The sequence below is a fragment of the Monodelphis domestica genome, chromosome 3 (assembly GCF_027887165.1).
Source record: "Monodelphis domestica isolate mMonDom1 chromosome 3, mMonDom1.pri, whole genome shotgun sequence".
In the NCBI taxonomy this organism is placed as follows: Eukaryota; Metazoa; Chordata; class Mammalia; order Didelphimorphia; family Didelphidae; genus Monodelphis; species Monodelphis domestica.
The window spans coordinates 109,739,811-109,883,989 of NC_077229.1; the positions used below are offsets into that span (position 1 = coordinate 109,739,811).

A 144,179-nucleotide genomic window follows, 5' to 3' on the forward strand; every position below is an offset into this window, starting at 1 on the left:
TATCATTTTTCAAAACAGATTTCCATATTATTAATTTTTGCACTAGAGTGATCATTTAGAGTCTACATCCCCAATCATATTCCCATCAAACCGTGTGACCAATCATATGTTTTCCTTCTGCATTTCTACACCCATAGTTCTTTCTCTGGATGTAGATAGTATTCTTTCTCATAAGTTCCTCTGGATTGACCTTAATCATTGCATTGCTGCAGGTAGAGGAGTCTGTTATATTTGATTGTGCCACAATGTACTAGTTTTGTTGTACAATGTTTTCCTGGCTCTGCTCCTTTCCCTCTGTATTAATTGCTGAAGATCTTTCCAGTTCACATGGAATTTCTCCAGTTCATCTTTCCTTTCAGCATAATAGAATTCCATCACCATCAGATACCATAATTTGTTCAGCCATTCCCCACAAAGAGTACAGCTCCAAATATTTTTGTACATGGATTTTTTCCTTATTATCACTTTGGGATATAAAAACCCAGCAGTGTTATTGTTGGATCAAAGGTCAGGCGGTCTTTTGAAGCCCTTTCATCATAGTTCCAAATTGCTCTCCAGAATGGTTGGATTAATTCACAGCTCCACAAGCAATGCATTAGTGTCCCAATTCTGCCACATTCCCTCCAAAATTTATTATTTCCTTTACTGTCATATTGTCCAATCTGCTAGGTGTGAAGTAATACTCCAGAGTTATTTTGATTTGAATTTCTCTAATTATGACAGATTCACAACACTTTTTCATGTGTTTATAGATAGTTTTGATTTCTTTATCTCTAAACTGCCTGTTCATGTCCCTTGACCACTTATCAATTAGGAAATGGCTTGAATATTTGAATAACTGACTTAACTCCTTATGAACTTGAGAAATTATATCTTTGTCAGAGGCTTTCATTATAATATTTTTCCCAATTTGTTGCTTCCCTTCTAATATTTTTGCATTGGTTTTGTTTGCACAAAAACTTCTTAAATTAATGTAATCAAAATTATTCATTTTACATTTTGTAATATTTTCTATCTTTTGCTTGGTCCTAAATTATTTCCTTTCCCATAGATCTGACAGGCATACTATTCTATGTTCTCCTAACTTACTAAAAATTTCTCTTTTTATATTTTTTAAATTTTATTTTATTGATTAATTTAGAGCATTTTTCCAGGATTACAAAAATAATTTTATTTCCATCCCCTCCCCCCAACTTCTTCCCATATCCAATGCACAATTCCATTGGGTTTTACACGTGTCTTTGGTCTAGACCTATTTCCATATTATTAATATTTGCACTAGCGTAATAATTTAGGGTTTATAACCCCAATCATATTCCCATTGACACATGTGATCAAGCAGTTCTTTTTCTTCTGTGTTTCTACTCCCACAGATTTGTGTCTGAATGTGGATATTGTTCTTTCTTATAAGTCCTTCAGAATTGTCCTGGATCATTGCATTGTTGCTAATAGAGAAGTCCATTACATTTGATTGTACCACAGTGCATCAGTCTCTGAGTACAATGTTCTCCTGGTTCAACTCTTTTCACTCTGCATCAATTCCCAGAGGTCATTCCAGTTTACATGGAATTCTTCAAGTTCATTGTTTCTATGAGCACAATAGTATTTTATCACCAACAGATGCCACAATTTGTTTGGCCATTCCCCAATTGGAGGGCGTCCCCTCATTTTCCAATTTTTTTTTGCCACCACAAAGAGCACAGCTTTGAATATTCTTGTACAAGTCTTTTTCCTTATTATCTCTTTGGGGTACAAACCCAGTAGTGCTATGACTGGATCAAGAGACAGAAGGGAGGATAAGTGGAATAGACTCAGGTTAAGTGACCATAGCAAGACAGTCTATGATAAACCCAAAGATCCAAGCTTTGGGTACCAACATCCACTATTTGAAAAAAACTGCTGGGAAAATTGGAAGACAGTATGGGAGAGATTAGGTTTAGATGAACATCTAACTCCCTGCAACAAGATAAACTCAGAATGGGTGAATGACTTGAATATAAAGAATGAAACTGTAAGTAAATTAGGTGAACACAAAATAGCATACTTGCCAGATCTTTTGGAAAGGAAAGATTTTAAGACCAAGCAAGAGTTTTTTAAAAAATTACAAAATGTAAAATAAATAATTTTGATTAAATTAAATTTAAAAGTTTTTTTGTACAAATAAAACCAGAGCAACTAAAATTAGAAGGAAAGCAACAATTTGGGAAAAAATCTTCATAACAAAAACTTCTCACAAAGGTCTAATTACTCAAATTTATAAAGAGCTAAATCAATTTTACACAAAAAAAAACTCAAGCCATTCCCCAACTGATATGTGGACAAGGGGGATGAATAGGCCATTTTTGAATAAAGAAATCAAAACTATCAATAAACACATTAAATAATTTTCTAAATCTCTTTTAAGTGGAGAAATACAAATCAAAACAAATATGAGGTACCACCTCATACCTAGAAGATTGGCTAACATGACAGCAAAGGAAGGTAATAAATGTTGGAGAGTATGTGGCAAAATTGGGATATTAATGCATTGCTAGTGGAGTTGTAAATTGATCCAACCATTCTGGAAGGCAATTTGGAACTATGTCCCTCTTTATATTTAAGTCATTTACCCATCCTGAATTTATCTTGGTGTAGGGTGTGAGATGTTGATCTAAACCTAAGCTCTCCCATACTGTTTTCCAAATTTCCCTGCAGTTTTTTAAATCAAATAGTGGGTTCTTGTCCCAAAAGCTAGGATCTTTGGTTTTATTGTATATTATCTTCCTGAGGTCATTTACCCCAAGTCTATTCCACATATCCACACTTCTGTCTCTTAGCCAGTATCATTTTGTTTTGATGATCACTGCTTTTTAGTACAGTTTAAGTTCATATTCTGCTAGGCCTCCATCCTTCACTTTTTTTTTTCATTAGTTCCCTTGATATTCTTGATCTTTTGTTCTTCCAGATTAACTTTGTTATAATTTTTTTTCCAATTCTATAAAAACATTTCTTGGTACGTTGATAAGTATGACACTGAATGAATAAATTCATTTGATTAGGATTGTCATTTTTATTATATTAGTTCATCCTACCCATGAGTAATTAATGTTTTTCCAACTGTTTAGATCTAGTTTTAATTATGTGGAAAAAGTTTTGTACTTTTGTTCATATAATTTATGATTTTGTCTTCAAAGATAAATTACCAAGTATTTTAAATTGTCTAGAGTGATTTTAAATATAGTTTCTCTTTTTCTCTTGCTCCTGAGTTGTGTTGGAAATATATAGAAATATTGATGTTTTATGTAGGTTTGTTTTGTATCCTGCAACTTTGCTAAACTTATTATTTTCACTGGCTTTTTAGTTGTTTTTCTTGGATTCTCTAATTATACCATCATATAATCTTAAAAGAGTGATAGTTTAATTTCTTCATTGCCTACTTTAATCCCTCCAATTTCCTTTCCTCCTCTAATTGCTACAAATAACATTTCTAGTAAAATATTAAATAGTAGCGGTGATAATGGGCAACCTTGAGGAGTTGGTTTTGTGGGAAAAATAGACAAACAACTGGTTAACTTGATTTTTGAAAAGAAAGAATTATAACAAATTACAAGTATAAAAAATAAAAGAGTGAATGATACTCAGCAAGCTCCATTGCCCAGAAAAATTCGTCAAACTGATCCAGATCTTTCATGTTGACATGACAGGGGAAGTCCTATCTGGTGGAGAGACTTCCGATCACTTCAACATCTCCAATGGCATGAAACAAGGCTGTGTCCTCACTCCGGTGCTATTCAACCTATTTTTCACGCAGGTATTACGACATGCTGTGATGGATATAAATCTGGGCTTCTACATTAAATACCAACTGGATGGCTCACTATTCAACCTTCGCCGCCTGACTGCAAAAACAAAGACAACAGAGAGACTCATCCTGGAAGCTCTCTTCGCAGATGACTGTGCTCTCATGGCCCATCAAGAAAATCACCTTCAAATCATTGTGGACAGGTTCTCTACCTCAACAAAAATGTTTGGCCTGATTATCAGCCTCAGCAAAACAGAGGTGCTGTTCCAACCTGCACCAAGGAAACCAACTAACCAGCCATGCATTACAATCAACTGCATGCAGCTTTCTAATGTCAACACTTTCAAGTAACTGGGCAGCACCATCACCAACGACTGGTCCCTAGACCATGAGATTAATGCCAGGATCCAAAAGGCCAGCCAGGCACTCGGGCGGCTGCGCTCCAAAGTCCTCCAACACAGTGGTGTAAGCACTGCGATGAAGGTCAAAGTGTATAATGCAGTGGTCCTCAGCTCGCTCCTGTATGGTTGTGAGACATGGACACTATACCGGAAGCACATGAAACAGCTGGAGCAAATCCATCAAAGCTCTCTCTGGTCAATCATGAGGATCTGATGGCAGGACTGAATCACCAACCAGGAAGTCCTCGACAGAGCCAACTCCACCAGCATCAAAGTCATGGTCCTCAAAACCCAGCTACGATGGTCTGGACATGTCATCCGCATGGACCCACAGCGAATACCAAGACAGGTATTCTATGGTGAACTGTCAGCTGGACTCAGGAAACAAGGCTGACCAAAGAAAAGATACAAGGATCAGCTAAAGTCAAACTTGAAGTGGGCTGGCATTACACCAAAGCAACTAAAACTCGCTGCCTCTGTCAGAAGCAGCTGGTGAACCCACATTAACCATGCTGCCACCACCTTTGAAGATGAACGATGTTGACGTTGCTGCCAGTGAACGCCGACACCAGGCCACAACCGCACCTCCCGTAACAACTGGCATCCCATGCCCCATGTGCCACAAACTCTGTGCCTCAGTCTTTGGACTTCAAAGCCACATGAGGGTACATCAATAGATGATAATGCACAAAGACAATCGTCATTCTCGACTTCTGAGAGACTACTACTATAGGAAGTGGAATCCTTCCCACAGAAACTCAACCTACAGGGATTCAGGAACCAGAAATACAATCTTGGTAAAATCCTGCCCAACAGGCAAGCCCTAAAGGGCAAGGACCTAGAATACCAGGCCTGTGAGCAATTGGGATTGAACTTGGTGCGATTAATATTATGTAGGAGCTGGGTTTAACTATAAATCTTATCCTCTTTCCTACCCAGAAACAATTTGATATAGCTTGGATTATACTCTCAGTAGTCTGGGAAAACTTTTTTTTTGCTTTATCTTTAAAGCAAATATTCTATAGTAAATCTAGTGATTAGATCATTAAATGGGCCTGTGTTGTTATTTATTTGGTGACTAAAATAAGGGGAGCCAAATTGATGGGGATTTGTACCAATGACAGAAAACAGGAGACCATCCTTGCCAGTTTTTTCAGAATAATGTAAAACTTTGGAGAAGATATAAAATGTTACACATCTGGCCCTCAAAGTGTCAGGCTAGAAGAATTGACCAAATCCCAAATTCTATCTCTACACTAAAAATTTTCTTGATCATACCTTATATAAACTGTAATTGTGTTGCACACTATCCATATTTAACCCACTTACATATTATCTCCCCTATTAAAATGTAAAATCAGACCATTTTTGCCCCATTCCTTGGTATGGTATTTGATATATGTCAAGAACTTATTATGACTTTGTCTCTGACTGCCTAATTTTATCTCTCTTATTCTATGTTTAATATTCCAGGATTCCTTACTTTTTTTAGAGCAAATCTGGGCTTATTTTGTTCTTTGTTGATTTTTTTTGTTAAATATTGTTTTTATAAGACATTACAGTAGTATAAGAAAAAATAGAAAGACTGAAAACATTTTTAAAAAACAAATATTGTGATTTTACATTGTTCTAATACACAAATTAATACAATTATTCCAGTTATAAAAATGAAGATATTCTTTTAAAAAATTCCAGGGGTCGAGGTTCAGCTGGGTAGCTCAGTGGATTAAGTGCTAGAGACAGGAAGTCCTAGGTTCAAACCTGGTCCCAGACATTTACTAGCTTTACAACCTTAGAAAAGCCACTTATCCCCACCCTTGCCTAGCCTTACTACTCTTCTCCTCTGTAACCAATACACAGTATTTATTTTAAAAGTGAAGTTAAAGTTTTTTTTAAAAAAAGAAGAAAAAAATTTCCACTGAGTTGACCAACATCAGCATACCAAGCCCCAAAACTTCCAGCATTCATTCAAAATTGTTTTTTTTTCTTCTCCCCCCCACCCCATATGGGAGTCATTGAAATTGGGTCAGCTTATCATGTCCAAAATGCCCACTTCAATGCTTCCATCACTGCCTAGGGTGGGGCTTCAGCCTTATCTCTTCTGTAGGTCAATTGACTTTGAGTGAATCTGTCTGTTTTTTATCAGCAGGTTTCATTCCATGCCCTCATCAGGCTCCTGAAACACTGGTAGATGCCATTTATTTGACCACGGACAAGTCACTTGGTATCTCAGTGTGTCCATGTTCCCCCTGATATTATAGGCAGCATAATATCTGCAGAGCCTTCTCCACATACAGGGTAGTTGTGAGGAAAGTGCTTTGTAAACCTCACAGCATTATAGAAATATTTTATTTATACAAATAATTTATATATATATATATATATATATCAAATAGTATTCATTATATTTTAACAAAACTAAGAATAATAATTATTACAGCATCATAATTCTAGAGGTGGAAGACCTTAGGGGATGTCTAATCTAACTACTTTAATTTTCCTTTATTTACAAATGAGAAAACTGAGCCCCAGGGACATGGAGTTATCATATAAGTAGTAAGTATCAGATCTGTGCTTGTAACAGATTCGGTGACAGGCTCAACACACAAGACAGAGGTTAATGGCATCCCTCTCAATTCCGACATTCCATGTCTTACGCACTAAGTCTCTCACTATTCTAACTATCTTTGGGTATTTATGACTTGAAGGAGGTTAGCAGAAAAAGAAAGCCATTTTAGAAAAATTGGGCATAAACACCACTTAAAATATATGTCCTGGGGACTTCCGGTTAAGATGGCGGCTTAGAGAAAGCTGAAGTTCAGATCTCCGGAAAACCCTTCCCGACCGATCTCAAACTAGAAGCTCCTAAGGCGCCGAAATTCAAAACGATCAACAGCACAGACCCTGGGAACCCTCCTCCTGGACCTGGACCCGGTTCAAAAGGTACGGCTCCCCTTAAAAGCCAGAACCCGAGATCCCTCGGACCTCAGGGGTAGGAGCGCAGAGTCCAAGGCTCCCGGAAGCGGCAGCCGCGCCGGGCTCAGAGAGCAGGGTCTGAGGAACAACAACCCTCAGGGTCTTCTACCCAAGTCCCAGTCCGGGTGAAAGTTACTGCCTGGGGCTTCCGCTGCAAAGAGCCGGTAGGTCAAAGAGCCGGTCGGTCCGGGTGAAAGTTACTGCCTGGGGCCTCCACTGCAGAGAGCTGGTCAAAACAACAGCAACCCTCAGGGCGGGCAAGACAGCCTCACGGGCTGGATCCTGCTATCCAAGTCTCAGTGAAAGTCTGTGCTCTCCGAGCTTGGGGAAGCGGCAGCCCATCCCCCAGCAGGCCGACGAAACAGCCTCACGGCCAGGGATTCTGAAGGCAACTTCCGGAAATCGAGCCAGGGGGAGAGTGTGGCCTTGTGGTCCGACCCTTCCATTCCAGTTCCAGTGAGGCATATTCAGTTTAACCCAGGGAACGCTCATAGAACCAACATCTGCCCAGGACTAAAGCCTCTGATCACCAGACAAAGACAAGAAAAGCCAATCCTCCACGTTCAGAGATGACAAATTCCACAGAAGCACAGAAGCCCCAAAATACCAAGAAAAATAAGAAGAAAGGGGCGACTCTGGACACATTCTATGGAGCCAAAATACAAAATACAGAGCAGATAGAAGAAGATATACAAGAAAATTCTCCAAAATCTTCCAAAGGAAATAGAAACTCTCCACAAACCCATGAAGAATTTGAATCAGAAAGGACCAAAAAGATGGAAGCCCTCTGGGAGGAAAAGTGGGAAATAATGCAAAAGAAATTCACGCATCTACAAAACCAGTTTGACCAAACTGTAAAAGAAAACCAGGCTTTAAAGCAAGAACTAATAAAGCAAAGCCAAAACACCAAGAAATTAGAAGAGAACATAAAATATCTCACCGACAAGGTGATAGATCTGGAAAACAGGGGGAGAAGAGAAAATTTAAGAATAATTGGACTCCCAGAAAAGCCAGAAATAAACACCAAACTGGACATGGTGATACAAGATATAATCAAAGAAAATTGCCCAGAGATTCTAGAACAAGGGGGCAATACATCCACTGACAGAGCTCACAGAACACCTTCTACACTAAACCCCCAAAAGACAACTCCCAGGAATGTAATTGCCAAATTCCAAAGCTATCAAACAAAAGAAAAAATCCTACAGGAAGCCAGAAAAAGACAATTTAGATATAAAGGAATGCCAATCAGGGTCACACAAGACCTTGCAAGTTCTACGCTGAATGATCGTAAGGCATGGAACATGATCTTCAGAAAGGCAAGAGAGCTGGGTCTCCAACCAAGAATCAGCTACCCAGCAAAACTGACTATATACTTCCAAGGGAAAGTATGGGCATTCAACAAAATAGAAGACTTCCAACTTTTTGCAAAGAAAAGACCAGAGCTCTGTGGAAAGTTTGATACCGAAAATCAAAGAGCAAGGAATACCTGAAAAGGTAAATATTAAGGAAAGGGGAAAAATGTTATCTTCTTTTACTCAAACTCTCTTCTATAAGGACTACATTTATATCAACCTATGTATACTAATATGTGGGGAAAATGTAATGTATAAATAGGGGGTAAAGAAAGACCAAATAGAATAATGGTTCTCACACAAAGATTCACAGGGGAAGGGGAGGGGAAGAAAACTCCTATAAGAAGGAGAGGAAGAGAGGGGGGGGGTTTACTTAAACCTCAATCTCAGGGAAATCAACTCTGAGAGGGAAAAACATCCAGATCCATTGGGATCTTGAATTCTATCTTACCCAACAAGGGTAAGGAGAAGGGAAAACCAAGGGGGGGAGGGGGAGAGGGAGAACAAAAAGGGAGGGAAAGAGAGGGGGGAGGGGGAGGGAACAAAAAGGGAGGGACTAAAAAGGGAAACATCAAGGGAGGGGACAAGGGGCACTGATTCAAAGTAAATCACTGGACTAAAAGGTAGAGCCGAAGAAGAAAAGGTTAGAATTAGGGAAGGCAATCAAAATGCCAGGGAGTCCACAAATGACAATCATAACTTTGAACGTGAATGGGATGAACTCACCCATAAAACGTAGACGAATAGCTGAATGGATTAGAATCCAAAACCCTACCATATGTTGTCTTCAAGAAACACACATGAGGCGGGTTGACACTCACAAGGTCAGAATTAAAGGATGGAGTAAGACCTTCTGGGCCTCAACTGATAGAAAGAAAGCAGGAGTGGTAATCATGATATCTGATAAAGCCAATGCAAAAATAGACCTGATCAAAAGGGATAGGGAAGGTAATTATATTTTGTTAAAAGGGACTCTAGACAATGAGGAAATATCATTAATCAACATGTATGCACCAAATAATATAGCACCCAAATTTCTAATGGAGAAACTAGGAGAATTGAAGGAAGAAATAGACAATAAAACCATACTAGTGGGAGACTTAAACCAACCATTATCAAATTTAGATAAATCAAATCAAAAAATAAATAAGAAAGAGGTAAAAGAAGTGAATGAAATCTTAGAAAAATTAGAATTAATAGACATATGGAGAAAAATAAATAGGGATAAAAAGGAATACACCTTCTTCTCAGCACCACATGGCACATTCACAAAAATTGACCATACATTAGGTCACAGAAACATAGCACACAAATGCAAAAAAGCAGAAATAATGAATGCAGCCTTCTCAGATCACAAGGCAATAAAAATAATGATTAGTAATGGTACATGGAAAACCAAATCTAAAACCAATTGGAAATTAAACAATATGATACTCCAAAACCGTTTAGCTAAAGAAGAAATCATAGAAACAATTAATAATTTCATCAAGGAAAATGACAATGGCGAAACATCCTTTCAAACCTTTTGGGATGCAGCCAAAGCGGTAATCAGAGGCAAATTCATATCCCTGAAAGCTCATATTAACAAACAAGGGAGAGCAGAGATCAATCAATTGGAAATGCAATTGAAAAAACTCGAAAGCGATCAAATTAAAAACCCCCAGCAGAAAACCAAATTAGAAATCCTAAAAATTAAGGGAGAAATTAATAAAATCGAAAGTGATAGAACTATTGATTTAATAAATAAGACAAGAAGCTGGTACTTTGAAAAAACAAACAAAATAGACAAAGTACTGGTCAATCTAATTAAAAAAAGGAAGGAAGAAAAGCAAATTCACAGCATTAAAGATGAAAAGGGGGACAGCACCTCCAATGAGGAGGAAATTAAGGCAATCATTAGAAATTACTTTGCCCAATTATATGGCAATAAATACACCAATTTAGGAGAAATGGATGAATATATACAAAAATACAAACTGCCTAGACTAACAGAAGAGGAAATAGAATTCTTAAATAATCCCATATCAGAAATTGAAATCCATCAAGCCATCAAAGAACTTCCTAAGAAAAAATCCCCAGGGCCTGATGGATTCACCTGTGAATTCTATCAAACATTCAGAGAACAATTAACCCCAATACTATACAAACTATTTGACATAATAAGCAAAGAGGGAGTTCTACCAAACTCCTTTTACGACACAAACATGGTACTGATTCCAAAACCAGGCAGGTCAAAAACAGAGAAAGAAAACTATAGACCAATCTCCCTAATGAATATAGATGCAAAAATTTTAAATAGGATACTAGCAAAAAGACTCCAGCAAGTGATCAGAAGGATCATTCACCATGATCAAGTAGGATTCATACCAGGGATGCAGGGCTGGTTCAACATTAGGAAAACCATCCACATAATTGACCACATCAACAAGCAAACTAGCAAGAACCACATGATTATCTCAATAGATGCAGAAAAAGCCTTTGATAAAATACAACACCCATTCCTATTAAAAACACTAGAAAGCATAGGAATAGAAGGGTCATTCCTAAAAATAATAAACAGTATATATCTAAAACCAACAGCTAATATCATCTGCAATGGGGATAAACTAGATGCATTCCCAATAAGATCAGGAGTGAAACAAGGATGCCCATTATCACCTCTACTATTTGACATTGTACTAGAAACACTAGCAGTAGCAATTAGAGAAGATAAAGAAATTGAAGGCATCAGAATAGGCAAGGAGGAGACCAAGTTATCACTCTTTGCGGATGACATGATGGTCTACTTAAAGAATCCTAGAGATTCAACCAAAAAGCTAATTGAAATAATCAACAACTTTAGCAAAGTTGCAGGATACAAAATAAACCCACATAAATCATCAGCTTTTCTATATATCTCCAACACAGCTCAGCAGCAAGAACTAGAAAGAGAAATCCCATTCAAAATCACCTTAGACAAAATAAAATACCTAGGAATCTATCTCCCAAGACAAACACAGGAACTATATGAACACAACTACAAAACACTCGCCACACAACTAAAACTAGACTTGAACAATTGGAAAAACATTAACTGCTCATGGATAGGACGAGCCAATATAATAAAAATGACCATCCTACCCAAACTTATTTATCTATTTAGTGCCATACCCATTGAACTACCAAAATACTTCTTCACTGATTTAGAAAAAACCATAACAAAGTTCATTTGGAAGAACAAAAGATCAAGGATATCCAGGGAAATAATGAAAAAAAACACATATGATGGGGGCCTTGCAGTCCCAGACCTCAAACTATATTACAAAGCAGCAGTCATCAAAACAATTTGGTACTGGCTAAGAAACAGAAAGGAAGATCAGTGGAATAGACTGGGGGAAAACGACCTCAGCAAGACAGTATACGATAAACCCAAAGATCCCAGCTTTTGGGACAAAAATCCACTATTCGATAAAAACTGCTGGGAAAATTGGAAGACAGTGTGGGAGAGACTAGGAATAGATCAACACCTCACACCCTACACCAAGATAAATTCAAAATGGGTGAGTGACTTAAACATAAAGAAGGAAACCATAAGTAAATTGGGTAAACACAGAATAGTATACATGTCAGACCTTTGGGAGGGGAAAGGCTTTAAAACCAAGCAAGATATAGAAAGAATCACAAAATGTAAAATAAATAATTTTGACTACATCAAACTAAAAAGCTTTTGTACAAACAAAACCAATATAACTAAAATCAGAAGGGAAACAACAAATTGGGAAAAAATCTTCATAGAAACCTCTGACAAAGGTTTAATTACTCATATTTATAATGAGCTAAATCAATTGTACAAAAAATCAAGCCATTCTCCAATTGATAAATGGGCAAGGGAAATGGATAGGCAGTTCTCAGATAAAGAAATCAAAACTATTAACAAGCACATGAAGAAGTGTTCTACATCTCTTATAATCAGAGAGATGCAAATCAAAACAACTCTGAGGTATCACCTCACACCTAGCAGATTGGCTAACATAACAGCAAAGGAAAGTAATGAATGCTGGAGGGGATGTGGCAAAGTAGGGACATTAATTCATTGCTGGTGGAGTTGTGAACTGATCCAACCATTCTGGAGGGCAATTTGGAACTATGCCCAAAGGGCGACAAAAGAATATCTACCCTTTGACCCAGCCATAGCACTGCTGGGTCTGTATCCCAAAGAGATAATGGACAAAAAGACTTGTACAAAAATATTCATAGCTGCACTCTTTGTGGTGGCCCAAAACTGGAAAATGAGGGGATGCCCATCAATTGGGGAATGGCTGAACAAACTGTGGTATATGTTGGTGATGGAATACTATTGTGCTAAAAGGAATAATAAAGTGGAGGAGTTCCATGGAGACTGGAACAACCTCCAGGAAGTGATGCAGAGCGAGAGGAGCAGAACCAGGAGAACATTGTACACAGAGACTAACACACTGTGGTATAATCGAACGTAATGGACTTCTCCATTAGGGGCGGTGTAATGTCCCTGAACAACTTTCAGGGATCCAGGAGAAAAAAAAACACCATTCATAAGCAAAGGATAAACTATGGGAGTGGAAACACCAAGAAAAAGCAACTGCCTGAATACAGAGGTTGAGGGGACATGACAGAGGATAGACTTTAAATGAACACTCTAATGCAAATACTATCAACAAAGCAATGGGTTCAAATCAAGAAAACATCAAATGCCCAGTGGACTTACGCGTCAGCTATGGGGGGTGGGGGGGAGGAAAAGAAAATGATCTATGTCTTTAACGAATAATGCTTGGAAATGATCAAATAAAATATATTTAAAAAAATATATATGTCCTGCCTTAGGGGCCTCACAATGCATCAGGGAAGAAGTTCCTTTAGTATAGAGTCCCTTATCCTCCTCACACCTCTTTATCCCCAATTGGGTTTAACTGTGGATCAGTGAATAGGTTTTCTTCTTTGAATCACTTGGCTCCAAGGGACACTGTCTTCTGTCCTTTTAATGAGGAAATAGGAGTTAGTGAGTTTGCAAACTGGTGTCAGTACCACTTCTAGGGAACTATGACAATGCTGGATTAAGAAGACTGTCCCTTCACAGGGGAGCCAGGGAAGGAAACTTTATGAATCTGAGTCCTCCGTCACCAGCAAAGCTATAAAGCTATAAAGCAATAAATGAGGATTGTCTTTTAGAGGGGCCTTTTCCTTTTTTCTCCCTCTCTGGTGACTAGTAAGCATCTTCAAGGAAATTACTTTGGAGGAGAGATATTTGGCTTGGCTCACTTTCTGTGGTACTTGCTCCCTTGTGACTCACATTTCAGGGCATGAATTTTGGCTTGGGAGGCCCAGAAGTCTGGCATCTTGATAACATGCTCTGTGTGACTGTGGGCAGGTAACTTAACCTTTCTGAGTCTCAGGAGCTTATCTTTAAAGTGGGAAAGACATTTCTTTCCCTGTGCTAAGGAATATGACAGTATCAGCAAAGTCAAGAAATAGACACAAGAAATAGACTACCACCATCCCTAGATTTCTGTGGAACCCAGAAGTTAGCTTAAATTACTTCCTTAACCCTACCCCAGGTCGCAGTAGGGATACAGAATTTTCCCCTAGATGGGAGAGGAGGCCCAATCCTCAGATTGGTAAGGAAGGGCTTTTCTGAGGAGCATATAAGAAATGGCTCTTCCTGATCCCCAGTGGCCCACAGACTAGAAAAAAATAAATTTCTAGAAAGTTCCATTCAGTCCATGACTCTTCTCCCTTTCAGTTCAACGGTATAATTTACAGACAGTGGGAGGCCTGAAGGAAAATAGGAGAAGAAAACCTGCAGAAATAGATAAAAGTATTTTGGTCTTATTTTTATAAAGGCTTTGTTTTTCTTTGAAATTGGATGAATGGGGAAAGTTTGTGATAGAAAATAGGGAAATTAATGCTGATTACCTGCTTTAAATAAGGTGACTCATTTTTTTTTTCTTTTCTTTTTAAACCCTTACTTTCCCTCTTGGAGCTAACACTGTGTATTGGTTCTAAGGCAGAAGAGCAGTAAAGGCTAACCAACAGGGGTGAAGTGACTTGGCCAGGGTCACACAGGTAGGAAGTGTCTGAGTTCAGATTTGAACCCAGGATCCCCTGGATCTCCATCCACTGAGCCACCCGGCTGCCCCTCTATGGCAGCTCTTTAAACCAGATTAGATTCAATTGAGACTGCAACATTCCAACTTAAAAATATCTGAGACATAGCTAACCCTGGATTAGATATACTGCTCTACTCAAGAGAGTTCAAGTCATAGGGAGTTTGTATTATGGAGATGTTCACTAGGTTTGCCCAGGCAAGCACCAAACAAAAGAAGTCTGGTAGGGGAAAGAGAGAGGAAGGAGGTACAAATAGCTAGCAAAAGTCACCTGGTGGATGGTTTCACTGTACTCCCTCACCTTTCCTTCTCATTCCTTTTTCTCACATTTTTTCCTTTGGAGGAATTCCAAAGTTAAGAGTCAAAAACTGTTAATACATATTCCAAATGTATTTCAATATAATTGGTTTCTTTCAATATTTTATTCTGTACATTTAAAACTGTATTATTTGGAGAAGGATTCCACAGACTTCACCAGACTTCCTCTGGGGTTAAAAATACCCAAAATACCTCCGACTGTAGGTAGAGAAGAAGGGGCCAACATCAAACGTGCATCAATCTTAAGAGCTCAGTCATTTGTCTTTTTAATCCGCTCTCTCCAGGAAGCCTCTCGGTCGGGAAGATGGTCAGGACTATTGACATCAACTAACTGCAGCTTCCCTGCCTGTTCCCCCATACACCCCTCCAGGCTGCCCAACCTCCCTGGAACATTGTTGCCACAGTTCTCTACTGCATGGAAAGAGCACCCGGAAGATGTAGGAAGAGTTCTGTTGGTCACTATGAGATGGTGGTAGCAAGGAAGGGTTGTTGTCTTGGCTAATTACATTCTGCAGTAGCTAAAACAGAAAGAAGTTGAATTAAAAAGACATATCAGAAGAGCTATTGGTCAAAGAACATCTGAAAACAGCAGGACTACACAGGCAAGTTGCCAAGGGAAATTTCTAGGGGGAACTAAGATGGATTGTTAGGTCAGAAAGAGACATTGGTTATAATTAGGGAGGGAACAGGTGCAGTGGTCACAGCATGTGTATTATATTTGTTTTCCTCCCTGAGAAAACAATATTATATATAATGTTTTAAATTGTAAAAGGCACTATATATACATATACACATACAAACATATACATAATATATATAATACATATATCATTTTATCTGAAATTAAGAATACAAAATATTGTTGATATAGTGACAAGCCTGGAATAAGGAAGATCTGGGTCCAAACTCAGGTTCAGACATATACTAGCCATATGACCTTGGATAAGTCATTTTACCCCATTTGCTTAAGTTTCCTTATCCATAGAGTTATCTGAAAGAGGAAATGGCAAACCACTCCTATGTTTTCTCAAAGAAAAAACCAAGTGGCATCATGAAGAATCAAGCACAACCAAAAATGACACATTAATAACAATTACAATGATGATCAATTAGAACCATAGGCACAGAGAATCTGCAAGTTAACATACAGCTGTCCTTATTGTCAGTAGCAGACAAATCACTTATTCTCTTTGAACTTCAATTTCTTCATTTGCAAAACAAGAGACAAGACTATATATTCTTTAAAGTGACTTCTCACTCTGCATACTATGGCTATAGGAACCCAGAAGTCCTCTAGTGTAATGTCCTCTTCTAGGCAGGAGTCCTCTTTGTAGAGTTCCTCATGGATGACCCAACTCTGCTTGAAGATCATTAGTGAAAGAGAGGTCACTAACTGCCTAATTAAAGTAGTACATTCCATTTTTGCAGTCTCTGCTTGTGAGAAAAGAGAAAATGCTTTCCTTATGTTAAGAGAGTGCTATGGCTACTGAAAGAGCTCAATGGTGAGCTCAATCTAAAAATGACTTGTACAAATGATATGAGATGCTCAAGATGGATTTGGAAGAGTATTGTGGACTTGAATGAATAGCATCAGAGACACTAAGCAACAGCAGAAGCTGAGCATTTCAATCAATGAGTACAACAACAACAATGGTTTTTCTCTATTTGGCAATATTGATGACAGAAGGAAGATCAAACTGGACTGAAACAAGGCTTGAAAGGAATGATGACAGCAGAAGGAAGAATGATCTGATTCATGTTTTGTTTTTATTCTCTTGAGTAAAGTAAATGATTGCAGGCATGGAAGGTTAAAGCACAAGTGATTAGTGATTACAGTCTATAAACCCAAAATAACTGAAAAAGAATAATTGATGCTTGATATCTTTGTATATCACTCTTCATTTCTCATAGGATTTTTAATAATTTATTTGGCTTGTTTTGGCTTAATAACAGTAACATGGTTGCCATTTGTAGAGTAGAATTTAAAGTTGATGGAACACATTACATAGACTCATGGGTTTAGATTTGAAAAAGATCATACATTCATAGATTGAAAGTCAGAAAGGAACACAGGGTCTATCCAGTATAATCCCCTCATCACAAGTATGAGGAAATCATGTCCTAGCAAGGCCAAGTGATATATCCATTGTGACAGAGTTGTCAGAGAAGTGAACTCACATGTGTCTGATTAAAAATACAAAAGCAGTACAACATTGCACAATATTGCTCAAATATTATTATATTTTATAGCAAAGATGGTAAATATTACCTTAGAATAATTTTCAAGTACATTTTTATTCATATTTTTAAATTTCTTAGTTTTCAAACACATATTCCCTTCCTTTCCTCATCCCTGCCCTCCCTCAAACACTGTTTCTTCAAAATACAACAAAACCAACAGGCCCTATCTTATGTGACTCCTTTTATTACCTTTGATAATATTATGATCCTGAAGGGTCATATGAACCATTTCCCCCAAAATAGAATATAAACAATTCATTGTGATAAAGTCCCTTCTGACTGTACAACTCTATTTGCCTTTAATGTTTCTTTTGACTAGGGTTTATTTTTCAAGATTTGATTTAGTTGTAGTCTTTTGGAGAAAGCTTGGAAATCCTCTATTTCATTGAAGGGTCATTTAATTTTCCTCTTTTTGGATTTTAATCAGTTTTACCAAGTGGATTATTCTTGCTTTACACCTTTTTTATTTTTTCTTCCTGCTTCCTTCCTACTTTCTTTTTCTCTTTCTATCTTTCTCTTTCTCTTCCTTCCTCCCTTTTTCCTTCCCTCCCAAACTCCTTTTTTCTTTTCTTCCTTTCTCTCTTTCCTTTTCTTCCTCCCTCCCTTCCTTCCTTCCTTCCTTCCTCCCTCCCTCCCTTCCTTCCTTCCTCCCTCCCTCCCTTCCTTCCTTCCTTCCTTCTTCCCTCCTTCCCTTCCTTCCTTCCTTCTTCCCTCCCTCCCTCCCTACCTCCTTTTCTTTCTTTCTTTCTTTCTTTCTTTCTTTCTTTCTTTCTTTCTTTCTTTCTTTCTTTCTTTCTTTCTTTCTTTCTTTCTTTCTTTCTTTCTCTCTCTTTCTTTCTCTCTTTTCTCTCTCTTATTCTTTCTTTCTCTCTTTTCTTTCTCTCTTTCTTTCTTTCTTTTCTTTCTTTCTTTCTTTCTTTCTTTCTTTCTTTCTTTCTTTCTTTCTTTCTTTCTTTCTTTCTTTCTTTCTTTCTTTCTTTCTTTCTTTCTTTCTTTCTTTCTTTCTTTCTTTCTTTCTTTCTTTCTTTCTTTCTTTCTTTCTTTCTTTCTTCCTTTCTTTCTTCCTTTCTTTCTTCCTTTCTTTCTCTCTCTCTCTCTTTCTTTCTTTCTTCTGCTAGCTGATAAATTTTGTGTTATTTTAATTATGGTTTCTTGGTATTCACATTTATTCTATCTTTATTCTTTCTCTCATTGCATCAATATACATGTGTGTGACATACATCTATAACTACATCTATATACATACATATGTATGCATGTATGTATATATATATATATGTATATATATATTACCTATAGTTTCTGTATTCTGTAACATTAGCAGAAGTTTTCATCTCAAAATTTCAGGGGAAAACCAATAGATTCTTTCTCTTTTCACTTTGCTTTCTTGTTCTAATGGGTGTATGTTTTTTTCTTCATGATGTCTTGATATATAATATACAAATTCTATTGAATTTCTTCCTAGTAGTTCAAAGATTCTTAAATTATGTCTCCCTGTTCTAATTTCTAAGTTAGCTGTTGAGATAAGATAACTTGTGTTTTCTTTGAACATTTTTTAATCTTTCAATTTTATTTCTAATATTTCTTTTTACTTAATAGCTGTTCATTTCTATTTAGCTTATTCTAGGTTTCAAAGTATGTATTACTTGGTTGAGGTTTTGAACTTTTTGTGTTAATTATTTTTCCAAGTGTCTCCTCCCAAGTTCTCTTTTTAAAAATCATTTTACTATCATTCTCATTTTATTTTTAACATATTAACCCTTCTATTATTTATTCTAAGAACTTTAATTTTAAGGAAAGTTGTGTTTTTTCTTTGAGAAACCACTTTCGATTTTTTAAAATTTTGAACTCCTATTCTGGTTCTGCATCTTTAGCATCTTACTCTGTCTCTCTACCTCTCTATATATACACACAAGACATATATAAATATATTTATATATATATATATATATGATAAAAATATTTTAGATAGAAAATAGACACATAATTAGAGGGTCAAATACAATTTTACTTTCAAATCTACATAATTTCCTTCTCATCAACTAAGAATAAAAGGTGAACAGGGAACTGTAACAAACAGGCATAGTCAAATGATACAAATGCTCACATTATTAATGTCCCTAAAATTCTCTTTTTACTATTCATCTTGAGTCCTCTGGAATTGTGGCCAAAGTGGCCAAAGTATTTTCAAAGTTTGTTAACATTTTTCAAGCACCTACTATATTAAAGGCATTGTGCTAAGCAGTGAGGATATAAAGAAGGCAAAAAAGAAACCACTCTTTGCTTTCATAGAACTCAAGAGTTTAATCAAGCAGACAATGTACAACTTTGTACAAAGTAAATACATGATAATGTGAAGATAATCAACAAAGGCAAGGGGCAACTATTGAGGGGCACTGGGAAAAGCTTATTGCAGAAGTTAGAACATTAGCTAAGATGTGAAGATGAGATTAGCAATGACAGAGTTCTAGGCATGGAATACATCCAATAAAAATTCCTGGAGCCAGGAAATGGAGTCTTTAGCAAGAGTGACAAGAGGTCAGTGTCTATACTAACCATATTAAGACCATGGTACCACAGGAATTGATTCTATAGCCCTTCTCTAGGGACTAGGATAGGAGTAACCACATTGGGATACTTTTTTCTCCCCTAGGATTTGCATCCAAGTCTTCAATTTTCTAAAGATTAAAAATGGACCAATATTATCAGCAATGCAATAATCAAAGACCACCCCAAAAGACTCATGATGAAAAATGTTATCTACCACCAGAGAAGTAACTGTTAATGTCTGAATGCAGATTGAATAATATTATTCTTCATTTTCTTTCACTCACAGATTTTTTTTCTTGTATGTTCAATTTATATCTTCTTCCATGATATGGGGAATCTAGAAATAAGTATTCAATGACAGTACTGATATAACCCATATCAAATCATTTATCTTCAGAGAGCAGAGGAGGGGAAGGAGAGGTAAAGAGAATTGAGATCACAAAATATCAGAAAACAATTATTGAACATTATTTTTATATGTAATTGAACAAAAAAGAAATAAACCTAAAAAGGGGGAATGCAACAAATTTATGGTCCTTTTGCTCAGTGTTTGAGTTCTGTGGTAGTCAGGGTTACAGGCATATACTCTTTCCTCCCACTACACCATCTTGATTCACCCTTCAAAAGCATTTTATGAATTTTTGAATTTTTTAGAGGAATTAGACAAATATGAGAGAAGAGAAAAGGAGAGAGGGGAATTAAAGGTGAGTTTTCAAGCCCAAGTAGTGGGATTCTGGGCTTCTTTTGTTCCTGAATAACTTTTCTTGCATAACTAATTCCCACTGCATTTTGATGTCCTTGAGGAAATCTTATTTCCTAGGCCTTTTGAGGATTGATTTCTTTTATGAACATTCTGGACATTAAATCATTCTTTTTTGATATATTCAAAGTGTTTCAGGTAAAACAATGATAAATTTGGAGGCAGAGGGCCACTGTTTGATTCTTGACTCAGACATTTCTCAACTCTGTGTCTTTGGATGTCTTATTATTTTCAGACTTAATTTCCTAACTGAGTAATATAGGATTAATCATATATACACTAGCTATCATATGTAGTTGTTGGAGAAAATTTGATATGCTGTAAAGTATTATAGAATCAGAAATCTTCTAATCATCTCTACCTGCTTTAGATGAAAGACAGTTTCTATACTATCAGAAGTGAAATGCATTAAAGAAGGGCTCTCTGTGCTCCATCTTCTTCAATAAGATGATGGATTCTTAGATTGGAAGCAATAATCAGAGAAGGAAGCTAAAAGGAACATGCGTCAACAATAGTTGGAGGGGAATCAGCATCAAGATAAGACCATTAGGAAACTCTCATATAGAGAAGAAAGAGAGTAAAGGCAAGCTCTGAACTTTTGTTTGGTCCAATCCAAAGGGTGATTAATGGCAATCAGGATGTACACATAGAGTAGAATCACCAGAGACTTGTGAATAGCTCTTTGCTAGACAACATGTTTACCAATGGCTTGGATGAAGACATAAATGACATGCTTGTCAGGTTTATAGAAGACTCAAAGAGTGAGAAATATGAATAACACATGGAATGAATGATTCATGTTCCCAAAATAATTTCAATCAACAATTATTTATTAAATGATGATTATATACTAGGGCTGAGTCCAAGGATATGATATTTAAAGAAGATAAATATAAAGTCCTACATTTTCATCCAAATTAATCAACTGTAAAGTTCAAGATAAGCTATATAAAGCTAGAGAATTGTGGCAGTGAAACTAGGATTCCAAAATCACATTAATAATGTGATGAAATAGCCAAAAAAAAAAAGAGTCAACTTTAGCTTCATGAATTCATGTCCAGAATTAGGTAATCCTCCTTTATTACTTTGCCCTTGAGTTCAGATATAATCAACACATATTAAGGACATTAACACCAAGTCAAATGGCATGCACTTTTTAGAAACATTTTGAGCATAATCCATAATTATTTTCTAGAATATTTGGCCATTTAATGGTTCTACCAACAGTGCATCAATGTACAACCCCTCCAACATTTGTTATCTTCTTTTCTTTCTCAGTTTTTCCAGCTTGACTATTATTTTAAAAAGAATGGCTTTAATTTATAATTCTCAAATTATGAGTTATATGGAATATTTTTGTATGGCTAGATTTGATCCGCAAAATATAGAAGTTCTTTTGAGGCAAAAAAAACCTTGAAATTAATAGGGAGGCCATTAATTGGTGAATGGATAAACTAATTATAATATATTAATATAATGGAACACTACTCTGCTGTAAAACTTTACAAAAGGGTTGAGAGACATAGGAAGACTCAGATTAACTAATGAAGAATAAAGTGAATGGAATCAGAACAATTTACATTTTAACTTCAAAGTTATTAGAAAATTTTGAAAGACTTAAGAATTCTGGTCAATTGAATAAGCAATCATGTAACCAAAGAGCGGTTAAAAAACACTGTCCACCTTGTGACAGAGATAATGGATTAATATGTAGAATAAGAAACTCATTGTTGAATGCATCCAATATAGGAATTTGTTCTGATTGAATGAACATTCTTATATGTTATAAGGTTCTCCTCCCTCTCTCCCTCCTTTCTTCCTACTCTTCATTTTCTTTCTTTTCAATTGGTAGAGAATAAATGAAAGTTTCATGATAAACAAAAATTGTTAAAGACATTTACAAGAAAAATATGACTAGAATGGTGAGAAGAGTTGGTATCTTGTCATATGAAAAGTAATTTTACATAATAGATATGATTAGTCTGAAGAAGAGAAGTGAAGGGGCATGATTTATGTCTGTAAATGACTAAGAAATATTCTATGGAACAGGTATTTGCTCTTCTTAGACACATATGACAAACTTAATGAGTAATGAGCAAAGATACAGGAAATATGACTTTCACCTGACCTAAGTCAATATTTCTATGATTAGTGCTGCCAAAAAGTGGGAAAGGTGCAAATCCTTCTGAATTAGAGAAATGCAAATCAAAACAACTCTGAGGTGCCACATCACTCTTAGCAGATTGGCCAATATGACAAAAAAGGAAAATGAATGTTGGAGGGAATATGGCAAAATAGGGACATTAATGCATTGCTGGTGGAGCTTTTAATTTATCCAACCATTCTGGAGGGCAATTTAGAATTAGGCCCAAAGGGCTTTAAAAGACTGCCTACCCTTTGATCCAGCAATACTAGGTTTGTATCTCAAAGTGATAACAAAATGTTTTTGTAGGAAAATATTCATAGCCACACTCTTTGTGGTGGCAAAAAATTGGGAAATGAGGGGGCTATCTCTCAATTTGGGGAATAGTTGAACAAATTGTGGTATCTGATGGAATACTACTGTGCTTTAAGGAAACATGAACTACTTGATTTCTATCTGAACAAGAAAGACCTTCATGAACTGATGTGGAATGAAATGAGCAGAACCAGGAGAACATTGTACACAGTAACGGAAACATTGTGGGACTATCAAATATAATTGACTTTTTTACTTGTAGCAATGCAATAATCCAGGACAATCCTGAGGGACTTATGAGAAAAAATGCTATCCACATTAAGAGAGAAATTTGAGAGTAGAAATACAGAAGAAAAATGTTTGATTTATCATTTGTGTATAAGGGTATATGATTTGAGGTTTTGGTTTTAAAAGATTACTCTATTACAAAAAATAATAATATGGAAATGGGTATTAAGTGATAAAACATTTATAACCCAGTGAAGTTGCTTCTCAGCTCTGGGAGAGGGGAGTAAAGATGGGAGAGAGATAAAATGAAGCATGTAACCATGGAAAAATATTTTATAATAAATAAATTAATTGCTTTTTTTTTAAAGTAGAAGAGGTTATTTTGTAGGATAATCAATTAGTAAATATGTGCCAGATATTGTGCTATGCCCTGCCTATACAAAGAAACACACACCTAAGTCCAAAAGAAAAATATGGATTGGACACAGATTCTGGAAGAACTCAAAAAAACTTTAAAAACCAATTATTAGGGATAGAGGAAAAGTGGAGAAGAGAAATGAAAGTGCTGCAAGAAGAAAGGAAAGTGATGCAAGAAGAAATGGGTCAATTGAAAATGGAGAACCAAAAACTGACAGAGGAAAGCAAGGTCTTAATATCAAAATTGACCATCTAAAAACTAATGATTTCATGAGAAATCAAGAAACAAAAAAAAGCAGAATCAAACGAATGAAAAAACAGAGGAAACCATCAAATATCTTATTGAAAAAATCAAATGACCTAGAAAACACGTCTAGGAGAGACAATCTGAGAATTATTGGATTACCTGGAAATCATGATGAAGAAAAAACCTTGGACATCATATTACAAAAAATATACAAAAAACTTCCCAGAAATCCTTGAAATTGAATGAAGTCACAGGTCGCCTCCAGAAAGAAATCCTTAACTGATAACTTCTAGGAATGTAATAGCCAAATTCAAGAGCCACCAAGGAAAAAAAATACTTTAAGCATCCAGAAGGAAACCATTCAAATACCATGGAACTACAATCAATATCTCTCAGGACCTAGCAAATTCTACATTAAAGGATCAGAAGGCATGGAATATGATATTCATGAAGGTGAAAGACTTGAATTTACAAACCTGTCATCCATCCAGCAAAACAGAGAATATTCTTTCAGAAGAAAAAAAAATGTCATTCAATAAGATAGAATAGATTTCCAAGCATTCCTGAAGAATAAGCCAGATCTAAACCAAACAATTTGAAGGGCAAATATGAGATACAAGAGAAGCCCAGAAAAGTAAATAGGAAAGAGAAAATTTAAGGAATTCATTGAGGTAAAAATCTATATGTCTACATGGAAAGAGAATTTCTATAATTCTCAAAAATTACTCTCAGTGGAAGGGATGATAGAAGGAATTTATTCAGAAAGAGGGTGGAAAAGTAAACTGATTATGATATCATGATATATATGATGATATGATGTATTTATAAATATGATGATCTGGAATGATATGTATGTATGATATGATATGTAGGCATATGAAAGACATGTAAAAATTCAATCAAGGGATGAAATAGAGGGTTTCACTAAGAGAAAAGGGAAGGAAGACATAAAATGGGATAAATTATATAACATAAAAAGGTGAGAAAAATAATACAGAGAGGGGAGGATAAGGGTGGTGATGGACAATGCTTAAACTTTACTCTCTTTGTAACTTGCTCAGAGTGGGAAAAATGAGTATACTCTGTGGGGGATATAATTCTATCTTACTCTACAGAGAAGTAGAATGGGAATAAGACAAGTGAAATGGTGGTAGGAAAAATTAAATGGAGGAGGAACTGGGGGTGATGGTGACAAAAAGCAAAATACTGGTGAGGAGGAATACAGTGAAAGGGAATAGAGTAGAATCCAAGGGGATAATACCATGGAAGACAATACTCAGTTAGGAATCATAGTGCTTAATATGAAAGGGATGAAATCACCCATTAAATGGAAGTGGATAGCAATGTGGATTAAAAACCAGAATCCAAGTATATGCAATTTACAAGAAACTCATTTGAGTCAAGGTGACACAAAGAGATTCAAGATAAAAGGCTTGAACAGAATATATTATGTATCATCTAAAGTAAAAAAAAAGGAGTAACAAAAATGATACCAGACAAAGTCAAAGTAGAAATTGATCTTCTTAAAAGAGATGAAGGAAATTATATTTTGTTAAAAGGTACTATTAACAGTGAAGTAATATCATTACTAAACATCTATGCAATGGATGGTATAGCATGTAGATTTCTAAAGGAAAAATTGAAAGAGCTCACACAGGAAATAGATAGTAAGACTGTACTAGTGGGGGATCTCAAACTTCTATCAGAACTAGATTAATTGAACCAAAAAATAAATAAGAAAGGAGTAAGGGAAGCAAATGAAATTCTAGAAAAAATGAGAGTTAATAGATAATAGAGAAAACTGAACAGGGATAAAGAGGAATACACCTTTTTCTCAGCAGTACATGGTATATAAACATTAGGGCATACAAATATTGCAGAAAATGCAGAAAAGCAGAAATAATAAATGCCACTTTTTCAGATCATAATGTGGTAAAAATATATTTAACAAAGGTCCATGGAAAGACAAATTTAAAGTTGATTGGAAATTAAACAATCTAATTCTTCAAAATAGGTAGGTCAGGGGGCAGCTGGATAGCTCAGTGGATTGAGAGTCAGGCCTAGAGACAGGAGGTCCTAGGTTCAAATCTGGCCTCAGACACTTCCCAGCTATGTGACCCTGGGCAAGTCACTTGACCCCCATTGCCTAGCCCTTACCACTCTTCTGCCTTGGAGCCAAGACACTGTATTGATTCCAAGATGGAAGGTAAGGGTTTAAAAAAAAACAGGTAGGTCAAAGAAGAAATCATAGAAATGAATACAGACTTCATTAAAGAGAATGACAGTAAGAAGACATCATATAAAAACCTATGGGACACAGTCAAAGTAGTACTAAGAGGAAAATTTGTATCACTCAGTGCCTATACTAACAAAATAGAGAGGGCATAAATCAACAAATTGGGCTTGCAACTTAAAAAAATTAGAATAAAGAAAAATTAACAATCCCCAGATAAAAATAAAATTAGAAATCCTTAAAATTAAAGGAGAAATTAATCAATTTGAAATTAAAAGAACTAGTCAACTAAAAAATAAGACTAGAAGCTGGTACTTTAAAATATAAATAAAGTACAAGTCAATCTAATAAAAAATGAAAGAAGGAAATAAATTTAACAGTATAAAAGATGAAAGAGGCAATCTTATTTCTAATGAAGAATAAGTTATGGTAATTATTTAGAAAAACTTTGTTCAATTATATGACAAAAAATATGACACTCCAGGTGAAATGAGTGAATAGTTAAAAAAATGTAAATTGCTCAGATTAACAAAAGAGGAACTAGAATTCTTAAACAATCCCATTTCAGAAAAAGAAATTGAAAAATCCATCAAGGAACTTCCTAAGGAAAAAAAAATTCCCAAGGCAAGGTGGATTCACAAGTGAATTCTATCAAACATTTAAAGAAAAACTAGTCCAAATATTATGCAAACTATTTGACAAAATAAGCAAAGAAGGAATTGTATAAAATTCCTTTTATGACACAAATGTGGTACTGATTCCAAAGCCAGGCAGATAAAAAACAGAGAAAGAAAACTATAGATCAATCTTAATGAATTTAGATGCAAAAATCTTAAATAAAATACTAGCAAAAAGACTCCAGCAAGTGATCACGAGGATTATTCACTATGATTAGATAGGATTTATACCAATTTTAGGAATAGAAGTATCATTCCTCAAAATAATAAACAACATATATTTAAACTCATCAGCAAGTATCATCTGCAATGGGGACAAGTTAGAAGCCTTCCCAATAAGACCAGAAGTGAAACAAGGATGCCCATTATCACCTCCTTTATTCCATATTGTACTAGAAAAGCTAGCAGTAGAAATTTGAGAAGAAAAAGAAATTGAAGGGATTAAAGTAGGCAGTGAGGAGACTAAATTATCATTCTTTGTAGAAGATAAGATGGTATAGTTAAAGAACCCCAGAAAATCAACTAAAATGCTAATGGAGAAGGTGGATTTAAGATGGTGGCCCAGAAAGAGCAGAAGTTCAGACCTCTGAATACCCTTCCTAAATGATTATAAACTGAATACTCCCAGAGGAATGAAAAACTTAACAAGACAGAGCCAAGGAACCATCCTGCTGGACTTAATTCAAAATGTATGCCACCCAAAAAGCCAGAATCTGAGAACACTCGGGTTTAAGGGAGAGACAGAAGGAATGTCCCAGGACCCATTACCCCTCCCATCCAGAGTGCTGAGACTACCTGACTCGAGGGGCAGCAGGAACTTCTGGGCGAGCAAAGGTACTGGTCTGGAGGGTGTACATTGCAACCAGGGCTGTGATAAGTTCAGAGCATCCAACACAGACAGCTGGGAAGGAGCTAGAGAGGGAGCATAGACCAGGAAGCCTGGCCAGAGCTGTGGAGATCCTCCATATCTGTTCCAGCCTTCCAGGACCTTTTGGACTCAGAACACACCAAGGCCAACTAAGCTGAACTTAAACCCATCAAAAGTCTCCAGAACTCAGGGAAGCCCAGGCACCACACCCATCCTCATTGACTGCTGGACTTTAATCCAAACAAAGCTTCCAGAGATCAGGGAAGCTCAAACCCCAACAAACCTTCACCAGAGACTACACTGAGAGATCTTCTGTTAAAGCTCCAAGAGGGGAGACTGTCAGAAGCCCCCAAATCAAAGAAAAATGACAGGAGCAAGAGCACAGACAAATATGGGGAGTAAAGAAGGGGTGAATTTGAGCAAACAACAAAAAAAGAAGAAACTACAATAGACAGCTTCTACTCAGCAAATGGAACAGAGGGGGAGAGATCAGGAAACGATAAATAAGAAATCCCAGTGAATTGGATACAGGCTGTGGAAGAACCCAAAAAACACAATTAAGAGAGGCTGAAGACAATTGGGAAAAGAATTTAAAAATTAAGATAAGGCATCTGGAAACAGAGACACTTGAACTAAAATGAGAAAATAATGTCTTGTAAGCCAAAATCAACCAGCTAGAAAATGAGGCAAAGGAGATGAAAGATGAGAAAAAGGAGATGAAAGATGAGAAAAAGGAGATGAAAGATGAGGTAAAGAGGATGAAAGATGACCTCCAAGGAAAATCAAACCAGAAGGAAAGGGATGAGCAAAAAGCCAGGGATGAAATCCAGTCTTTAAGAACCAGAATACAACAACTGGAATTAAGTGACCTCACAAGGCAACAGGACACTATAAAACAAAACAAAAAGAATGAAAAATTGAGGAAAATATGAAGCATCTGATTCACAAAACAGACAGTTTAGGAAATCATTCAAAAAGAGATAATTTAAGAATCATTGGTCTACCAGAAGAACATGACAAAAAAAAAAGGCTGGACATAATACTACAGGAAATTATTCAGGAAAACTGCCCCTATATCCTAGAACAAGAGGGGAAAGTGGATATTGAAAGAATCCACAGGTCACCTCCTGTATTTAATCCCCAACTGACAACACCCATGAATGTTATAGCCAAACTCAAAAATGATCAGACAAAAGAAAAGGTATTACAAGCTGCCAAGAAGAAGCCATTCAGATACCACGGAAACACAGTGAGGATAACTCAGGATCTGGCTGCATCCACACTGAAAGACTGAAAGGCATGGAATACAATATTCCGGAAAGCAAGGGAACTAGGCCTACAACCAAGAAACAAATACCCATCAAAACTGACTGTTTTCTTATAGGTATGGTCATTCAACACAATAGAAGAATTCCAAGCTTTCATAAAGAAAAGACCAGACCTGAACGGAAAATTTGATATTCAAGCACAGAACTCAAGAGAATCATCAAAAGGCAATTAAAAAAGAGGGGGAAAAGAAAAATAAAACAAAACAATAACAACAACAAAATTTTAAGAGACTCAATAAGTTAAAATATGTATCCCCATAAGAAAATAGATCATTGGTAACTCTTAAAAAATGTTGCTACCTTCTGGGCAGCTAGAAGAATTACACTTAGAGGGAACAGTGACAAACTGTATAGGATGGAAGGACAAGACATAAATAGGTATATAGATATATGCATGCATAAATACATATACATATGTGTATATACATATATATATATATATGTAACCAGAACTAACAAAAAAGAGAGGGTAATACTAAAAGAAATGGGAAAAGAAACAAATGGGGGTAAATTTATATGTCACAAAGAATCTCATGGCGGGAGGGGGGAGAACATCGATACACTGGAAGGGTAGAGGTTGGAGATAGGAAATACTCAACTCTTACGTGCTTTAAAACTGACCCAAAGAGGGAAGAACAATCCAATCAATTGGGGCAGAGAATAGATTTGTGCACTATAAGGGAGGAGAAGGGTAAAAAATGGTGGGGAGGGAAGCAGTATAAGGGAGAGAAAAAGGGGGGGAATTTAAAAACACTACAGGGGAAAATAAGAGGGGGAACAAGAAGAGAGGAGAGTAGAAAGGGAAGCAAAATAAGGGTGGGAACTAGGGAGACTGATTATAAACAAACACTGGTGTAGAAGGAAATAGTGAAAGAAGAAAAGGCAGGACCAGGAGTAGAAATCAAAATGCTGGGAAATACACAGCTAGTAATCATAACTATGAATGTGAATGGAATTAACTCACCCATAAAATCCAAGCGAATAGCAGAGTGGTTTAGAATCAAAAACTCTACCATATGCAGTCTGCAAGAAACACACATAAGGAAGGTAGATACACATAGGGTGAAAGTAAGAGGATGGAGCCAAATCTATTGGGCATAAACTGATAAAAAGAAGGCAGGAGTCACAATCATGATATCTGACAAAGTCAAAGTAAAAATAAATCTAGTTAAAAGAGATAGGGAAGGTAACTACATCCTGATAAAAGGCAGTATAGACAATGAGGAAATATCTGTAGTCAATATGTATGCACCAAATGCATCCAAATTTCTAAAGAAGAAACTAGAGGAGCTCAAGGATGAAATAGATAGAAAAATTGTACTAGTGGGAGATCTGAATCTTCCTCTATCTGACCTAGATAAATCAAACCAAAAAATAAATGAGAAAGTAGTGAGAGAAACAAATGAAATCTTAGAAAAATTAGAGTTAGTAGACATGTGGAGAAAAATAAATAGGGAAAAAAAGGAATATACCTTCTTTTCAGCAGCACATGGTACATTCACAAAATTTGACCATGTACTCAGGCACAAAGACATTGCAAACAAGTGCAAAAGGGCAGAAATAATAAATGCAACCTTCTCAGACCACAATGAAATGAAAATAATAATTAGAAAGGGTACATGGAGAGATAAATCCAAAATTAATATATATTAAACAATTTATTTCTCCAAAACCGGCTAGTTAAAGAACAAATCATAGAAAAGATCAATAACTTCATTGAAGAAAACAACAATGGTGAGACATCCTTTCAAAACCTATGGGATGCAGCCAAAGCAGTACAGAGGGGGAAATTTAGTTCATATATAAACAAATTAAGAATGGCAGAGGTCAATGAATTGGGCATGGAAATTTAAAAACTAGAAAGTTAACGAATTAAAAATCCTCATATGAAGACTAAATTAGAGATCCTAAAATTCAAAGGAGAAATCAGTAAAATTGAAAGTCAAAGAACTATTGATTTAATAAATAAGACTAGAAGCTGGTACTTTGAAAAAACAAATAAAATAGACAAAGTACTAGTCAGTCTAATTAAAAAAGGAAAGAAAAAAAAAACAAACTAACAGTATCCAAGAAAAAAAGGAGACCTCATCTCTAATGAAGAGGAAATTAAGGCAATCATTAAAAACTACTATGCCCAATTATATGGCAACAAATATGGCATTCTAGGTGATACGGATCAATACTGTTACAAGGGAATCACTTTAAAAGACTGATATATATTAATTTAAGGTCGCCAAGGAATCAGCTATGTAATTCCTAAATGAAAAACTCAAGTCAGCCGTCAGCCTTTTTTGGAGTTTAATTACAATAGGAGCAAGAAAGGAATTAGAGATATATAGAGAGAGAGAAAGGGGAGAGAAGGGAATAGGGCTTAAATACCCCTTCTGTTTAGGCTGGGCCAAAAGGCCCAAGCCCTTAGATAGCTGGGGCAAAGAAAAGAGATCAGTCCCTTTCACTCACGTGTCCAAAATGGAGAAACAGTCTCAGAGGCCCCCACCTTCAGCTTCCTTCAGAGCAAGCTCCCTCAGAGCCCAGGAACCACACCCCAAAAACTCAACCCCCTTCAGTCTCCAGACCCTCCTATCTTTAAGGACACCATCCAAGTTGCCTCCCCTCAGTCCTCACATCTACCAATCACTCTTCATCAATTTCCCTGTCAATGGAGGCTCTCACTTAACCCAGGACCGCCCAGAGGTTTCTGGCTTTTTGCACATGTCTGTTGAAGGTCATATTTTCCAATGATTAAATCTATACTCCTTTGCTACAGCCCTTTCTAAATCCTGTTAACTTGAGTATGGTAGAGATTGGAATAATTAAATTTTGATCTAGGCTGCAGCCCTTACTCAATCCTATTAGGACTGAATAGGGTGGAGATTTATTCCAAGTATCTCCATTGTATCAATTCTAAATCAATCAAGACTCAAAGAAATTCCTGTTCTATGCTTAAGCATAGGTCAAAGTCCTTTCCATTGTTCAGCAAAGGGTTTCTGTCCTAAAGTAATCTTAAGAAGGGAAGAGAAGGAACCTCCCATGCCAATGGAGTTCCCATTCCAATAGACTATCAGTAAGAAATTTTCCAAGTATGAAATATCCCAATGGTGAAATTTCCAACATTTATAAGTCTAAGGAATTTTGAGGTTTACAATCCCCCCTGATGATCATTGGGAGACTAGTCTCCCCATTGATCATTTAACATAATCATTTTGTAGTTCTAAATTCACTTCTAACTAAAGATATACACAATATTCAATTTTCTAAGAGAAATTAGAATAGTGAGAGAGGAAATAGAAAAGAAAAGAAAGCAAAACCAATGTTTGCTAGGCGCATTGACAGAAAGCCAAATTAGGGGCAGTCCCTTTTGGCATAAATGTTACAATAAATGTTCAATCAAAAGTTCAGTCCAATCAATCACATCCAAAGTTCATTCTTGATCTTCTTGATGAAGTGTAGGTTTTCGGCATCTTTCTGCAACAGTTCATTCTCTGGATATAAAAGTTTCAAGCTTCTTTCTTGAAGATCTTTTCTTGAACAAAATCAAAATCTTTGAATTTTTTATAAAAGTAAAATCTTAAACAAAAGTCTTGGATTTTTATAAAAATAAAATCTCAAACAAAAAAAATTCAAAAATTCTTAGATTTTAAATTAAAATACAATCCCCCCTGAAGTAAGTATTAAAAAAAAAATATCAAGTTTAGCTCAGAATGCAATGTTCAGTTATGGGGTTGTATGTGTCAATTTTCAAAAGAATAGAAAAATAATCAAAAACATAAGAAAAATTCAAAATAGACCTTGTATAGGTCCAGTTTAAAGTAATTTCTATCCCACAAGTATGTAGGACAGAATGCAGTAATATTTCACTTAGCCATTTGTAGCCAAGACTACAGGAAGTTGCCATAATATAAGAAGAAAAGAATTAGAATTCTATTTTGATGGGGAAATGTCATTCCCTTGTCTGATTTTTCCTCAGGGATATAGGGAGCCAGCATGATAGTCAAGCTTTTTACTTGTTTGAGTACTTCAAAAAGAGTGTAGATACAAGGAAGTCCTACGACTTAAACATAAGTTAAGCGTCGCAACCTCGAGTCTCACTTTAATATTTCTAGTGTGCTCTATTGGCACTATTCAGGTTTAGTCTGTGCTCCTTGTTTTTATCCCTTTTCCTGGAATCAGACACAAACATTAATCACAGTCCTATAATATTTTATCAATAAATGGCAGGTTCCGATAGTTTAAAACTTTTAGGCATATATTGATATTATAGCAAGAGTATATATATTAACTTGTATTACTGCAGGGAAAAAAATATTAATATTAATTATGTGTACCTTCAGTACAAAAAATGAGAAAAAAAATCAAATATTCTGATAAAAAATAAAAGAAAAGAAATAAGAAAAAATAAGAAAAAAAATCAGTAATTCAATATATTCTTGAAAGAAAAACAGCATCCATTTGTCTATGGATTATTATCTCCAATTCTTATGATAAGATAGAGTCACAATTTATATGATAGGATAGAGTCAATCAGTCTCAGCAGAAGATGCTTTCTTCACATGTGAGCAGTGAATCCAAGAGTCTCTTTCTCCAATCTTTATAGATGTTGGAGTAGTTAATAATATTTGGAATGGTCCTTCCCATGAAGGTTGAGTTGCTCCAGTTCGCTTGAAATTCTTGATATAAACTTTATCTCCTGGGTTCAGGTCATGCAGAGAAAAGTCTAATGGTCCAGCTTGTACTGCAGCTCCGGATTCATGAAGTTCACGTAGTTTGTGCTGTAACTCCTGTATATAGGAAGCAATAGTAATATCTCCCCCTAATAGCGATGTATAAGCCGGGGAGAAAGGCTTAGCCTGTATAGGCGGATGTCCAAAAAGCATCTCAAATGGTGAAATATGTAAGTCTCCTCTAGGCCTGCTTCTAAGATAAAATAGGGCCAGAGGGAGAATTTCAGGCCATTTTAAATGGGTCTCAGTGCATAATTTGCCAATCATAGTCTTAAGTTCTTTATTCATCTTTCCTACTATTTGGAGAGGAGAAAAAAAACTGAAAAAGGTTAATTAATATCAACAAAATCAATACAATCTAAGAATCATCTTTATTATACTGGGAAGTTCCCTGGGCACCCTCCTGAAGGGCACCTCTCTGAGGATCATTAGCACCTCGAGTAATTTTTGGACGAGCGCCATTTCTCATATATTGTTGAGTATTATCATTAAAATTTTCTTCAATTTGAGCATTGTCATTAATTTCCCAATTCCTATTTCTATAATTCTGGTTTCTAAAGTTCTTATTTCTATATTCATTACAGTTATTTCCATAGTCATTATTATAATTTCTAGAATTCTGGTTTCTATAACCATTATCATAATTTCTATAGTTATTATTTCTAAAACTATTATTAAACTGTATATTCCTTCCAAACATCTTAAGAAAGGTTCTACATTCCATCATTTTGTGGCCCTTCTTCTCACAGAAGTGGCAAGTAATGGATTGATAATTGGATTTCTGGAGAGGGGCAATTGTCGTTGGTTCATTATCATGCCCACTTTCTAATTTAGTTATCCTATCTATTACACATCTCATTTTTTTCTTCATTTCCTCCATGTCATCATTATTCTCTTTCTCCTTTTCTTCATTTCCCTTAAAAACATATATAGCTGTTTTTCGCAATTCTTCAAGGTCCATATCTGACCATCTTGGGCATTGTGTTTTAAAATAATTTTTAATTACTTTGCAAGAATTATTTACAAAGATTCTTCTAACTTGTCTTAAACTATTCTCTTTATTTAAGTCCCAATCTAAGTATCTGTCCCCAAACTCGATAATTCTGTCCATAAATCTGGAGGGTGTTTCGTTTTCCTTTTGCTTAATTTTTTCCAGTTCCATCCACTTATCTGTACTGTCCGCACATTCCTTCATGGCCGTGAGGATGGCCTCTCTACAACGGTATAGTTGTAGATAGTCCTCAGGATTATTATAGTCCCATTCGGGATCCTGAGATGGCCAATGTGCTGCATTACGCCCCCGGGTTTTGTTGACATGAGCAATTATTTTATTTTTTTCACGTTCACTTAAAAAAGCCTGTAGTAAGCTCTCAACGTCCTTGTAAGACGGGTTATACTGAAAAAATATGTCTCCCATCTTTTTTGTTACTAGAAAAGGATCTTGTTCATATGTGGGGATATTTCGTGTAAATTCATTTATTTCTTGGGGAGTAAACGGTATCCTATGTCTTAAAGTCACCACATCCCCATTTCGTCCTATTTCAGGTACTTCTCTTAGAGGAAACAGGCCTCTAGTTGGATTTTGCACCTGTGGGTCAGTTTGACAAGGACAGGTTTCTCTAGGAGGACAAGATCTCCCTTGCATTGGAATTTGGTTTTCTGTAGGAGAAGGAACATGAGAAGCTGGGATTGCAGGGGAAGGGTTTTGGGGATTAAATTCAGACAAGATTTGCACTGCACGAGAGAAGCAGTCTGTTAACTGGGCTATAGGGAAGGTGTTTTCCATCTCTATTTCAGGGAAGGAAATTTCCTCATTCAAAGGTTCAGAAACAGGTCTGTTTCTGGTAGAGTGGGTGTTTGCCCATTGATCCTGTAAGAAACATTTTAGATCTTCTAATTGGGCTTGCATTTTATCCTCAATTTTTCCTATTTTATCTTCCATATCTCCCATTTTATCCTCAATATTTCCTATTTTATTCTCAATATTTCCTATTTTATCCTCAAGTTTTTCTATTTTATTCTCAATATTTCCTATTTTATCCTCAATTTTTTCTATTGTATCCTCAATTTTTTCTATTGTATCCTCAATTTTTTCTATTTTATCCTCAATATTTTCTATTTTATCCTCAATATTTTCTATTTTATCCTCATTTTTTTCTATTTTATCCTCAACATTTTCTATTTTATCCTCAATATTTTCTATTTTATCCTCATTTTGTTTTATTTTATCCTCATTTTGTTTTATTTTATCCTCATTTTGTTTTATTTTATCCTCATTTTGTTTTATTTTATCCTCAATATTTTTTATTTTTTCATCTCTAAATATAGTATTGAGGAGTACAAAAATGACAGTACCTATTAATATAAAAATTTGGAGGTATCCTTCATTCCTCAATGCCCCTACTTCTTCAGCTGCCATATAATTGTCAAAGAATGTAGTACTCATTTTTATATGTATATTTTGTAATTTCACAAAACACGTGGGGAGCAGGGCAAAGCAACAAACTTTCCACAGGGTTTTTTTTTTTTTTAATCCAGGAAGTTGTTCCTTAAGGGAAAGGATATTTAGAAACAGTTCTTCCAGCCAGGACTTTAGAGTCCTGTTGCTGAGATTTAAAAACAGCTGTTTTCTGTCTATCAGAGTCACACAGCTGGGAAGTATCTGAGGTCCGATTTGAACCCAGGACCTTCTGCCTCTAGGGCTGGCTCTCAATCCGCTGAGCTACCCAGCTGTCCCTTAAGATTAAAGGGAAGAAAAAGAAAAAACTGCTGATTCCAATTTAACTTAAGGAGAAAAGAGAAAAAGTTTTTTATACTCACGTGTTCTAGCAGCTGTGTCTTTAAGCCAAGTTTTTTTTTTTTTTTAAAAAAAAAGGACTAAGTGGTGAAACAGTATAGTAAAAAGGCAAGGAAAAAGTTTTATTGAGAGGATTCTTTAGACTCCCGTGTGGTCAGCCACAATGTTACAAGGGAATCACTTTAAAAGACTGATATATATTAATTTAAGGTCGCCAAGAAATCAGCTATGTAATTCCTAAATGAAAAACTCAAGTCAGCCGTCAGCCTTTTTTGGAGTTTAATTACAATAGGAGCAAGAAAGGAATTAGAGATATATATAGAGAGAGAAAGGGGAGAGAAGGGAATAGGGCTTAAATACCCCTTCTGTTTAGGCTGGGCCAAAAGGCCCAAGCCCTTAGATAGCTGGGGCAAAGAAAAGAGATCAGTCCCTTTCACTCACGTGTCCAAAATGGAGAAACAGTCTCAGAGGCCCCCACCTTCAGCTTCCTTCAGAGCAAGCTCCCTCAGAGCCCAGGAACCACACCCCAAAAACTCAACCCCCTTCAGTCTCCAGACCCTCCTATCTTTAAGGACACCATCCAAGTTGCCTCCCCTCAGTCCTCACATCTACCAATCACTCTTCATCAATTTCCCTGTCAATGGAGGCTCTCACTTAACCCAGGACCGCCCAGAGGTTTCTGGCTTTTTGCACATGTCTGTTGAAGGTCATATTTTCCAATGATTAAATCTATACTCCTTTGCTACAGCCCTTTCTAAATCCTGTTAACTTGAGTATGGTAGAGATTGGAATAATTAAATTTTGATCTAGGCTGCAGCCCTTACTCAATCCTATTAGGACTGAATAGGGTGGAGATTTATTCCAAGTATCTCCATTGTATCAATTCTAAATCAATCAAGACTCAAAGAAATTCCTGTTCTATGCTTAAGCATAGGTCAAAGTCCTTTCCATTGTTCAGCAAAGGGTTTCTGTCCTAAAGTAATCTTAAGAAGGGAAGAGAAGGAACCTCCCATGCCAATGGAGTTCCCATTCCAATAGACTATCAGTAAGAAATTTTCCAAGTATGAAATATCCCAATGGTGAAATTTCCAACATTTATAAGTCTAAGGAATTTTGAGGTTTACAATACTTACAAAAATATAAATTGCCTAGACTAAAAGAGGAAGAAATAAATTACTTAAGCAAACCCATATCAGAAAAAGAAATTGAACAAGCCATCAAAGAACTCCCAAAGAAAAAATCCCCAGGTCCAGACTGATTCACAAATGAATTCTATCAAACATTCAAAGAACAACTAATCCCAATATTATACAAACTATTTGACAGAATAAGTCAAGAAGGGGTTCTACCAAATTCTTTTTTATGACACAAACATGGTACTGATTCCAAAACCAGGCAGATTAAAAACAGAGAAAGGAAACTATAGGCCAATCTCCCTAATGAATACAGATGCAAAAATCTTAAATAGGATACTAGCAAAAAGACTCCAGCAAGTCATCACAAGGGTCATCCACTATGACCAGGCAGGATTCATACCAGGAATGCAAGGATGGTTCAATATTAGGAAAACCATCCACATAATTGACCATATTTACAAGCAAACCTACAAAAATTACATGATTATCTCAATAGATGCAGAAAAAGCCTTTGATAAAATACAACACTGATTCCTGTTGAAAACAGCAGAAAGTATAGGAATAGAAGGGCATTTCCTAAAAAGAACAAACAGTATATATCTAAAACCATCAGCAAACAACATCTGCAATGGGGATAAACTTGAAGCCTTCCCAATAAGATCAGGAGTAAAATAAGGATGCCCATTATCACCTTTATTATTTAATATTGTACTAGATACACTAGCAGTAGCAATTAGAGAAGAAAAAGAAATTGAAGGTATTAAAACTGGCATTGAGGAGACCAAGCTGTTACTCTTTGTGGATGATATGATGATTTACTTAAAGAATCCTAGAGAATCAGCCAAAAATCTAGTCAAAATAATGAACAACTTTAGCAAAGTTGCAGGATACAAAATAAACCCACATAAGTCATCAGTATATCTATATATCTCCATCCCATTTCAGTAGCAAGAATTAGAAAGAGAAATACCATTTAAAGTCACCTGAGACAATATAAAATATTTAGGAATATATCTGCTGAGAGAAACACAGGTCTATATGAAGACAATTACAAAACACTCTCCACACAATTAAAACTAGATCTAAACAATTGGAAAAAGCATTGATTGCTCATGGATGGGACAAGCTAACATAATAAAAATGACCATCCTACCCAAACTTATCTATCTATTTAGTGCCATACCCATTGAACTTCCAAAAAACTTTTTTATGGAATTAGAGAAAACCATAACAAAGTTCATTTGGTAGAACAAAGGATCAAGGATATCCAGGGAAATAATGAATAAAAATACAAAGGAAGGTGGCCTTGCAGTCCCAGCTCTCAAACTATATTACAAAGCAGTGGTCATCAAAACAATTTGGTACTGGCTAAGATACAGAAATGAGTATCAGTGGAATATACTTGGGGTAAATGACCTCAGTAAGACAGTCTATGACAAACCCAAAGACCCCAGCTTTGGGACAAAAATCCACTATTTGATAAAAATTGCTGTGAAAATTGGAAGACAGTGTGGGAGAGATTAGGTGTGGATCAACACCTCACACCCTACACCAAGATAAACTCAGAATGGGTGAATGACCTGAACAAGAAGAAGGAAACTAAGTAAATTAGGTGAACGCAGAATAGTATACATGTCAGACCTTTGGGAAGGGAAAGATTTTAAAACCAAGCAAGACTTAGAAAGAGTCACAAAATGTTAAATAAATAATTTTGACTACATCAAATTAAAAGGTTTTTGTACAAACAAAACCAACGTAACTAAAATTAGAAGGGAGGCAACAAATTGGGAAACAATCTTCATAACAAAAACCTCTGACAAAGGTCTAATTACTCAAATTTATAGTTAGACCAATTGTACAAAAAATCAAGCCATTCTCCAATTGATAAATTGCCAAGGGACACGAATAGGCAGTTTTCAGTCAACTAAATCAAAACTATTAATAAGCACATGTAAAAATGTTCTAAATCTCTTATAATCAGAGAGATGCAAATCAAAACAACTCTGAGGTATCACCTCACACATAGCAGATTGACTAACATGATAGCTATGGAAAATAATGAATGATGTAGGGAATTTGGCAAAGTAGGAACACTAATTCATTGCTGGTAGAGTTGTGAATTGATCCAACCATTCTGGAGGACAATCTGGAACTATGCCCAAAGGGGGATACAAGACTGCCCTTTGATCTTGCCATAGGACTGCTGGGTTTGTACTCCAAAGAGATAATAAAGAAAAAGACTTGTACAAGAATATTCATAGCTGTGCTCTTTGTGGTGACCAAAAATTGGTAAATGAAGGAATGCCCTTCAATTGGAGAATGGTTGAACAACTATGGTATATGTTGGTGATGGAATACTATTGTGCTAAAGGAATAATAAAGTGGATGAATTCCATGGAGACTGGAACAACCTCCAGGAAGTGATGCAGAGTGAAAGGAGCAGAACCAGGAGAATATTATACACAGAGACTGATACATTGTGGTTAAATTGAACATATTAGACTTCTCTATTAATGCCAATACAATGTCCCTGAACAACCTTCAGGAACCTATGAGAAAAAGAACTATCATCAAGCAGAGGACAAACTGTGGGAGTAAAAACACAGAGGAAAAGCAACTGTTTGACTACAGGGGTGGAGGGGATATGATTGAGAAGAAAAGCTAAATGAGCACCCTAATGCAAATACCAACAACAAGGAAATGGGTTTGGAGCAAGGACACATGTGATACTGTGGAAAGGAAACTAGACTAACAGTTTGTGTGGGGGAGGGCCAACTGGGAGTGCCAGTTGGGTCTTGTGACTAGCACTTCCTTCCTGCCGGGAGAGGTCTTGCGTCCTGGGGTTGGAGGAGAGTGGAGCTTGTTCAGCCCAGTCTGGAGTGGCATTCTCTTCTTGGTTCAGCCCAAAGACTCAGGCTTCTAAAGGTTAGAATTTTTCTTGTTTGCTTTCTGTGTACTGCTAAGATTCTGAATTAGAACAAGAGTAGACGGGATTGGGACAAACTCTCCACCAGCCTCTGGGGCCTGGCCTCAGGTCTGAAACTGAGAAAACTCCAATCCCAACTAGTTATTAAACTTTATGTTATTTGAATTCGCAGTCAGATAAGTGGACTATTTTTTCTGGTCATAGAGGGAGCTGAACTTCAGTTTCAGTCATTCAGACAAACTGTCCTTATTGGACCCCTGCTGTTTCCTCTCAGCAGGGGGCATCTCCCTCCCTTGCCTCACCAAGCAATATTCCCTCTATCCCTTTAACTCCTCCTTACCCCTCTACAAACCTCCCATTATTCCCCATTTATCCCATTTTCCCCAATCCTATTTCCTTTCCCATATAAATATTACAATACCCAGTGGAATTGCACATTGGCTAGGGGAAGGGTGGCGGGAGGAGGGGAGGAGGAAAAGAAAATGATCTCTGTTTCCAATGAATAATGTATGAAAATGACCAAATAAAATAATGTTTTAAAAAAATAAAAGGCTAGTGGAAATCTTTAAAAACTTTTGTAAAGTTTCAGGGTACATAATAAACACGCATAATCCATCAGTATTCCTATATATTCTGACAAAACTCAGCAGCAGGGGTTAGAAAAAGAAACTCTACTTAAAATCACTACAGGCAGTATAATATATACAGGAATCTATGTGCCACAACAAAAACAGGAATTATATCACCACAACTACAAAAATCTTTTCACATTATTAAAACTAGTTCTAAACAATTGGAAAAAAAAAAAAACATTAACTGCTCCTGCGTAGGATGAGCTAATATAATAAAAATGACAATCCTACCCAAGTTAATTTACTTATATAGTGCCATACCTGTCAAACTACCAAAACCTTTTTATAGAATTAGAAAAAAGTTCATCTGGAAGAACAATAGATAAAAAATAACAAAGGAAATAATGAAAAAAAAATGTGAAGGATGGGGGCCTAACAGTACCAGATCATAAACTGTACTGTAAAGCAGAAATCATCAAAACAATATGGTACTGCCTGAGACAGAAGAATCAATGGAATAGATTAGGGAGAAATGACTTCAGGAAGCTAGTGTTTGATAAACCCAAAGACCCAGCTTTTGTGTCAAGTACTCACTGTTTGATAAAAACTTCTGGGAAAGTTGACAAATAGCATGGGGAAAATTAGTTTTAGATCAACATTGTACATTCTATACCAAGATAAATTCAAAATGGGTAAATGACTAAATATAAAGAGGGAAACCATTAAACAAATTAGGCAAATATAGATTAGTATACATGTCAGTTCTATGGGAAAGGATGAAATTTAAGACCAAGTAAGAGATAGATAAAATTGCAAAATGTAAAATAAATGATTTTGATTATACAAAATTAAAAAGGTTTTATACAAACAAAACCAATGCAATGAAAATTGGAAGGAAAGCAACAAACTGGGAGAACATTTTTATAACAAAACTCTCTTAAAGATTTAATTTCCCAAATATATAAGAAACTAAGTCAAATCTACCACAAATCAAGCCATTCCCCAATCAACAAATGGTCAAGGGATATGAATAGGCAGTTTTCACAGGATGAAATCAAAACTAGCAATAAGCACATGAAAAACTGTTCTAAATCCCTCCTGATTAGAGAAATGCAAATTAAAACAACTCTGAGGTACCATCTCACACCTAGCAGATTGGCCAATATAATAGCAAAGGAAAGCAATAAATATCAGGGTCCATGTGTCAAAATAGGGACACTAATACACTGCTGTTGTGAATTGGTCCAACCATTCTAGAGGCAATTTCGAACTATGCTCAAAGGGCTTTTAATGAATGCAGTTTTCGATCCAGTCATACCACTGATGGGTTTATACCCCAAAGAGATAATAAGGAAAAAGACTTGTACAAAAATATTCATAGCCTTGCTCTTTGTGGTGGCTAAGAATTGGAAAATTAGGGGATTTCCATTGATTAGGGAATGGCTGAATAAATGTGGTATATGTTGTTGATGGAATATTATTGTGCTGAAAGGAATGAAGAAATAGAAGAATTCCATGTGAATTTGTATAATTTCTGGGCATTGATATGGAGTGAAAAGAGCAAAACCAGGATAACATTGTACACAGAGACTGATACACAATGGCACAATCAAATGTAATGGACTTTTCTACCAGTAGCAATGCAATGACCAAGGAAAATCCAGAGGAACTTAGTAGAAAGACTACTATCCACAGCCTGAGAAAGAACTGTGGAACCAGAAATGCATTTGAAAAACATATGATCAGCCACATAGTACAATAGGGATGGGATTAGGGTTTTGATGTTAAAGAATTGCTCTACTGCAAATATGAATTTCATGGAAATAGGTTTTTAATAATTATACATGTATAACCTAGTGGAACTACTTGTTGACTTTGGGAGGGGGATAAAGTAAAGGGTCATGAATCGTGTAATCATGAAAAACTATTCTAAATAAAACTTTAAAAATTAATAAATAAATTTGAAGCAACCTGAGGGGTGGGGGAAGGCCTGTGTCTCTGCCCTCAAGTCTTATGAGGAAAAAAAAAAAATATATATATATATATAAATAAGTAGGTACACAAAGTTTATATACTGGGTAAAAGGAAGATCTTCTCAGATCTTCTGAGGAGAAGACCTTAGTATATGGGGAGACCAGTAAAAGACTCATGAAGGAAATGATATTTGAATTAAATCTTGAATGAAGCTGGGTAAACTAAAAGTAAAAATGAGGGAGCAGAGTATTCCACTAAGGAAGAAGAGCTCATACAAAGACAAAGAGGTGAAAAAACCTAAGATCTTTTAAGATTAGAAAGTAGCCCAATAGCTCTGGATTATATAGTATGTGGAGAACAGAGCCAAGTGAATAAGAATTAAATGTCAAACAATGTGTATTTTGCATTTTTTCCTAATGGCAATAGGGAGCTTTTAGAAATTATTGAGTGAGATGACATCATAAGACATAAGCTTTATGAAAATATCCTTGGCAACTGAGTAGGTGGATTGTAGTACAGAGAAGTTGAGCCAGATAGACCAATTAGAAGCCTATTTTGATAGGCCAAGTGATAAGTGAAAAGGACTGATGTGAAAGTAGTGATGAAGGGATTTCTAGGTGAGAGATTATAAAGGTATGAATGAATGAACATATTGGTTATGTGAGCTGGTTATTCTTGTACATCAAGCAAATATTTGTTGAAGATACAGTTTAAGAAATTCCTTTTCTGATGCAATTCAGACAATAGACTTTTTTTCTGAGATTCTTTCCACTTCTGAAATCCTTTAATTCAACAAGGTTTGGAACGTACCAGTTACTAATGAAATGCTTTGATTTAAAATCTTTCTCTAAAGACCAATCATGGCTAATTGTGAGTGAGGTGAGCTGTCATTCAGGCACAGAGAATATCCAATATATAATGCCAAGGCTGCCAGAATCCATCAAAACCACCCACTGATGCTACCATAGGAAAGAGAAAGGATATGGTCAAATAAGATTTGGAGAGCATCTGTAGAAGTTTTAAGTTCCAGAAACCTAAGGAACTTGTCAGTACCAGAAGTATATTCATATATTCATCAAGAGATGAATAGTAGAAGGTTCAAGTTAAAATTTTAGCTCTACCACTTACTGAATATATGACCCTGATGAAAAATTCCTTTATCTAGGTTTCATTTTCTTTCACTGAAATATAAAGGACTAAAACAAAATGATTTCTACAGTCCCTTATGACTTAACATTTTGCTAGTTAATGTAAATGATACGTTTGGCAGAGGAAAAGAGATGCTAAACCTGAACACACATGATTCCAAAGAGGACTTGAATCTCTGAACATAGGTCTTCTCTGCCCTACTTCAATAGATCCAGTATATATTAAAGACTCATTGGTTCTATGAAATAAAATATTCTTATTTCATAGATTTTCAGATCAGTTTTTATCTCAAGTTTTTTCATTATCATCATCCTTCACCTCTCCCTTCTCTCTTGAATTCTACATCCCTAGTTCTTACAATTTAGAGCTGAAAGGAAGCCTAGAGATAATAAGATCACAAATTTCAAGCTGAGCAGGATTTCAGAGTCCATCTAATCCAATCCCTTTATGTTACAGTATTATCATTTCATCATCTTCTGAGTTTAATTATTATTTCAATGAAGATCATCCCTAGATCCAGACATCTAGTTCTAAAGTCTCATCCTAACTGCAGTCATACCTTCTTGACACCTCTAATAGGATGCCCCATCATATTTAACATGTCCAAAACATAACTTAATACCTTTCCTCCCCAAACTCGCCCTTCTTCCCACTGGTTTTGAAGATACCCACCATTCTCCCAGACATCCAACTTCAAAAACTCAGTGTCATCTTTATTCTTATAAACTAAACATATCCAATCCATTGCTAGATCTTGTTTGTTTTTTAAATCTTCCCAGAATTTCTCATATATTCTTTACTCTCAGAAGTTATACTCTAGTTCAAGCCCTCAGGAAATATTGTCTCCAGTATTGAACTTTTATTTTTCAGCCATTTTCAGTTTTGTCTGACTCCTCATAATCCCATTTGGGATTTTCTTGACAGAGATACTAAACTGGTTTTGCTATTTCCTTTTAAGCTCATTTTACATGTTAGGAAAATGAGGAAAACAGGGTTAGGTTACTTGCTCAGGGTCACACAGCTAAGCTAGTAAGTGTCTTAAGGCAGATTTGAACTCAAGAAGATGAGTCTTCCTAACTTCAGGACCAGTATTCTAACCACTGCTCCTAATAGTCTTCCACGTTGTTCCCATGTCTCAAGTTCCTCCCTTCTCCAATCCATCCTCCACTGAACTGTCAAAATAATTTTCCTACCCTGTCAGTCTGACCGGTCCACCTCCCTACTTTATTGAAATAGTTTATTGTAACTCCAATAGTTCCCTATTAGTCGATAAATCCTAAGATAAAGGAGAACAAGGAATAATAAAGATGTTTGTCTTAAGGGATCATTTTGTGTCTTTGGGCTTTTAGAAAACACAATATCAAACATAAAGTCCTCAAAATGACACTTAAAGCTCTTTAGAACCTGAACCTTTTCTACCTTTTCAATATGCTTATACTTTGCTCCCCTCCCCACACTAGGTTCTAGCCACAAAATCCAATTCACAGACTACAGTCCAACCTCAAAGCCATAATTTTACACTGGCTGTCAGTATTTTATAAATACTTATTGCCTGGCTATTTTAACACAACTAGTATAGAAGTCTATTTTCTCCATTCTTACAGTTTCTTCCCTCCAATCTAAATGCTTGTTTTGATAAAGCCAGCTTCCCACTGCAGCAATCAGTTCATGCCATTCTTCTGCCCAGAAACCACCAGTGGCTCACTACTGCCTATAAATTCCTTAGCCTGTCCTTACAATCTCTGCAGAATTTACTATTAGCCTCATTTCCCTCTATGCCCCCTCAAATTCAGCAGCATTGACTCTAAGGGCTAGAAAATACAGTGAAAAGAGTGCTGAGCCTGGAGTCAGGAAGACTCATCTTAGTGAATTCAAACCTAGTCTCAGATATTTACTAGCTTTGTGAACCTGCACAAGTCACTTAATCTTGTTTGCCTCAGTTTCCTAATTCAAAAAATGAGCTGGAGAAAGAAATGGCAAACTACTCCAATATCTTTGCAAAGAAAACCTCAAATGGGGTTACAAAGAATTGAACATGATGGAAATGTCTGAAGAAAACAGCACTGACTCCAGACTCTTTATATAATACCATGCAACATGTACAAGTCTCTTGATCCCTATAAATACCTATTTGCTCTTCTGTTCAATAGGGATGGCATCTTTTGGAACTTCCCATTGAGTTATTATTAGACTAAATTAGATGTAACATAAGGTGCTGTGTAAGCCTTGAAACAGTACATGAATATCAGGAATTATAATTAATATCTGGTGAATTGAATTGTATATGAGGACCACTTCTGTGTCATTAATATTATGTACATATAATATATATCTCCTTTCCCTTTAGCATATACCTACACATTACCTTCTGAATGATCCTAGTTTCTTCTTTCAAGTAATAGGCAACTTTTAAACACTTTGAGAGGCAGTGGGAGGCAGACAATAAAGCAATGGGTTTAGAAATTCTAAGTGCAAATTCTAATCCTAATATTATCTAGACATATGTATATGAAAATATGTGTAGTTTAATATTATTGCACATATAATAATATATTATATATCTTATATGGCCCTATACTACATATGAGGGGTATATGGGGTGCTCAGGGAGGGGTAGTATCTCTGGTATGGAGGGCTTCTCGTGCCCTCTTAGGGAAGCTCTCCAGTCTCTGACCCTCACCTTACACCCAGCTCTCACTTGTGGCTCCCAGTAGCTGCTAGCATGCTGCAGTGGCCACACCCCGGGCAATGGCTTGGACAGGCCGGCTAAACCTTGTGAGGGTAGCCATTGGGTCATAGACCCCTGGTGAACCAGGACCTTGCTCATGTGAAGCACGTGAAGCTTGTGAAGCTGTGAAGATTGCTTTGGCAGAACAGACAGAAGAAACCAATAAGAAGGTTCAACGGCTGAGATGGCAACGCAGCAAAGCACTATGGAGTGCTTAGGGCGTGTTGGAGCACAAAAGACAACACGGCCGTCCAATGCAGCTGAGGAAGTCTCCAGGTGTAACAATTTTTTGTGCCATTGGATCTAGGCTTCCAACGCCGAGAGGGTGGGACTGTCTCTGTGCAACGACTTTTCCACTTAAATCTCCTTCATGCACAAGTATCTTTGTGCATACTCATCTATACACCATAGATGAAAACACACAAAGACAATCGTCATCCTAGGTTTCCGAGAGACTACTACTACTTCATATGTAAAATATATTATATTACAAATACATATATATACATATTGTATTACATATGTATGTATATATACATAAATTATTTTACCTCCTTGGTTCTCATTCTCTTTATCTCCTAAGTCAATGAGTCAATAAGTATTTCTAAAGAATTATGAACTCTATAAAATTCTGGAATCCAAAAATACTAACAGAATGGTAGCCACTGCCATTGAAAAATATGTGCCATATTGAAGCAAGAAAAGACATGAAAAAGAACTAAAAAGGAAAGGAGAGAAAAAAAGAAGAGAAGGTGAAAAAACAGGAGTCCATAGAGGACTGAAGACAAGATATTGTATATTTTTCTTCAAATTGAGGATCTAGGATAACTGAGAAATCAGAAGACTGGCCACTTGAGCCCCTTTTCAGTTCCAAGAATAGGATACTCCATCTCTCAACTCCAGGAAATTTTTTCTGCTGTTCTCTCCATACCCAGAATGCTTTTTAAGCCTCATTTAATTCATTTATGACTCAGCTAAAATTTCATCTTTTTTTTTTTATCCCAACTTCTCTCTTTTTTAAAAACCTTCACTTTTTGCCTTAAAATCAAAACTAAGTATTGATTCTATTACAGAAGAGGGCAGGGTTAAGTGAATTGCCCAGGGTCATAAAGCTAGGAAGCATTTGAACATAAGTCTTCCAGACTCAGGGCTTTGCTCTATACATTTTGCTACCAGTTACCCTCCTCCAGCACTAATTAATTCTAGTGCTTTCCTCTCTTAATTATCTTCTATTTATCTGACATAGTTGAATTATACATCTTTGTTTTCCTGGTGTCTCTCCTATTTGACTATAAACTCTCTGAGGACAGAGACTAGCTTGTGATTTTTTAAAAACCTATGGCACTTAACAAATGCTTATTGATTGGCTGAGTGAATGTACTTCTATAATAAAGTGGGTTTTGTGACTTAGTAAGAAAATCTAGTCATATTCCCTCTATGATGATCAGTTTCTTCTCCTGTAAAATGGAGATAACCACACTTGCATGACTTCCTCATTGGCTTCTCATTAGATAAGCTCATTGGCAACTCTAAAGAACTATAGCAATATGATTCATTATTATATTAACCATTTTCTGCTGGAGACTGTTAAGTATGATTTGATTCTTTTCAGTTGTTCCACACTAGTAATAAGAAGAGACCTCGTATATCTTTGTTATAGTCTTTCTTCCTGATGAATACACTCTCTGCTTCCATGTATCACTTTTGAAGGTCTTTCAGATAATTTTTTCCTACTATAATTCTATTGGAGTATAAACACTTCAGTGCTACCTTAGGTAGAGTCCAGCTGTCTATTATAAAACTATGTACAATATAATCACAATTTGTGGGTGATCTGAGGAACTTGCAATTTTCAAATTAATAGATCTTACCTCTTAGGGTTGGTCGCTAAAACTCTGAGTAGAGAAATAATAATTACAATGAAGAAAACAAAAAAGAAAATTTGCCCTGCTCAGCAAATTAGATGATAGGTACACTGGAGTCACAGTGTATAGGGAAATGTTATTCTCCTCAGTGAAAATCTATATACTGCATGGAAGAAGCATAGAGGAAATCATTCAGATATATCATAGAATCATAGATTAATAGCTGGAAAGGACTGCAGAGGTCAATTTACAGATGAGAAAACTGAGACTTGATTAAACTGAGTTAAATTTATTGTCCATATGTACACTGTAAGTACATAAGCAAGTTTTGAATTCGTATCTCCCTAATTCCAAGTCCAGAATTCTTTCAACTAAGGGGAAAACAATCCATAATATGATTGGGAGACACCATAGAATTTAACCAAGAAACGTGGAGGAATGTAGAGGAGATTCATAAATTCTTCCTGCAAATCACAGACACTGAGCTTGAAAGTATGATAAAATAATTATAACTATCAACAATTCAGACATCTGATAGATTCTCTCTGTCTTTCTGTCTGTCTCTCTCTGTCTCAGTCTCTATCTCTCTCTTCTCTCTTTCTCTCTCTCCCTCTGTTCCTCTCTACTTCTCCCTCCCTCTCTCCCCCTCTAAAAATAGAGCATCTGAGAAACTCATGACATCCTTGCTGATCTTTACAAAGGTGTAGGTAGCAATGTTCTTCTAATTCAGATTATTTTTATAAGGAGGATGAATCAGAAGTAACAGGAAGCCTGACAGGAAATACACAGAATCACAGAATTTCCAAATTGGAAGTGTATTTACATACAGTGATCATAAAATCCAACTCATAGACATAGAATAACCCTGTTTACCACATTGATGACAAGTTGTCAGAGATCCCACTTAAAGATCTTTTTGAGAGAGAACTCAAAATTTCATAAAGCATCCCATTCCACATTAGGTTATTCACTCAGTGGATCCACAATCTATGTGTATATTCCTTCCAAAAATGAAATAGTCAATAAATATTCATTAATTGCCAACTAGGTGCCAGGCACTCAGCTATGTTGTAGATATACAAATATAGACATAAGAAATGCAATCCCTGTCCTTAAGACGTTTACAATCTAAAGAAGAAAGATAACACACAAAAGAATGCTAAGTGGCTCAGTGGATTGAGAAGGAGGACTAAACATAAGAAATCCTGTGTTCAAATTTGACCTCAGATACTTCCTGGCTATGTAACATGAGTAAATCAATTAACCCCCATTGCCTAGCCCTTCTACTTTGGAATCCATACTTAGTATTGATTCTAAGACAGAAGATAAGAGATTACAATAAGAATGCTGAAAAAAAATGTTGGGGAAAAGTATCTGGTAAAAAGACATGGTAGAGATGACAAAAAAAAATCCAAAATAAGTTTAACTGAATGAGAAATGAGAGAATGTTAGAGGACACAGATTACAACCCATCCATATTTGCTCATTGTGTACAGCATTTGTCTATATCTCCCCAAAGTTTAACATAACATGTTCAATCTTCCTTCATTTCCCATGTTATCAAAAGGATCAACAGTGTTACACAGACCTCTCTAATGTCAAACTTAAGACATCCTCTGTGCCTTCTGAAAGGATGAAAAATATTTACTAAGCACAAGCTAGCACTGTGCTAGGTTCTATGAATCTAATTGGGAAAGTGAAATAGTTCTTGATCTCAAAGAGTCAGCATTCTAAGGCAAACACATAAAGGATCAATGGCCAAGAAGAGGAGTTATATTCTGGAGAATCACAGAGATAGTGAATGGAAATATCAACTAGTGCATTACTACTCCTTTTCAGAGGAAGCAGTTGTGGTCATTTGATTGCAGTTCTCACAAAGAGAGAAAAATAGAGGAAGAGCCAGGGCAGGACAGGAGAATGCTAGGGTAAAGATTAGCATACATGGTCTCAGGGAGTGCAAAGCCTTGTGGTTTAACTACCATGATGCATGATCTCTGATGGTCACATTTGGTGGGAAAGCAAAAGCAGCAAAAGGAGATGGAGCTAAGCAAAACAAGTCTACATTCGAGTATTTAAAAAATCTCAAGACAGCTATTGTATACGTACTAAGTTTTCTCTTCTGTGTGTTTATCATATATAGTAACTTTAACTGATTTTTGGACTGATTGGTCTCCAGTTTTCTCATGGTACTAGTCTCCTTCCTCAAACTGAGCACAACATTCTAGGTAGAGTCTTACTAAGGCAGAGGATAACAGGATTTTCATCACTTCCCTTTGGAACACAATATCTTATGTATAACTATGTCATATGAAACATTCATATTGAATTCATAGTCCACAAAACTCCAAAATCCTTTTCACATGAATTTCTCTGTATCTTCCATCTTGAATATCTGGAAGTGATCTTTTGAACCCAAGTATAAGAGCAAATCTATCACTATTAAATCTTATCTTCTTAACCAATCATTAGACAATCATTTCTACCTAGTTAAATATTTTGCATCTTGATTCTGTCACCCAAAATAATAGCTATCACTCTCAGCATCAATATCATAGATATGTCATTTATTCCTTACCTAAGTAAAATTTTGAATTGATGCATTTTTCTAGTTGACCTAGAGCCATTAATGACCCATTGACTTGGTCATTCAACAAGTTATTAATCTATATACCTTTCATATCATCTAGCACACATTTCTCTAGCATATATACAAATGGGGAACCTTGCCAAACACTTTGTTACTGTATACGCACACACAAACTGTAGGGTTTGTATCTGTAGCGGATATAGTCTAAGATGGCTGAAACTGCTGATACAAGCAAATACCTACTAACAACATATATAACATTATTTTCTTGCACACATATGTATATATGCAAATATACATATATAATAGAACAATTTATAAATATAGTAATAATAAAATACATTACGTATACAGTATTATATAGTAGTACCCCCTTATCTGTGAGGAATACATTCTAAGACCTCTAGTGGAAGCCTGAAATTATGAATAATTCTTGCTTTCACTTTTAGCACTTTACAATAACTTTATTATATAGTACTGTGTTATATTTCTCTACTCCCAACCCTTATCATAGCACTACATACACACACACACACACACACACACACACACACACAAATACATACACACATACAAGTACAACCTAAAAATACCCTCCAAGTGAAAGCAGAACTGACACTCAGGAGAGATTGCCACTCTGGTTAGACCTATAACATTGGTGGACCAGTGGTAGAGAGTAGAGAGGAGTAGAGTAGAGGAGAGGAGAGGAGAGAGGAGACCTTTGCCCTACTCTTCCCATAAGACATGAGGCTTTCCTGTCTGCCTGTCTGTTTTCCATTTGTCCTGGCTTAGTTCTAACCTTTATTTGTCCTTGAATTTAATGCCAGTCACCTTTCTCATCTGGTGGAAGCTCCCTTCCTGTCTCTTGAGGGAAATTGAAATCTCAAAATACACGAATAAGGGAGGACTATTTCCTGTATATGCATGTATGTGTCAATGTGGACAGAGGAGGAAAGAAAGAAAGAAGGAAAGAAAGAAAGAAAGAAAGAAAGAAAGAAAGAAAGAAAGAAAGAAAGAAAGAAAGAAAGAAAGAAAGAAAGAAAGAAAGAAAGAAAGAAAGAAAGAAAGAAAGAAAGAAAGAAAGAAAGAAAGAAAGAAAGAAAGAAAGAAAGAAAGAAAGAAAGAAAGAAAAAATAGAATAAGAGAGAGGAAAGAGAGAAAGAAAGAAAGAAAGAAAGAAAGAAAGAAAGAAAGAAAGAAAGAGAGAAAGAGAGAAAGAGAGAGAAAAGAGAGAAAGAAAGAGAGAGAGAGAAAGGAAGGAAGGAAGGAAGGAAGGAAGGAAGGAAGGAAGGAAGGAAGGAAGGAAGGAAGGAAGGAAGGAAGGAAGGAAGGAAGGAAGGAAGGAAGGAAATGAGGCTAGTCTGGCATGAATTGTTAATAAAGCCATTATTTCTCATCTCTGTTTCCATTTCTGGATATTAAATTATCATTTTATTAGTCATAAATTCTATGATACTTCCTAGCTCTGTGGCCCTGGGCAAGTCACTTAACCCCCTTTGCCTAACCCTTACCACTCTTTTGCTTTGGAACTCATACACAGTATTAATTCTGAGACATAAGCTAAGGGTTTAAAAAATAAATAAATTCTATAATTTTTCCAGGAATCAAAGTCAAGACCCCTAACCTATAATCTCTTCTCTTAAAAAAATCAAAATAATTATAATTATAACATTTTGCTTCTTTAGCTCTTCCATATTTCTCTAGTTGGTCATGATATTTCAAATATCTCTGAAAGTGTCTTAGCAATCACATTTGTCATTCCCCCCCCCCCAATTCCCTAGAAATAGTTGATCTAAGCTTGGTAACTTGAATTCTTTGAGGAAAGCAAAAATAATCTCTATCTCCCCTTTTTTTTTCCAGTCTTCATTTTCAATGCATTTTGGCTATCTACTTGTCAGTTAAAATATTCTCCTGGGTACAGAAAGCAGATGTAAAATGAGTCAAGTAGGTCTGCCTTCTCTCTGTCATGCTTTATAATGGTCTTAACTATTCCTAAATGTGACCTCAACCATTCTTTGATCTTCCTCTTTTTTTTTCCTTAGTGGATGTTAAAGGCTTTTTCATTGTCCTTAAAATTCCTCTCCATCCCTGGTTCATTCTGAACTTTATCACTTGTGAAACTATTTTTATAGGACTTTGCCACATTTTAATTCATCTTCTATTATCTGAACTTGTTTCTGTATTCTAAATGTGGCTTTTAAAAATCTAACTTGATTAATTCCTCATGCATCTACATAATTCTTTTTAAATAGTTACTCCTTTTTCTTCTCATTAGAATTTTTTTTTTACATTCTCAGAATTTCATTTTGACACCTTGCTATTCCTTCTTGTGTCACCTTCTCTATATAATTTTAGGTGATTGGATCCTGCTTATTCACTTCCTAAACCTTTTGAAACACATTCTCCAGAAATGTAGTATATGTGCAAACCTGCCTTTCCTTTCCTTTCCTATTCTCTCACAAAATGTAGTGACTTTACTCCTATATTTCATTTCATTTCTATATTAGCAAATTCTGCCAGGTTGGCTAGAAAAAATCCAAAATATCAACTACCCAAATCACTTCCTCCATATTTTGAACTATGAGATTATCCTTAATTCTAAATAAGAAATTAGTAAATTATTAGCTGCTCTATTTTTGTCAGAGAGAAAGATCTTGAATATGTATGGATAATAGAAGTTCCCATCCCTACTATATTCTACCTCAAAATCAGACTTGAAATATGTTCTCCAGTCTTCTCACCTATTTTTTTTACAGGTAGTCAATATAGTACTAGAACATTATCTAGGTGGCACAATGGATAGAGTACTAGATGAGAGTCAGGAAATTTGAGTTTAAATCCAGCTTCAGACACTTGCTGTGTTCACTTTGGGCAAGTGGTCCTTTAACCTTTGTTTGCTTCCATTACCTCAATTGTAAAATTGAGAATGATTTCACCTACCTCTCAGGCAAATAGTAGGCATTGATATAAATGCTAATTGTTGTTTTTATTAGTCATGATTTTTTTCTTTCTCCTTTCCTTCTCTCCTGCCTTCCTTTCAAAATGTTAATCATTCTGGCTAAGATGACAGAAAAGAAAAATAACAAATGCTAAAGGGACTGTGAAAAAATGGGGACATTAATGAACTGTTGGTGAAGTTGTAAATTGATTTAATTATTCTGGAGAACAATTTGGAACTGTGCCTAAAAGGCTATAAAACTGTGCATACTCTTTTACCCAGAAATACCTCTACTAGTTATGCACCCCAAAGAGATTAAAGAAAAAGGATCCTTATGTACAAAAGATATTTATGTTAGCTCCTTTTAGAGTGGCAAAGGATAGGAAACTGAGGCAGATAGGTGAACAAGTTGTGGTATATCCATATGACTTCATATCACATTCAATTGAGATGGAATACTATTCTGTTCTAAGAAATGACAAAAGTGATTATTTTACAAAAAACCTAGAAAGTATTATATGTGTTGATGCACAGAGAACTGAGCAGAACCAGGAAACAATTGTATATAACAACAATAATATTATGACAAAATCAGCAGGGACTTTTAGGGACTTTTCTGATCAATATAGTGAAAGGATTTATCATGAAAAATGCTATTCACCTTCAGAGAGAGAAAATTGAAGAACTCTGAGTGCATATTCAAGTTTATTTTTTTTCACTTTCCTTACATTTATTACTTTTTTTGACTATATGGTTAAGGCAGAAAATATATTTTGTGTTACCTCATATGTATAATGGGCATCATATTTCTCTCCTCAGCATATGTGAGATGGGGTGAAGGGAAGGGAAGAACAGGAAATAAAAATTAAAATTATCAAAATTCACAAAAAAGGAGGTGATTGTTAAGATGGGGAGTGCCTAAAGAGAGAAGAAAATAGTTAAGGGTCATGGATTTTTGTCACGAAATTTGACTGGAGTTCAACAAGATTTTTATCATGCAAGAGAAGACTTAAGAGAGCATGATAGCATTTTTGAAGCATTTGAAGTTTTTACAGAAGATTTAAGATTAGATTTGTTCAGTTTTTTGTGTGTGTGTGTGTGTGGGGAGGGGGGGAACAAAGGGAAGATCTGGAGGCAATGGAAGTTCCATTGAGACAAATTTAAAATTGATGTGCAAAAATGCTTCTTTATAAATTGCAGTAATAAAAATAGAATGAGTCACCTCAGGACCTAAAAGTCTTCCCCTCCCTGGATGTCTTCAAGAAAGATTGAATAATCACTTATTGGGTTTTTTTAAAGATATTATTCAGTTATGAATTAGAATAAACATCAGTAATGGGTAAGAGCTCTTTCTGTAGAGTATCTTTTAATTTATCCTCCTACCCAAGTTCAATCCAACATGGGGAGGCTTAGTGAGTCAGTTTCCAGACTTGGGTATTGGAAATGACCTATTCTGAATTATAGATAATGTGTATTATCTTCTGACCACTTCCTGGTAATCTACAATAAGGCAAAGTCTGTTTTTTTTTTTTAATTGGCTACTCATTTAGAATTTAGCACACTTAGACAAGGTTTGGACAAATAATCTTCCCTCTTTCCTGACAACATTCCAGTGAGGAGAACATCTATGAGCTATCTGATGGAAGAGCAGAAGTGGAGGCAATCTCCCACTCAGCCACAATGTGTTCATGAATACATGTCACCTCTGCTCCTGTTACGATTTATTTTTCCTGATGTTAAATGAACGAATATTCTGAGGGGTTTATAAAGTGATTAGTGAGACTGGGAGACCCATCAAAGTCATCTGTGGTTCCACTGATAATCAGCACCTCAGGGTCAATCACAACTGCAGTCTAGTCCAATGAGGAGCAAATATAGCATTAGAGTGACCTGCTTGATTCCAAACAATAGTGGATATACATGCCAAGTATGATGCTGAGACTTCAGCTGAGCCAACTCAGCTGAGAAAGGAATTTGATTCATGTATTCTGATCCCAAAACATTAAGCAGATGTTGTGAAAACACTATAAAAGGAGAAAAGGATCCTCAAATCCATGATTCATGAAATACCCCTTGGTGCCAACCCCTGAGGCAAACTGTTACTATTTGCTTTCTGGGATCCAACATGCCTATGAAAGTGGAGATTAAGAGAGTGAGCACAGTAGGGATGTTGCACCCTGAAAGTTCCTTATCTTACATATTTGTCCTGGGTTTATGGCTCACTACAACATTACTTTCATAAATAACTTTTATTGGGTCGTTAAAGGAGCATAATGGGCAAGCACAAGGCCTAGAGAAGAGAGTACAAGCCTCAGACACTTCTAGCTCTGTTACCCTGGGCAAGTCACTTAATCTTAATTGTCTAGCTCTTAGTGTTCTTCTGCTTTAGAATTGATGGTTAGTATTGATTCTAAGACATATAGTAAGGGTTTATTCAAACTCACTTTTATGTTTCTTTGGTCTAGGAGAATGAATGCTTTTGATTGTAAATTTCTGCTTTGTTTTATTTCTCCTAGTTGGTAGCTCACAGTGGCCTTCAAATATGTATGTCATCAAAGCCTCACCAGGTTTGTGCATACCTGGGGAAAATTCTATGGCACTGTTATCAATCCCACACTTCAACTTGGAGAGCATAAAAGGAAATAGATGCATCTGCCACTCCTACTCTAAATTCATTTTTTTCTATTTCTCTCACCCAAATAATATTACATAAAGGTTAGAGAGCTAAGATTGTTTTTGTTGGTTTGTCTTTAATATAACATTAGAAAAAAATAATGCTGCACAAAAGTCAATAGAAAGTTTAAGGGAGGGAGCCAGGTCTGGAGACAGAAAGTCCTGGGTTAAAATCTGGCCTCTGACACTTTCCAGCTGCACAACTCTGGGCAATCCACTTAACCTCCACTGGCTAGTCCTTACTGCTCTTCTGCCTTAGAATCAATATACACCGTATTGATTCTAAGATGGTAGTTAAAGGGTTTTTTGTTGTTGTTATTGTTCTAGGGAAAGGGGGAGCATAAAGAGTTGGTCAGCATAGTCCAGTGGCAATATGATAGTCAGCACTAAGTATCTTTGACTGCAAGAGAAAAATATATCAGACACTAGAGAAGGTAACTGTGACTTTCTCCTTGACTTGGAATCAGAGGGATAGAGAATGTTCCTGAGGGTACATTATCAGTAACTTAGGTCCATTTATCATAACAGGACCAATATTTATTCACCTCACTTTCACACCAGTCATGCAGTGATAGTGATCAACTATTCCTTATAGTTTCTCTGAATGAAAAATCTGGGATTTGGGCACAGAACAGGAACAAACTTTGGTATTAGAATCTCCACATGTCCTTAAAAATAGAGGACTCCCATCTAACAGTTGGATGCTCTTGAATTTTCCTTTTCCTTCCCATGTTTCTTATTCCAAATGCTCTGTAAATGATCACAGTCATCCTCACAGCTGTCCCTATTCCAAAATATCCACTTCTGCAATATCTATACATAATTTGAAAGGGCTTTCATAACTTTTCAGGTTCCTTACAACTCTATGATTATCTGATTGTGATGATATGAATTGTTTTCTCCATTGATCATTTTACCATACAAAACTATCAAATATAGCCCAAACCATATTAAAATGTAATTGGGAAATGATTAACAAAATATGATACAATATAGATTATGTTAATCTGTAGTTCTCTAAGTCAATATAAGGGCAGTAGGGATCTGTTTCTTTTTACGTTTGACATCACTTCTCCACTATGTGCTCCATCACTTTTGGAGGCAACTCTTACAGAGAAAGGGTCAGCCATACCCATAACTGCCAAACAACAGACAATACCTAGAATGGGTAAGCCTAAACCTAAAAGTAGCAAAGATCCCAGAGAAAAAAGGGAAGCAGTACATGCCAGACAAGTCAGGCCACCACCAGTATCTTGACTATGTCTCTTCGTACACCAATAAATACATCCTAGAACCCTAAGCCTTGGGAATGGCAGTGATCCTAAAACCATTTAGTTCTACCTCAGCCCCCACATTGGCCAGTGAGGGGGGAAGTAATCATGGCCAGGGCATCTACTTTTCTCATTATGACCAGCAGCAACTACTGACCTATTTCTATTAACACTCAGATAAACACAGGAGCCCAAAGAGTGACAGCAACCCCTCTATCAGTAGTCCTGCTTCTAGTCCTGCATTCATAGCCATTATCTGGGAAGGCAAATCATATGGACCAACTACTAACCAACTAACACACACAGAGCAGGAAGTCTGTCCAACTGAATCAACAGGGGGTCCTTAGGAGAGACAGAAGACAACATGTGCCATGAAAGTCAAATTCCCATGGCTACCTTGTCTATCATTCCCTCTTGAACCCCAGTGGAGATAGACTAGGACTTTGAGCCCCAGTCTTGGGAAGAAGTTGTCTGCCCATTATCCTCAGTCTTCTTTCTTCAAAGCAGCTCCCATACAAATGGCTCCTGTAACTTCTCCTAGAGATATTATAGCCAAAGCTACAAAAGATCCAGAAAAAAAAAAGTCTTTGTCATCAATGTCCTCAGAACTTCAAATGCTTCAATGTCTGAAACTCATACCATTTGGTAAAGAAGCAAGAGCTTCTGCTTTGCCACTGTGCTCTAAAGACCATGGACTTGTCTATTTGACTTCATATTCCCCAATTTGAATGTGAGCTGCATGAGAACAGGAACTTCCTCATTTTTCTATCTGTATCATCAGCCCTTAATAAATACTTCATTCATTCACTCTTATTTTTTTCTGCTATTATTTTTGAACATCTCAATTACAATTCATTTTCCTGCTTTCCAACTACTATTATAGTCACTAGTCTTATACATCTGTATAGGCCTACCTCTAACCCATAGACTTTCAGATTCAAGCCCTCCTGTTATATCTGAGGCAATTAAGTGGCCCAGTGGAAAGAGGTGCTCAATTTAGGGTCAGTAGGATTTAAGTTCAAATTCTACCTCTGACAATACTTAGTTATTTAATCCTGGGTAGTCTCTTATCCTCTCTGTTCCTTAATTTCTCCATAAAATGAAGGTTAAAATAGCACCTAAGGATGTAAGGATCCAATGAGATAACAGATTTAAAATAGTTTGCAAACTTTAAGTACTATATAAATGATCCCTACTATTATTTGGACTGAGAGAGTGCCCATAAAGTTAATCCTAAAGCCAGGAAGATTTGGGTTTAAGTTTCATCTCTGGTTTGTGACACATACTAGGTTTGTAATGGGTTTATTTTTGCCAGAGAGCATATAGGGATGGTTTCTAATGGAATGCTTCAGAGCTCTGTCCTTGACTGAGAAATTCAACAAATTTATCAATTGATTGAATGATCCATAACTGCAGTCACATTTGCAAACAATACTCATCTATCATTTGTTTGGTGGGACATCATAAACACATATGGGGTTAGATCACACAAGATCTAAACAGGATAGAATGATGAAATTAGAGAATTTTATTCCTAAAGACTGTTCTTGATTTAAACATGTCTCTATTCTAAAGAATATTATTATTATTCCACATTTCATCTCTTTCCCTACTATGCCATTTTATGTTTTAATATCTCTCTCATTTCTATGTTTTCTTTTCCAAGAAAATCTTCGTAATCTAACATTATGTCCTTTATGTTCCCTGATTTAGCCCTGATACTTGATGCCCTGTTTTCTGAGAATTTCTTCTATTTCCAAGAGTCTCTATTCTATATTCTAATGCCCTTTCCTAATGGGATGCTATATGTTTTGTTCCATACTTCCCTTTCAATTCTAACCTTTTGTGTTGTATGTTGTAAGGTCCTTTCCACCTCAAGCATTAAATGATTTTGTATTTCCCATCCCCGAGTCTTTCAGCTTTGCACTTTGGTTCACAGGGCAGCAGAGGTATAGAGTGTGAGGGACACAGGGAGGGAGAAATGACTCACTCACTGGGAAAGGCAAGTTCATAAATGGATTGGAAGGAGGATAACAGCTGTTAGAAGGCCTCGTTGCTTGTGGTTAACACTGAAGTACACCTGGCCCCCTGCTTTATATGCTTGGCTCTGACAATAGCATTTATGAGTTGTAAATCTATTGGGAAGAAGGGCTTTGAGAGAGACAGCTGCCTCTAGTGCTTTCTGTGAATACACTTGAGAATTGGTATCTGTGCTTCTTTGTAAAGAGTATAAAAAACTCTCTCTCTCTCTCTCTCTGTATCTCTGTCTGTCTGTCTGTTTGTCTGTCTAGATTTCTCTCTCCCTCTGTTTATCTCTCTGTTGTCTTATCTCACTATCTCTCAGTCTCTCTCTTTTTCTCTGTCTCTGTCTCTCTAATTCTGTTTTATGCTGGGCATTTCTGTCTCTCTGTCTCTATCTTTTTCTCTCTGTGTCTCTTTGTCTCTGTGTGTCTCTCTACCTCTGTTTCACTCTGTGTGTCTCTGTCTCTCTGGTTCTCTCTCTTTCTCTGGACCACAGACAGTACATCATCTCCTTGTTGTCTCAGTATTAAGCATGAAAAAGGATATAAAAATGTAGAGGGAAAATGGCATGCTATCCAAAAGAAATGAACCCATTTGGAAAGATGTGGTGCTAAGAAGAAAAGACTTTCTGACTGGAGAGTCTTAGCTCATGATAAAGCTACTGATGTGAGAGGAAATTCATATGTCCTACCCTTAGCCAGGCCTTGCTTAAAGAGCTAAAAGCAGATTTTTGCCTCACAGAATCTCAAAGGGGAAGAAGTGGTGCTATGGAAGGCATAAGACATAGAGATAGAGGGAATTCTAAACATAATTTTTGACAGTAATAAATGGGGCCTTACACCTACCTTCAGAGTGGAGGAGAATGAAACAAGACAATTGTCTTCTTGCAGAAATAGTTCTAAACTATAAACCAAGATATTGTTTGCCATTCAGTCATTTCAGTCATGTCTGACTCTGTAACTCCATTTGGGCTTTTCTTCACAAAGATACTGGAGTTGTTTGCCAATTCTTTCTCTAGTTCATTTGACAGATGAGGAAACTGAGGCAAGCAGGATTGTTTGGGCAAACTACTTGCCCATGGTCACATGGCTAATAAGTTTCTGAGGCCAGATTTAAAGAAGTCAAATTGAGTCATTACTTTTTTTTTCTCATCCTTGCTTTACTACAGGAAAACTGGGATAATGATTCCTGCATTGCTTTCTTAGCAGGTTTTTTTGAAGCAAGAATGGATGAGAAAGCAATTTGTAAATTCTCAGGCACCGTATAGATGTGAAGAATTATTATAAGAATGATGAACTAATTATCTTGAGGGGAAAAAAGCATGCTCCACAAAAGAAAACGATGGGCTGTGGGCTTAAGAGATAATAACAATCTCTTGCATCTATAGTTTCTAAAGCACATTCATAACCATTATGCCATTTAATCTTTACAACATCTGCATGGTATAATTAGCCCCATTTCACAGATGGGGAAGCAGTGGCCCAGAGAGTTCAGCTGAATTGCTCAAGGTCACCAAGGAAGGCTATAATGAAGTCAGGATATGATCCCAAGAGTCTGGACTCACCACTAACCCTAGGGAATGGCCTCCCTATGGATTGCTTGCCTGTTGGCACCACAGTGGGCCTCTTAAGATATTGCTGAAACTTTGCCTGTGCAGAAGTCATTTCTGTCTTAAAACCAGAGGGTGCAATAGCCTAAACTGAGAGAACTGCAGCAATGAGAGTTCATCCCTAACTCCTAAACCTGAATAAATAAAAGAAAGGCTAGAAGGAAAAGAAACTAGGCCCTGGGAAGCCTGTTTTTTGTTGTTGTTACTATTCTTTTGCTCATTTATTTGTTTGTTTTTCAGGAACATCAGGGTTCAATAGAGAGTGAGTGGGAAGAACATTGAAGTTGTGAGGAGTATCTCTACTTGCTAGTTATGTAACCTTAGCTAAATTATTTAACCCCTCCATGTTTTATTTGACACATTAGTGAAATGTGGTTAATAATCATGGTTCTATCTAACTTAAAGGATTTTTATGGGATTTGGAGAAGAGGGGCATATGTTACCTTTGAACTGGAAAGTGGGTTACAAATATAAATTATTCTTATTATTGTTTCAAATCAAGATATTTTGGTGTTAATATTATGGAGGGGGATAGAGAAGAGAATAAAGCAAAAAGCAAAGGAAGAATTGCCTCAAGAGATTAAGCTGTAAACAGAGAAAAGAAAATCATACTTAAATCCTAGAGCCTAAACCCTTAGTTTTGCCTCTGAGATAAAGGAGAAAAAAGATCTCAAGATACAAAGAGAAACCCTGACTTTTTTTTCATTAGGATGAAAAGTAGAAGAATGGAACAGAGAATAAAAGGAAAAACCCCTGAACCCTTAATCCTTCTACCCTAAAGATGAGAATAATGTACCCTCTAAGTAGAAAATATCTGCATGTCCTCCAAATAATGCAAATAGAGATGCAGAGACAGCATCTGGTGAGAAATCATCTAGAAGTTACCAAATGACGATATGGGTGATGTTGACTGCTCTGCCCAGTTAAAATCTACTGAGGCAGTAAGTAGTATGTTGACTTGATAGCAACAATAGACTATTGTTTTACTGGGGCATAAATCCAAGATGTGAAAAGAGTTCTTGAATCTCTCCAAAGCAGATGATGGATATACCATTCTAGTGATTCATATGGGTAAAAATAGTATGGTCCAAAACAATCTAACTGATAAGGATTAAAAACATTTGTACAGGAAAATGAAGATCTCATTTGGGCATAAGTGTGTTTTGACCACTGATGACAATTAAATACCAGGGATTCTAAAAGGAAAACTTGGACCTGGGCAGCTATTTAAGAAGATGATTGAAATGGGATTTGAAATTCTGAACTACTACTTAAAATATAAGCCTGACAGACTTTCATCCAGGAGTGGATTGCATCTAACAAGGACTGGTGAAGAATAAATTTACATAGAATCATTTAAACCTAATCAAAAGAGCTTTAATCTGAAAGAGAAAGGGAAGCAAAAACTCCTTAAATACAGATTATACATTCTTCCTTTCAAAAAGAACCAATGACTTCAAGGGGTTATGAACTCATGAACTGGATTGAAGTGAGACAAAGTTGGGCAAAACCATCAGCTTCACTTTCTCTTCTAGAGTAATTGTAGACCAGATCCCATAGCCTAAAATTCAACAGCAGAAGTTGATAAAGATGAGAGGGAAAATTGTTGAGAATGCAATTTTGAATGTACAAAAGAAATAATGGATGTGGGAAGAAAAAAGAAAGATGTTGTACAATACTTTTGCATGTACATAAAGAGATTAAAATGCACTAACAAAGAAGGCACTTAACCAACTTAAATTTTAAAAAGCATATAACAATAATGGAAGGAAAAGTATAGAATGGAAGATAAATGGGAAAATGCATCAAGTTCTGGTAAGAATATTGTCAGGAACACCAAAGCTGCTGGGAAAAATGTGTTAAGAGCATTGAATGTTTTTAACTAATATATATATATATATATGTATATATATGTAAATATATATATATATGTAAATATATATATATATATATATATATATATATATATATAATTTTAGATAGCTTTTATTTCTTAAAAAAATTCCCTTCTCCACCCAGAACCTTCCTTCTTTAATAATTAGAGAAAGACAGGAAGGAAGGAAGGAAGGAAGGAAGGAAGGAAGGAAGGAAGGAAGGAAGGAAGGAAGGAAGGAAGGATGAAAAGAAGGAAGGAAGGAGTGGAGGGAGGAAGAAAGGAAAAGAAGGGAAAAGATGGAGAAACTGACATTTAGCAAAAACTAACAAAGAAAAAACTGTGTAACAATATGCAATTTTCTGTACCCAAAGTACCCCTATCTGCAAAGAAGGAAGTGAAAATTCATTTTCTGCTTCCTTCTTTTGGTACACTTGATCATGATAATTAAATAGCCTCCAGTTGTTGGTGTTTCCCCCAATTCTTTTCATTTACATTATTCAAATCATTGTACTTATTGTTATCTTGATTTTGCTTACTTCTTTTGGCATCAGTACATAGAAGTCTTACCATACATACTTCTTTGTATTTTTTACATTCATTGTTTCCTACAGTGTAGTAAGATTGCATTATATTAATGTGCCATTTGTTTGTCCATTCCCAAATTGATAAGCATCTTATCTTGTTCCTGGTTCTTTGTTACTGCAGAAATCTTCCAAAAGAGATACATGGGTGTATGTGGTCCTTTCTTTCTTTCTTCCCCCCCCCCTCCCCCAGGTCATAGACCTTGCTGTAGCATCTCCAAATTAAAGGGTATGAACATTTTCATCATGGATAAAACAGAAAGATCAAAAAAGAAGTAGGATTCTTGTTTACTGTGAAGGGGAATAAGAAAATGGAAAGAAAGTGGAGGCAAGAAAATAGAATTGAAATGGCAAATAGATAATGAAATCCAAGAAAATAGGCTGTTATATTAGAGAGCACCTCTAATTTAGACTGGGGATCAGACTTTCAGTGGAAGCTAGACTTAATGCTGAATCAGGGTTAGATCTCAGTATGAGACCAAGGTTAAAATTTTTATCTGGCCAGGGACAAAGCTAAACTTGGGATAAAGATGAGGACTCACAATATAGTTTGATTTTCTCTCTGTGAAATCCCAGTTGAATATTGAAATAATTACCTCATTAACTGCTTTGGAGTTAGTGATGGGAAAGGAATTTGATTGATATTTATAAATATAAACTAATAAATTCAGTATTTCAAAAAATAGATCAAGTGCTGCAATAGAGCAAAGAGCGAGATCGTATCTTCTATAATCCATAAGAAAGGAGTAGAAGTAACAGCAGAAAGTTTTGGGGAGCCAGATTTTGAATCAGTATCAGGGAGAACTTCCTATTAATCAGAACTAAACCTGAAATCGAAAGGCACATCTCAAAAGAGATATTCTAAGAATGGTAAACTCATTTATGCATGGAGTGGGAGATTGTAACTAGATTCCATTATGGAGCTATGGGATTGTTAATGTTGGTTTGTTAATTAATCTAGCATAATATACTTATTGAATAGGCTAGGGTCTGGATCTATTTATTTCATTAGTATATAGAAATTACAAAAGAGAAAACTCTTTACCAGCTTAGATTGGTGCTTTCTTTAAAATTATAGTTTTAGAGATTTTCCTAGACCACCAAGAGATTAAATATCTTCCCCAGATTATATAGCTATATAACACAGAGGCAATAATTGAACCCAGGTGTTCTTGGCTTGAGACTTGCTCTCTACCCACTCTAACATGGAGCTTCTCCATCATTTTGAATCCACTAAACCAATATCATACTTAACTCATCTTCTATTTTACAGATTTACAAAAGGCCACAAGGGGAACAGAGGCAGGAGAGAGGCCTGATGAACCCTTCTAATCTCTTTTGGCTCATTAAACTCTTCTTCCCACCAACCCCCAGGGTCTAATTGTAATCCCCATCACTTTGGGAATGTCATGCCTTAATGACTTTATCATGAAGAGAGCTGGCTGCTAATGGGTGTGCGATTTAAGGGATAATGCAAAATCTGTTAACAATTAGGTTTTGGATGCTGTTGCCAGCTGGACCAGTAGTTTTTGGATAATGTGTTATGGTGCCCCTGTGAGTTACACTTTTTAGACCCACAGGAAAGGGAGAGATTTGATGTTTATCTCTTCAACATTACCTGAGATTAAAAATGAAAAATAATATAGATAGCATCCTGAATACTGACATGGGAGAACCAAGTTCTTATATCCATTTTGCCACACACTGTCTATTTGATCTAGGGCAAATTGTTGCCACTTTATGAGTTTCAATTTCCTTATCTTTGTGAAAAACGGTTGGGAGTGGATAATCTCTAAAATAGCTTCTAGTTCTCTATCATATGCTAGTGCTTGCAATAATTATATAAATGAGAAGAGTTATAATATTGAGATCAATCATAATGGTGATGGTAATGATGATATTGAGGATGGTCCATGATGAGGACCTTGGACCTAGATTCAGCATACCTTCTTTTATTTCTGGTAATTATTCACTACTTATTTTAGCCTTAGTCATCATAAAGGTCTTCTAGCAAGGAAGAACATAGGACCATAACATCTTTTTTTTTTTCTAAACCCTTACCTTCCTTCTTGGAGTCAATAGCATATATTGGTTTCAAGGCAGAAGAGCAGTAAGGGCTAGGAAATAAAGGTTAAGTGACTCGCCCAGGGCCACTCACCTAGAACATACCTGAGGCCAACTCAGAAACTCCCATCCCTAGGGCTGGCTTTCAATCCACTGAACCACCTATTGCCCCAAACCATCTTGATCATAGGATCACAAATGAGACTGAAAAGACCTTTGGGGTTCTCTAATTCAAACATATCATTTCATAAATAAGTAAACAAAAGAATAGGAAAACTAAGCAATTTCCCCAAGCATACACAAGAAGCAAAAATCAGACTGGTTTTGAGTCATGTTTAATAAGGCTAAAATGAGTGTTATTTCTACATTGCACAATACCACTTGCCCTCCACCTTCTGCATTTATTTTTATTTATGTTTTAAAAACCCTTACCTCATGTCTTAGAATCAATTTTAAGTATTGGTTCCAAGTAGAAGAGTGGTAAAGGCTAGGCAATTGGTGGTAAGTGACTTACCAAAGGTCACACAGCTAGGAAGTATCTGAGACTAAATTTGAACCCAGGACATTCTTTCTCTAGTCCTGGCTGTATCCACCGAGCCACATAGTTGCCTAGTCTTTTGCCTTTTTAAAACAAAGGACTTGAAGTAGATAACTTCTAAGTCCCTTCTAAATCCTTCATGGTTTCTTTGCATAATTGTGTATGTGTGTGTATGTACACTTTAGAGAAGGTAATTATAATTTTTGTTCTTTTAATATCTGATATCATGTGATTTATTATTTTGTGAACAAATGATTGTATCTATTCATCCATCTAACATTTATTGACTACTATATTCTAAATCCATGTTTAGGACTTTGAAGATTGATGAGAGGAATTGGGGGTATGGTCTTCAAGGAGCTGGTGTCTTGGAGGGGAGATAAGAAAGCTATTTGGATAGTTGTAACAGACTTAAAACCTTTGAGTTCCACTCCAACCCCCAACTCAAACATATACAGAATTTCTGCTAGTTATTGCAACATTGGAGGTTAGGGAGGGCTAAAGAAAAAAAAAGAGAGAAAATAATAAGGAAAGGGAAAAGGTGGGGAAGATATGGGACTGTTATCTGTTTTGCATAGTGGGATGATTTGAGGAGAATGCAGTGCTAATTTAAATCCAAAAATGACTGATGTATTTTACATGGTGCTTTATTAATCAGCTTCAGATGGAGCACAATTTGCAAATTTCATGTGGCAGCTATTAAACATTTTCTCCTAAGTAAGTAAATGAAAGGGATTTACTAATTCCAGCAGATACTTCATGAATTGGTAATGGGAGTGAGCTCCTAAACATGGGAGGACATATTAAATCTGCTCAAAATGCAAAACAGTGCTCAGATCTTGGCTAAATTGATTTAATCCCTCCTGCATGTTTTAATTCCCAGAGGATTTGATAAATATTGATATAGTGGAGTGAGTGGCAGGTATTGTAAGGAGAAGGGCCAAGCTCTAGGGAATGAGGAAGACCCTCATTTCAGTCCTAGAGAATGGACCCATGGAAAAAGAATGATGATGAGCTATTTTCTTGATCATCTGTTTCATCAGAAGCAGCAAGATGATGGACATTCATCATTAGAAGTTGGTTCTATTAATAAAAGCTTACTGTTTATATTTCTGTGATGTGTTTCAGTGACAAAGGATTTTCCATTCATTCTATCATTTCATCTTCCAGGGAAAGCAAGACAGGATTTGCTATCCCAAATTTTACAGGTGAGGAAACTGAGATTCCTAGAAGTAAAGAGACATGTCCAAGATCCTGAGATAATAGATTATAGGAACATAAAATTAGAATTGGGAGAAAGCATAGGCAACAATGATGACCTCCTCATTTTATAGGTGAGTAACAGAGATCAAACACTGAGGCAGATAAAAGTTGAGTGTCTTTTCTGGGTCACATAGCTAGTAAATGTCAGTAGCAGGATTTAAATTCTACTTTGTACCATTTGGTCACCTCTGTGTCCTCATTATGGCATGGAAAGGCTACTAGATTCCTGAAGGCAATGACTGAGGAGCACAGACTCTAATAGTTCCTTTCTAGGCTAGATAGTTATAGTGACTCCACTAGGGTCACTGATTTACTATTGCACCGAGGTGGCATAGAGAATAGAGCTCCAGATTTAGAGTCAAGTTGAGGTCAAATCTAGTTTCAAATTCTAAGCTGTGTGATCTTGGCAAAGTCACTTGAAATCTCTTCCCTCAGTTTCTCCACCTTTAAAACAAGAATAATAATAAAATCTACTTTTCAGATTGATGCCAAATCTATGTGAATTTTACACTGTGGTTTGCTGAATGAAACAATGGCATTGGTATGTTAAGAAGATAACAATCTAGATTTGGAGGAGTAGTAGTCTATTCAGATTTGCTTTTCCCCAGTAGCAATTACAGAAAGAATTAATATCATTAACAGAGTTTGCTGACTTTTAGTTTCAGTTTTTAGAAAAAAAAAAGTTTATGGTTGTTGTAAGCATGAAATAAGATAACATTTGTAAGACACTTTGCGAACTAAAATGCTATCTATATAAATGAAAGTTATTATCATTATTCAGATGAAGCATTCTGGTCTTTCTGACTCCAACACCAAAATTCTACTTACTATTGTGAGATTTAAAATGGTTGAGGTCTTAAACTGTAGTGGTTAAAATAGTGGAAGATATAAATTGTGATAGATATAAGAGAGGGTGAGTACGTTTGACCACAGAAAATATGTTTCACTACAGTGTCTTGGGTTTAAGATCAAATATAAGGTGGTCGCCAGGGAAATATTCCCAATTTTTCAAATACCTAAGTCAACTGGGTTTTATAGAGATTTTAATTAGTAATCAAAGAAAGAGAGAGAGAGTAAGAAAGGAATAAGTATGAAGGGCCTCAAGCCAATACGGCCTAGACCTGAGCCTTAAGAGAGAAATCAGTCCGTTTTTTAACACTCACCACAAGGTCTGACTAAACAAGGATACTAGTGACACCAGGCCAGCAGCATCTCAGCTGCTTTCACCAGCTCCCTCCTCCATCTGAATGTTTCAGAATCACTTCCCAGATCTTCCCTGAGCTCTTATTTTTAAGGGCAAAATCTTCTCTGTCACCTCCCCTAAGTCCTTACATCTACCAATCACTGTAGATGTTTCTAAAGGACCGCCCATTCTTAGTCCACACCTAAGAAGGTGAATTTTTGAGTAATTCACACCAGGAAAGCTCTGAGTAAGTTTCTCAGCTCTTTGTTCCTTCTAAATTCACAAGTTGCCTGACCTTTATAGGTATTTATCTTGAGAACTTTTTGCCTTATTATAAGTATGGGTTTAAGTACTTTTCATTGTTCAGAAAAGAGTTTACAACTTTATCTTCCCCAAGTAGGTAAAGTAGAATTCTCACATTCCTGCTTTAAGTAGAGTTCACTGCCCAAATGGGGAATGGTCTTAATCCAATCTTATAAAGTAGGGTCTGGGAAATTTTAAGGTTTACACTATGCCATATGGTTTGGAACATAGATAGGATATATTGGAGGGAGGGCATGAAGTTAGTCCTTTCATTTTTAAATACAATGCTCTTCTCAACTAGTCTATATTGCCTCCCTATAAGTTAGGACCATCCAGTGGTTCCACCTACTGTGGTGTTCTGAGTTTTATGTTCTCATACTCCTTTCAGCTGTGACTTTCTACATCCTCTTTCTTAAGGGTCTGTCTTTAGTAACATCATTTCCTCCATGTTTTCTTAATATCCTTAGCAAACATTCTGTTCTGCATCCAAAGTTCCAATGTAGATCTGGCATTCTTTGTTTGAATTTCAAAGGTCGCTTTCAACACTTGACACTCTCTGATCATTAATACATGGAAAGAACAGAAGTATAGCTTAAGGGAAACAGAGTTCCTAATGTGGAGAAGGCAATAAATAAGGATGAAGTGGGAAAGCTGGCAAATTTAGCTGCTTTTAGAACTTCACACCACTCAGGGCTACATTTATTGAGAAGAATTGGGGAATAATGACAGAGCACTCATTGCTGAAGTCTCTTTTATTGTATGTTTCATAATGTACTCATAAGAGCTGAACCACCAAGAGAAGTATATTGGAGGAAGGGAACAACCTTGGAAGACTTCCAGTGAGTGGTGTTTTTCAATGTGGGTCCTTTTGGGTCTAATATTCAAGACCTTACATCCATTTGGCTTTAGTTGACTTCTCTACCTTTATCTTCTACTCTCTTTCATACCTTAAATTCCATGACCATGGTATATTATTTATGCCTCCCTGCCTTTGTTCTCTATATAATCATCAGAGATCAAATTGCCAAAGTGCTTTTTCAGGTAAGCATGCACTTGCCTCATAATAACCTGAGAAAGAGGTAACAAAAGTAGGAAGGACTCCATTTTACTGAAAAAAAGCTAAAACTTTAGAGAGGGAAAACTGCTAGGCAGCAAGCTAAGACTTGAATCAAAATCCCTTCCTATCATGTCCAAAAATCTTTCTACTATGCTATATTGCCTCTGTGTTATGTTTATAAATCTATTACTTTCCCCCATCAAAATTCAAACTGACCTCCAGAAATCCACCTCTTGCTGTTTTGATCAGAAAGGCAGAGAGAGAGAGAGAGAGAGAGAGAGAGACAGAGACAGAGACAGAGACAGAGACAGAGACAGAGAGAGACAGAGAGAGACTTCACTGCTTGGCTTACTGGGGTCTAGCTTTCAAGAGTTTTTGATGACTGAAAGGTGAGTGTATTATACACCAAAAAGCTCTCTGAAAACATTGCTTGGACCCACTCTTTGGAGAGGGAAAAATTAGTGGTCTAAGCTATAGGCCTGTAGGATAATAAGCATTGGACTTAAGTTTAAGTAATAAGTACTTAAGCATATCATTTCCAAATTGCTAGCCATTTACTGCACAGGCAAGGGACTTTGGGAATTTATTTTTCCAACTTTAAAAAGACCTATCCACTAAGCTATTTATGGATTTGCTCTGGATGTCACTGAGATGGAAATTTGGCTCAGGAAGCCTGAAAGATCCTTTTTTATACTCTAGAATTCTATGATAATTTTACTACTGTGCAAATGGGAATTCAAATGCCTTCAAGATGATGAGATTGATGCTGATGGGAATGTTGAGGATCATAATAATCACCAACATTTATATAGCACTTTAAGGTTGGCAAAGTACTTTATGTATTTTATCACATTCAGCCCTCATATCAACCATGTGTGATAGCTGTCATTATTATCCCCATTTTATGGATGAGAACTCTATGACAAATACACATTGGGTGACTTACCCATTATCACACAGCTGGCAAGTGTTTATGGCAGGATTTGAATTGAGGTTTCTTGACTCTGACTCCAGGTCCATAAGTTTTATCTATGGTGCCATGTAGTTGTCACTGTGCCCTCATTATGGCATAATCTGTCTGATTGTGGCATGACAGAGTTATTAGCCTCCTGAAAGTCATGATTTAGAACCCCAGGCTGAACAGTTCCTACCAAGCTGAAAAGACCCAGAACTAGATTACAAATGTTGTTCAAGACTATCCAAGAATTCAAAAAAGTCATTCATTCATTCATTCATTCATTCACCCATTGCTTCAACAAACATTTATAATTACGTTGCAGGCAGTTTGTGTGATGCTAGAGAAAAGAAAAAGGCAAAATTCGACAATCCCAGCTAACAAGGAGCTTTTTTATATATTTAAGGAAAATAAAACATTAGAAAATTAAACACAAAATTCATGGTCATTTCTGGGAAAAGATTCTAGTAATTTGTCAGGGAAAAATGGGAAAAAAAGAGAACTATTTTTAAGGTAATTAAATTGTTTGAAAATAAGAAAAAAACAATTTAAAAATACTTTCATTATAAAGTAACAAAATACTACTTATGCTCTGTCAGACATATTAGTTCCATAAGGGTTGTCCAATGGGAGATAGTTTTATTTATAAAATCTAATGGACACCAGTTTCCAAGGGTAAGGGCTTAGATCTACATCAATGGAGAGAAGGCATACAAGGCTAAAATGAAAGTCTTTTGAAAGTATATATTGGAAACAATGGCAATGACAACAATTTATATATTGCACTATAATTTATAATGGCTAGAGCTAACACTAATAATCCAGTTATGCAAATTAGGAAGTGAGGCTCTGAAAGAAGTTACTTGCCCAAAATCACAATGTTATCAAGGGGCAGAGTCACTATATGAATCCAGCTCTTACAGTTGCAGACTGAGTACTCTTTCTATTGATGACATCATGACTATGACCATGGTATTTTATGTAAATAGGTTTTTGAATGACCAGACTACCATATATTCCTTTAGAAGGATCAGCCAGGTGATATATGGATAGAGTTCCAGCCTTAGAGTCAGGAGAACCTGAGTTCAAATATTGCTTCAGACACTTCCTACTTTCATTTTAACATTCTAAGTTTTGAACTCCTTTCCAATTCTGACCCTAAATCCTACATATTTTCCTAGACTCCATCTGAAGGAACTATTGGATCCTTTATAGCTCTAATACTAAATCCTATGTGCTTTTCGAAGACACCTTCTGAAGAAACTACATCGTTCCTTACAGTTCTTTTTTTTTTAAGTTTCTATTATATTTAATTGTCATTCTCACTGAAAAACAATTCAAAATGCTTTAAAAACTGTTTTCTTTGATGTACTTATGATATCTGAAGCTGTAATGGATAGATACTTAGTGGTAGTGTTATGGGGGGGTTAGAGGTGATCCCCTGGAATTCAGGCTGGGCACCCTTTGCAAGAATGCAAGACTCCATAACTTAGTTTAGAAATTAAAAAAAGAAATTTATTAATTTAGAAGTCATGTTGAATTTGGCTGGGAGGTCAGCATAGATGGGATGTTGCCTCCTCAAAGGGATGAATTCTGGAGTTTTTATACTTTATTCAAACAGTTGCTACATGACTCAAAGAAGGTATAAATTCAGGCAAAAGGGGGGGGGGATTGGTCACCTGACTTGGGTCAGAGCAGTATCTTATGTCCTGAAGACATAGGGTTTGGCTGGGCATAGTTTAGGGGACAAGTAGAATTTCTAGATTACAACTGATGGTATCAGGACATAACCAAAATATGTATATCTGTGTCCATCTGAAAACCTAGGGGAGAATCCAAGGGGAATAATTATCTCAGGGGTCTTTCTTATCATGAGTCTTTGAAGTTCCAGGGTTACCCTTTCCTCAGCATTAACAAGGAATGTAAGTCAGCAAAGGAATTTTCCTATTTATAGTTTGACCTAAAGCACTTCTATAATTTGGGGGTGCAAGGTAAACATAGAGTCCTACACCAGTAGCATCACTGCCAATTTAAAAAACCTAAACCCAAGTATCTCCTGACTCCAAGTCCTATACTCTTTCCATTAATGTATCTATAAGAATCTCAGATCACAGGATTTACAGATGGAAAGGGCCATAGAGGCTGATATACCCTTTAATCATCTCATTTTGCATATGGGGAAAAATGAGACCCAATCAAAGAAGAGAAACAACTTTCTTACAAAAGAATAGTTATCAAGTAACAATGTCCTGATTCAAATCCAGATCTCAGACCTCAAAGGCAAAGCTGTTTCCCTTTTTAATATCTCCCATCAGTCTTTTTCTCCACATATCCACTAACTCTAATTGTTCTAAGATTTCATTCACTTCTATTACCTCTTTCTTATTTATTTTTTGGTTTGATATATGTAGTCCTGATAGTGGAAGGTTCAGTTCTCCCACTAGTATAGTTTTTCTCTCTATTTCATCCTTGAGCTCCTCTAGTTTTTTTCTTTAGAAACGTGAATGCTATGCCATTTGGTGCATACATGTTGAGTACTGATATTTCCTCATTTTCTATAATGCCTTTTATCAAGATGTAATTACCTTCCCTATCTCTTTTAACTAGATCTATTTTTACTTTGGCTTTGTCAGATATCATGATTGTGACTCCTGCCTTCTTTTTATCAGTTGATGCCCAATAGATTTGGCTCCATCCTCTTACTTTTACCCTATGCATGTGTACCTTTCTCATGTGTTTTTCTTGTAGACACCTTATGGTAGGATTTTCATTTCTAATTCACTCTGCTATTTGCTTGTGTTTTTGAGTTCATTCCATTCACATTCAGAGTTATGATAACCAGCTATGTATTTCCCAGCATTTTGATTTCCACTCCTAGTCCTGCCTTTTCTTCTTTCGCTATTTCCTTCTACACCACTGGTTTGTTTTTAATGATTCCCCCTAATTCCCACCCTTATTTTACTTACCTTTCTATCCCCTCCATTCTTATTCCCCTATTATTTTCTTTACCATCTTTTTATACTGCCACCCCATCTTCTCCCTCCATTGTACTGCTTCCCTCCCCACCAGCCCGTTTGTTACCCTTCTACTTCCCTATAGGCTGTAAATCAATTCTCTGCCCCAATGGATTGGATTGTTCTTCCCTTTTTGAGTCAATTTCAATGCATGTAAGAGCTGAGTATTTCTTATCTCCAACCTCTTTACCCTTCCAGCATAGTGATGTTCTCTCTCCTCCCACCATGACCTTCTTGTTTCTTTTCCCATTTCTTTTAGTATTAAACTCTTATTTAGCTCTAGTATATATATATATATATATATATATATATATATATATATATATTTATTTATTTATGCATACATATATCTATATACATATTTATGTTTTGACCTTTCATCCTATATAGTTTATCACTCTTTCCTTTAAGTATAACTCCTCTAGCTACCCAGGTGATAATAACAATTTTTAAGAGTTACCAATAACCTCTTTTCTTATAGGGATACATATCATTTTAACTAATTGGGTCTCTTAAAAAAAGTTGGATTTTTTTGGTTTTGGTTTTCTTTTTTCCCTTTATTAATTACCTTTTGATAATTATGAGTTCATGATAATCATGAATCAATCAGAATTCTTGAGTTCTGTGCTTAGGCCTCAAATTTTCTGTTCAGGTCTGGTCTTTTCTTTATAAGTGCTTGGAATTCTTCTATTTTGTTAAATGACCACACTTTCCCTTGTAAGAATATAGTCAGTTTCATGGGTAATTGATTCTTCATTATAGACCTAGTTCCCTTGCTTTATGGAATATCATATTCCATGCCTTTTAGGTCCTTCAGTGTAGATGCTGCCAGATCCTGTGTTATCCTCACTGCAATTCATTGGTATCTGAATGACTTCTTCTTAGCAGCCTTTAATATTTTTCTTTTGGTCTGATAGTTCTTGAATTTGGCTATAACATTCCTGGGTGTTATCAGTTGGGGATTAAGTACAGGAGGTGATCTGTGGATTCTTTCAATCTCTACTTTTCTCTCTTATTCTAGAATATTGGGGCAGCTTTCTTGGATAATTTCCTGTAGTATTGTGTCTAGGCTTTTTCTTTTGTCATGGTCTTCCAGTAGACTGATTCTTAATTTGTCTATCCTGGAACAATTTTCTAAATCTTCTGTTTTGTGAATGTGGTGCTTCATATTTTCCTTAATTTTTTCATTGTTTTGATTTTGCTTTATTGTGTCTTGCTGCCTTGTGAAGTCTCTTGTTTCTAGTTGTTGTATTCTAGTTCTTAAAGACTGAATTTCATCCCTGGAATTTTGGTCATCCTTCTGTTCTGATTTTTTTTTTTTGGAAGTCAACTTTCTTCTTTTTTGCCTCATCTCTCATTTTCTCTGTCTCATCTTTTATCTCCTTTGCCTCATCTTTCATTGTCTTTGCCTCATCTTTCTTCTCCTTTGCCTCATTTTTAAGCTGGTTGATTTTGGCTTTAAAGACCCTATTTTCTTATTTTAGATCAAGTGCCTCTGTTTCCAGATGATAAGTTCTTTTCCCATTTGTCTTCAGCCTCTCTTAATTGTGTTTTGAATTATATTTTGGGTTTTTCCAGAGCCTGTATGCAATTTGATGGGGTTTCTGTTTTTTTTTTTTTTGGTCATTCTTCTCTGTTCCCTCATCCTTTTCTGTTCTGTTTGCTCTTTGTTTATTGTCTATATGGAAGCTGTCAATTGTAATTTCTTTTTCCTTTTTCTTTTGTTTGCTCATATTTACCCTTTCTTTACTCCCAGAAGTTGTCTGAGCTCTTGCTCCTCTCATTTTTTTTGTGGTTTGGGGCTTTTCTTTCTGCCTTCACCCTTGGAGCTTGGAGTAAATCTCTCAGTGCAGTCTGTGGGGGAGGGGTTTTGGAGCTTGAGCTTCCCTGCCCTCTGAAGGCTTTGATGGGATTAAGTCCAGATCCCGGTGCTGGATGTGCCCTGAGGCCAAAACCTCAGGAAGGGGGGGATATGGAGTGTCTCCCTTGCTGCAACTAGGCTGCAACTTGTCTAACTGCTTCCCCATTGCCTGTCTTGGTCTCTCTGAGCCTGGCACAGCTTTGCCGGCAAGGTACTTCCTCCAGACCAGCGCCTTTGCCAGCTCAGAGTTTCCAGCTACCACTGGAGGCTTAGAGCTCTAGGTGGGGGAGGGGTCCCAGGACCTTCCTTCTTCCTTCCCCCATAAACCGGAGTGTTCTCGTTTTCCAGCTTTTGGGGGTGTACCTTTTAAGTTGAGTCCAGCAGGAGGGTGCCTTGGCTCTGTCTTGTTGATAGGTTTGATTTTCAGTCCCCTAGGAGCATTTAGTTTGTAATCCACAAGGAAGGGTTTTCAGAGGTCTGAACTTTAGCTGCCCCTACACCACCATCTTTGGTTCCTTAAAGTTAAAACACAAAATACTATATTCTTTTTTAAGGTTCCTTCCAACTCTAAAATCCTACTAGTTTAGATTTCCAATCAAAGGGTTCAGATTCTTAAAAAATCAAAACAAAAAAAGCTTATCTTTAGCAGTCTTTGAAATAAAGGATCTTTTATTCATTTTTGTTTTGTTTTGTTTTGCATTCTGAGGATAGGTATGATGGAATATTATAAACAGAAATAGGTTTAGAGTGTTCACAATGGCTTCCATTTATAGAGCTCTTTAATGTTTGCAAAAGTCCTTTACATGTTTCATTTCACTTGATGTTTACAACTACCCAGGGAGACTGGGATTGTGATTATCCCCTTTTTAGAAATAAAATTGAGATTCAGGGAAATTAGGTAACTTGCCTAGATAAGTTACCATAGCTAGTTTCTGAGGCAATATGAAGTCTTCCTGTTTCCCAATGCAGTGCTTTATCCAGATTGTCTTATGGTTGCCTCAAAATTAGTTAGATTTAATAATGGGGTTCAGGTCTTAGGTCTTTTATATATCTGTGTGATCCTAAACAAGTCACTTAATGTTGCTGAGCAAATTCAGTGACAGTTATTCACATTCTACCCTATAAAGCAATGGGGAACAAATGAGTTGTTATTGTTCAGTGATTTTATTCGGGTCTGGCTTCATGACGCTATTTGGGTTTTTTTTTGGCAAAATATTGGAGTAGTTTTCCATTCCCTTCTCCAAACCATTTTACAGATGAGAAAAAGGAGGCAAATTATGTTAAGTGACTTGCCCAGGATCACACAGCTCAGTATCTGAAGGTAGATATGAACTCAGTTCTTCCTGACTCAGGGCTCAATGCTCTATCTGTTGCATCAACGAGCTGTCCTTGAAAGAGAACCATGGACAGATCTGCTGCTCCAGCTGTGTGATCTTTGTTCTTTATTTCCTTTTTTCCCCCTGCCAACTTTCTGGAGCAGTTGAGCAAGGAAAGAAATACTGCAGAAGCTGGGCTTTTGTTCCTCTAAGATGCTGTCTTGCTCCTTTTATAAAACTTTGTTGGCTGTTACATTTTGCACTGAAAGAACTCTGCCAAACACCATCCAGCCTCATGCATTATTTACCAGTTAATATCACAAAAGTGATATACACAAAAGGGATCTCTCCTTTCTATCCCCCACCCTCCCTTGTTTGTTTCTGAGACACCGAAAACCCTGCCAACTGCACTTGTATTACATTGGCCGGGTCAATTTCTCCAGCTCTGCCTCCATCTTTCTCACTTACCCATAACTTCCTTGGCTGCAACTGAATTTCATCTGTAGGAGAAAAAAGGCATGCTTCACTGATGACCCCTCTAGGAGTGTGAAGAATACTGAAGCTCAAGGGATCCCTGTTGCCAAATGCATCTAGTTGAACCTATTCACTCTAACATTTAATGCCCTTATTAATATGACTCCATTCCAATCTTCTCTCTTACCCCCACTATGTCTCCTTTGCTCCAAACTGACTGTTCCAGTGTCATTCCCACCCCATCCCTACCTCTTAAAAAAGTCCCTTATGTTTCATTTTAGAAGCAATATTGTAGATCAGTTTCAAGGCAGAAGTGTAGTAAGGACTAGGCAGTAGGGATTAAGTGATTTGCACAAAATCACACAGTTAGGAAATGTCTGGAGCCATATTTGAACCCAGAACCTTCTGTTCCTATGCCTGGCTCTATATCCACTCAGTCATCTAACTGCCCTCTCCCTACTTCTTTCTTTTAAATTGCTTCCCTTGTTAAGAGTGTCTCCTTTTTGTTTCTGTCTATTAAAACAAAAGTAAAGTCAGAGTCACAAGAACTAAGTTTCAATCCCAAATCCACTAGTGTCATCTGTGTGACCTTGAACAAGTTACTTACTATCTATGAACCTCAGTTTCCTCATCTCTAAAATGAAGCATTGGACTAGATGTTTCTGAATTTTCTTTTTGAGATCTAGTTTCTGAGATCTATTCTAGTTTGAGCTCTATGACCTATGCTTCAAGAATATATGCTATAATCCATGACTCAGAATGACCAGGAAGTCTTGCAGGAAGACTTTGGTCATGACTGCCACCAATAACTCATTGGAATCCTTTTTTCCTCTTGACATTTTGCCTTTCTTATCTTCTGATATCAAATACAGTCAGCATTCTTTTCCTATCCTTCTAAATATCTTTCCTCGTAAACATACCCCCTTCAGCCTTCTAGTTTCTTATGCAGAGAAACCTAGGAATCTTCCTTGACTCCACACTATATCTCACCTTCTATATCCAATTGGTTGCCAAGGTCTATTGATTTCATCTTTGCAAAACCTCTCAAATATATTGCCTTCTCTATTCTGATGTGGCCTCAATCTTGGCACAAGGCATTATCACCTCATGTCTGAATTATTAGAATAGTCTGATAATGAGTCATCCTTCCTCAGTTCACTCTTCTCTCCAATCCATCCTCCATGACAAGATTTCCTAAATGGAAGAATCAAATATTCTTCCATTTAACAGTTCTGTTCATCATTCAAAGCCCTTCATAATATAATCTCCTCTACTCTTCCATTTCCTTGCATCTTATTCCCTAACACATAGTCTGATTCAATGACAATGACCTTCATGATGCTTCATGAACAAGACACTCTATTTCTCAGCTCTGGGGAGTTTTTCTAGCTGCCCCCCCCCCCCCTGTTCTTGATATTCTCTTCCTTCTCACCTCCATCTATAGGCTTCCCTGACTTCTTTTAAATCCCAAATAAAATCTCATTTTCTTCAGGAAACCTTCCCAAATCTCTTAATTTTAGCCTTTTCCCTCTCATAATTATTGTCTCTTATTGTCTCTTAATCTTAATAGCTTGTTTGGGTACATTTGTTTCCTTATTTTCTTCCCCATTAGACTGTACACTCTTTGAAGGCGGGGATCATTTTTTTGACTCTTTTTCAATCCTTAGCATTTAACACATTGCCTGACACATAACAGACATAATAAATGTTTATTGACTGACTACATACTCCTTAAATTCTTTGTTGGCTCATTTACTTCCTTCTGAATACCAAAAATGGGCAGCTTCCAAGACTCCTTGTTCATCCCTTTTTAGTTCTCCTTTACAAATTCTTTTTAAGGGAAAATTGTGCAGAATGACTGAGAGGCTTGTGCTACAGGTTTTGATTAGTGGGGAAAAAAAAAAAAACTTTTATCCAAAGACAGAAGATCAAAGTTCAAGTCTTAGCTCTGATATTTAATAGTTCCTGGCAATGGACAAAGTACTTAGCTCTTTTAGAAAAGACTTTTAATATGTAAGATGGAGATAATAATTACATTACTTTCCACAAAAGGTTGTAGTGAAGCCCCAAAACAAAGTAGATTAGTGTGTCCTCTATCTCTTTATCCAGAGATAGATGAGAATACTGAAAAGCCCAGTGCTAAAGAGGTCTCTGGGGCTCTTGATTAGACTCTTTCCAGTTTGGGGATCAATTCATTACCTTCTCTTTTGGTCCCATCATTTAACCATCCCTGACTCCACTTAACTTCATTATCATCTGGCCAGCATGCAGGCTTGTATTCTTTCATACAAAAATAACATGGGAACCTTTATTAAACACTTTTTGTTTATGACAGGTAGGTCATGGTCATGACCTTCTCTGAACCTATCAATACAATGACTCAATAAAAAAAAGAAAGTTAAATTGTTCTGACTGTTACATTGTACTGAATATGTGCTAGTTCTTAGTAATCATTGATTCCCCCTCTAAATAGTCACAAGCCACCTTTTCAATAACAAAATTGATATTATTATCAACAATCCCATAGTTTCAAACAGCCCCTACTAAATTATTATCATCAACTCATTTGAGTGTCTATTGGCAAGTCACATTACTTCTTAGAGCCTCAGTTTCCTAATATTAGCAAATACATATGCAGCTTTCTAACATCAACACTTTCAAGTACCTGGACAGCACCATTGCCAATGACGGGTCCCTATACCAAGAGATTAATGCCAGGATCCAAAAGGCCAGCCAGGCACTTGGGCAGCTGCACTCCAAAGTCCTCCAACACAGAGGTGTAAGCATTGCGATGAAGCTCAAAGTGTACAACGCAGCGGTCCTCAGCTCGCTCCTGTACGGTTGTGAGACATGGACACTGTACCGGAAGCACATGAAACAGCTGGAGCAATTGCACCAATACTCTCTCCAGTCAATCATGAGGATCCGATGGCAGGACTGAATCACCAATCAGAAAGTCCTCGACAGAGCCAACTCCACCAGCATCGAAGTCATGGTCCTCAAAACCCAGCTACGATGGTCTGGACACGTCATCCGCATGGACCCACAGCGAATACCAAGACAGGTATTCTATGGTGAACTGTCAGCTGGACTCAGGAAACAAGGCTGACCAAAGAAAATATTCAAGAATCAGCTAAAGTCCAACTTGAAGTGGGCTGGCATTACACCAAAGCAACTAGAACTCGCTGCCTCTGACAGAAGCAGCTGGCGAACCCACATTAACCATGCCACCACCACCTTTGAAGATGAGTGACGTCAACGTCTTGCCTCTGCGTGTGAACGCCGACACCAGGCCACAACCGCACCTCCCGTAAAAACTGACGTGCCATGCCCCATGTGCCACAAACTCTGCGCCTCAGTCTTTGGACTTCAAAAATGAGGGTACATCAATAGATGATAATGCACAAAGAAAGAGTCATATTCGGTCACCAAGAGACTACCACTACTACTATATATTTTAAACCCTTATGTTTTGTCTTAGAATCAATGCTGTTTATTGGTTCCAAGGCAGAAGAATGGTAAGGGCTAGAAAATGGGGGTCAAGTGACTTGCCCAGGGTCACAGAACTAGGAAGAGTATAAGGCCAAATTTGAACCCAAGACCTCCCTCCTCTGGGCCTGAAGCTCAATTCACTGAGCCACCCAGCTGTGCCCTAGCAAACAAATATAATCATGATTACTCAATTTACCTGTTAGGATTGATGACAAGATTAAATGATATAAAGGATGTGAAAGAACTTTGAACAACAAAAAATAGTATATTCATCTCACATTTTAATAAAATTTGTGAAAAGCTTCAGTAATAATAGCTATCATTTATATTTTGCTTTTGAAGAGTTGAAATATAATCAATATTATATTATATTATCCTCATAACTATTCTAGCAAAGTATTATTTCAATCTATTTTATATATGAGGAAACTGAGGCAAAAAGGATGTTAAATAAATGGCCCAAAAGTAAGTATCTAAGGTGGAATTTGAACTCAGGTCTTTTTGACTCAAAGTCCAGAGTTCTATGTAATATGTATTCATGTTTTATTATTGTTATATAGGCATTTCACCCATGACCACCTCTTTGTCACCCCATTATGGGTATTTTCTGAAAAAGATACAAAATGAAGGTTTGCCATTTCCTTTTCCAGCTCATCTCCATATGTAGAAACAGAGGCAAACAGGGTTAAATGACTTGACCCAGGTCCACAACTCATGTCTTAGGCTGATTTTAACTCAAGTTTTCTTGACTTCTTCCTATCTTCCCCGAGTGTGTTCTAGAGAGAACTTTATAAGGATACTTCTTTCCAATAAAGCAGACAATTTGTCCTAGGTTACCGGTGGTCTACTGTCAGTTATCTTCCACACACCCTCCTCAAGACCTTTCTTTTTATTGATCTTGAGTTTCTGAACATTCCAGAAAATTGTAGGAATTAATCCAAGGGGCTTTTCTTTTCAGTCCTAGAACTTTTTACCTTTCATATTTTCTAAATCTCTCAAACCGCCCCCTCCCCCATTGAGAAATAAAACTTCTGTTCTTCTTGTGTCCTGGGCCTTCTTCTACTCTAAATGGCCACTTGAATCAAGTGTTTAATCCCTCCTGTATAAATGAGTGAATGAACATTGCTCACATAACAAGAATGTGATTTTCAGGGTTTACTTAGTAAAGCTTTAATAAGGAAGAAGAGAATATATAATGACAGTGTTGCTGAAGAAGATCATGGCATCTTAGGGCAGACAGAATTACCCAGTTGCAGAGTAGCTAGTACCAAAACTTTCTAAGTCTTTCAAAAGAAAGTTTGAAAAGCCTATCTCATTCCATTATTCTCTCTGGCCATGAGGTAGCTGGTTCTCTCATGACACCAAAAGAGAATGATGACTCTTTCCCAGAGAATCCATATGGTGATTTGGGATTTGCCTATCAAAGCACTCTGGCTCCAAGATCACTGGTCCAACCTATATTCCATGTTAATTTTTAGTCAATCAGAAAGTTTCTTGCTTGCTAGAGGCTATTAAATATAGTAGTGATATCCCCATATGATCACATATTAAATTACCTATATCCCTTCATTTTATCCAAAAGGAGGAGAGCAGAAAAAAGAATTAATATTTTTCTTTTCCTCAAAAATACAATACTCCCCTTCCCATACATGTCATGCCATTTATTGTTTGACTATGATGAAATAATTTTCTCTACCCAGGTCTCAGTTTCCATATTGTAATATTAGAAGGGAATTATAACATTTTTGGAATTCAGAATAATTTTTGAATAGAATTTAGAATAGAGTTGGAAGATAACTAAAGAGGAATTTTCTTGTCAAAATTACCCACAGACCATCCTCTACCTTTACTTGAGAATTCCTGTGAAAGGAAATTCACAAGTTCCTAAAGCAGCTTATCTATTATTTTTAGATAGCTCTATTTATAGAGAAGTTGTTGCTGCTATTTTTTGTGTTGTTTTATTTGTTGTTTTCTCCAACATAAAATTCTGGGTTGCTTCTTGGCAACCTCCATCCATTATTTCCAGTTCTCCCTTCTAGGACCCAGTAAGCTAAGTATAATCTTTCCACAGCCTTTCAAAAGGAAAGTAGACCCTTAAGGCATATGCCAACTGTTTCTTATAAGGGTCTAGCATTCTTTATTAACTACTTTGTGCCTTGTGAATCACTTTCTTCTCTCTAGGTCTGACCTTTTTCCTTTGTAAAAAGGGTTGAGTTAGAATGATGATGATGGATTTCAAGGACTTCCAGTCTAGATGGCGGTGTAGAAGCAGCGAAAGTTCAGACCTCGGAAACCCTTCCTTACCGATCGCAAACAGAGTGCTCCTAGGACACCAAAATTCAAGCTGAACAACAGGATAGACCTGGGGAACCTTCCTCCTGGACCTGGATCAAAAGGTACTGCACCCCAAAAGCCAGAACCCTAGATCACTCTGATCTAAGGGATAGGCAGAAGGAAGGTCCCAGGACCCATCCCCCCCAACCCAGAATGCTGAGCCCATGGCAGCAACGGGAACCTCAGAGCTCTGAGGACTCACCTTGAAAGCAACCGGAGCCAGTCTCTGGGGTGCCCAACACAGACGGCAGGGAAACATAGAGAGAAGGGGGAAGCCTGTAGCCCCCTGGCTGGGTCCTTCCATCTGAGTCTCAAGGGAGGTCCCAGCTTTAGGGCACCAGCTGAACCCAATCCCATCAGGAGCCCTCAGAGCTACTGAAAGGACAGAAAACTCAGGGCTGGCAAAGGGGTTGCTCCAAAGAGCTTACCTTGAAAGTAACCCGGGCCAGTCTCCAGGCATTCAACACAGACTGTGGAGGAGGAGGATGTTTTTTTTTCTTCCTTTTTTTGGCTCGGGGATCATTTGGCCTACACCACCTGAACCTAATACCATCAGGAGCCCTCAGAGCATCTGAAAGAACAAAAACCTCAGTGCCGGGAAGGGCTTACCTTGAAAACAACCCGGGCCAGTCTCCAGGCATTCAACACAGATTGTGGAGGAGGAGGTTTTTTGCTTCTGGGCTCATTTGGCCCAAACCAGGTGAACCTAATCCCATCAGGAGCCCTCAGAGCCCAGGCAACAGAGGAAACAGAGGCACTTGAACTAAAATGAGAAAATAGTGTATTGAAAGCCAAAATCAACCAGCTGGAAAATGAGGCAAAGGAGATGAAAGATGAGGCAAAGGAGATGAAAGACAAGGTAAAGAGGATGAAAGATGATCTTCAAAGAAAATCAGACCAGAAGGAAAAGGATGACCAAAAAGCCAGAGAGGAAATTCAATCTTTAAGAACCAAAATACAACAAATGGAATTAAGTGACCTCGCAAGGCAGCAGGACACTATAAAACAAAACAAAAAGAATGAAAAAATTGAGGAAAAGGTGAAGCATCTCATTCACAAAACAGACGATTTATAAAATCGTTCAAAAAGAGACAATTTAAGAATAATTGGACTACCAGAAAACGACAACAAAAGAAAAAGCCTGGACATAATACTAGAGGAAATTATACAGGAAAACTGTCCTGAGATCCTAGAACAAGAGGGGAAAGTGGAGATTGAAAGAATCCACAGATCACTCCCTGTATTTAATCCCCAACTGACAACACCAAGAAATGTTATAGCCAAATTCAAAAACAATCAGATGAAAGAAAATATATTACAAGCTGCCAAGAAGAAGCCATTCAGATACCATGGAAACATGGTGAGGATAACACAGGATCTGTCTGCATCCACACTGAAGGACCGAAAGGCATGGAATACGATATTCCGGAAAGCAAAGGAACTAGGTCTACAGCCAAGAATAAAATACCCATCAAAACTGACTATATTCTTACATGGGAAAGTATGGTCATTTAACACAACAGAAGAGTTCCAAGCATTCATAAATAAAAGACCAGACCTGAACAGAAAATTTGAAGTCCAACCACAGAACTCAAGAGAATCATCAAAAGGTAATTAAAAAAGAGGGGAAAAACAACAACAACAAAACAAAAGGTTTTTTTAAAGAGACATAATAAGTTAAAATGATTTGTATCTCTATAAGAAAAGAGGTCATTGGTAACTCTTAAAAACTGTTGCTATCACCTGAGCAGCTAGAAGAACTATACTCAGAGGGAACAATGACAAACTGTATAGGATGAAAGGTCAAGACATAAATAGGTATATAGATATATACATGCAAAAATACATATACATGTGTAAGTATATATATATGTATATATATACATGACTAAAGCTAAAATAGAAAAGAGGTTATGACTAAAAGAAATGGGAAAAGAAACAAATGGGGGTAAATTTATGTGTCACAAAGAAGATCATGGCAGGAGGGGGGAGAACATCTATACACTAGAAGGGTAAAGAGGTTGGAGATAGGAAATACTCAACTCCTACATACTTTGAAACTGACCCAAAGAGGGAAGAACAATCCAATCCATTGGGGAAAAGAATAGATTTGCGCCCTATAGGGGAGTAGAAGGGTAAAAACTGGACTGGTGGGGAGGGAAGCAGTACAAGGGAGGGAGAGGGTGGGGGGATTTTTAAAAGACTACAGGGGAAAATAAGGAAGGGAATAAGAAAGGAGGGGGTAGAAAGGGAAGTACAAGGGGGACTGATTTAAAGTAAATCACAGGACTAAAAGGTAGAGCTGAAGAAGAAAACTTAGAATTAGGGAAGGATATCAAAATGCCAGGGAGTCCACAAGTGACAGTCATAACTTTGAACGTGAATGGGATGAACTCACCCATAAAATGTAGATGAATAGCAGAATGGATTAGAATCCAAAACCCTACCATATGTTGTCTTCAAGAAACACACATGAGGTGGGTAGACACCAACAAGGTCAAAATTAAAGGATGGAGTAAGACCTTCTGAGCCTCAATTGACAGAAAGAAACAGGAGTGGCAATCATGATATCTGATAAAGCCAAAGCAAAAAGAGACCTGATCAAAAGAGATAGGGAAGGTAATTATATTTTGTTAAAAGGGACTTTAGATAATGAGGAAATATCACTAATCACCATGTATGCACCACATAATATGGCACCCAAATTTCTAATGGAGAAACTAGGAGAATTGAAGGAAGAAATAGACAGTAAAACCATATTAGTGGGAGACCTGAAACAACCATTATCAAATTTAGATAAATCAAATCAAAAAATAAATAAGAAAGAGGTAAAAGAAGTGAATGAAATCTTAGAAAAAATAGAATTAATAGACATATGGAGAAAAATAAATAGGGATAAAAAGGAATACACCTTCTTCTCAGCACCACATGGCACATTCACAAAGACTGACCATATATTAGGTCACAGAAACATGGCACACAAATGCAGAAAAGCAGAAAGAATAAATGCAGCCTTTTCAGACCACAAGGCAATAAAAATAATGATCAGTAATGGTACATGGAAAACCAAATAAAAAACTAATTGAAAATTAAACAATATGATACTCCAAAATCGTTTAGAGAAGAAATCATAGAAACAATTAATAATTTCATCGAGGAAAATGACAATGGCGAGACATCCTTTCAAACCTTATGGGATGCAGCCAAAGTGGTAATCAGAGATAAATTCATATGCTTGAGTGCATATATTAACAAACTAGGGAGAACAGATATCAATCAATAGGTAATGCAAATAAAAAATCTAGAAAGTGACCTAATTAAAACCCCCCAGCAGAAAACCAAACTAGAAATTTAAAAATTAAGGGAGAAATTAATAAAATCAAAAGTGATAGAACTATTGATTTAATAAATAAGACAAGAAGCTGGTACTTTGAAAAAAAAACAAACAAAATAGACAAAGTACTGGTCAATCTAATTAAAAAAAAGGAAGGAAGAAAAGCAAATTAACAGCATCAAAGATGAAAAGGGGGACAGCACCTCTGATGAAGAGGAAATTAAGGCAATCATTAAAAATTACTTTGCCCAATTATATGGCAATAAATATACCAATTTAGGTGATATGGATGAATATATACAAAAATACAAACTGCCTAGACTAACAGAAGAAGAAATCGAATTCTTAAATAATCCCAAATCAGAAAATGAAATCCAACAGGCCATCAAAGAACATCCTAAGAAAAAATCCCCAGGGCCTGATGGATTTACAAGTGAATTCTATCAAACATTCAGAGAACAGTTAATCCCAATACTATACAAACTATTTGACATAATAAGCAAAGGGGGAGTTCTACCAAACTGTTTTATGACACAAACATGGTACTGATTCCAAAACCAGGCAGGTCAAAAACAGAGAAAGAAAATTATAGACCAATCTCCCTAATGAATATAGATGCAAAAATCTTAAATAGGATACTAGCATAAAGACTTCAGCAACTGATCAGAAGGGTCATCCACCATGATCAAGTAGGATTTATACCAGGGATGCAGGGCTGGTTCAATATTAGGAAAACCATCCACATAATTGACCACATCAACAAGGAAACCAACAAGAACCACATGATTATCTCAATAGATGCAGAAAAAACCTTTGATAAAATACAACATCCATTCCTATTAAAAACACTAGAAAGCAAAGGAATAGAATGGTCATTCCTAAAAATAATAAACAGTATATATCTAAAACCATCAACTAATAATCATCTGCAATGGGGATAAACTAAATCCATTTCCATTAAGATCAGTAGTGAAACAAGGATGCACATTATCACCTCTACTTTTTGACATTGTACTAGAAAAATTAGCAGTAGCAATAAGAGAAGAAAAAGAAATTGAAGGCATCAAAATAGGCAAGGAGGAGACCAAGTTATCACTCTTTGCAAATGACATGATGGTCTACTTAAAGAATCCTAGAGATTCAACCAAAAAGCTAATTGAAATAATCAACAACTTTAGCAAAGTTGCAGGATACAAAATAAACCCACATAAGTCATCAGCTTTTCTATATATCTCCAACACAGCTCAGCAGCAAAAACTAGAAAGAGAAATCCCATTCAAAACCACCTTAGACAAACTAAAATACCTAGGAATCTATCTCAAGATAAACACAGGAACTATATGAACACAACTACAAAACACTCTACACACAACTAAAACTAGACTTGAGAATTTGGAAAAACATTAATGCTCATGGATAGGACGAGCCAATATAATAAAAATGACTATCCTACCCAAACTTATATATCTATTTTCAGCCATACCCATGGAACTCCCAAAAATTTTCTTTACTGATTTAGAAAAAAACATAACAAAGTTCATTTGGAATAACAAAAGATCAAGGATATCCAGGGAAATAATGAAAAAAAAAACACAAATGAGGGGGGCCTTGCAGCCCCAGACCTCAAACTATATTACAAAGCAGCAGTCATCAAAAGAATTTGGTACTGGCTAAGAGACAGAAAGGAGGATCAGTGGAATAGACTGGGGGAAAGCGACCTCAGCAAGACAGTATACGATAAACCCAAAGATCCCAGGTTTTGGGACAAAAATCAACTATTCGATAAAAACTGCTGGGAAAATTGGAAGACAATGTGGGAGAGATTAGGAACTGATCAACACCTCACACCCTACAGCAAGATAAATTCAAAATGGGTGAATGACTTAAACATAAAGAAGGAAACCATAAGTAAATTGGGTAAACACAGAATAGTATACATGTCAGACCTTTGGGAGGGCAAAGACTTTAAAACCAAGCAAGACATAGAAAGAATCACAAAATGTAAAATAAATAATTTAGACTACATCAAATTAAAAAGCTTTTGTACAAACAAAACCAATATAACTAAAATCAGAAGTAAAACAACAAATTGGAAAAAAAATTTTCATAAAAACCTCTGACAAAGTTTTAATTACTCAAATTTATAAAGAGCTAAACCAATTGTACAAAAAAACAAGCCATTCTCCAATTGATAAATGGGGAAGGGACATGGATAGGCAGTTTTCAGATAAAGAAATCAAAACTATTAATAAGCACATGAAGAAGTGTTCTAAATCTCTTATAATCAGAGAGATGCAAATCAAAACAACTCTGAGGTATCACCTCACACCTAGCAGATTGGCTAACATGATAGCAAAGGAAAGTAATGAATGCTGGAGGGGATGTGGCAAAGTAGGTACATTAGTTTATTGCTGGTGGAGATGTGAACTGATCCAACCATTCTGGAGGGCAATTAGGAAATATGCCCAAAGGGCGATAAAAGAATGTCTACCCTTTGATCCAGCCATAGCACTGCTGGGTCTGTACCCCAAAGAGATAATGGAGAAAAAGACTTGTACAAGAATATTTATAGCTGCGCTCTTTGTGGTGGCCAAAAACTGGAAAACAAGGGGATGCCCATCAATTGGGGAATTGCTGAATAAATTGTGTTATATGTTGGTGATGGAATACTATTGTGCAAAAAGGAAAAATAAAGTGGAGGAATTCCATGGAGAGTGATGCAGAGTGAGAGGAGCAGAACCAGGAGAACATTGTACACAAAGACTAATACACTGTGGTATAATCGAACGTAATGAACTTCTCCATTAGTGGCGGTGTAATGTCCCTGAACAATCTGCAGGGATCTAGGAGAAAAAACACTATTCATAAGCAGAGGACAAACTGTGGGATTAGAAACACCGAGTTAAAGCAACTGCCTGACTACAGCTGTTGAGGGGACATGACAGAGGAGAGATTCTAAACGAACACTCTAATGCAAATATTAACAACATGGCAATGGGTTCGAATCAAGAACACATGTGATACCCAGTGGAATCATGCGTCAGCTACGGATGGTAGGGGGGAGGAAAAGAAAATGCAAATAAAATATTATAAAATTAAAAAAAAAGAATGATGATAATGATGATGATGATCTGGCTCTTATGAGGGCTTTATCAGATTGCTAGATGGGTTCTTCATATCTAGGGGTTCGATGGAGCTGAACAATATGTTGAAAAGTAAGCTTTTTGGTTGACTTGGAATGAAAAATTTGTCACCTTCAAATACATCCCTTTGTTCTTGAGCAATTTTAGTGACTGCTTAACTCACAACACCAGATAAAGAGAATGATTTTCTAACCTTGGTATATTGGGCCACATGGATTCTGGATTCTAGATATCTAGGTCAGTATTTCAGCCAATCCATTTTCAATGCCCTAAAGAACAAGGTGACAGGTATCCAGCCCAGCATAGGCCTGCATCAGTGAGAACCCTGGATATGAATTCTATAGGACTAATATCATGTAGCAACTGAATGAAATTGTGAGCCTAATCTCCATTGCTTTCTGCCTACATCCCCAGAGAGTGAGGAGGTTATGCTAACAACCTGTTGAGGGAAATGCTATACATTTATTCTTGCCATATATGTGAAATAACTATTCCTTTCTAAAAATTATCTGTTACTAAGTGATTGAATGGAACTGATAAACTAGCTCTAGACCCCCCAAAGGGAAGAATGCAACAGGTGGTGGATAAAGCTGATGGCAAATGAGAGAGGCAAAACTCCTTCAAGCAACCTGAGAACCCTGATGGGGAGATGTAATAGACCTAGCCTTAAATAGAGGCAGAGTAAATCATGTTACAATAGCATTTTACATTTATATGGTACTTTTAGAATGATGAACTGATTTCTTCCCAACCCCTTAATGTGGTAACCAATACACATATTATTACCTCTCTGCCCATTTTGTAGACAAGGGAATTGAAGCCTAGAGAAATTAATTGATTTAGGAGACATATGATTTATGAGACATATCTCTTGGCTGGTTAGTGTAAAAAGCAAGACTAGAACCAAGGTCTCTTGGTTTACAGGGTCATTGATTTATTTAGATTTGGAAGAGAGTTTAAATAGCATCTAGTTGAGCCATTTCATTTTTCAGATAGGCAATAATAGCAGCCTAGAGAATTTAAATTCCTTGCCTGTGGGCATTGAGCTAATAATTGACCAAGCCAAGTTTTACATATAGTCCTTTGATTCCAGATCTTCTAACCTTTGACTCTAGAATCTATTAACTGACCAAGTCAAGATTCTAAATTAGTTGCCTGCCTTCCCAGTCTAAGTTCTAATAATTGGTCAGTCTAAGACTCCAACCAAAGTCCCCATCAACCCAAATCCAAGATCATTGCCAATATCTTTTCTAGATGATTCTTAACATTCTCTCTAGTATAAACGTTCCAAGATCTCACATTTTGTATCATTTCTATCTGGATCATATGTAAAGCATGTATTGAGAAAATGCTACTAAATGGTAATGATGGTGGAGCAGCATGTGGTTACATATACATGTATTCTCACTAAACTTAGGTATCCAGTACACTTGGAAAGCCCAAGTATGCTTTATTCCCAGGCACTCACAAAAGGAGGAAATTCACATCCGGGGATTAATAGCTTCAAATAAACAAGGCTCTTCTCTCAAATGGCATCTAATCATCTAATTAACCAAGAACCGAGATGGAGAGTCAACTAATTGTTAGCAGATTTTCTACCACCTCTTCCCCACATAAGCACACCCACTCTGTTTCTATAACCACAGGCAAGGTACAATGACTTAGTGATACTGTTTTATTAGTAATGGTATGGCTCCTTAAATGAAAGGAATACGAGTTAAATGAGACCTTGGAAGCAATAGGTTCCTTTGCAATTTTAGAGTTGAAAGACACCTTAGCAACCATCTAGGCCAGACCATATCCTCAAGTATAATCAAATAGTGGTCTTCTGGCCTTTTCTTGAAGATCACCAATTTAGGCAAATGCATTGTCAATGGAGGCTGCTAATTCCTCTTTTGGATAACTCAAATTATTAGGAAGTTTTCCTTATGCCACTATTAAGAATGCCACTTTTAAAATTTTACCTATTGTTGCCAGGAGAGTTAGATACCTATGTGAATTCTCTATTGAACTGATCTATAGATCCAGATATTGTACTTTTCCCCATCCTGTTCTTTTTTGTACTGATCAAAGGCTAAATGGGGCTGAAGTTAGGAGACATTTAGAAAAGAAGACTTTTGTTCTATAAAAACTGAATCAAGAGGTCTCTGGACTTTCAAAATGTAGAATAAGGTTCATCAGGTACAAAGTGGTCTCTAGTGAATACATACTTCCTCATATTCTCCTTAAAGCTTAACACAGAGACAGCTAGGTGGTACAGTGGTTAGGGTGCTGGGCTTGGAATCAGGAAGACTCGTCTTCCTGAGTTTAAATCTCACCTCAGACACGTATTAGCTTTGTGACCCTGGACAAGTATTTGCCTCACTCTCTCATTGGTAAAATGAGCCAGAGAAGCAAATGACAAACCACTCCAGTGTCTGCCAAGAGAACATTAAATAGGGTTAAAAAGAATTGAACATGACATAAATGATTGAACAACAGGTCACAAAATGAAATCAAACCCTAGACTCAGATTAATTCCAGTTTTTGCTAATTGAATGAGTTCTATCCCTCTTCACAACTGTTTCTCATACATATGTCCAAGGCTACAATACTATTTGAACCAGAGGACATTGGGTTCCTATCCTATCTGTTCCATATACTCTTTGTGTCCTTGAAAATAGCACTTACCCTCTCCAAAACTCAGTTTCCTTATCTGCAAAATATGATGCTTGAACAAAATGGCTTTTGAGAACCCTCCACATCTAAATCTTTGATCATATGATATTATGGAGGCAGATCATTCAATACAACCTACCCAGGCTACTGAGGACAAAATAGAATTTGTACTTTGTTAAGCATGGGAATAAATCTCATTTTTAGTAATAAATCCCAAAATATATTTTTGTATTTGGCATTATCATGTTTGCAGAGTATTTGTGTGTGTGTGTGTGTGTGTGTTGGAGTATGTGTGCATAAGTTTGTACTTATAGTCAGTAAATAAACATGTAATTACAATTATATGTAAGTCATTGTGTATGGGTAGCAATATGTATGAGTTTTTATTCACTTCCAATTGATTCAAGAAGCATTTTTAAGCTCCTACTATGTGCCAGGCACCATTCTAAATGGTGGAGTTATAAAAACACAACCAAAACATTCTGTTCCCTGAAAGTGCTTACATATACCAGGGTGATGGGGGAAGGGAGAAGGAGGTATTATATAAAACAAACATATATATAAATATAAAATAAAGGCAATTTGAGTGAGATAAAGATCATGCTTCTATTTGTGCAACAAAGAATATATGTTGGTATGTATATATTCTATATACGGATGCATATATAAATGTGTGTTTGTGAGAATGTATTAATTTATCTGTATGTGTGTTAGTTTGCACTAAACAGAGCCTGTTACCATCATGTGACTTCAACTAATGCACAATTTGGCCCACAATATGATGCTAATTGCTCTCAATGGTTGCTGACATTTTGTTGTGTTTTTTTTTTCCTAAAAGCATTTTTATTTTATTGAAATACAGAAATAGCACAGCATATGCTCTGGCCATCTTTGGTGCTAAATGAAGCTTTTGATGGGCCCCTTTGCATTCTCCTTGAAGAATTTGCATGGGGATTGGCTGACTTATCTCAGAAAAAATGTTTTTGCTCGTCTGTCCCCTTTTTTGCCAAGATAATCTGACTCATTCTACCATTGCTAGAAAGAAAGACATATATATATATATATACATATATATATATATGTATATATATATATATATATAAGTCCCCCTTGGAAGAGGGCCCCCAGACTCTCATATCCTGCTCCCCATGAAGTTTCAATCACAATATTATCTGGGTGGGGAATGACCATTTAAATAATGGATAATTTTTTGTCAGAGTATCAAATCAGACCTCCTATTAAGAAGATGAGCAAATGCAGGAGTAGATCTCAACAAAATTGTGAAGTAACACACCTTTGCCTCTACAATTTCAATTGTCTTAAAGAGATGTTCTTTACATTTAAATTCTTCTCTCCTGCTTTCCATCATTATAATAGCAGGACTTTACTCTCTAATAGACCAATAGTGAGAAAGGGTATGATAGTGGTAATAGTCACTATGTTGTCATCCGCAAGGATCATAGAAGATCTGGAGTCATGTTGGGATTAGAAGAGTGACAGAATAATGAGAAAAAATAACTCCATTCAGAATTCAGGAAAGTTGAGGTAAAATAATGATTATAATACCTATTAGCTGTAAGATCATGGGCAAATCATGATATTTCACAAAGTATCTATTTCTTCATATGTAAAATAGGGAAAATTTTATTTGCCCTATCTATCTCAAAGGGTTGTCAACAAGAAATAACTTTATAAAAATTAAAGTTTAATATAAATGTTAACTATCATTATTTTGACACTGAAGATTCCTGTGATTCTAAATCATTCCTCTCTAGATCTCTGTTTATCCATTTGTATATGGATCAGGGGAGGGGGTTGATCAAGTGAAGTCTGACTGAATTGGTCAGTTTTCCAAAACAACCAATAATGAAATACCAAGTAATTTCCTAAATAACTCAATAGCTAAGTGGAAAGAGAGTTATAGAATCAACCTGATAAGAATATAAACAACCAGATTTCTTTTTAAAGTTTTGGCTCTAGAGGGAAGAATTGGTAAAGGAGAGGATGCCTACGCATATTACCATGCACCCAGTAGTCTTTAAAAAACATTTTGATCCTCACTCTGAGAAATTCAATTTTGGGTAAAAAGACAACTCTAGGAACTAGGTCTAGAGAAAAGATTGCCCTTACAGAAGCTTTGAGAACTTGTTCTTCAACTTTTCTCCTGTACCTCTTCTAGAGTGTAATAAGAATCTCTTTTTTGCCTCTCCCTTCTCTTCCATATGTAAGGGCAGGTTATAAAGGAAAAGATGTAACATTGAAAAAGGATGATGGACAGCAAATGACAGTGGTAACAAAGGATCATGGGAGTGAGGAATAGAACCTGGGGAGTTCTGGGAGGAACTGGAGGCTTTTGGAGTTGAGCTCTCAAGGTGGGCAGTAGTGTCTAATCTTACCACAGAGATCAAAGTCTCCCAAGTGTTCAGTTCCAAGGTTTCTCCTGAAGAGTGTTTCAACATCTGAGTATCTTGAACAACATCTATCAAGAGTGTTAAGTCTCTTTGGTCCTGTGAGGGTCTTGGACTCTCAGCAAGAGTTAGGTCCTTTCTCTCCAAGCCTATTGCACCTGCTGTTTATTCCCTGACCTTTCTAGTAGTATATTAAGAATGAGAGTTAGTGGGAAGGGAGGTGAAACTCTGGTTTTGCTTGACAGTGGCCAGAGCCAAGGACCTCAGGGATTAGAAATCAGGGACTCTGATTTCCACAGTCCAACTCCCATCTTCCCTTATATTCACTGACTACTAAATAATATAATTCACAGTCAGATATATCCAAGTGGCTTATTCAAGGAGCTAGAGGAAGGCACCTTGTTAAGGCATCAGATATACCATAACCATGTGCAGATCAAGACCCCTCCCCCAAGGAGTCAGAAGACTAGGGGGAGACATTCTTTGGGCCATTTTGAGCAAGGGAATTTGGGGGTACTCCTTACATCACCTGATATGGGAGACTTTCCTTCATCTCCCCAGAACCTTCTTATAATAGGGGATCCCCAATTTCTTGAATAACACCCATTCTTAGCACAGCCCAAGAAGAATATAAAAGAGAGTGAGTAGGAGTCACCTTCATCAAGACTCTGACCATTCAATACCCTCTTCCTCCACAAACAAGATCCTTAATATCATCAAAACTCATCCCCTAAAGTAGATCTGTTCCTGGTCCATAAATTATTCTTACACATAGCAAAGGCATCTTACAGCAAAAACAAATGAATATAGGAAACATTTTAGACATGCTCCTAAATACAACTCAAGAGAACTCAACCTTCCTCAGAGAGAAGGGAGGATTCTACTTTCTGTAGACAGCATGATCACAGAATCTAGCTTTCTGAGAGAAAGACAGAGACCAACAGTCATAGAGAGAAAGAGAAGGAGGAAAGTCAGGTAGAGAGACACAGAGGGAGAGAAGAGGAAAGAAAGACTGGGACATGGAGAGATCGATAAGTAATCATCAAGTTTGAGTGTTGTCTCATGAGTAGTTCTGTGTTTAAGAATTACTAAAATTGATAGTTCCAGATAATGGATATTCTAGAGAAATTAGAATTTCTCATTGTTCCCTCCTCTTTTTAAAATTTAAGTTCATTTAATTAATTTAGACTATTTTTCCATGGTTACATGATTCATGTTCTTTCTCTCCCCTCCTCACTCACCCCTCCCATAGCCAAGGAGCAATTCCACTGGGTTTTATACGTGTCATTGATCAAGACCTATTTCTATATTATTGATATTTGTACTAGAGTGATCTTTTGATTCTACATCCTCAATCATATCCCCATCAAACCATGTGATCAAGCAATATTTTTTTTTCTGTGTTTCTATTGCCATAGTTCATTCTCTGGGGGTGGATAAAGTTCTTTCTTCTAAATTCCTCAAAAATGTCCTAGATCTTTGCATTGCTACTAGTAGGGAAGTCCATTATATTCTATTGTGCCACAGTGTATCAGTCTCTGTGTAAAATGTTCTCCTGATTTTATTCCTTTTGCTCTGCATCAATTCTTGGAGGTCTTTCCAGTTCACTTGGAATCCCTCCAGTTTATTATTCCTTTTAGCACAATAGTATCCACCACTAAAAGATATCACTTGTTCAGTCATTCCTCAATTGGACATCTACTCATTTTGCTATATTTTTGCTTTGCAAAGAGTGCAGCTATAAATATTTTTGAACACATTTTTCGTATTACCTTTTTGGGGTACATATCCAATAGTGGTATGTCTGGATCAAAGGGTAAGCAATCATTTAAAGCCCTTTGGGCATAGTTCCAAATTGCCATCCAGAATGGTCAGATAAATTCGCAACTCCACCAGCAATGCATTAGTGTCCTAATTTTGCCATGTCCCAGCTCCTAGTCTTATTTATTAGTTCAATAGTTCTTTTGCTTTCAATTTTATTAATTTCTCCTTTGAGTTTTATGATTTCCAATTTAGTGTTTATTTGGGGATTTTAAATTTGTTATCTCTTTTTTTTTGTTACATACCCAATTCATTGACCTCTTCCCACTCTAATTTGTTAATATATGCACTCAGAGATATAATTTTTTCCCTGAGTACTACTTTGGCTACATTCCATAGATTTTGATAAGTTGTTTCCTCATTGCCATTCTCATCAATGAAATCAGTAATTGTTACTTTGATTTGTTCTGTGACCAACCAATTTTGAAGAATTAGATTATTTAGTTTCCAACTAGTTTTAAATTTGTCTTTTCACAAGTCCTTATTAATTATTATTTTTATTGTATTATGGTCTGAAAAGTTGCTTTTATTATTTGTTTTTCTATATTTGCTTGCAAAATTTTTTTGACCTAGTAAATGGTCAATCTTTGGATATCTGCCATATGCTATTGAAAAGAAGGTATATTCTTTTTATCCCTATTTATTTTTCTACAACTATCTATTAGCTCTAATTTTTTAAATATTTAATACACTTCTCTTAGTTCTTTCTTATTTATTTTTTGGTTTGATTTATGTAGTTCTTAAAGAGGAAGGTTCTGTTCCCCCAGTAGTATGCTTTTACTATCTATTTCCTCCTTAAGGTCCTTTGGTTACTTTTTCAGAAATCTGATGGCTGTACCATTTGGTGCATAAATGTTGAGTATTGATATTTCTTTGTTATTTATACTGCCTTTCATCAAGGTGTAATTATCTTCCTTATTTCTTTTAATGAGATCTATTGTTGTTACAGCTTTGACTGAGTTCATGATTGCTACTCCTGCCTTCTTTGTCTCAGTTACAGCCCAGTAAGTTCTGCTGATGTGAAGATAGGATTAAATCTCCCCAATCTACTTATATATTTAATCACAAGGAGCATATACACCCCTACTTTACACTTAAGTGGGGCACTGTCCACAACCCACATGCTAAAGTGAGCGACAACTCAGAAACAACTGACTCCCTGGGTAGTCCGAAGAAAATTTATAAATTACAATTGGTTCATGTAAAGTGGAGGTAGGCACAGGAAGTGATGCAAAGAAAGGTCCTTAAAAGTGGTTGTTACTTATTGTGAGAGGGAGTTTTGTGAGAAGTTTTTTGGAGTTGGAGTTGGAGCTCATTTAGAGAATCTGAAGGATGTTGAAGGATCTTCTCCTTGGACTACCACATGGGTGAGTGAAAAGGCTGACTCCTTTCCTGGCTTCTAGAGAGACTAATTGCCAGAGGAGGTCCCATGATTATTTATATGCTGGTTCTCTGCTAAATGGCCCGCAGGCTGAGGGTCCTCCAGTTGGAGGGTTAATGAACCCTGCCTGGTTTGAACCAGGCTGGTGTAATTATCTAGTGTGATAGGATAGATACCTTCTCTACTCTCTTTCTCATTTCTCTATTTTATTCTTTCCCTCTATTTTGTCAATAAAGCTGCTAAATAAAAAGTCATTTGACTTGAGATATATTAATTTCAGTGACCACATTCTCTTATATTTAGTCTAATCTTAATATTTAACAATTACATCCACTCTCTTACTTTTACCCTATGTATATTTACCTGCCTAAGGTGTGTTTCTTTTAGACAACTTATGGTGGGATTCTGGTTTTTAATTCATTCTATTATCCACTTCTTTTATATTGGTGACTTCATCCCATTCACATTCACATTTATGATTTCTGTCTGCCTATATCCCTCCATTTTCACTTTCTCTTTAGGTTCTGCCTTTTATATTACCCCTCTTACCCTCTCCTCCACTGTTTGCTTTTTGTCACTTCTCCCTGTTCCTCTCCTTGTTGTTACTCCTCTTACCAACACCTCGCCTCTTATTTATCCCCCTCTTACTATAGCGCCTTTTGAAATACCTCCACCCTCCTCCTTTCTTGTATTGCTTCCCTCCCCACCAGTCTGTTCATTACCCTTCTCTTTCTCCATAGGGCAAGATACAGTTCTCTGCCCCACTGTATGTAATTGTTCTTCCCTCTTTGAGTCAGTTTCAATGTATGTAAGAATTAAGTATTGTAACCGTGAAAATGTGGTTTGCCAAGACTGTGAATTGCCAAAACTCTAAAGGTTTCAGCCAAACTGTAAAGATAATTTTTAGTGTCTTGATTTAAAAAATCTAAAATTAAGTGGTCACCATGGGAAAATTCCCAAATATGAAAATACCCAAGTAAGCTGGGTTTTATGGAGATTTTAATTAATATAAATGAAGGAATTAAGGGAAGGAGAGAGAGGGAGAGAGAAAGAGAAAATAGTAAAAAGGGCCTAGGCCAAATGGCCTAGGTCTGAGCCTAAGGGAGAGTGAGTCAGTCTTTATCACTCACCACAAGACCTTCTCAAGCAAGCTCCAGTCTTCCACTGAACTCCTGAACTCTTCTACTGAGTTCAATCCTTCTCCTTTTAAAGAAATTTTCTCTTATGTCATCTACCCTAAATTTTAACATCTACCAATCATAGTAGATGCTTTTTTCCCAGGACTGACCATTCCTAGTTTTTATCTTCTTTTGTTCTCACCTTCTCTAGTTAGATAAAATCCTCTGAGTACTTTACACCTCATTTCTTAAGCTTGCCTTTTGTAAGTTGCTTGACCTTTTAGTGATTAATTTATCCTTTATAGCTACTTAGCAACTTTTGTATTAGATCTAAAAATAGACCTAGCTTAAGGTTCCAGCTTTACTATAAGTATGAGTTAGGGACTTTTCATTTTTCAGTCAGGAGTTTGCAAATTTATCTTTCCCTAAGGCACTGTCTAAGTTGGGTGGAGTAATTTTAAAAGTTCTCAATACATTCCTGACCAAATACCTCCATTGTTAAAAATAGAGAATAACTTAATCAAATCTTCTGAAGTAGAGTCTGAGCAGTTTTAAGATTCACAGTATTACCTGTCTCCAACCTATTTCACCCTTCCATTGTATTTGTCTTCTCCCCCTCCCCCATGTACTTCTTTAAGAAATATAAAATTACCCCATTTTGTCTCTTTTCCCATTTCTTATATATATATATATATATATGTATGTATATGTATATATCCTTAGTATTTTCCTCTTTTATACCACAAGTTTTATATATATATATATATATATATATATATATATATATATATATATATATATAATCCTATATAGTCAGTTTTCACTGTTTCCTTTAAGTATAATTCTTCTAGCTACCCTGATAATAATGATAATTTTAAGAGTTACCAATATCATCTTTTTTATAGGAATATGAATCATTTGAACTTATTGGATCCCTTAAAAGACATTTTTCCCTTGTAATGTAAGAAAGAGAGATCCAGGGGGTTGCAATGAGAAGTCAAGCTGAAGAGAAGATCAGCTGAAAAGCAATGGAGAGGGGGGGGAGAGAGAGAGAAGGTCCACCTGTCAATGGTCTTCCAGCCTTGGAGGTGGAGGAGGAAAGGACATTTTCCTGGAAGCTGTGGAAAGGAAAACTGAATCAAGCTCTGGACTTTCTACCACAGAGTTGGAACAAACAGCAGTTGGAAGGTTAGAGTGAAATTGATGGAGAGCAATGACAGTTGGTGGGGGAAGGGGGTCTGGGAGAGGGACATTTGGTCTTCTGACTCTTCCATGGCCATCAGACTGGTCCTTAGACTGGCCTCATTTTGAGGGCCAGGAATGAGTGCATTCTCCCTGTCTCTAGATAGAAGTATCTCTATTCCTAGATCTTTCCCCACTCTGTGCTCTACCTGGATTCCTGTGATTGTGTCATCAAATAAAAAGATTTAAGGGGAGCAGTTTGAATGGTAAGGCTGGTCTTTAGGGGCATCAGCCAGAAGATACAGGCCCAACCAACTCTGAAAGTCAGAATCTTTTCTTCTTGTTGTTGTCTACTGCTAAGACTTTGAATTTAAGAAATCTAGCACAGATTAGCATAGACAGGAATAAAAGAAACCCTCCACCAGTCTTGGAGGCCTGGCCTCAGCTCAAAAGCTGAGAGAGACTCAAACCCAATCTAGGGAAATCCCTCTTCCCTCTTCCCTGATACCTTCCCAATCCAAACTTGTTATTAAATTCATCTTGAGTTAAATAACCCACAGTCAGATAAGAGGACTGTCATTTCAGGAGGACATAGAGGGAAATGAACCTAAGGACAGTCATTTAACCACAAACAGTCCTTATCAGACCCCTGATAGGTGACCTTTGTCTAGGGGGAGGCTTGTCCCTCAGGAGGGTCCATACTTAACTGCATTGGGGTATATTCAACATCAATCAATAGAGGAGATGTTCCCTCAAGCAATCATAGTTGACACATTTCTCTGGAACCCCATTTTTCAAAGATAGACTCTCAGCACAGGGTATCTCTTTCCTTTTACCTCAGTAGCATCTATATTCCCTCTCTCCCTTCAACTCCTCCATTCCCCGTTACAAAACCTTCCTTATTCCCTGTCCCTCTTTAATCTCCTCTACAATTCCTTTAACTATTACAAAGCTGAGAAAGAGCTCATCCATATGAGACCTGTTATTCCTTCTGGGACCCAAAAACACCTCCACCAAGACTCTTTAAGAACAGCTACCAAAATTCTCAAGGAGGTTTTGGATTTAGACTCATGCTGGCCAGAGCCATCCATATTTTACCCTGAAATTTCTCTCTCTTACTGACCTATTCTTGGATTCCTGAATTAAAAGTTAAATAGCTGAGGAATAGGGATCAAACTGCAGCTGGACAGAAGAGGGTTCAATATACTTAGTCTTGAACCCTTGTAACTTGGGGGGCAGTCTGCCATGTTAATGGTAAAGTTAGGGTTTTTGACTGAATATATTATTTTAGTGGTCATCAGGGATTTAAATTCAATCCCAATACAACATTGAAATCAGTTTGGGATTTTTATGGAGGTTTAATTACAATAGAAGGAAGAAATTAAGAAGAAGGAGAAGAGGTTAAAGGTAGAAGCTTTTCTCCAACCTGGAGTAAGTCAAAGGGAGTTCAGAGGCCTCATCCAAGGGACCTTCTCAGAATATTAAACCTAGCTTGGCTTCCAGCCACAAGGTCTCCTCCGAGATGAGGAGTCTCCTAGGAGGATAATCCTTTTTAGGAGGTTGAGGAAAAGAGGAATCAGCAGCTTTACTACTCACCAAGGTTACTCAGAGATGATGCTTCTCCTAAGCCACACTACAGAGCCAAATGATGAAAGTATTCCAAAACACTGCCTAGAGACCCCAATGCCACCCAGGGAAAGCCTAACGTCACAGAGAGAGAGAGAGCCAGAGAGAGGAAGTGACACAAAATAAATAGGCAGTTCTTTACATTACTTCCTGTGTCTCACATATGCCAATGATAGCTTAAGCTTGGCTTAGGACACCCCAGGGGGTCTGTCAGTTTTTTCTGATTTGTCACTTGCTAGCACAAGTTGGTCAAAGGCTATCTTCCTCATAGTTAATCCTTAAATGGGGGTGTATACATTCTTGGTTGCTAGAGTTCTAAAGACTAAGCAGAGTGGAGTAAATCTAAATTTCACAGCCAAAGAGGACAAGTGTTAGGGTTTCTTGCTCCCCCATTTTCCTTGTCTAGCACCTCTACTTCTCCTTCCTTATGTGAACCCAAATAAACTGTTTAATACTTTAGAATTAGATCTGGATGGTTTCTGATACTAGGGAAGGGGGCAGATTTGGGGAGAATCACATCTCTCCCCAAAAGTGGAAGGTTAGCTCAGGATCTCAGGGATCCAAACTGCCTAACCCAAGTAACATCTCTCCTTGATAGTGGGGTGATCCCAGGGTTCTGAAGGGAAGTGACAGTGGGCATACTCCATATCCCAGAACAATTCTCTGAGGAGACATATTTCCTCCATGTGGGGGACAAGACTCTGCTACCTCCCTCCCAAAAAAGAGAGGGGAAGAAGAATCTTCTCTCTCCTTCTCTCCTTCCGTTCCCCCCTGTTCCCTTCTCTGATCCTTCTATTACACCATTTCTTAATTACTTTTTGGTGATTCTCTTGAGTTCTGTTTGGGTATCAAATTTTCTGTTTAAGTCCTGTCCTTTATTTATGAAAGCTTGGAAGTCTTCTATTTTATTAAATGACCATACTTCCCCCTGCAAGAATATAGTCAGTTTTGCTGGGTAGTTGATTCTTGGTTGTAGACCTAGCTTCCCTTGCTTTCTGGAATATCATATTCCATGTCTTCTGTTATATTTTTTTTGGGAAAAGTAATGGGGGGATTGGAAAAATGGGGGATAATGGGAGGTTTGTAGCAGGGTATGGAGGAGTTTAGGGGAGAGAGGGAATATTGCTCGGTGAATCAAAGGAGAGAGATGCCCCCTGCCAAGAGGAAGCAGCAGGGGTCCGATAAGGACTGTTTGTCCTTGAATGACTGAATTGAAGTTCAGCTCTCTCTATGCACAGAAAAGATAGTCCACTTATCTGACTGCGAATTCAAATGATATAAAGTTTAATAACCATTTGGGATTGGAGTTTTTTTCTCCAGATTTTGGAGTTGAGGCCAGATCCCACCAGCTGGTGGCGGGTTTCTCCCACTCCCGTCTACTCTATATCTAGTCCTCACTTTGTCTAATTAAGCATCTTAGCAGTAGACAGAAATCAAAAAAGAACAGTTTTAACTTTCAGAAGCCTGCGTCTTCAGGCTGAACTAAGTAGAGGTACTCCACTCCAGACTGGGCTGAAAATGCTCCTCTCTCCTCCAATACCAGGAAGGAAATCCAACCTGGCAGGATGGAAGTGCTAGTCACAAGACCCAACTGCCACTCCCAGTTGCCCCTTCCCCCACCAACTGTCAGTCTAGTTTCCTTTCCACACTTCCAGTCCTCCAGTGTAGATGTAGCCAGGTCTTGTGTTATTCTCCCTGTGTTTACATGGTATCTGAATGACTTCTTCTTAGCAGCTTGTAATATGTTTTCCTTGGTCTGGTAGTTCTGGAATTTGGCTATAACATTCCTGGGTATTGTCAGTAGGGGATTAAGTACAGGATGTGATCTGCAGATTCTTTCAATCTCCAGTTTTTCCTCTTGTTTGAGAATGTTGGGGAAGTCTTCTTAGATAACAGGCTTTTTCTTTTGTCATGATCTTCCAGTAGTCCAATAATTCTTAAATTGTCTCCCCTGCATCTATTTTCCAGATCTGTAGTTTTGTCAATGAGATATTTCATATTTACCCCAATTTATCATTCTTTTGATTTTTGTTTTATAGAATCTTGTTGTCTTGTGAAGTCCTTTACTTCTAGTTGTTGGATTCAAATTTTTTTAAACCCTTACCTTGCATCTTGGAATCAATACTGTATATTGGTTCCAAGGCAGAAGAGTGGTAAAGACTAGGCAGGGTCACCCAACTGGGAAGCATTTGAGGTCAGATTTGAACCTAGGACCTCCCATCTCTAGATCTCGCTCTCAACCCACTCAGCTACCCAGCTGCCTATTGGATTATAATTTTTAAAGGCTGAATTTCATTCCTTGGTTTTTGGTCATTCTCATTCTGGTCTGATTTTCTTTGTAGGTCATCTTTGACCTTCTTTGCCTCATTTTCAAGCTGGTCAATTCTGGTTTTCAGGACACTATTTTCTTCTTTTAGTTCATTTGCCTCTGTTTCCAGATGACTTATTTTGCTTTTTAAGTTCTTTGTCCAATTTTCTTCAGCCTCTCTTAATTTTATTTTTTTTTAATTATGAGTTCTTCCAAAGCCTGTGTCCAATTCTCTGGAGTTACCAAGTTTTGCTTGGTGTTCCTTCATCTTCCTCTTCCATTTGCTCTTTTTTTAATACCTGGATAGAAGCTGTTGATTGTAATTTCTTTTCCTTTTTCTGTTGTTTACTCATTTCCCCCTTTCTCCCCCCCTCCCCCCCCATAATTGGTTGTAATCTTGCTCCTTTGTTTATTTGTTGGATCTGTGGGTTTGGGATATTCTGTCTTGAAGGGGCTTCTTCTGTACTCTGCTGATTGACTAGATTACGCTGATGGAGTATTAATGAGCCCTGATGTCTGATCTTCCCCAGGTGGCAGCAGAAGCTGAAGGTGTAGGTACAACTGTGAAGTGTAAAGTAAGCTCAGCTTCCTGCCCTGTTACCATGATATTATGTAGGAGTTTCAGTCTTTGCCCTGGTATCTGGGTCAGCAAGGTTCTCAGCATAGTCAGTGGGGGAAGAGTATTGGAGCTTGAGCTTACCTGCCCTCTGAAGGCTTCTTATCTGCCCTATTGATAAGATTAAGCCAGGACAGAACTTGTCTGTGAAGCTGAATGTGCCCTGAGGCCAAAACCTAGAAAAGGGTGGTAGGCAAGATGGAGAGTTTTGGCTATGATTAGGCTTACCTCTCCTTAGAGCCTCTCCTCCAGCTGCCTCCCTGCCAACTGTAGTCAGCACCCTGGACAGGCACAGCTGTGCAGCAAGGTACTCCCACTGGCTGGAACCCCTGCCCTGAGATTCCAGGGACCTCTTGGGACTAAGCACAATAGGTGGGTGAGGATCTTAGGACCTTCTTTCTTCCTTTTTCATAAACCCGAGAATTCAAGAATTCAGGGGTTTTTTTGTTTGTTTGTTTGTTTTTTGTCATACCTTTTCAGTTGAATCCAGCAGGAGGCTTCTCCAACTCTGTGCTGGTGTTAGATTTGGTTTTTTGTCCCCTTGAATCACTTTGTTTTTGATTTGTAAGGAAGGGTTTTCACATAGGTCTGCTGCATCTCAGTGGCCATCTTGACTCCCACCCCATCCCCATCTTTCCCCTTAAAGAATTAAAGACAGTCCACATGGTTCTGGTATTATTTCCCCCTTTTAGTGTAAAGCCACTGAGAACTTTAGTAGTGTCAAAAGCTGTTAGGAGCAAGATACGGTTGAATTATGGAGTAACATCCTCAATGTGCAGAGAACAGGCAAAGTTTCTCTGAAAGTGTTCAGGCAGAGAACTGATCTGACACAAATTTTCCTATGCAGAATCCTATATGGAGTATAGTTGCATAGAATCTTAGGTGAACCAGAAATTGAAGCAAGTAGAGACTAAAGCCAAGCAATATCCATCAGTGACCACAGTGATCAATGTCTGTCAGATTATCTAAGACAAAGATCAGAAAAAGTGGTCCAATAATGCAAGCAGCCATTTAGTACTAGAGGTGCGAGTTGTCTTTGATCACATATGCCTCACTTATATATATTCCCTATTCATATAAATCTTTTCTCAACTTCTATTGTTCCTGATAATCTTGAATATGTTTATAGAAGAGTATTCCCCAGGTTTGCAAGAGAGGTAATTTCTTAGTATATTATTTCACTAATTTCACTAATGCCTTTGCTTTGAGTTGATTTTTTCCTCTGGCTCTTCAAGAGTTTCTGATCTGTGTGTGTGTGTGTGTGTGTGTGTGTGTGTGTGTGTGTGTGTGTATGTGTGTGTGTGTTGCTCCTGGGGGCCTTACATGTTACAAGCAGTTGACCTTTAATATCCTTTCTAATTTTAAAGCTTTATCATTTCCTAGTGACCATGTTGATGGTCATTTAAATGATGATGCTAGTTGTAATCCCACTCATTGGTAAATTGCTTATTTTTAAACCTGGGTCTCTCTATCTTAATCTGAATAGAAATGTAAAGACTACTAATGAACAAAATCCTACTGTTTTTTTGACCTATTCATCTCTGACCTGAACTAGTTGTCTCTTCTTTATACAACCTGCTGGCCATTGGCTTCTGGAGGCTTATCATTTTAATGTTGACCTTAGGGAGGACAATCCAATAGATATTTTTTAAAAACCCTTACCTTCCATCTTCCAATCAATATTGTATATTGCTTTCAAGGAAGAAGAATGGGAAGGGCTAGGCAATAAGGGTTAAGTGACTTGGCCAGGGTCACATGGCTAGAAATTATCTGAGGCCAGATTTGAACCTAGATCTCTTCCCAACTCTAGGCCTGGCTCTCAGTCCTCTGAGTCACCTATGTGCCTCCCCAACCGAATAGGCTTAATACAATGCACTTCAGAAATCCCCAACCCAAGTGATCTACCAATCTTTTTCTTGATGGTAACTAAAATTACAGATATACAACATCATTCCCAGATCATTGAAGGCTTATAGTAAAGGACAGTTGATCATTTGTCAGTCTGGCTTATAAAGAGGATTAGGTACTGTTTATATTACTTAATGTCTCAAATTCCCTCTATTTCTGCCAGTTTTTGATGTCTTAATGATGATGGAAATAGTAACAGTGATGGTAATGGTGTCAGTTATATTAATGGTGATAATAATGGGAATGGTGATGATATTACAGCAATGTATGATGCACAAAAATTGAAGAATACCATTTTATAGAAATTTATACATCAGATATTTGTTATATATAAACTAGATTTAAAAAATAAAAGCTTTCAAAATAAAGACTTATAAAAGAAAATGGAAATCACTGAAGGAGGGTTGTTCTTATTATTCCTATTGTCATTTCTACTACTGGATCTGCATCAAGGATATTGTCAGTGAACCTACACGTAAAGATAAGCTTAAATCCTAATACTTTTATTTAACTACAAAAAAGTTGTTCTCTTACCCTGTGCAATAGTCTGTAGAACATTAAATATAACAGAGTAATAGTAGGAAAGTGACTTGTTCAAGGATCATTTCTGTCTGAACTTTATAAAAATGAGAATAGAATGATCATAATAAATCAGAAACTTGCTATCTTTCATTAATAGATGACAAATCCCTCTACGACAACTATATATCTCAAAGTATCCTTGAAAATTCAACAAATGACCTAAAACCAAGCTATTATCATAGACAAAATAATTTCTTAAAATCTCCTGAAAATATTATTGATTTATAGCCATTTTAAAATTCTGTTTTAATTGGTGTCACTATGACAAATACTCGAAATTTCCAAGCTATAAGGAAGAAAAACTTAGAAAATTTAGAGGTCTCATAGAAGAAATCTAAATCATACAAGAAGAAGATTCATGTCATCCCTGTCATCCTGTCTACTGTTGGAGCTGTTCCAAAAATGATTTCAATGACCCTGCTGAAGATAATTTTATATACCAATATTTTGTACAATCATAAAAAGTGGTTATTTTCCTTACTTGCATATTTGTCCACTTAACACTGAATATGAAAGATATTAGCAAGATAATGATTTGTCCCAGGACCATTTGTATTTGAATTCCATGGAAAACAATATGCAGAATGATATAATAACCTTCCATTTGTATAGATTTTGTTTAGCAAAGCATTTTGAGAAAATTATATTCTTTCATTTTTATAAACAATCTTAGGTGGTACGGATGCTATTATTATCTTCATTTGACAAATAAGAAAATTTAATGTTGAAAGATTAATCTTGTGAACCAGAAAGGTATAGAAGGTAAGTATCTGAAATTGAATAGGAACCCACATTTTGATTCCCTGTCCAACACCCTGTGATATATGATATGCCAGGTAACACTCATAAGACAATCTGTTGTGTTCTCCTACTACATTATGCCTCCCCAATTGCTGAGCACTAGCCTCTAAATATAGTGGTGCTTAATAATATTTACTGTATGTTGGTAAATGGTGATTTCCTTTAGTATGAGAACTAGCCTCTGCATATAGTAGGTACTTAATGAATAGTTGCTGTTATGTTGGTGAATGGTGATTTCCTTGCTTCCACGTTCCCATTAATGTGATCAACACCTCAAACAAGGCTTAGTTACTTTTTTAATTTAAAAAAAAATTAACCCTTACCTTTCATCTTAGAAGCAATACTGTGTATTGGTTCTAAGGCAGAAGAGCAGTAAAAACTCGACAATGGGAGTTAGGTGACTTGTCCAGGGCCACACAGCTAGGAAATGGCTGAGGCCAGATTCAAATCTAGGATCTTCAGTCTCTAGGTCTGGCTCTCAATCCACGGAGCCACCTAGCTGCCCACAAGACTTAATTCCAAATCAAAAGCTACCTTCATCTACTTGGTCCTCTATCACTGACACCTTTTGGCCCATCATCAAAGATATTTCCACAATATTCTATGAGACGAGGCTGCAACAGAAAAAGAAAAGGAAATACATAGTTAGCACTGAGAATTGTAAGGGACTTCCAGGCAATTGATCTGAGGAATTGGTTGAACATAGATATTTAAGGTGAAACCTCCAGTTATTCAATCCCAACTGGACACAAGATTCTGAGAAAGAATTAGATATTCACTACATTAGAAATATTTAATAAGCAAAATCTTCCTTCCCCAAACTCATGGTAGAATATATGAAATGTGAATGATCTGGGATTTTCACAGAATGTGGAATTCCTACTGTGGAAATTTTAGAAAAATATGAACAAGTTTATATGAATTTTTTTACGTTGTATCCTAAGTACTTAGCATAATACCTGTCATACTCAAATATATTCCACTGGATCATCTATCCAATAGTGTATCCAATATCCAATGTGTGACTCTTATCCATGTTGTCTCATATGTTCAACATTAACAGATACACCTTTTAGGACTTTCACTTTATCTTGACATCAAAAAGATACAATTGGAGCTTTCAGACTGACCACCCATATATCCTCATATTAATTTGAAATCTGAGTCCATTAATTTACTTTATCTTGGCTTAGATCTACCTGCTGGGGGTGTATAAAACAAATCTTCTCCTTCTGTCCTTTCAGATGTTTCAAGAAACTGAATATGCCTAAATCCTCATTGTATAGATGAAATATAATCTTAGAGAGAATTTAAGGTCATACAATGAACTAATAACAGAGCTAAGAATAGAACCTAACTCTCCTGATCCTTAGCCCTGTGTTCTTTGTTCCAAAGCTCATTTTTTCTGCTCCCCTCAGTCTAGATTCTTCCAAAGTGAGTACTGAGAATGATGGCTGGACCTCAAAAAAGTCAGGGAATTAATTGGACAGGCTTTATTCCAATATTCTGTTGCCCCTTTCTTCATATTCTATTTTTTCTTGCTACTTCAGGAAGCTCCTCACTTGGGTAGTTCTTATTCAACTGTGTCCCATTTTCCCTCAACACAATTTAACTCTAGTAACAATTCTATCTCCACTAGAGAAGAATAGTCTAAGCTAAGGCACATTAAGGCATTGTTGCCTACCAATCTCCTTTTTATTCATCTTACTCCCTCAAGAAAGTGTCTATATTCTGAGGAGGACAAGGGAACATGATCATGGAGTGCCCAAAGAATGAAATCTAGTGGTGCAATTTCAAGGTTCCTAACTGTTGTAGGCTAGACAAAGTAGAATATTCTCATTAATGATCATAATCATAATATAGTAAGGTCTGAAATAGATATATTTCAATGAGTTTAGTGATTCTAACTAATACTGATCTTACACTGACTGGAGCTAAGGAAATTAATCCAATTCATGAATGGAAACAAATTGTCCTGCAAGAATTGAATCTATATGAACTCAACCACAGATATATAGACAAATAAAAATTCAAACAATTGTTAAGTTGATTTATTTCCAGAAATAGAGAGATTTTTCGTAGCCATGCAGGAACAGCTCTTTACTACTTGATACTTCAAAAGTATCATTCTGACAGAGTACAGAATTATTGAGCAATGCAGATTTTGCAAAAAAAAATTTTTAAATGTTAGCAATGGTGAAACATATCACTATAGTTTGCAAAAATTTAGTGCTGACTAAATACCTAGAAAACTCTGGTCAAGTGTCCAGAATTATACACCACAGGTTCACTATTCTTCATAAACTAAGATAAAAAATAACTCTGCTATAGGTTAAGTATGAACCTGAAAATATTCTTGAGAGAAAATATTCCTTGAGAATCCAACAAATAAACTGTACTGGAACTGCAGTATTATTAAAGATAAAACTATTGACTATAATCGCCCTGACACAACCCTGACCTACAAAAATATAAGAAGCTTTTTAATAGATTTTCCATACTGAATGCTCATAAATTCTAAGCTACATTGAATGAAAGTCTCTCCAAATATAAAATACTAACAGAAAAAAACAAAACCATATGGGAACAAAAAGGACTAAATTTCATCTTTGTTGTCCTATTTACTGCTGGAGATGTCCCAAAGCCGTCTTTCATGAAGTTTCTGAGGATGAGTCTGTGGTACAATACTCTGATTTCAAGGAATAAACATTTCAATTCCTCCCCCATGAAACAGTTTATCAACTATCAGCCATAAAACAACATAGTGATATGTATCAAGACTTTTCCTGAGCTCCATCAAACAAAGAGACAAGAAGAAAGAAAAGCAGAAACAGCACTAATATCATCTGTTTATTTCACTTTAAGGTTTACAAAGGAAAGATTTTTCTTCAGTTATCCTGTGAAGTATAAAGTTAAACTATTATCCGCATTTTACTGCTGAAGAAACTAAGAATCTTAGCAAGTAATTTGTACATGGAATTCTGGAAAGAATATTGAACTGATGTAGTCAGGTAGTTTAGGTTTTAACACCAAAGATTTATTAAGCAGTCCCCATGTGCCAAACACTGTGATAAGTGCTGGAGTTATAAAGAAAGGCAAAAGATTGTCTTCTCTCATTAGGAGGTCAATCTTATGCAAATGACTATGTACAAATAAAAGATGGATAAGTTTAGTTGGAAGTAGTTTCATGAGAACTAAGAGTAAGGAGAACCTGGAAAGGCTTCTTGAAGAAGGTAGGCACAAAATTCCCCACAAAAAAAGGAAGAAAGAGAAGAGACAATGATGGTGGGTCTACTATAAATTGCAAAGGCCCATAGAAGAAATGGATAGTGATTCCTAATGAAGAAAAGAATGGGCACAAAGTCAAGATCAAATAAATTAATCAGATTTTGTTAAGCATACATGTATCAGGCACTAAAAAATGGATGTGAAGATGGAAATTAAAGTTACATCCTGAGGAAATTATCTATCTAGAAAAATACAATCAACTCTCATCTTTTTAGGGGGTAACATTTCTAGAAAATGAGAAAGTGAGAAAGTGAGAGAGTAAAAAAAAAAAAACAAAGAAGAATGTTGACATATTGAAACTATGGGAAATAATGGGTTAGGTTCCTGCCACCAATAAACATTATAATCTTCTTCTAGAAATTTACAAAAATATGCTTTTCTGCACACAACCCTGAAAATATACTTTTCAGCACATAATCCTTCATAACAAAACATTAATTCAAATAGTATGCACTTTTCTAACACAGTAACCATGAAATAACCCATAAAATTCAGATGAGGGGAGAGTATTGACAATGGGATGGTTAAGGGGGGGGTGGTCAATGTCTAAAGAAGCCCAAAAGAAAAAGGAGAAAAATTCAACCTGTATTTTCTAATCTTTTTTTCAGCTCAGTGGATAAAATGTTCCTTGATGGAAAATGTATGTTTTGAGGTGAGTCCCTGCCCCCAGTCAGACCTCAGAATTCTCTGAGGGCCAGATTGCTTCAGGGTACAGCATTGGACTGAAATATACCCTTACAGTGTGCTGGCACACCTGGCCCAAAACATATACATACATACATATATATATATATATATACATACATATATATATATATAATTTCATATAGATTTGAATATCTACCTCTTCAGTCTGATTGCTTTAAGTATTATTATATAAATTGTGGTTTTTATGTAATAAACTTAAACTCCTGGTCCTCCAGGACATAGTGAAGTACATTTGGAGAATGAGTCAGTTAATCAATAAGCCTTCATTGTACCTACTATGTGTTCTGGTACAAATTCATGCATACTTTTATTGATATTTTCCTCCTATTTACAAATAATACAATTTGCTGATTGGTTAACAATAAACAAACACACTGGAAGCTCTTTAAAAAATATTGTATTTTTCTTTTCCAAATGCATGTATAATGAATTTTGAGTAATCCTTTTCTGACATATTGCAATCCATGTTCTCTCTCCTTCCCTTCCTTCCTTCTCACTTCTCTGAGGCAGAAGGTAATATGATTTAGATTATACATGTCCTATCATATAATACATATTTCTATATTAGCTAAGCTGTGAAAGAAGACAAATGTTGCTAATATATGTAATAGATCCTCCTCACTAGAGTATTTAAGGTAGCAGAGAAAGGCTGGAGAGATGACACCAGGAAATAGGTTAGAGGGAAAGCTAAGATTCTCACTCCTTCCCCCACCCTACTTTCTGCCTCTCTCTGTCTGGGTTGGTCCTAATATCTCCGCTCAAAGTGGTGAGTTCTTAGAAATTTCAAAAGATGATTTTCACACTATAGCTCTCTCTGAAAGGGGTTTATTCTTAAGGAAGGAAAGTTAGAGATGGTGGGAGAAGGGAAAGAGGGAATTTATGTTCTCCCTAATCTATTATGAAATTCACTACAAGGAAGTAGAGTTGATTTGTCTCTGAGGGGATATTGTTAATAACTGAAAAAGGAGCTATGCTCCAATCTTTTCAATGTAAGACACTAGCCAGGAATCCAGAGCAGTGACTGCTAGTTCCTTCTCCAAAGTTTATGAGAGAAGAAGTGACTAGTTTCAGATGCTGGCTTTCTTAACTGTCTCCCTGACCAGATTCTTCTTTAGAATCTTCTTTCCTTCTCCTTGATTGGCAGTTCCTTCAAGCTTCCATTTCCTTGCCAATCTCACTGATGTTGTAATCTCTTCTTCACAATTTCCCACTTTTCCTGTTCATCAAAATTACAACCCGGGATTTTGCCATAAACAATACTCACCTTATTATTTCACTCTGAAGAATTCCTAACTATCTAAACTCTGAAACTATACTTTTTAAAAATATTCCACTCCCGCCAAAATAAAAAATCCTAAGGTGTCTTCACTATTGACTAACTCTTTCTATCCCATGGTTTGGGATTAAGGAAAGAGGTAGAGGTCATAGAAATGCAATACAGAAATGTGGTTTTGAACACAATAGTAAACAGTGCAACAATTCAAACAATATTTTTGGCAATGTAACTTTCTTATATCCTAATGAGTATAGTTTGTTCTAAGTAAAAGTTTCTATAAACAACAACTGTTACTAACATTATTATGAAACTTAACTTATATTAATTATGCTATTCAACTGTCCCTAAGTCATCTAGGATTCTGAAAAACTTTCCTAAATCTTGCCCTGTTGTGTGAGTAATTAGAATGTCAGTAACTTAACCTTCTATAGTTAGTGTGTTAATTCTATTAGTATTTACAAATGTAGTTTGTGTTTATGCAGATTTTACATAATTTTGTATGTGATTTCTGTGCAAAATCATGTAGTTAGGAAAATTCCCTTTTTCTGTTTGAATTTTCCACAGAAACTCACACACAAAATTGTATTATAACTGTACATATGTAAAATCTGCATAGACAAAAACTATGTACATTTGTAAATACAAATAGAATTAACATGCTAACAATAGAAAGCTAAGTTACTGACATTCTAATTACTAACACATACATGAGAAAAAGTCTTATGAAGGAAATAAAGTGAGAAATGGTGTGCTTCAATCTGCATTAAGATCCTATCAATGTCTTCTATAATCATAGATATCCTTTTTCACAGTGGTTTCATAGAATTGTTTTAAATCAAAATACTGCTGATAAGAGTTAACTCATTCACAATCTATTATCATATAATATTGCTGTTACTGTGTTCAATATTCTCCTGGTTCTGCCCACTTCCTTTTGCATCATTTCATATAAGTCTTTCCAGTTTTTTTTCTATTATCCTGTTCATTAAAATTTTTAAACCCTTACCTTCTGTCTTAAAATCAATACTGTACATTGGCTCTAAAGCAGAAGAGTGGTAAGGACTAGGCAATGGGGGTCAAGTGACTTGCCCAGGGTTACACAGCTGGGAAGTGTCCGAGGCCAGATTTCAAACCAGGACCTCCCATCTCTGGGTCTGACTCTCAATCCACTCAGCCATCCAGTTGCCCCCTGTTCATTATTTCTTATGGCATGAGTATCCATTCCAACCATATGCCACAACTTATTCAGCCATTCCCCAATTGGTGGATGTCCCTTCCATTTCTAGTTCTTTGCCACAACACAAAGAGTTGCTATAATTATTTTTATACAAGTAGGTCCTTTCCCCCTATCTTTGAATTCTTTGGGATCTAAACCTAGCAGTGGTATTATTGGGTCAAAGGGTATATACAGTTTTATGGCACTTTAGGCATGGTTCCAGATTCCCTTCCAGAATAGTTGGATCAGTTCCCAGTTCCACCAACAATGTATTATTGCCCCAATTTTCACATATCCCTTCCAACATTTATCATTTTCCTTTTTTTTTTGGTCATCTTAACTGATATGATAGATATAAGGTGATACATCAGACTAATTTTAATTTATATTTTATATAATCAATAGTGATTTAGAGCATTTTTTAAATTTTACTATAGATAGTTTTAATTTCTTCATCTAAGAGCTGCCTCTTCATATCCTTTTACCATTCATCAATTGAGGAATGCCTTATATTCTTATACATTTAACTGTCCTTTACATATTTGAAAAATTAAGCTTTTGTCAGAGATATTTGCTCAATTTTTTCCTAGTTCTTTTTTTGTTTGTTTCCCTCCTAATTTTTTTGCATTGGTTTTATTTGTGCAAAACCTTTGTAATTTAATTTAATGACAATTATCCACTTTATGTTTGGTAATATTCTCTATTTCTTATTTGGTCATAAGTTCTTCCACTATCCATACGTCTGAAAGATAAATTATTCTCTCTTTCTCTATCATGATCTTTCTGATCTTTTCTTCCTATATAAAGGAAAAGCATTAAAACACTGAGTAAAGAAAAAAGAAAAGGAGGATCTAGTGAATAGAAATAGCATGCCTCTTTTCCCTCATCAGAGAGACAGAGATGGGTTGAGTAGAATTTTCTACAAATTATCCAATGGAATCATTGTAGTTGTTATGGTTGCTTGATTTTCTTTATTACAAGGGAGGGCTTAATCTGAATTGAAGGCAAGATTTTCCCCACCCCATTAATGACTATAAAATAAAGACAACAGGCATCAGTAGAAACACTTATTGTAAACAAACAAATGCAAGATAAGTTGAACAAGAGCTTGCCAAAGGTACATTTCAGCTTACTATCCAATGACCTCATATTTTAGAAGGTGAGAGGTGGGTTTGGGCTTTCTGGAGCCCGTCCCTTAGTAGCTTATGAGTTGGTTATAGGCAAATCAGATTTCCATAAGGGAAAGAACACAGAGCTGCTCAAGTGTGGTTGTCACTTTTTAGAAAAGAGTTGAAAGTCTAAAGGAAGAATGAGTTGGGACTTCAGGACTTGAGGATTTTGAACCTGATGGATGTTACTTGCCTCCTGCTTTCTAGGTAAAATAGGTAAGAATTTTGACTTCCTCCGTAAAGAGACAGTAGTTAGGATCACAAAGGACTTGTGCCTGGAATGAATTGGGAAGGTTATTGCATCGACACTTGTCATCAGACATTTCTGTACATAGTGATTTCAGGGAACATAGAAATCTGGATCTGCAAGGGTTCTTAGAATAGAGATTGTCAGAACTGAGAGGGACCTTGGAACATAAAGCACCAGAGCTGGCAAGATACATTAGATAAGGAACTCCTTGAGGACAAGAACTATCTTTTGACTTTTATTGTATCCCCAGTGATCATCACAGTGCCTGTCTTATAGCAGATTCTTAATTATGATTTTTTATTTTGGTGCCTTTACTTTAAAGATCGTGTAGTCTAATTTGCTCAGTTTACTGGTAGAGGTCTTGAAGCCCCCAAAGGGAAGGCAATTATTTTGGGAGATTGAAAATGAGATAAAATGAAGGGTTCCCATTCTTCCCCTCAATTATTTACTTTTCTGGGGCTTAGCTAGAACATTCTCTTCTTTCTGTTGCCAAGGGTTGCAGATTCCACTAAATGTAATGTTTTTATAGAGGTCCCAGAAGATTTGACCAAGTCTTTAACCAATCTAAATATAACTGTGCCCCCAGGGAAGTGTTTAGACCTTATTCATTCTATGTGAACTATCTACTTGTGTTATTATCTGATAAATATATCTTACTGAGACATTCTATCCCTTATTTTAAATAGAGCAGGATAATTGTGTAGGCTGTTTTCCACCTTTGCAATAGAATGGGGCAATAGGTCAGGGCAAGATTAACGAGGTTAGACACAAAGCTACTGATGCAGATTCTTTTATTTCTCATAAATGGAAGGGCTCAAGGGCCTAGAACTGGGCAGAGCTAGCCAATAGAATGCTAGAAACATAGAACTCAGAAATAGAAGAAATCTCAGAGAATCCCTATCTTAAGGCCCTCCTTTGACACATGAGACACAGAGAAAATGAATGATTTATCTAATGTCAAACAGATTAAAAAGCAAAATGGACTCGAATCATATTTAACCAAGGGGCAGCTAGGTGGTACAGTAGATAGTGTTGGATGTGGAGTCAGGAAGACCTGAGTTTAAATCTGGCCACATACATTATCTGTGTAACCCTGAGCAAGTTATTTAACCTCTGTCTGCCTCAGTTTCTTCAGGAGTAAAATGTACATATTAATAACATCTACTTTGCAAAGGTTGTTGAGAATGAAAAAAAAGTATTAGTAAAATTCTTGACACATAGTAGGCACTTAATAAATGCTTCATTAGAAAAAGAAAAAACAACTCAGACTGCTTGACAGCCTGACAGCACTACTGTACATTTCCCATCTGGGTAAGTGATACCAGGTTGGGAGGAGGGAAGAAGAGGGGAGTGAGAGGCACTGACAAGGGTAGGGGCCAGGCTCAGAAGAAGCCCAGCTATTATATATGGACTGCAGGGAAAGGGGCAAGGGTTAGAAACAGTGAAATAAAAAAGGAAAAGAGAAAGGGAGAATATTGTCCCCATCCTTATTCCCCAGGGACAAATCTGCTGGTGGTTTTTTTCACCTTCATTCCATTAACACCTTCCTCCAAGTTTTACATTCCCAATCTCCCTCCAGACAAAAGCTGCTATTAGCTTCTCCCTGGAGGCTCTAAATCCCTGGTGCTCAGCAAAATTCCCTTCTGATTGAAGCAGCTGCTCTCAAGCACTCTGAGCCTGCCTTCAGAGCTCATCAAAGCTGCTCAAAAGAAAGATTAATAACTGCATCCCCATCAGAGGTGGCATTGTAGTTCACTCCCTGCCTAAGCCATGCCTAGCAAGCCCGAGAAAATCTTAGTCATAGAATTTTAGAATGATGGAATCACAGAATGTCAGAAACAGAGAATCAGTCATCACATGTTAAACATTTTAGATTCAGAAAATATTCAAAATCAAATAATCCAAAATCCATAATCATCAAATGTCAGCATTATATTGTGAAAATATTCATAGTTTAGAATCAGACATGGAATTTTGGAACTACATTTATGAAATAAAAGAGTGGTCAAATGGCAGGATGCTAGAATCTCAGCAACATCATTAGAGAATCTTTGAACTTTAGAATCATTCTATCTTAAATGGAGCATAGGCTATAGAAGGCATCTAGATTAACCTTCCCCTAATTCAGGGATCTCTTCTAGTACAATAGCGTTAGGATAAGATACAACGAGATGGGATGCAATGCAGTACCATAGAGTATAAAACAATACAATACATCATATCACCACACAACACACCTCTGTCTAATGGCCAACAGGTTTATCCATGAATACTTCTAATAATGGAAAATTTTCCCCTTACCAGGTTAGCCTATCCTCTTTGGGTTGCTCTGAATGTCTAGAAGGCATTATTCATGTTGAAATTGCTTCCCTCTAACATCCACTCCAAGATAAATGTGGAGAAAGAACAACAGATGAATGTCTAGGGCAGGAGCTTTGACCCAGGGTGCCAAAATTCAGGGGGGCATATGTACATGTTTGCATTTGTATTTCTTCCCCAAGTAGAACTAACTGAATTCAGTACAAGACAAGCATAATTAGTTAAAAGAAGAAGCAACAAAATGATTCCCTTCCTCCATAACTCATATGAGCTCTTCTGGCTTGACCTAGATCAGCTCAAATTCAGATCAAGGGCTCTGACACTTTCTAGGATCTCTACTTGTGGAGGTTAGCATCCTACAGTACCTGTTTCTAAGCAATAAAGCCTTGTGAGTCCTGATTCAACATCTCAATTTAAGATCCACACCTACCCTCAAATAAATTTGATGGAGGGAGCCTTTTGGGACACTGGACACCAGAATTGTTCATTTGGGCTCTATGGAATAGCAGTAATAGCAAGCAGCAAAAGAGAGTTAATGAAAATCTTCATTCAATAAGATATTCATTCAATGGTGCCAGGCCACTGAGTCTTAATGAGCCTATGCATATAGCAAACATCCCTGTAAATGTATGGACCAGGGTAGTTAGTTTGGGAAGTTTCCTGGAGGAAGTATGACTGACATTGAGTTGGATTCTATTTCTTATGCTGCCATTTATATAAACTTTGAGTCAAGCCAATTAAGCTGAGCTTTCTCTATTTAATGAGGGTTTGGATGAAATGATCCGATTGTCTTTCTGGGTTCTAAATCTATGTCCCAATAAATCATAAGTCTGCTAATTCCTATGGGTGAGACTTGAAATACCTTCACCTCTCTAGGCCTCAGCTTCTCCATCTGTAACACATGAAAGTGAGGCTGAGTGATCTCTAAAGCCCTTCCTAGCTTGAAAGCCTCTGATTGCAGGAAGAACTTTTCCATATGGAGAGTCCAAAGCAAGTATTTCTAGCAGGGGATCAGAGAAGGAAAAAAAAAATCACTCCCTGACAGCTTCATTGGAGGCAAATGTTGCAAGTGTGGGTCCTTAGGGCTCATTAGCAGTTTTGCATTAGTGTGCCATTTGTAATTGATGACATTGCAACACAAAAGAGTTCTGCAAGAAAAAGCAGAAGGTTTGGAATTCAATGAATCCCCAATCAACCAAGATGGAGACAGAGTTCCAATAGAATCTTGAAAGGAGGCAGTTGGGCAGCTTGAGCTATTTTGAACCTCACTTCTTCTCTAACTGTTGGGAAGAAGGTAGAAGCCAGACTCTCACTTAGTCCTTGATTATTTATATGACTTAGTACTGAGAAGACTTTGGAGTTTAGTTCAGAAGAAACTCTGTCAGCCTTTGCTATCAACATCTCCCCTTAAAGGAAAATAACTTTGTTTCCTGAGTTGAACACACTGAGAAATCTCCAATCAGCAGAGAAATATAGGAAGTTAGGAAAACCTATTTTCCTCTCTCCCCTTCCTCCCTCTCTTTACCTCTTATATTTAAAAAGGAATAAAAGACTTCCTAGTTAAAGATTTGAGAGTGAATGTTAGTTATTAAAAGAAATCTTCAACTTTATTCTTCCTGAGAAGAGCACTCAAGGCAGTTGAAAGGGGAACAGGAAGTGGTGTGAAGGGAGGAGTGCAAGATCCAATCTTTCCCTACCTTGCTTCCTGGTGTTATTGCCCTACTACCATAAATCTCCTAATAGTGGTATATATTACACATTCTGCAGTGGAATCAGCCAGAGCTACAATGCAATCCAAAGCTATGCAATCCAGTACAAGTCAACTCATTCCATCTAATACTGCTCCACAAGACATAATATAATCCACTGAAACTAAAACAATGCAACACTGTACACTACAACACAACCCTGTACAACATAACTCAGTCAGCATAGCAAAGTATAGCGCAACACAACAAGGCATGACACAATACAGTATACATGCAACCCAACATAGCACACATTATGGTTCATCACGATGCAAAACAGTGTGGAATCATGTCATGCAGTTTAATCAAATACAATGCAACACAACTCAACCCTGCATTATAATACAAAATTAGACCTGCTAGGTGCAGAACCCCATGCTGAGATGCAAAGTTCAAAGAAAACATGGTGGAGGACAACAGGCATTAGAAGGACAAGGTTCAGGAAAGACTTTCTAGTTGGGTTTGAATTTTAAGGATGGATTGGAATTTGGCAGATGGTGAAGAAAGGATGTTCCAAGAATGAGGAAGAGATTGAAGAAACATCTTGAAGCAGAATAACAGAGAATAAGCCCTGGGGGAAAGAGTATTAGGGCTGGAAAACTGATTACATGAAGTGGGGCCTGCTAGGTGGTACTGTGGATAATGTGCCAGGCCTTAAGTCAGGAGGCCTTGGGTTTAAATCTGATCTCAGATACTTCCTAGTTACATAACTCTGGGCAAGTTACTTAATCTCTGTTCTTTAAAAAAAAAAAGAAAAAGAAAAAATAGTGCATGAAGGGAAATAATATTAGATGGTGCTGAAAGGGTGGAGGTAGGGTCAGGTTGTCAAGAGTCTCAAATGCCAAACATAGAAACACGCAGGATGCCAAGGCAGTACTCAAGTGGCCCCTATCATGACTTTCCTTTTTAATTTCCACATAGAAATGATGAGCAGGGTGGTAAGTGCTACGGAACTCGAGATAATAAGACTTTGATTACCTTTTACAATACTTTGGTGGGGAGTAAGGTTGAAGGAAGAAGGAGCAGAGGTAGGGAGTACATCACTGACTCTCCACTTCCCCCAGAGAGGCAGAGAATGTTTTCAAGGTCTTTCTTAGAATGTTCTTCTCTTTTGAAATGTAAAATGGGTCCTGGGGCATATGATGCTCACCAGAAGCAGAGGCCCCAGAATATGCTATGCCACAGGGCTGACCTCTTTCAGGCTGGCAGCTCTGAGTGGGGTCACAGTTTTATTTATAGCCCTTCAGGGGCAAGGCCATGACTCCAATGATGACAGGGCTTCCGTGATCTTGGATTCCATTTATTTCTATCGAGTTGTTTATTTCTGGTTCAGCAGGAAAAGGGAAACATCAAAGAAATTTGTCTGTGATAACAACCTGTACTCAATCCTAGGGATGTTTTGAATTCATTTTCAGATTGTTATTTACATACTGATTCCTGGGAGGTTTTATTCCCCTGGGTAGAATGTAAGCTCTTTTGGGGCAGCTGGGTGACTCAGTGGATGGAGAGCCAGGAGTAGAATTGAAAGATCCTGGCCTAAGATGTTTCCAGGTGATCCTGGACAAGTCACTGACTCCATTGCCTAGCCCTTACTGTTCTTTTTCCTTGGCACTAATACTTAATATCTATTCTAAGATAGAAAATAAGAACTTAAAAAATAAAGAATGTAACTCCTTGAGATCAGGGCTGTTAATCATTTTATCTTTGTGTCTCCATCACCAAACAGTGTCCAGCACAGTAGAGGTTTAAAAAAAATAACTATTAGTTTGGGATTATAAGGCAGCAGGCTGGGAAAGAGCTAAAGCAGAATAATAAATAGGTTTGGGGATTTCATATGAGGGTCCCTTGAAGGAAGTGAGTATGTATAATTGTACAAGAGAAGATTCAGATCAGATCCATCTATCTTCAGATATTGTAAGAGTTATAATGTAGGGGGCAGCTGGGTGGCTCAGTGGATTGAGAACCAGGCCCAGAGAGGGGAGGACCTAAATTCAAATCTGGCCTCAGACATTTCCTAGTTGTGTGACACTGGGCAAGTCACTTAACCCCCATTGCCTAGTCCTTACCAGTCTTCTGCCTTAGAACCAATACCCAGTATTGATTCTAAGACAGAAGGTAAGGGTTTAAAATAAAGAGTTATAATGTAGAAGAAGCAATCATTTTGGTCTGCTTGGTCTTAGAGGGCAGAATTACATGTCATAGGTGAGGGTCACAGATTTCAACAGGCTATTAGTAGGAATTTCCTGACAATGAGAGATGTTCTAAAGTGCAATAAGTAGCCTTATGAGGTAGAGAGATTCCTATCTCTGTAGATCTTTAATTGAAAGCTAGATAACTGCTTTTTAGGGTTCATAGAATTATAAAAATAGAATTAGGGGGCAGCTAGTTGGCTCACTGGGTAGAGAGCTGGCCAAGAGATGGAAGGTCCTGAATTCAAATCTAGCTTCAGACACTTCCCAGCTATGTGACTCTAGGCAAATTGCTTAACCCTGATTGCCTGCTCCTTACACTTTTCTGCCTTAAAGGTAAGGGTTTTAAAAGAATAGAATTGAATGGCAGGTCAGAAGCCAACCAATCCAAACCCAACATTTTGTTTTAAAGATCAGAAAACTGAGGCCCAGAGAATTAAAGGGATTTTTCTAAGGTCACATAGGTAGCAAGTGTCATAGGCAGGAGCAGGATTCAAACCTAGTTCCTATGATTCAAGTCAGTGTTCTTTCTACTATACAGTGGAAATTAGTATATTATAGATGAAATTTTGCTTAGGTCCCTTTTGAATTAAGTGATTCATGTTTTGAGATTCTAAGTTAAAAATGTGGATTTAAGCCCCTATACAATAATACTTCCTGATGATCAGTTGTCCCACAGGGAAAATGAGCTTCCACAACATGTCACCTATGCCTGGAATTCACATCTTCTTCCTTTCCACTTCCTGACTTCCATGGATTCCTTAAAGTCTCCACTTACGTCCCATTTTTCTATAAGAAGCCTTTCCCAATTTCCCTGAAGGCTACTATTTTCCCCTCGGTTGATTATTTCTAATTTATAAAATATCTCTCTTGCATGTGCATGGCTTATGACTGTTGTCTTCCCTTGAAAATATGAGCTTGTTAAGAGTGACTGTTGGTTTTCCTTTTTTTGTATCTATAGAATTTAGCATAATGTCTAGCACATCTCAAATGTTTAATAAGTGCTCATTGATATAAAGTGATTTCCTTCATCAGTGGACTACTATAAAAATCAGTATTTCTCAATGATAATGCCCCACGATACTCTTTGATATTGATAAGGCTATCTGACATCTGAGGTTCTTTCTAGCTCATAAATTCCATACTCCTGAGATCAACATGCCATTCCATGATCCTGAGAATTAGCATTTAAATTCTCAGTTATATTTGGGAATAAGAGACTGCCATTTTCTAGGGATGGGAAAGATAGCAGTCAGGCCACTTTTTGATGAAGGCTTTAGTTCGACAAGTAGTGCCTTGCCAGCTAGAGTAATTTCTAGGAACCAAGCAGCTTGTCAAATTAAGGAAATAAGGGATATTTGCTGACAGAATGAATGGGAATGGAAGGAACTTTGTATCTGGCTAGGTTTATTATGATCCTTTTCCCCCCATTTCTATGCTTCTCTAAGATTTTCAAAGCACTTTTCCTCATTATAACCCTTTGCAGTGGGTAGTAAAAATACTATCCACCAAAGATGACATAACAGAAATATGAAAGGGTTGTGAACAGGAAGGTACATTAATGCATTGTTGATGGAGCTGTGAATTGGTCCAGCCATTCTGGGAAGCAAATTCCAATTAATATCATAACAGTCATCCAGAGTTACCTCTTCTAGGTCCATAAGCCAAAGACATCAATGAAAGAGGAAAATATTTATATGTACACAAGTGTTTATCAGTAATAAAGGACTGGACAGTTCCCATCAGCTGAGGAATGGCTGAATTAATTATGGTATAGGAATATAATGGAATATTATTGTTCTACAATAAACAGCAAAAGGGACAATTTCTGAGGAACCTGGGAAGATATGTATGAACTGATGAAGAATCAAGTGAGCTGACCTGAGAAAATGATTTATAATAATGACAAGACTGTAAAGAAAAAAACAATTGAGAAATAATTAAAAACTCCAAGCAGTGCAAATGACCAAGCAAGAATCCAAAGGACTGATGATGAAGCAGGCTACCCATTTGTTGACAGAGATAATAGACTGAAGGAAAAGAAAGAGCAATATATTTTGGGGCTTGGGAAATGTATGGGTATGTCTTCCTTCACTATGCTTTTTATTTATATGGATTATGTTTTCTTCCCTTTTTCATTGAGTGATTTTGAGGTGGCAGCTAACTGTAGTGTTGCCAAAAAATGGAAGCAAGGAAAGAAAATTGGGTCATGAAGCTTTTTTTAATACATAGAAGAGAACAGAAGGAATTTCAGAAAGAAATACAGACAAGCAGGATGGCTTTGAAAGTAACATGTTGAATTTATTATAAACTTTTTGAAGGCAAGCTGTATGTAATAGATTCACAGTTACATATATAATCCTCTTTTCTGTACTATTTTTATAAAGAAGAATTCTTTTTGGTATGTCCATAATTCAGTAGTAAAATATTAAAAAGAATTATTGCCCACATTTTGTAAAGGATGGGACTGAGGCTCAGAAAGGTTACATGCTTTGCTTAATGTTATAAAATGAGCAAGTGTTAGGATTTGAACACATGCCTTTATATTCCAAGTCCATCACTCTTTCCAATGTTCCAAGCATATATGAAGAGTTCATATAATCACTATTTTAGAGTTCTATGTATAAAGGTTGAATGATTGGCTGGCTCAGTCACTGGTGCCCTGGGATTTGCTGTTGATAGCTTCCCCTCCAGAGGCAAAGCATGATAGCATAGCCAAACATAGCTCTTTCAAAAAAAATACACCCCAGGATACTGTATAACATGACTTTATACTTCTATAATGAGCTTATAATGGCTAAGGAGCCTTGAGCTGAAAAGACATCATGGTATCCCAAAGCAATTGGTGCAATTTCCTCTTGTTTAATGAGCAGCTGTTTTTCATTAACTTTGATGGCAGGTCCACAGTTGACCAACTTGCACAGCTGGACACATCTGCAGTCATTGTACACATATAACAGTCCAGGTGCCTAATTTTCAGGTACTAGATATATAGCTAGGGAATAGAGATGACAGCACCATAAAGTTATCAAATAACAGATACAGAAAGGACTGTAAAATATGGAATGTCAGAGCTTACAATTACTTCAGAACAATGCTTTATAAGTTTGTATATATTTTATCTCAACGTCCCTTTACATGCTTAAAATTATTTAGAATCTCTCAAATAACACTGATTATGTCTATAAATATTTATTATATTACACATTAAAACAACTTAGTAAAATAGTTTTGAGCTCATGTACCTCCTAGAAGTATTTAAGAAAATTTCTAAGGGACCCCAAAACACATTTTAAGAACAACTGCTTTAGAACAGAGAAAATACAATGTCAGAGCTGGAAGTCACTTTAGAATATAGTACATAGAATATAGAGGTTCAGAGCTAGAAAGGTAATTTATCCAATGTCCATCATTTTACAGGTGACAAAACTGAGACTCAGAGAGAAGTTAATTTGCCAATGGTAACAAAGTTTGTAAATGGCAGAGAAGGGCCTGGCACCAAAGTCTTCTGACTTCATGTCCAATAAAATTATTTCTACTACTTAAGGCTGTATGTTAAGAAGGAGTCATCAATCCTTCCCCCCAGGAGTTCTTTTTCAGGAGAAAAGATTCAGGTACATTATTAAACACTAGGGAGCTTTTGCCTGACACCTCAGTCCTACCAAAATGATGGTTGCATCCAGTGCTCATTGACTGGTAAACAAGACAAACTAGCATCGTGGGCATGTTATCCAGACCTATACTGCCAATGGCCTACTAGCAGGGAAAATCTAGGCCTCCTCTGGAAATGATAAGGGAACTATGAGGAGAGATTAAGTTCAGGTTAGGCAACTTGAGAGTAGTGGAAAGAACAATCAACTGGAAATGAGGAGATCTGGATTTATAGAGAACAGAGTCTGCAAATTATGGGTTCCACTGATACCAGGGAACATTCTATCATTGATTCTTTTTTAAAATTTTATAAACCCTTATCTTCCACCTTAGAATCAACTTAAAGTATTGATTCTATGGCAGAAGAGTGTAAGGGTTAGGCAATGGTCATTAAGTCACTTACCCAGGGTCACACCACCAGGAAGTGTTTGAGATCAGATTTGAACCCAGGATCTCCCATCTTCAGGCCTGGCTATTTCTCCATTGAGTCACCTACTCACCCCTAAAATTGATTCTTAAAGAGACTGTTGGTGAATATCCAGAAAGGGAATCAGTAATTTCAAAGAGTAGGCTTGTCTCTTCATTCACCAAGAACATTGTTCATCCAAAACAATTCCTGTCAGACTAATCCAATTTCCATTTTTTGGAGATAGGCTTTACCAAAACAGTAGATGAAAGCATGTACATGTGCCTGTAGTTTAACTACCTTTCAGAGTGGCTTCTGCTAAAGTGCTTCATATTCTTCTTCTGAAGAAAATGGGGATATGAGGATTAGATCAGGGTTAGTAAACTACAAATCTGACCTTGATATTCCATTAATAATGATATTACATATATACTCTATGTAATAAGAAATATCATTTTATTGTTTTTATTTTTATAATAAAAGTTTTGCTGTATTGGAAAATATAAAAATTATGCCTACTTGCTGATTCCATAAAAAAAGATAATTTCCCAACCTTTGGATTAGATAATAATATAAGCAGAGAGATTCAGAACAAGTGGCATGGATAGTTATTAATGGAATATTATCCTACTGAAAGAAAAGACTACAGTCATGGTTTTAGAGAACACTGGGAAAGCATTATGAAATGGGGCAAACTGAAGTTGAGTAGATACAGGAAAATAGCTCATAAAATAATAACAATGAAATTACAGTTTTGAATGCCTTAAGAATTGTGATCAAAGCAATGATCAACCACAATTCCAGGGTACTGATTAGGAAGAATGCTATGTACCTCCTGAGAGATGTGATAGACTCAATGAAAACTATTCTCTTGCACATGGAATTAGTTTGTTTTGAAATTGCATATATTTACAATGTTTTGCTTTTCTTTTTCTTTTTAATGGGAAGAGAGATAAGGAATGAGAAAATAATTATTTCTTAATTGAATTTTAAAAAAAGTTTAAAAAGTAGCTATTTGATGTCAAATTGGCAGAGTCTTCAATGGAGTTCCCCAGAGATCTGTTTTTGGTCCTGTGCCACTCAACAGTTTTATCCATGACTTGGATAAATCATAAATGGCTGGTTCATCAAATTTTTAGAAGACATTAATCCATGAAAAATTATTAATAGCATGGGTAACAGAGTCAAAATTGAAAAGGATGTGTTGATAGTCTAGAGTATTGGGCTGAGTTTAATAAGAAGTTGAAACTCAATAGGGATAAATGTAAGATTTTGCAGAGATAACTCTTATCAGCTCATGGCAATCAATTATTGAATTTCAGAGTATTCATTTACATTTCAGAAATTAGCACACACCAAAAATCAAGGTTTGATTTGTTGTTTTGTTGATGGACTAGACTTAAGAAAGTGGTAGAGAATGTGTTAATGTAGATTAACTTAAAAGTGTGTTGGCATGCCTATTTTGTTTTTGTTTTCTAAGAGTAATTTGTTAAACATTTACCAGAATATTACTATATAAAAGAAAAATCTCATATTTATCAAATCTTGTACATAAAAATCAACTTTATAAGTGAGATATGGTATGATAACAGTTTTCATTAAAAGAATCTAAAGTTCTCAAATGCATATTCAGTGGACTGCAAGTTGACTTAGCAGTGAAGTGTTAGTAATAAATAACTAGGTAATCTTAGGCTTCATTGAGATACATACTTCTAGGAATAGGAAGATAATAGTCCTCTCTGTAAATTGCTTTTTCCAGACTTCATCCGAAGCATTGTGTTTAATGATAGTCACCTTGGTTGAAGATTGACATTGAATACTCTTAAGTTCATGTTATATGAGGATGGGTTGAAGGAAGTGAGAACTTTAAGCTATAGAAGAGAAGACTTAGGGGAATGAAGGAAAAAATGACAACTGTCTTCAAATATTTGAAGGGATAAATGGTAAGGAAGTATTGAACTCGGTACATTTGGCCTCAGAAGCCATGGGTGGAAATTGGAAAGAGATAACTTTAGACCTGGTATAAGAAGAAAAAATCTAAAGAAAACACAACCATAACCCTTCCTAACAATTAGAGTTGTTCCAGAGTGAAATAGATTGTGTTAAGAGGAGATGAGTGTCCTCTTTTTTTGGCAATCTTCAAGTTGGAGGAACATTTATAGGGCATGCTGTAATTAAGATTCCTTTTGGGTATGGATTGAAGAGAATGATAAAGACTAGATGGTTGATGGATGGAATTTTGAGTTTTCCCCTAATTATTTACATATTTCTTGATAATTAATTCACTTTTCCTTTCTGAATCTCATTTTCTTTCTATATAAAAGTATATGAGTGGTCTCTAAGCTTCTTAGTATTCCTCAAACATAAAAGGAGTCTAGAGGCCAACGTCTTCAAGTAGAAGCTAGATAAGCACATGCCAGTGAAAATGTGGAGGAAAATTCATCCCAGTAAAGACTGGACAATATGATCTCAGAGATTTCTTCCATATCTGGAATGTTATGATTCTAGTCATGTAAGTCTCATAATAGATTCTAGTCAGTAAGGAAGTAGAACTTTGAGCTGGTTCCTAAAGGGAGGAAGAGAACTTAATAGATAGATGAGAACCTTCTATAATGTTTGTTCATGCATTCTAAATGGAATTGCACCTAGAAATATAGACATAAAGGTGGAATGGGATGCAAAGGCTATCTACTTCATTGCTTACCTGAACAAGAATGCTTTCTAAATAACCCCTAACATATGGTCATCCAGGATAATCGTGAAGTCATTCAGTGAGGAGGAACTCATTACTTCCAGGGATAGATTATTCCATTTCTGAATGGAATCAGTTTCTTTTAATATTCCCCCACCCCTTCTTTGATCCTGAAAATTGAACTTTCATTTAAAAAAATGTTTCTTACAAGTCTTTAAATGCTTGAGAATAATATACATATTGCCCCCAAATCTTGTTTAATAGGGATCAGTTTGTAATCAGTACTTACCACCATTCTCAGGATACTTAACTCTAAGTTCTTTGAAGGTATCTCAGTATTTCTCCAAAAAAAATGGGTTTTAGAAATACCTTTTATTTAGTAATCAATTATAGTTATCCCTTCCATGTTGGGTTAATATGGCACTTGGTGATGCTGTGATCTGGAGAATACATGTAAACATTTTTGGTGTTCCCATCATACCAGAGAAGTCTGATTTTTTTCTTTATTTTTTTTCTTTTATAGGTTGTTTACAGTACATTCTATGCATTTATGAGTTACTAAATTTTTAAAATAGCTCTACATTTCTAGCCTTTGTCATTTTATGGCTTTCATGTTCTTTTCACAAACTTTAACTCTTTTACTTACTTTTAAATTTAAAAAAGAAATTGTATATATTTATAGCATTAAGAGATAACATATCTTGATTTATAATATTATACATATATTTTATGTATTTATGACTTTCTAATCTTTTTCTGTATCATCTGATGGCTTTTGCCTGTCATCTACAGTTAACTACAAAACTCCTAAAAATCCTTTAAATTTCTTATGCCAACCTGTGACACATCAAAATCATAAAACCAAAAGTCACAATATGGAAGGGGTGCTTATATTATATGACTGGATGGCATCACATGCTGTTATTCCTTCTAGAGGATTTCAAATCATAAAAAAATAATGATCCGTGGAGCCCCAGACCCTTTCAGAGTCAAAAGAAAAGACTTCCAATCTGAGAATTTGAAATGTTATGAAAGCTGTGAGAGAGATGTAGTTTAACCAGGAGGTTATTTGATTGTTTTTTTTTCCTTGAAACCTATTCCTTTTTTCAGGTCCCAGGTGAGATCTGAACTTTTCTTAGAGTACAAAGAGCTCCATAACTTAGTCCTACCACAACCTTTCCAGACTTCTTGTACTCTTCAATACAGTGACAAGTCCTTCTTGCTATTTCTCAAACAAAACACTCCATCACCCTACTTGTAGCATTTTCACTGGCCTCATTTCACTTCATACCTAGCATGCTCTCCCTCCTCTTCTCTGTCTCCTGACTACCTTGGACTTTTTCAAATCCCTGTTAAGGATCTCATCTTCAAAAGGAAGTCATTCCCAATCCCTCTTAATTTTGGTATCTTCCCTCTCTCTTTTTATTATTTCTTGTTTACTTTGTATATACTTTGTCTGTAAATTGCTGTCTTTTGCCTTTCCTTATATCTCCATTGCTTAGCAAGCACCTGCTATATAATGGGTACTTAATAATGTTTATTGACTGATAGACTCATTCACACAATGTATTGGAAAGACATGTACATATATGCATAAATATAGATATATACAGATATAGTACATGTTATGGGTTCTCAATGAAAGTTCATTGGCTGACTCATATGCACATATATATTTGTGGACATATGTCAAGATATAGATATAGATATAGGATTTATATAGCTTTGTGATTTATGTGTTGAATTGAATCACTGAATGTATTGCAATAAACTTATCAAGCAGTAATTGGTAAAATAAAATATCTTTATAATAAAAACTTAATTACCTATTACATACAAATGAATATACATAGACTCCTAATATGTGTTTATATAGAGTATAAATACTATTTATTTATATATATAAGTGCATATGCATACACATATGTCTAATATATTTTAACATTGATACATCCCTCAACAATTCATTGATATAATATGTATGTGCATGCATGAATACAAGGGTATATGTTTGTCTTGTATATATGTAATGGGTGTTTGGCATATGCCCATATATCCTAAGGTGGAATCACTCATGCAACTAAATGGAAGATGCTGAAGGATATGCTTCTAGGAGGAAGGAGAACTGGCACATGCTCCCATTCCCCATTAGAAGACCATGTGGTTTGGGGCAGCCTTTTTCTATGGTTGCATAGTAAGAGTTGGATGCACCTTTAAAATGATACCTGACTTAAAAGTGTTTGCCATTTTTTGACATTGTGAACCTTAAAAATTCTCAGACCCTACTTCATAAGGTTTGGTTAAGACCATTCTTCACTTTAAACAATGAAGGAACTTAGATCAGGAATATGAGACCTCTACTTAGATCAGGAATGTGAGGCCTCTACTCCACCCCTACTTAAGCCTGCTTTCCGGGAAGAAACTCCTTGCTGAACAATGAAAAATACTTAAACCCATACTTATAGTAAGGCAAAAGTTCTTAAGCTGTGCCTATTTTTAGATCTAATACAAAAGGGTGCTAAGTACCTATAAAGGTCAGGCAACTTGTGAATTTACAAGGAGCAAAGAGGTGAGAACTTACTCAGAGGTTTTCTGGTGTGAACTTATTCAAAGGTGTAAAGTCTACTCAAGTGTGAATTAAGAATGATCTGTCCTTTGGAAAACATCTTCTGTGATTGGTAGATGTGAGAACTTAGGGGAAGTGACATAGGAGAAAATTCCCTTTAAATAGGAGCTCAGATAGAGCTGGGGATCATTCAGCTTGTGGAGTCAGCTGAGATGGAGCTGGCCTGGTGCCTCTCTGAACACTAAAATTCTTGCTTGGGACAAATCTTGTGGTGAGTGGATAAAAAACTGACTGATCTCTCTCTTAAGGCTGGCCTAAGCTGGTCTAGTCCTTTTCCTATTATTCTCTCTCTCTCTCTCTTATTTATTCCTTAATTTTGTATTAATTAAAATCTCTATAAAACCCAGCTGACTTGGGTATATATTTAATAATTGGCAATTTTTCCCTGGCGACCACCTTATATTTGATTTAAAAACAAGACACTGTCACATATTTTCTGTGGTCACAATTTACTCATCCACTCTTTTATATGCCATCAGTTTATGTCTTCCACTATTTTAATTATTGCAACATTCACATCTAAGTGAAGAAATAAATCTTAAATCCTAGCAGCAGACAGCATGTGGTAAAGAAAAGAAAACAAAGTTCACCTCCTCCCTGTTAGACCATGAAGCCCCTTATAAAAAGACCTGGGGGTTGAATCTGTTTTATTTGTCTTCTTCAATTCTAGGTGGAGAACATGGAGCCCCCAAGTTGGGAGCTTGAGCCACAGGGATTTAGGGACCCAGAAATCTAGGCCAGATGTTGCAGTTATCCCTGTTGGTAATCACTGAGGAGTAAGGGTCTTGGACAATAGTTCAGGGACATCTCAGACTTAACTTTGGTGTTACTAATGGTATATAAGAACTCGGTTAAGCCATGAGCCTAATTCCACTCCATTCCCCAGTGACCTAGGCATTTTAGAAGACAAAACATGTGATGATTAAATTTGACTCTCCCCTGCTTGTAACAATGAAGGTACTTAGCTCTTCCTTGACAGTGATGATAAAATTGTAATCCCTGTTCTATTTTTAGATTTTAATCCCCAAAGTGTTAAATCAGTATTTAAAGTAGATCTACCCATTTTAACTACAAAAAATGGTTAACTAACTACAAAAGGTGAACTAACCAAAAAAAAGTGTTAACTAACCACAAAAAGTATAACTAACTAAAAAAGGAGTGAATACCCATTTCATACATTGAGTGGGAAGTCCTGGAGAGAAGCTTCGACTGTGATTGGTAGGCATAAAATTTAGGGGAGGTGACACAAGAGAAAAAGGTCTTTAAATAGAGGAAACAGAGGCACACAAGGAATAGATTCAAGCAATCAAGAATGAAGAAGAGTCACTCAGAGGAGAGACTGGAAGGCAGATGTTCACACTTGGAGTGAAGACACTTGACTGTGGAACTGGACCCCTGGAGGAGCTTGTGCAGGAGACCTCAGACTGCTTTCCTTTTGGACAGTCAATGTAGTGAGTGAAAAGGTTGACTTAGTTTCCTTGCCCTTTCTGGAGGTGTGAACCTCCAAGAAAGGACCATTGTCTTGAGACTCCTTTCCCCTGGCTGGGGCTTAGAATTTCTACTTGGCTTAGAGGAAGCCAGAGCTCTGCCCCTCTCTCTCTCCTTTACTCTCTTCCTTAACTCTTCCTCCATTGTAAAATAAACTACTACTAAATTTCATTTACTTGCGTAATTCATTTTGAGATTTAGAAATTAAATCCCTGGAGACCACCAATTAAAATATTAAATCTAATCAACATAAATTTAACATAATTTGGCTGACCATGTCTGTTGTGATGCAATACCCTCAATATTCTTAACTTTTCTAAACTTTTCCTTTACTGTGACTATCCCTAAGTCAGCTTTTAATAGCTTAGTTTGGTCAGCTAGGCAAATTAATTTTTTCTCTTTTTTTCCCTTAAATTAGAAAGAACACAACTGTTTTAATCTAACTAGCTGTGAGGAAGAACTTGGATAAAGGAGCCTTGCTAGAGAGATTGATTGTAAAAAGTTTTAGCTTTGTCTTCCTCTGCCCTTTCACGCAGAAAAATTAATTGTATTAAAACTTTTAAAAGGGCCACACCCAAACACCTAAAAAATGTGGTTAGAGCCAATATATGGCCAAATTAACAACTAGATTTTCAGTAAAATGACCAAAATTGGACAAACATTGTTTTTTGTCTATTTCATAATCCCAGAGAATACTGCTCCTGGTTGGGATTTTAATTGTTAGAGCTGTAATGTATCTATTTTTCTCTAAGAGAAACCTGGAAAATACCATACATAAGCTAGAGAATCAGATAAGAGATTCAGATCAGTCTCCCCCTCAAAAAACCCATTTCCTGGTCAAACTGACCAATTGCTCCTACTACTACTCATCAAAATGCAGAACTAAAAGCTTGACTTGAGTTTATAGAGGAAAGATTAGAGGAGCTAATAACTTTTATGAAAAGTATTAAAAGGGACTCAATAACATCCCAGAATAGGAGTGACTTATCTCTCCATACTTCCTCATGATCAGAATCTCTGTCCCCCCCACCCTGCTCTACACAATATGGCTCTTAATTCACAAACCATCCTCTACCATACCGAACTTACTCCTTCCCCTACTACCCAACACACTTCTCCCCCAACCCATGCTGACTCCTGCCCCACCCCCTCTACCCTAACCCCCCCACCCTGCCCATTCCTCCTGCCTCTCCCCCTTTGGGGCTCATATGGAGTGTATATTGTTTATATTGGATATATATGTACATATGTATGTGTGTATATATTACATATATAACATATATATGGAACAAACACACATATGGAATTGTTGTGCTAGTTTTATTGGACCTCTGAAATGGAAGAAGTGTAATCAGTAGAGACTAGAGCTAATGCCAGAGAGAATATTGTAGTTGTTATTCATCCTTGTTTTTCAAAGAGGTACAATGACATCAAGAGGTGAGGTCTTGTGGATGAACTGGATTGAAGTGAAGCAGAGTTACACAAAGTCATTAGCCTCACTCTCTCTTCCAGAGTCATTGAAGTCCAGTGGCAAGACAAATGTCAGGATGCTTGGTGATGACCAAGTATGTAGTGAATGACCTTGGCATCTTTGATGTCTGACCAAGCTCTAAAGGTTCCATAGTGTATGCTTCAATCTCTGGAACAAATTGTTGCCATCTGCCCCTCACTAGAAAACTAGAATCAAATGTTGGGGAAAAAATCTTGCCAACAAGCTGGAGAACCCTATGGTTTGGGAGGGGTTCAAAATGTAACAGTCTAAGCTTTCAGACTGGTGCCAGATTGTTACATACAAAAACATGTACACACAAACACATTTATACAGATATATGTGTGTGTACATGCATATATATGTACATATACATATAAACATGTTTGTATACAAATATTAAAAAGTAAAACCATATTGCAATGATTCACTTCATTTAAGTCTGTGTGCAATGTAATGCCCTCTAAGATCTACTTGGTTCCCTCCTCTTTGGCCCTAGGGAGTTTATTTTACATGAAAAATTCCCAGTTCAGTTACAATCACTCTGAGCTCCTAATCAGGAAGATCCCCAACACATATAGTTTGGGCTATCTACCTAAACTTACATTTATATCTATTCCTGGTTAACCCCTGGTCACTTTGTGTCTGAAGCAAGATTAATTTTACTGGAAACATTTGGGTAATGAAGCAGCAAGTTATATTATAGTGTCTGTGGATAGGCAGACATTTGGAAGAGAAGTGGAAAAAGAGCTGCGTTTTTTCTTGAGACATTTCTCAGCCTGTCCTTCTCCCAGAAATACCTTGAGAACCAAATGAGTCTTCTCATTATCTCTCTTGTCTACAATAGTACACCTTTTCCTCCTCAAAGGTGTTCTGAAAATGCCACACTAATTCTGACCTCTTGAATCAATATACTCAGAATCTCTGGGTACTGCCTCCCACCCCACCCCATTTTGTGACTCACACAATGGCTTTGATTAATTCAAGAAATTGTACAACTTCTGTTCAGTTCAGTTCCACTCATTCAATCAACAACAAGTGTTCTCATCTACTCAAGGTTTCAAAGATAAATAGGGTGGCTTCAACTCTACTGCTATATATAGTTCCCTATTAGGGAATCCTATTCTCCAGGGAAGCATACACAGGGTAAGGAAATTCCAAGTTGTCCTAGATCAAAGAGCATTTTAGGAATGGAGCCACAAAATGTCACTCAATAATTACTAGACTTAAGTAATTGGAAATAAGTTGCCAGGCCAAATTGTCAGCCATTAATCTTTATAAGCTACTCCCCCTTTTAAGAGAAGTGGTGGTTCCACCATGTGATTCCCAAACAGTAAGAATATAGACTTAAAAAAAGGAAACAATGTTCAGAAATAGAGTGGTCACTATTTAGTAATCCTTTGTACTGGGCCAATCAATCTGGAACATTGTGTTTTGAATAATTTCATTCAAATCTGCATAGTCCTTTTAAGAAGGATAGTTCTACTAGCTGAGAAAGCTATCCAGAGAAGGATAACCCTAAATGTGGGTATATGAACCTATCTTGTACCAGGATCATTTGAAGAAAATGGGATATTGGTTAACCTGGCAAACAGAAGACTTGGAAAGAAGATTGCTGAATTAAATCTCCTGAAGTGATGTCAGAAGGAAGAGAGATTAAATACATTGCCAGAGAGGATATTCCCAGTCTACCCAGTCTTTCCCAATATGGGATGGAAGATGAAGGGAGATAGATTTATCTTTACTATAAGGAAAAATGCCCTAATAATAATAATAACCATAACTGTGTAAAAGGGGTGGGGATCATCACTTGTCAGGGATGTTGTGAAAGAGATTCCTGTATAGGTTGGACCTGTTGGCTTCTGAGATCTCCTGAAATTCTGCAATCATATCATTTTATGGGTTTCATCACATGAAATATTTTCACATAAAAATAAAAACTTTGTTAACTTTAAAAAATTGTTTTTATCTAATAGCCAGTTCCCAATATATTCTTTCCTCACTGAGCTCTCATTTTTAACAAAGAAACCAGTTAAGCAAAAACAACTGATATGATTAAATCTAATAGCATATGCAACATGCCACCCACATATTTCCCCACCTATCTTCTAAGAGAAAGGCAGTATATGTGTCATCATCTGTTCCTTAGGACCGAGGTTGGTCATAAAAATAAGAGTTTCATTGCCTTTTAGTTTAGTTCTAATTCACATTATTATAGCCAGGATGTATATTATTCTTATGCCTCTGCATTCATCACTCTTTATTAGTTCATATAAGTCATCAGTTTATACTTTACTCTTCTTCACATACTCTTCAGGCAAACCAAACTGATTTTCTTGCTATTCTTCATACAAGACATGCCACCTCCCATCTTTGAACCCTTGTGTGAGTTGCTCCCATGCCTGAAATGCACTCTCCCTTCTCTGTTTCTTAAAATACCAAGGATCCCTTCAAAGCTCAGGTCATGTACCAAATTCTACATTTATTTATTCTTTCTTTCCTTCAGCTATGGTTTATTCCACCTAAAATCAAAACAAACAAACAAACCTCACCATCAGTCAAGCAGCTAAACCTTCCAAAAATGTAGATGATTCCTTTCTTTCTTGCTGCTCTGTTCCTAGAACCCAAAGTCTTGTCATATTCAATACTACAGAAACATGCACAAACATATACTCATATCCATACATATACATATATATGTGTATATATATATATATATATATATGAGTCCAGATCTATGTACAGGTATCCCTTCTACATCACATTAGTCAGGGGCACAGCATCCCTGAGATCTGGAAAATTCAAGTAAAACTTTGCTTTTTTTTATATTCTTTTCAAACTTTTGCTTTTTATTTACTTTCATTTTTTAAAAGAAGTTGTTATATTTATGGTATTCAAAGATAAAATATATTGATATTTTATATATACTATGTATATTTTATGCATATCTGAGTTTCTAAAATTTTTCTGTGTCTTTTGTTGTTTTTGGTCTGTCATCTGCAGCTTCTACAAAACCCTCAAAAGATTCCCATTTAATTTCTTATGCCAACCTGTAATATATCCAAACCACGATGGGGAAAGTTGCTATGTGGAAAGGATACCTTCATATTCTCTCTTACTCCATCAATCCATCTATCTACACATCTATTTACACACACACACACACACACACACACACACATATATTCTCTCCACTTTAAATCATGAGATCTATGAAAAATTGTCTATCTCACTTTCTCGGCACAAAGTAAATGCCTAAGAAGCACAGTCCCCAATTTATTCATTTTATATTTCTCTTATATATATTCTCTTATGTATACTTACACAAATAAATATGGTTTCTCCTAATAGACTTGAAGTTTTTCAAGGGCAGGCACTATTTCATTTTTATTTTGGGATTTCCAACTTTAGCCCAGAGCTAGCATCATAGAAAATGTTTACTTAAGGCTTACTGATTGATTTTCCCCCCATGTTTCTTGGGACACCTTCATATCATTGCTTTTTCTGGCTAGTTGTAATTTGGTTTCATACTTCTCAGCACATCCTCATGAACACATAGTAATGTTTCTCATGTGTTCATACACACATATATCTCTTTACTAATTAGCAACTGATCAGATAATTTATCTTATAATTGGAGGAAGGAAAGGGAATGTGCATCATCTGGGAAAGCCAGGCCTGTGAAACATGGTATTAGGGTAATCAAAGCAGGTAGCTCAATCATTTTATCTTTCCATCAATGAGACATTCAGATATAGAAAGAAAAGTATGAAGTTGAAAGGCCTGTCTTCTGGTCTTGCATCAGTTATTTTAATTTGTTTCATGGCCTAGGCTGAAGCCACTTCACTTCTTTGGTCCTCAGTTTCTCCATAAGTAAAATGAAAGCCGATCTTAAATCTCCATTCCAGTTGACATCCCAGTGTCCTAACATCCTATGTCCCCAGGGTTTATGCAGTTCCAAACTTCCACGCTTCATGTTCTGAGGTCTCATTCGACTTTGAGCTTCTATATTCTATGATCTAAGGTCCTTCTCTGCTGGAAATTCTATAGTTCTGTGATTCTCTGACCTTCTCTGCTCCTATACAGACTCAGTCCCTGCTATTCAGATGTTCAGATCAGAATGATGAGTCGCTCTCGAAGAATCATGCCCAATTAGGAGAATTCAGCTTCAGAGGTTCCCTAGAGCCTCCCTTCCCCAGCCACAGTGACAGCTCAAAGTTTCAAAAGCCACAACCACAGCACACCGCCATGGACTGGTGCCCAAGGTCAGCTCTGCAGTGACTTTGTTGTGGTTTAAGCAGCAAACAGGCTGACAGAAGCTTCTCTGGTTACTGAGGGGGCCAATCAACTTCAAAAGCATCTTAGAGAGTATGTCAAATGCAAAATAATGGAGTCAGGATGGCTGATGGCTGTTTGCTCATCCTCTCTTCCTTTCTTCTCTAGTTTTGGGAGGGAATTTTGCCCACTGTGGGGGTGGAAACATTAATAGATTAAATGAGATAACAGCTATGGAAATATTTTTCAAAGAATAAAGCACTATAAAAACACTTTGTATTATAATTCTGACAATATTCTCCTTCATATCCACAGACATTATCATCACTTTTTTCATAATAATCATAATCATCTAATTCAACATTTACAAAGCCACTAATGAGTGGCAAAATAACTCAAACTCTGCTCCTAAAAAGGACAGATTCAAGTCTCTCCAAGCCACGGCGCAGCTTGAGATCAGGAAGATGCAAGACCGATGGTGGGAAAAAAAGGCTGAAGAAATCCAGTATTTTGCTGATACCAAAAACTACAAACAATTTTTCAGTGCCCTCAAGACTGTCTATGGGCCATTAAAACCCACCACCACTCCCTTGCTATCCTCTCATGGTGACACTCTCATAAAAGATAAAAAAGGCATCACCAACAGGTGGAAAGAACACTTCAGTCAGCTTCTCAACTGACCCTCTTCAGTTGACCAAAGCACCCTTGACCAGATCCCCCAAAACCGCACCATTGAACAACTTGATGTCCCTCCTTCAATAGAGGAAGTCCAAAAAGCCATTAAACAAATGAGTGCAGGCAAGGCACCCGGTAAAGATGGGATGTGAACCGAGGTGTACAAGGTCATAAATGGAAAGGCACTTCAGGCATTCGACATAGTGCTGACCAGCATATGGGAAGAGGAAGACATGCCCCCAGAACTCAGAGATGCCTCCATCATAGCCCTATACAAGAACAAAGGCGCAAGAGCAGCCTGTGACAACTACAGAGGCATCTCACTACTCTCCACTGCTGGAAAGATGCTCGCCCGTATTATACTAAACAGACTCCTGTCATCTGTTTCAGAGCAGAACCTGCCTGAATCACAATGTGGCTTCTGATCAGATCGCAGCACCATCGACATGGTCTTTATGGTGAGGCAACTGCAGGAAAAATGCCTTGAGCAGAACCTGAGTCTCTACATTGTCTTCATAGACCTGACAAAGGCTTTTGACACAGTGAACAGGGACGCATTGTGGTTGATCCTCAGCAAGCTCAGTTGCCCAGCAAAATTTGTCAAACTGATCCAGTTCTTTCATGTCGACATGACAGGGGAAGTCCTTTCTGGTGGAGAGACTTCCCATCGCTTCAACATCTCCAATGGCGTAAAACAGGGCTGTGTCCTCACTCCAGTACTATTCAACCTATTTTTCACCCAAGTATTACGACATGCTGTGATGGATCTAGACCTGGGCATCTACATCAAATACCGACTGGATGGCTCACTATCCGACCTTCGCCGCCTGACTGCAAAAACAAAGACAACAGAGAGACTCATCCTGGAAGCTCTCTTTGCAGATGACTGTGCTCTCATGGCCCACCAAGAAAATTATCTCCAAACCATTGTGGACAGGTTCTCCACCACAACAAAACTGTTTGGCCTGACTATCAGCCTCAGGAAAACAGAGGTGCTGTTCCAACCTGCACTAGGGAGGCCAACTAACTAGCAGTGCATTACAATCGACAGCACGCAGCTTTCTAACGTCAACACTTTCAAGTGCCTGGGCAGCACCATCGCCAACAACAGGTCCCTAGACCACGAGATTAATGCCAGGATCCAAAAGGTCAGCTGGGCACTCGGGCGGCTGCGCTCCAAAGTCCTCCAACACAGCGGTGTAAGCACCGCGACGAAGCTTAAAGTGTACAACGCAGTGGTCCTCAGCTCGCTCCTGTATGGTTGTGAGACATGGACACTGTACCAGAAGCACATGAAGCAGCTGGAACAATTCCACCAATGCTCCCTTTGGTCAATCATGAGGATCCAATGGCAGGACCGAATCACCAATCAGGAAGTCCTCGACAGCCAACTCCGCCAGCATCGAAGTCATGGTCCTCAAAACCCAGCTACGATGGTCTGGACACGTCATCCGCATGGACTCACAGCAAATACCAAGACAGGTATTCTATGGTGAACTGTCAGCTGGACTCAGGAAACAAGGCCGATCAAAGAAAAGATACAAGGATCAGCTAAAGTCAAACTTGAAGTGGGCTGGCATTACACCAAAGCAACTAGAACTCGCTGCCTCTGTCAGAAGCAGCTGGCGAACCCACATTAACCATGCCGCCACCACCATTGAAGATGAATGACGTCGACGTCTTGCCGCTGCGCGTGAAAGCCGACACCAGGCCACAACCGCACCTCCCATAACAACTGGCGTCCCATGTCCATGTGCCACAAATTCTGCACCTCAGTCTTTGGACTTCAAAGCCACATGAGGGTACATCAATAGATGATAATGCACAAAGGCAATAGTCATTCTCGGTCACTGAGAGACTACCACCAATATACAGTGTGCAGGGAATTGAGTCTAGAAAGTTGAAAAATAACATATCCCTACCCTCAAGGAACATATAGTCTAACATAGGGATATAAAGAAATAACCATGATGCTAGGCAGAATCATTAGCATAGCTTCTATTCTCATAACAATGATTTTTTGAGGTGGGTGGCACACTCAAAAGCATTTTACTCATTTTCAGATTTGAAAATTGAATTTAGAAGATTTTAAGTGTTTTTTTTTTTTCTAGCTAATAAACACTATAAGGTTTTATCAACATTATCATGGGGGAGCTAGTTGGTTCAGTTCATAGAGATCCAAGTCTCAAGATGAGAGGAGTTCTGAGTTCAAGTCTGGCCTCAGACACTTTGTACTCCTGTGACCCCAGGACAAACCACTTAAACCCCATTGCTTTTCCCTTACTACAGTTTTCCCTTGGAACCAATATATAGTACTGATTCTAAAAGAGAAAATAAGGGTTTTAAAAAACAAAAAGAAATGAATATTATCATCATCTTCATCATCATTTATCATCAGAAATCACAATATGGATCAGTGGAAATAATACTGCCTAAATTAGGCAAATTTTGTTCACATCTTGCCTCTGAGCTTTGAAGTATGCCGTGGAGTAAGTTGCTTTTACTGCCTAAAACCCTTCTTCCATAAAATGAAGGGTTGCAATCGATGGCCTCCAAAGTCCCTTCCATCTCTAGATCTATGATCCTTCAAATCTCCTCCCTTTTCTTGTCATACCCTATTTCTGACACTGGTGCCAGATGCCTCTGAAAATGAAGCAGCCTAAAACATGGAAGTAGTTATCAAGATCATTAAGTCTTTCATCAGTCAAAAATACAAATGAAGGACTCAGTCTGTGGGCAGCTGAGTTCTTCATGATAGCAAAAGGTAAGGAGGCAGAGAAGGAAGAAATGGGATCTTTTACCATCAGAGGTCTCACAGTTTGGTTAAGGAAACAAAACTCACACACATAGAACAATTAGAAAACTACCAAAGGGATGTAGGGTAGTAGAAAGACACTGGACCTGTTTTGGGAATCACAATATACATGTCCTTTCTGCTTTTATATTCTCTATTTACTAGACTTGTGCCTGGGACAAATAATTCAGTACTTAGTTTATTTACTCAGTTTATTCATATGTCAAAGGAAGTTGATGGAGAACATGTTGCTGAAGGAGGTGGTCATGATATAGAATATGGTTATGATGGTGGCAATGATAATAAAAAATAGATGACTCTAATTGTGGTATTTCCTTCTCTGGAAACTTCCCTTATCACTCTCTTCCAAAGCAAACAAACAACAACAACAACAACAACAAAAACTTTTCTGCTTAAATTGTACATGATACTTTGTTTTTTCCTATCTGAAACATCTAACACATAGCCTATGAACTCCATGAGAACAGGGACAACTTCCATATTCTTTACATCTTCCCCAGTGCCTAGCACCACATTTTGTATACCAAAGTTGTTCTAAAATGTTTGTTGAGGGGGCAGCTGGGTAGCTCAGTAGATTGAGATTCAGGCCTAGAGACGGGAGGTCCTAGGTTCAAATCTGACCTCAGACACTTCCCAACTATGTGACCTTGGGCAAGTCACTTGACCCTCATTGACTAGCCCTTACCACTCTTCTGCCTTGGAGCCAATACACAGTATTGACTCCAAGACGGATGGTAAAGGTTTTATAAAAAATAAATAAAATAAAATGTTTGTTGA

At 36.8% G+C, this 144,179-nt stretch overlaps 1 long non-coding RNA gene across 1 annotated transcript; it reads right to left on the reverse strand.

The window, feature by feature from the left end:
• Positions 1–15,032: 15,032 nt before the first annotated feature.
• On the reverse strand, positions 15,033–71,793 carry LOC130458322 (uncharacterized). Its single transcript, XR_008917481.1, has 2 exons — positions 71,737–71,793; positions 15,033–15,468 (listed from the first exon to the last, which is right to left on the reverse strand). It is a non-coding gene; the product is annotated as an uncharacterized LOC130458322 (long non-coding RNA).
• Positions 71,794–144,179: the final 72,386 nt, after the last annotated feature.